Below are 133,495 nucleotides of genomic sequence, written 5' to 3'. Positions count from 1 at the left end.
TGTGTGTGTGTGTGTGTGTGTGTGTGTGTGTGTGTGTGTGTGTGTGTGTGTGTGTGTGTATGTGTATGTGTGTGTTTATCTGGGAGTGCCTTCTCGGTCTCCTTTGCAGGATCATCATCCTTGTCCTCCCTTGAGGATTGGAGTCTATTCCTCTTTTTTTTTTCTATTTACATACTCTCCCCTGGTCATAGCATCAGCTTCTATGGATTCGACTCTCATTCCTCTTAAGATGAATTTCAAATCTATATATCTAGCCCTCATTTCTCTCCTAAGGTCCAATTTGACAGGGTTTCCAACTTCTTGCTGTAAATCTCCATCTGGATGTCCCATAGGAATCTCAAACTTAACATGTCCAGAATATAACTCATTATCTTTCTCCCTAAACCCCTTCTCTTTACTTCCAAATTTCCGTACCACCATTCTTCCATCTGCTAGTTTTGAAATCTAGGAGTCGTCTTCAACTCTTCACTCTCACTCAACCTGCTATGCCCCTCCATATCAAATCACCTGCCAAGATCTATCGTTTCTGTCTCCACAACTCTTTTTTCACCTTTCCGCTTCTCTCCCCTCACATAGCTACCACCCTAGTTCAAGCCCTTATCACTTCTTGAGTGGACTGCTTCAGTAGCTACCTAACTGGTTTCTTCGTCTCAAACCTCTCTTTTCTCTAATCTATCCTCCACCCAGTGGTTAAATTGATATTCCTAAAGCACATGTTTGAACATGTCGCTTCCCTACTCAAGAAGCTTGGTTGCCTCCATTATTATTTCTAGGATAAAATATAAACCCCTTTGTTTGGGATTAAATCCCTTCACCATCTGTCTCCAGCCTACTTTTCCAGGCTTATTATACACTACCTCCCCACCTCAAGCCCCCCAACACTTCAGATCTGCATACTTGTTGTTCATACCAATAATCTTCTGTTTCCACGTGTTTGCACAGGCTATGGATGACCATCCCATGTTTGAAATGTTCTTCCTTCCCCTTCCACTGCTAGAATTAACTTTCTTTAAGGCTTTGTTTAACCACCATCTTCTTCCAGAGGTTTTTCCTGATCCCTCCCAATTGTTAGCTTCCCCCCTCAATTGCTTTGTATTTATTTTGCATTTTCCTCATGTGTTTACATGTTTCCTCTCAAGAGAGCATAAAGCTCCTTGAGCACAGGGAATGTTTTATTTCTGCTATTGTATTCTGTAGCCCAGTACCTGGCACAGAATGATCACTTTAAAAAAAATTGTTGAATTGAATGGAGTGGCTATTGGGCATCACTTAGGAAAACTTTGCCATCTCCCCCACCAAAGAAGTATCGTTGGGAAATCATAGTATGGGAACCTCTGGCCAAAAGCCTAGAGTGCTTTCATCTAGGCAAACAAGTTTCCTAAAATTAGTTACCAGAAACCCCCCAGTCCTTTCCTGTGCTGTGTGGTACGTCAGTATTTCAAAAGTTATATGATTTCATCATTATGGTTATTCCCTCTATCTTCATGAGTTGCTGTGGCCAGAAAAACTCATCACCTAAATCACAAAATCATAGATTTAGAGTCAGAAAGGCAGTTTAGTACAACTCACCCCCCTCCCCAATTTTACGTCTGAGGCACTGGGGCCAGAGAAATTGTGGCCAAGGACACACAGATAATAATTAGAAAGAATGGGATTCGACCATGTGTCCTCTGACTTAAATCCACTATGCTTTCCAATGAAGTGTCCAACCTTTTGTGGCTGAGATTATAGATAACACCATCTATTGTTAATCCTGTTCTCAAAGCCTTTCTAACCCCATAGGACCTGTCAGCTTGTACTCCACTGGCATAGTTTTCAAGGTCTCAGGTCCTGCTCCATATCATGATGAGGTATCAGAGGAGGATTTTAGTAAAGAGCCTATGCTATTAGTGTCAACAAACATAAATGAATGTTAAGCTGACAAGATTTGACATTATATAATGGATGTCAGGTGAATTTCAGATATGAACTCCTAAAAGATCCTTTGGTCAGTAAGGTGGCCAGGGGGTAACCAATGGTAGGGGCAATGGGGTCAGAACATACAAGGAGTCAGTGGACTGGATGAGGCTATAAGGGGTTATAGAACTACCAGGTACTAAATCCAGGACAGAAAGAGATTCTGACCTAAACCTGAGGTGGGGAGTGGATATTGGATGTTTTACTGTGATTGGTGGAAAGAGCACTGGATTTGGAGTTGAAGGGCTTGTGTTTGAATCTTTGCTCTATCACTCGCTCTCTTTTTGGCAACCAAGAACACCAGTGTGATGTTGGGCTGCATTCAGAGAGGCATAGTTTCTAGCAATAAGGAGACGACTTACTATACCAGGAGTTCTGATCTCCTTTTTGTGTCATGTACTCTTTGCTGCCATGGTGAAGCCTTTGGACCCCTTCTCAGAATAACTTGTGTTGCCTACATTCATAATTGAAGGAGATGCTAAATTTCAGTTAGTGAAAATAAAGGTGTAATTTTTCCCCATCCAAATTTGTGAATCCCCCCTAAACTCTCAGGGTACATGGATCTCAGGTTAAGAACTCCTGCAACTATGCTGTGCCCTGGTCAGAACACATCTAGAGTATCCTGATCAGTTTTAGGTGCCACAGTTTAGTAGGGGGACAACTAGGAAAGTGAAAAGCCTACAGTTCATGTCATATGAGAATTGACTCAATGAATGGATGAAGGGGGATGTTTAGCCTAGAGCTGTCTTCAGGTATTTGTAAGGCTATCATGTGGAAGGAGAAAACTAGTTCTCTTTAGTCCCAGAAGGCAGAATCAGGAGAAATAGTGGTAAAGAAATAAATTTAGGCTTGATGTAAGAAAACCTCCTAACAATTAAAGATGGCCAGAAAAAGAATCATCTGCCCCATTGCATAGTAGGTTAGCCTTCACCAACAGGTCTTTAAACAGAGGCTAGAGGACCACTTTTTGGGTTATTGTGGGGATTCCTCTTTGGGTTTCGGTTGGACTAGATGTCCATTGAGGTCCCCTCCAATTCTCTACATTTCCGTGAGTAGGTGTGACCTTGGGTAAGTCATTTATCATCTTTAGGCTTCAGTTTCCTTTTATGTAAAATAGAGATTTGGACTAAGTCATCTCTGAGATTTCTCCTAGTGCTAAATCCTATAATTCTTGACATTAGGAGGACTGGAAGTGGGGTATATGAGTTGCTTTGCTGGAATCATTGTCTGAGTGTTAGGTGTTGTGAGGATCCAGGGCTGAAAGGGAGCCAAGATTTGTATTTCCTTTCCCCTTTCCTGATCTTTCTTTCTTCCCATGATGTCTTCCACTTCATCTTGTTCCTTCCTGCCTCTTTTTCTGTGCTCATGATGTTCCCTTCCATGGATACATCTATTTCATTTCTTTACCTGTCCAGAGCCCATCTAATCTTCAAGATCCAGCCCAAGTACTGTCTTTTTCAGGAAGCCTCCCTGACTATCCCAGTCTGTAGTTCTTTCTCTATCCCCTGTTGTCTTTGTCCACTTGGATATATTCTGTTGTACTTTCTCTGGGAGGGGGGAAATAGCTTTATGAATACAGGGAGCACTTGGTGGGTGCTTTGTTTTGACCACTGGCCTCACTGTGTTTGCTACAATGCCCAATGAAAGAAGAGGCCTACAGAAGAGGAGGCTGAGAACATTATGTTTAATATGGTAATATCCATTCATGAGAGAAGAGCACACAAAGTAGTAGTAATCCATAGGCAGGGATACATCCCCTTGGATGAGACGCTCAAACACAAGCAAAGTGAGAGGGCTCAGACAGAGATTCCAAAACATTCTCTTGGAAATAGCAGGACAGCATTGGTGCTTGGAGATGCAAACCCCCAAACTGTACAAAACCAACCCGTAAATATATAGTCATATTATGTATATATAAAATTGCAAAGTCAAAGCCCAAGAGACCAACCATTAATCTGCATGTCACCATTGTTCTGAAAAGGTTGACATGCCGAAGAAAGGCAGGACGGTTTGCCAGCAGTAATGCCAAGATACAGAGTGCAAGCGTCTCAACAGTTGAAATCGTATGTATGTACATGGAACCCCTACTTTAAACTTCACAATAGTAGCAAAAGGCCAAGCTTAGAGAATATATGTACAAGTGGAGACATTAAATAGCACTTTGAAGCCACGATTGTCAGACACAGACATTTCACTGGAACAGCCCAATAACTATACAGAACATTGTATCCTAGACTTACTCTGGTTTACTTAACCACTGCACAGGCGATCCCTGGCTTCTGTCCATTTCATTTTTCCTTTCCTTTCTGGTGAGAGGCCAAAACACCAAGAAGTTACCAGGTGTGTATTGCAGGAGATAGGGATAGAGCAACCCACAAGGAGAAGACAAAGTCATTTTTTGGATGGGATTGGAGACCTGGGCTGGGCATGAGGTGTGGAGTTGGGAGGACCCTGGGAGTCTGTTTCATCAGCTGAGAGTCCTTCCAAAGTTGTAAAGATGTTGCCACTTTTCCCCATGGCCCTCTTGAACCCTAGTCCAGCGGCTGCAATCCATCAGTTTCACTCTAACAGAGAACCCATCCAAAAGCTATCTATGCAAAGTAGTTCCCACTCAGGGGATGAGAGTTTGGAATTTTGATATAGATATAACTTCTCTTTCTCTTTCCAGATCTGGAGAGAAATCTAAGGGCTTTGCCACAGTAAAACTAGCCTTTGTTATGCTCCCAAGAGTAAAATTTGTAGAGGGAAGGGAGAATTGGTAGATATTGGGGCAATCAGAAAATGCTTGTGCCCCTCCTTTCCCCCTCGCTGAAATGCTAACTCCAAGTACCTCAGTGCTCAGTCTTGATTCCATCATTATCGCTGAAGTGGCAGTGTAACAGGGTGGAAAGATACCCTGGCTCTGGAGCTCCAGGAACTTGGGAGAGATGCAGTTCCACCGCTTATTCGTGTAACCTCGGACAAGTCACTTCCCTTTTCGGAAAGTCAGTTTCCTCATCTGTAAAATGAGGGTTTTTGAACCAGGTGACCTCTGAGGTTCTTTCCAGTTCCAACGGCCAATTATCACAATTTCTAACCTTTATCAAGGCTGAGCACCCAACGGAAAATGTAAGATTCACGGTCCCTAAAGCTCCCGATAGTAGTGCTCAGCCCACTTTGGGATCCCCTAGGCCAGGAACAGAAGAGTCGAAGATTGCTTTCACGTCCCGGGGATTTGCCCGGCTGGCTTTCCTCCGTTACGCTGCGATAGTTTTTGTTTTTTTTTTTTCCTTTTTCCGTTTTTAAATCTTCCTGAAATTACTGAGTCTGAATCATAGCTATGGATCTGGAAGGGACCTCAGAGGTCGTTTAGTTAGCTCAACCCTTTCATTTTACAGGCGGGGAAACTGAGGTCCAAGGAATCGCATGACTCGTCCAAGGTCTGTATATGAGCGGTTTTCACTTTGCTTTCCCTTTGGCGAATACACGTCAAGCCTGGGAATGCCGGTTATTCAAAAAGCAGCATAAAAGTGGTCAGGGGTCCGAGTTCCAGATTTTACATTTCTAAACTTCTGCCAATGTGTGTGTGGGGGTGGGGGGCGGTAAATTTTTCTCTTTATAGAATTCGTAAAAACAATGGGATCCCATTACATGAACATTTCTTGTTACATGGATTTGAAAGCGTTAAACCATGTACCTGGAAACATAACAACTCTGTACTGGAAAAGCTTAGTCATTTCTGCTCCATTCAGTTTAACCCAACAGGTATTTATAGAGGGATTACTATGTGATGAGAAGCAGCGTGGAGTAATGATTAGGGAGCCTAGCCTGAGAACCAGGAACTCATGTGTCCTCCTTCTGGTACGTGCTGGCTGTGTTATCCAGGGCAATGGACTCAACCTTTAAGTGCTCTCATGATGTAAATTGGGGAGAATTTCCTCATCTGTGAATCCCTTCTATTAACGAAGGTTCAGGTCTAGTGCCTGTGCTCCTGTGTATATGAGGTAAATGCTATTCCTGTCTCCAAGATGGTCTTTATAAACTATCACTATTTTCAAAGCATACAACTCTTTATTGCTCCTTATTATAAGCCAATCAGATGCCCCACTGAAGTATACATACACCAGCCTTCTTTATGAATAGCAAGAATTGTGAGGTGCTTTCCACCTTTCCCCAGGTCTCCTTGCCCGTCAACCCTCTTGATGAGAAGTGGGAGCTTTGGAACAAAGCTTTCAGGGCATGTGGCTTTTAATGAAAACTTTTAAAAAATCCCTCTCCTTTTCCCTCCCACCCACCCCAGGAATGAATAGATGCATTTCCTCACTGCTGTTCAAGTGGACTCCCCTAAAAGGAGAATCCCAAATCTTCAAGATCACTTAGAAGAAAACGCTGACAGTTTCTTTTTGCACTGAATAGGAGGAGGGTGGGTTGCCTAAAATTTACCCATTGATTGCTGGGTACACGTGTCCTCCACATGAGATGACAACAGAGCTGAAGGCAATTCATTTATGCCACAACTCTGCTTTTGTAACCATTTCTTTATCCTGGCACAAATAACTGCAATCCAATATATAATTGTTCAGATAATTGCTGGGTTATTTTGGAATAATTACATCATTATTTATGCTTCACATATTGTACAGCACAAGTGTTAACTGTGCACAGATGTAAACTTACAAATGAATAACGGGTGAGCAGATATCATGTAATTACAGAGCAAGTCCATGGTTATTAATTTTCTATTAAGTCAAGTGTTTCTTTTCAAAATATTCAAAACAGTGGAGAAGAGAGTTGCCCCATCAGTTTGCAAATTTGCGGTGGATAGAGAATCCACATATATTACTTACAGGCTTCTTCTAGTTCTGCTATCAATTGTGTGACCTAGGGTGAGTTACTTCCCTTCTCTAGGACTCAATTTCCTTCTCTGTAAAATGAGAGGTTTGGGGGGAGTAGCTAAACAAATTGTGGCATATGAATATAATGGAATATGATTGCAGTGTTCCTAGTTAAAAGACTTTAAATGATCACATATGGGTTTAATGTAATAGGTTATATTTGGCTTGGAGCTACAGCAGAAAATAAGCATATTGGGAAATGGCAAAGCTAAGCATGCAATCTATATGCTGCATATGTCCCTGGGCAAGTTTGTAATTAGCAGAATCTTTATCTGGAATTTTTGCCTTTCTGCAGCTGCAAGTGCTGTTTGCTAGCTGTCTGAGCTTGGACAAGTCAAAGAACCTCTCTGAACCCCAATTTCCTTATCTGTAAGACAGAATTAATACTACTGCCCTACTTAACTCATAAAATTGTTGTGAAGGTCAAATTAAATAATGTAATTCTAAATCAAAAAGCACTGCACAGATACCTTGTATTAATAAATAATTATTCTTAAAGAAATAAAATGTTTCACACACACACACAGACACACACACACACACACACCCATTGCCCCTGAGCAGACAAACTTATGGTGGCCTATTCTAATGCTTGTATGGAGGATAACTTCTAAATGACTGGCTTACCATATTATAAAAATATGAGGAAGTAGCTTTGTGCAATGAAAAGATAGGCGAACTTTTGAGTCAGAGGATCTGGGTTTGAATCTCTGCTCTGCCTGTTTCTCTGTGACCATGACCAGGTCCCTTAGCTACTTCTAGGCCTCAAATTCCTCATCTTTTATCTGAGACAGTTGGATAGAAGACTTCTGAGGTCCCTTTCAGCTCCCAAGTTTACGATCCTATTTGATCCCTGTGTTTATGGGGTACTTGATTTGACCTCAAATATAAAAGAATCTATGGCATAACAAATTGTGTATAAAGGTGGGGTTTGTTAAAATCATCTCTTTATTCTTTCTATCTCCCAAAATGATTTAAATACGTTCATCTGATGCCTGTAGTTGAGGAAGAACCCTACAGTAGGGTTGGTTTTGGTTTTTGTTTTTTTGGTTGTTCAATTGGATTGGGAGGAAGAGGTGGCATATATAAATTACTTGACTGAGAGGCAGAAGGCCACAATGGAAAAAAAAATTATGATAAATCAAAAGGCTCCAGAGAGCCTTAAAATCAGGCCAGGAGACAGAGCTGGAAGTTGGAGTGGGAAATCTGTGTCTGCCTAACTCATTTCTAGTAAACTAGCCAAACCTTACACTAGAGCTGGCCTAGGCATTTGCCTAGGCATAGCTATCATTAAATGCCACCCTTAAAGAGGCTTCTTTTCAAAAGTTTAGGGATCCGTCAAGGATCAGGGATGTAAAGCTGAAAGGGACCAGAGAGATCACTTTGTCCAACCCCTGCATCTTATAGGTGAGAAAACTAAAACGTAGGGACATTAAGTGATTTGTCCAAGGTCACTTGGGGAGTAAGTAGAAGAGCCAGAATTTGAACCTAGGTCTTCTAGCTCCATATTCAGGACTCTTTCTATAGATTAAATGATCCATGCAGTTAGCTAAAGGATAGAACAGAAATACCAGGGAAGCAGCATACTGAAGATATTCCCTTTCTCATTGATGTCTCCATGATATAGTGGTCTGGAGTCAGAAGATTTGTGTTCAAATGATAGCTCTGCTGCTTAATATCTATATGACCTTGGGCAACTTCCGTATCTTTTCTGGGCCTCAGTTTCCTCCTCTGTAGAGTGGCAGTTGAACAAGATGACCTTTGAGCTTCATTTCAATTACATATCTTATGATCCACGCTATGTTGCCTGCTTCTATGCTCAGCCAAGTACTCTCTGAAACTAAATAATTATATTAGCTTAAAGTCAGAATGATTTTTTTCCTCATTTCTTTTTCCTACTCCATATATGAATTGATAAACATTTAAAACTAATCATTGATCCTCCTCCTATAAATTCCTTTCAGAGTTATTTCTACTCCCATCTTTATTTCCTCTAGAAGTAAAGGAAAAAACAGTCACACTGCCCATCACCTTAAAGCATACTTATTTTTATGGAAAGGACTATACCTTTTCCATTGGACAAATTAAAAAAGGTGTTTGGAAGGATATTTTGATGTGTTCTGCCTTAAATCCAAATGGAACAGGAAATAGTTATTCTAACCTTCAACTTTTCTGACACTTTCCTCTATCTTTCACTAAAACGCTCTCCTAAGTAGCATTGGGTAATGGAGAGAACACCTGGACTTGAAGTGGAAAACCTAGGTTCAAATCTCAGTTCTACCACTTAATAGCTCTGTGAACTTGGGTAAGTCAGAGTGTTTCTGGGCCTCCATTTCCTCATCTGTAGAATGAGAGGGTTGTATTAGACTCTAAGGTCCCGTCCATTTTGGACATTCCTTTATTCTAAGTGTTTTCCTCAAAGAACCTTATGGATATGGATTCCACATGAGAACTTTGCTCTCTGATATAGAGCAAAAGTTAGCATGAGACAACTCATTCTTGGACCACATCCAAGGGAGCGTAATAATTATAATTGACACCTACAAAGTATTTTACATTTTGACTGATTTGAACTTCATGATATTGTGAGGTATTGCAGGCATTATCAAACCCATTTTTTAAATGAGGAAAGTGGGGCTCAAAGATTTGAAATTATTTTCCTGTGGTCACACAGTTAATTGTCAGAGGTGGGATTTAAGCCCAGGTCTTTCTTGACTCCAAGTTAAACACTCAGCCCCCTAGAATGCTATGCTGCTCACATTACTGAAGTTCCAAATTGGCCTTATTATAAGGCATTTCACTCTAGTCACATTGTATGGACTTGAGGGATTAAAACCAGTATATTTGCTTACACATGCGCCTGCTACTATTTTAAAAAGAAAAGAAAGGGAATTGGCTCTATTTAGTCTGGAGATGAGAAGGCCTAGGGGATTTGTGATTGTTATCTACAAATATTTTAAAAGTGGTCATGTGGACGAAGAGTTAGATTTGTTTTGGTTGACCCCGGTCAACAGACGTAGGAACAACGGGAGAGAATTATAGGAGTATAATGTACATGTAAGGAAGACATATTGGCTTGTTAAAAGACTTTCAACCAACTTAAGCTATCCAAAAGAGGAATGGGATATTTGGGGGATGTTGTAAGTGCTCCAATAACACAGATCATCAAGAGAAAGTTTAATGACCACCTGTTAGAGGTATCATGGAAGTGGTTCTGTGCAGAGATGGTTTAGATTAGATAACCTCTGAGGCCTCTTCCAGTGCTGAGATTCTGCGAATATGATTCTAATGTTTTTGGACTCCCTCTGGTCACTTGGTCAACACAGAGGAGTTCATCACTTGTTGAACCTGAAAGGACTTGTCCTGAAGAAGCAGTATCTGGGAGCCTGGGTTCTTAGTGATATGAAGGGCTTTGATGTTTATATGGCCACAGAAAGAAACAAAATTACTTTTCCTCATTCAGACTCCCATTATGAGCTTTCACTGCTAACCCCTAATTTAGCCAAGAAGCCCTTGTTGCTCACCTGGACACAATTGCATGTTGGTGTTATCATTAGCACCTCTCTCACTGACAGCATGGTGAGCTAATAGTTCACCAGGGAGGTCAGGTGGAGTTTTTATACTCACTCCATTTCCTGTTCTTATTAAAACAGGAGAGTAAAGATCAATAGTGATTATAAACTAACAATAGCACTTGGTACTAAAAAGTCTTCTTGTAGATTTGGTGGGTTGTTTTCTTTCTTTCTTTCTTTTAATACTAATTGGGTCAGAGTAGAAAAGATTTCTTAAATATCACTGCCTAGCAAGGAAAAGAATACACCTATTTCCTAGAGCTTCCTTTATTAAATGATCCATGACAAAATGTTTTTTAAAAGGTAGTGCTGGTATTAAAAATAAACAACTTTGCAGCTTTTATCAGGTGCTAGAATGGATTGATGATATAGGCTGTGTTTTTAGAAATAGTGGGGAGATTGAATCATTTCCCCAGTATTGGCCTAATCTGCCAAGCTTCAGGTGGCTTTTGGACCCTTCCATCTCTGGTGGATCCAAAGTAATTTTTCTCAGACCTAGTGATAACCCAGGAGGGGCCACAGGTAGCTTACCAAATGGAAGGGCATTGATTCTGGTCTTATAAACAAAGTGTCCTGGTTTTAAAGGAAACAGTCTTTAACCAGCAGGGCTTAATCCCTAAGGGCAGCATGACAACCAAATATTGATTAGGGAAGGTAGCACTCGTGCCTTCCGTGTAGGACAAGGAAGGGATAGTACATCCGACCTCATTTTGTGAAATTCAAAATCAAGCAGAGGTCCTAGGCTTCCCCAATCTCTGCCCTCCATGATGGGGCATCTTCCCCTGCCCTCCACCTTTGTCAAATGTGGGCTCAACCTCTAGGGTTTCAAGGGGACAAGAAATTCTGACCTTTTCATATTAATAAAACCAAAATGATATTCTTTGGTTGTTGAGCAAGCAGATGCTTAAGCTTTGAGTCCCACTTGTCTTCCCTGAATCAGATACCTTTACTCTTCCACTCATTTCTGTCAACTCTTGCCAGGGTGCTCTCTCTCTCTCTCTCTCTCTCTCACACACACACACACACACACGTGCGCGCACATGCACACGTTACGAAAAGAGGTGTTTTCCTTAGAGCTCAAGGTCTGGTAGCCAGGGAAGTACAGACCAAACAATGAGCCCTTAGGAACAGAAAAGTGAAAATTAGCATTTGCTTAGGGTACAGAAAAGTGTGTTTAGGTCCTCAAGCAGAGGTGACGGGAACCTCAAATGAAGAAAGACAAAATGATTTCTGTTAGCTACAGCTATATCAACAGGAAACTAGGTTCCTGAGAGAAAGAGTAGATTATGAGCTGGGAAAGCTCCCACCCTCTCACATTTAGCTTGAGAGTGTGAGAGGTTGAGAGTCATTCCTGCTCTCCAGCCTTTGGCTCAGTATTGGCGGGCACCATTCTAACAAAGGCAGCTTACAGCTAGGCAGCATTGCCATAGTGGAAAGAACACTGGACCGGGAGTCAAAAGACCTGGGTTCTAGTCCTGGCTCTGCCACTAACTAGTACGTGACCCTGGACAAGTCACTTCCCCCTGATGAGCCTCAGTGTCCTCCTCTGTCAACTGAAAGGATGGTACTAGATGAATTCTAAGGTCTCTTCCAGCTGTACAAGTCTACATCTTACTCTATCCTTCCGTGGCTCTGTACTTTCAGAGACAGAGACAGGGGGAGGGAAGGGGCAGGAAAGAAGGAGAAGCAAGTGGGAGCCTGAGGGTGGGAAAATCAGGATTCCACTTTCTCCTTCTTTTTGCTTTTTTTCAGAAAGGATGGGGTTCGGAATTTCTTTTTCTTCTTGGATGGGGACTTAGAGGGTGAGCCTTCTGGGGACATGGGACCACTGGTGACTGACTCAGTTTTTTCCTTGGAGGCATCCACATCTGTGTCAGCATTGGTAGTCATCTGACTCATCCCTTTGCTGAGAGCTTCTTCTACTGTCTGGTCTTCCTCTTTTCCATTGACCACTACCCCTTCTGGAACGGTCTTTTCAGATTCATCGGCAGCTTTACTTGTTTCAGTCTTCTTAGCGCCTTCAAAAAAATAAAAAGAGACATAACCCATGAGATTTCACTCCAGTCACTCCACCGTGGTGACCAGGACACCTGCTGGGTGATAAGATACAAGTGCAACTTGGCATTCACCCCTGGTTTCCAAAGCACCCTGCAGCCACGTGGACAGCCTCACAACCCAAGGTGATTGCCTGGTCTCAGAGATGAGGATACCGAGAAATGGGGAAGGGCATACTCCAGGCCATGATTCTCACATTTTGGTAAACAGGGGTATGGGGTAGTGATGATAGACCTGGCCATTACTCTTCTGGAGCAGGAGAAAAGGCAAACTGGCTTGCAGGGTGCTTAGGATGAAAGGAGCCAAATCTCATCCATACCATGGGCTCCTTGCCATGTAGCCTATCCAGGTGAGAGAGTCCCTGAAAGAGAAATTACTTTTAATTCTTGTCTACAAATTTATACATACCAGCCTAGAACAGCCAGTAAGGGGTTGATACCTATGTCAGTAGGTGGCAGGGGACCATGCAGGTGATAGTTTGGATCCAAACCAGGACCAGCCCAATCTGTGCCACTCTGCCTAGTTCAGGGCCTTTCCCACCAAGAAAAGAGGGAATGGACATAAGATGAGCTACAGGAAAAGGGAGGGCACTGCCATGCATGCTTGAAAAAAGCAGCCCAGCGAAGAGATGAAAGGATCAGAAGAGAGAAGTCAATGGCTAGGGTTCCATTTTATGAATTTTAAAATATGCAAATTAATTACATTTCTGTGAAAGTTTCTGCCTGAAACAACCCTCTAGGGGAAAAGAAATACAGCTAGAAAGTAGACAGTGACAAGTTTTCCTCAAATGGATTTTCTACTTCTTATTCTGGTGAAGAGCATTAGAGAACACAGGTAAGGCTGTCTTTAAAACAATAGATGAACATTGATTAAGCACCCACTGTGTGCAGAATACTGTGTTAGGGAAGGGTATAAAGTTGAGATAAAACATGATCTCTGCCCTCATAGAGGTTGCATTCTGGTTGGGATATGGATCACGAATAGATAACTGTAACAGACAATAAACCATGATAAATACATTAGAGAGGTGAAGGCAGAGGGATATGTTCCTTACTGAAAAGATTAAGAAAAGCTTCCTGGAGGACATGCCAATTGAGGATTGTCAACAAGTTGAGAGGGAAAAGAAAGTATGCCAGTCATAAGAAATAGCATGAGTAAATGCATACTGTAGGGAGAAAACACAGCATGTTTGGAGGACAGAGGTGTCCAATTTAGCTCATGCACAGAGTCCAGGAGGCAAGGAGAAGGCAGAGTAAAACAGTCGGGATTAGGGGCAGACAAGGTGGGCTTCTGCTCAAGGTATAAGGGTCAAAAGGGACCTCAGAGATCATTTAAGGAATGTCCTCATTTTACAAATGAAGGAAATAAGATTCAGAGAGGTCTTCTCCACCCCCCCATCTCTTTCTTTATTCCTTCCATGATGAGGTTGCTTTTCTGCTTTAGAGTGCTTTTACATGTCCCCTTGATTTCCCACACTCCATCTTCAATGGCAGATTGCTCCCTCTATCTTCCCCTTTTTTCTCTAATTGTCCATTTCTCCTTATCTACCACTCATCCCCTGCTGTTAAAAACATGCCCAAGTATTTAAAAAACCCTCTCTAGATCCTACCATGCCCGACAACTTTATTGTTTTACATTTCTCCTCCTTTTCATGGCTAAACTCCTTGAAACAGCTGTTTCCAATCAGTGCTCATACTTCCTCCCTTTCCATTCAATCTCTTCTAAACCCTAGATGAAAAGAGTACTTAACTTATTTTGTGTCATGGACAGCTTTGGCAGTCTGTTGAAGCCTATGGAATCCTCAGAATAGTATTTTTGAATGAATAACATAAAATACATAGGATTACAAAGGAAGCCAATTATATTTAAACATAATTATCAAAATATTAAATAAAAAATCATGGACCCTAGGTTAAGAACCCCTGCTCTACCATCTGGTTTCTCACCTAATCATTCAAGTGAAATTGCTTTCTTCAAAGTTACCAGTGGTATCCTAATTGCCAAATATAATGGCTTCCTCTCTATCATTACTCATGATTTTTCTGTAGCAGCATTTTTGCCACTGTTGACACTATCTCTTACTAGGTATTATCTCCTCTTTGGGTTTTCATGATTCAGGGCTTTTGGTTTTCTTACCTAGCCTCTTTTGCTGGATTTTTATGCCAGGTGTCTCCCAAGGCTCTATCTTGGGCCCTCTTCACTATATCCCATCACTTGGTGATCTCATCTCCTTCCCATGGGTGCAATTATCATCTCTATTCAGATGATTCCTGGATCTATTTATCTCTCTGTCGTTTCTCCTCTTAAGCTCCAGTCCCACATCACTAACTGCCTATGTGGCATTTCAAATTGGTTGTCCCATAGGCATCTCAAACTTAACATGTCTGAAACAAAACTCATTATCTCTTCCCCAAACACTCTCTTCTTTTGAACTTCCTGTTTCTGGAATCTCCCTTCCATTCACCCAGTTGCAGCCTTGGTGTCATCCTCAACTACGATCTCTCTCTCTCACTCGACATATCTATTCAGGTGACAAATCTTGTAATTTCTTCTCTACAACAGCTCTTAAATACACCCTCCATTAACACAGCCATAACTGTAGTTCAGATCTTCATCATTCTTGCCTGGACTATTGCAACAACCTGTTTTCTGGTCTCTCCCCACACTAATCTTTCTTCTACACAACTGCTAAAGTAGTTTTCCTAAAGTGTAGGTCTAACTATGTCACCCCCTACTCAATAAACCTTAGTGGCTCTCTGTTACCTCAAGGATCAAAATTATAGTCCTTTGTTAAAACTTTTCACAGCCTGGCCCCTTCCTATTTTCCTAATCTTCTTAGAATTTACTCCCTTCCACACATTCTATGAACCTGCCATCTTGGCTTACTCGCTGTTCCTTGCACATGACACTACCCCTCGTGTCTCTCTCTTGGAATCCCTGGCTTCTCTTAAGACTCAGCTCAAGCACCATCTCCTTCAGGAGGCCTTTCTTGGTTCCCTCAACTGCTAATGATAGTCATGATAAACCCTGCAATGGAAGGTTGCTTTCCATCTATTCGGTAATTATCTTAAATATTCTGATTTATGTGTGTTGTCTCCCCCATTAGAATGTAAGCATCTTTTTGCTTTTTCTTTGTATCCCCAGGGTTTATCACAGTGATTGGCAAATATCATCACTTAATAAATGCTTGTTGATTGATTTAAGTAACCTTCCCAAAGTTATACAAGTAGTAAGTAGCAAATGCAGGATTTGAACCCCAATCTTCTGAATCCATGCTCTTTCCATTACAATTGCCTCCTTTACACGGATGAGGACTAACATCAGAGGATCATAGAAATTTGAGTTGAACCTTAAAGGGCATTTAGTCCAACCTAGAGGTGGACATTTATGAAATACAGTCTCTATAACATCCAACAGTTGGTCATCCAGGCTCTGCTTGACCATTTTCAATGGTATGGAACTCACTCAAGACAGCTGATAACACATTTAAAGATCTGTCATTCTTCCTTATCTTGAAGCAAGATCTTCCTTCCAGTAACTTTTGCCCACTGGTCTTCCTATGGATAGCCTCTCCCTTTCTCACCACTGAAATCAGTAAAACAATTATCCTCAATTCTTAATAACTTCAGTCAGGATGAATGAATATTTAATCCCACAGAAATTAAAGGACAGCAAGTTTGCCAGTTCCTTGTTGAAATTCACTGTGGGAAAAGTTAACTTTTTTTCTCCACATTGTAAAGCGTCCTGAAAATGACTTAACAGTATATAGTGTCAGGAATAAAAACAGAAGTGCAGGTTTATACAGGTACACAAAATGTTGTAGCCTAGAAAAATTCCCATTCGCGCCCCTAGCTTACTCTTTCCCTATTCAACAAACTTTCTGTACCTAAGCCGTACACCCTCCCTTCTGTCCCAATCCTCCATATCTGATCAATCAATCAAATAAATAAACAAACATTTATTAAGCATCTGCTCTATCTGAAAACTAGTTGGAACCATCTAAGCAAGAAATATTCAGTTTCCTAGCTGATTGGGGTCTCCCCACCTGTGACCTCATGGATGGAAAACCAGTCAGACTTATCTGAGCAGGCTCCCCACCCCTCTTTGTAAAACATAAGAGCTGCTGTGACCCCCCCCCCCCGCCCCAAGATGCCTGAGCTGCTCTGAAGAATGAAGTGAAGATGGACTTAGGAGTTCTAGTTAGTGAGTAGTGTCATATGCACCAAGAACAGCCTCTTGCAAGATCATTGTTAGGCAATAAACATTGATTAAGCACTTACTATTTGCCAGGCACTGTGCTAACTACTGGAGATGCAAAGAAAGGCAAAAGACAAATCCCTTCCCTCAAGGTCTAAAGGGGGAGACAATATGAAAACAACTATGTACAAAAATGTATATATATGGCACAGGATAAATTGGAGATATTCAACAGAGATAAGACAGTAGTGTTAAGAGGGATCAGGAAAAGCTTTAACTGGGACTGGAGAGAATCCAGGGAAGTGAGGAGGTGGGGATGAGCAGGGAGAACATTGCATTCATGGGGACAGCCAGTGTTTTGTTTGAGGAATAGCAAGGACACCAATGTCACCGTATCACCAAGTGCCTGTGGGGCATGGAGCAGTAAGGTGTAAGAAGACTGGAAAGATAGAAGAGGGGCCAGTCTGGAAGGGCTTTGAATGCCTAGGTTGTGAGCCTCAGTGACTAGGAAGATGGTAGTAATGCCCTCAACAGTAATAGGCAAGTTTTGAAATGGGGAGCGTTGGGGTTAAAAGATAATTAGTTCAGTTTTGCACATGCTGAATTAAAGAATGGGAATACTCTGTTATGATTTGAAAATCACTGTGTCTGAAACTTCCCAAAGACATTCCTGGTTCGATCGTTTCCCTACTCTTCACTATTCTGATTTGGAGGTGCCAGTTCAAGGAAGGAGAAATAGATAGTTTTCCTTGTTTGGAGGTGTTAGCTACTGTCCAAACTTTGGAGGGTAAATGTTATCCTGGTTTCTATCCATTCTTACCCCCAATTTCCCCTCTGTCTTCCTTTAGGTGTCTTCAATTAAGCCACATAGGCTTCCCTAAATACTCCAAATAAAAAGGCCTGTTGTTTTCAGCACTAACTGACCTGTGTGATTCTTATGTAGAATTCCTTTTAGCCCCAGCAGCTGACCCCAACAGAAAATAACTAGATTGGACAGCTATTGACTCTAGCAGAAGAGGTTAAGGAATGCACATGTGGCTGTCGTGAACAGATTTCACATCCATCAACAAATGGGTTTCATGTGTGTAACTTTGTCATATTGGGGAGAAGCTGTGGTTTTCCCCCCGATTTAAATATATCCCCTCATCCTTTGGTATGGGGAGGTTGACTCCAAGTCACCATACTGCCTGTGGCTACTACAAGTGAGGCACAGTGAAAAGTTCACTAGACTAGGAATCAGAAGCTTGGGTTCTAGTCTTGCCTTGACCACTGACTTAAAATTATAGCATTTTAGATCTGGAAGAGACCTTCATGGTCTCTTTTTATCAAGTTTGTTGAACTTAATTGAAATGAACTAGTCCAGTTGCCTACACAATGTTGGAATCCTCTGTACAGCCTCCCCATTCGTGACAGGAAACTCACTGTCTCATAGATCCCCTTATTCCATTTTTAGAACAGTTCAAACTATCAAAATATTTATGTTGCACCTAAATCTACCTTTCTGTAACTTATACCCATTGACCCTAGTTCTGCCATCTAGAGACATGCAGAATAGTCACAACCTACCTCTAATTTTTCTTTTCTGATCTTCTAAATGACAGCCCTGCATATATCTGTAGAATGCTATTATATCTGCCCAAGTCTTCTCTTTTTCAGGGAAACATCCTCTGTTATTTTTATCATTCCTCCTGTGACATAGTATCAAATCTCTTCATCTTTTTGAAAAGTCTATTTCTTTGTCCCTCCTTAAATGCTGTGTCTAGAATTCAGTACAATACTACGCCTCCCACCGGTGAAGAGTGTAGTGGAGCCTTATTTACCTCCTGGATTCTGAACACCGTACTTTTCCTGGCAACGTCTAAGTTTACACTATAATTTCTTTGGCTGCCAAGTTACAGGGTTTGCTTATATTGGGTTTATAGTCACTTAAAACTCCTTCATTATTTTCACATCACTGCTATTGTCAGCTGTGTTTCCTTATTCTGTACTTGTGGAACTAAATTTTTTAACATAAATGAAGGACTTTACATCTGTCCTTTATATATGTGTATGTGTATATATATATATGTATGTGTGTACATATATATACACATATATAATACATATATACACATATATATAGATAGAGAGAGAGATATATATTTTGGTTTTGACATATAATTCTTGGCTATTGTGGTCTCTTAGAAACCTGATTTTGTCACTTACTGAATTAGCCATCAATCCCATGATTCTTTCATCTTCAGAGCTGATCAGGACACCATCTAAGTCTGTATCCAAATGATTAATTTTTAAAAATACTATACAATGATAAAGTTTTTTTTTTTTTACTGAGTCAACAAACTGCCCCAAATCTGGCTTTTTAAAAATTCTGTATTTTCCCTTTTGTTTATCTTTCTATTAGACTTATCCAAAACTGAGAGAGGGATATTGAAATCTTCTATCACTCTTGTATTATTTTCTATGTCCTATTGTAGGTCAGTTAATTTTTTTAAATGAAGTTAGATGTTAAGTCATTTAGAGTATATAGGTTTAATGTTGATATTCATTTGTCTATGTTTCCTTTTAGCCTAATGTAGTTTCCTTATTTATAATTTTTTTTACATTGTGAATGTTTGGTTTTGCTTTTTTGAGTTCACTTGATGCATAGTAATTTTTTTGTTTCTAACCCTTCATTTTTATTCTGCATATGTCTTTGTTTTGGGCTTATTTTCTTATCTGTAAAATGGGGATCATCTCTGGTTGACAGGGTTGTTGTGATGATTGAATGAGATAATATATGTGGAAGCAATGTGGTGTAATAGATAAAAGAAGTAGATTTGAAGTCAAAGGGCCTGAATTCAAATACTGGCTTAGCCACTTACTTCATTCATGACCTTGGGCAAGTCACTTAATACCTCTGAACTTTGGTTTCTCTATTTGTAAAATGGGGGGGAAGTTGGAGTAGATGAATTTTATGTTCCCTTCTAGTTCTAAATTTATGTTCTTATGTGGACATGCTTTTGAAAAGTTAAAAGAACAACATAAGTAAAAGTAATATATTTGTATTACTTTCCCCTATTAGACTATGAACAGATAGTGTAATATACAGTCCCCTGAAGTGAAGGATCTTGTGTTTGCTAAGTTGTTTTTTTATTTCCTCTGGAACCTATGACAATATTCTGCACAAGAATGAATGAATGACTGGAGATTTCCAGAGGCTAGAGAGATGGAAACACTTCCTTCCATCCTAATCAATCACAAAACAGGCTTACTGAGCCTCAGTTCCCAACCTCTCTCTTTGTTCACTGTGACCTTGAATAATTTTAGTGTCTAAAAACTTTATCTCTGAATTCCTAGTTGGCCCACATTCTCCATAAATCTTGCCCTATGCCCAAGGGGCTGGAATAAATGGTTTGTTCCACCTGGGGAATTGATATTTTCCAGGCTTCGCATAGCCTTTCCATTTGTCTAAATTCTCCCTTTTCTTCAAGGCCCAACTCAAGTCTTTTCTCTTTCTTGAGGCCTTATCTGATCTCCCTATTCTGCTGTGATCACTCCTATAGTATAGTGGCATTTCACATGGCATTTGGAGTCAGAAGATATGGAGTTGAATCCTGGCTTATCTATTGACTACTTATGTGACTTTCTCTTTTTTCATCTGTAAAAGGAAGGTGTTGGACTAAATTATCTCTAAAGTACATTTTAGCTCTATCTTCTATGATCCATAGCTTTTACTGTCTGTAATTCATTTGGCACTAAGTATGTACTACTTTTTATTTAAATACATGTGCACATATATGCACAGGTATACATGTATATACTATATATACGTTGCATGTATGTGATATATAACACATATGTATGTCTACATAGAAGGAAAAAGGGAGAAGGGGAGGGAGAGGGAGAAAGGGGGAAGAGAAACAAAAAGGTGGGGGGAGAGAGGGAGGGGGGAGGGGGAGAGAGAGAGAGAGAGAGCGAGAGAGAGAGAGAATGAAAGCGAGTGAGAGTGAGCACACACTCTGGAGGCAGGGATTTTATTTTAGACTTTCCTGCATCCCTATCAACCAGTATGGTGCCATAAAATTTATAGGAGCTCATTAAATATTTGCTTGATGAGAACTAATGATGAGGATAAGGATGAAGACTAGGGAAAGCTATTCTAAAAGTCTGCCATTCTGGAGGCTGGCAGGGCAATAGAGAAGAGTTGTCCAGAGGACTCCCTTTTTTTCTAACTGGTAAGCAGTAGCTTCTATATCAGTAATGAGAGTAAACAATGGAGGGAGTGGGAGAACTCAGAAATAAAATAGTTAGACTTCCTTCCCCATCCTAGCCCTGTGCATGCAAAGTCTGTAAATCAGGTACCATTGCTTTCCTAACAGTTCATCACAGGAACTTGGGACAGGACTCCCTCTATTAGTTTGTCTAAGAACCAGTTTCTCTTGGCCCTGAGTTTATCCATGTGCCTGGTTTAGCTTCAAGTTTCAAAACTTCAAAGGCAGGTAGACTGGTTTCCACCATTTTCCTTCTTCCCTCTGGGCATTATGCTGCTAAAAGAGGCTTTAGAAAAATGCACACGAGTCTTGATAAACCACAGAGTTATGGTTCTATTGGCCCAAACCAAGGAAGCCCATGCAGCAGTGTAGTATAGAAAGGAGAGATTGTAGGATGCCCAGGGTACAGAGTAGGAAAGGAGAAGATGGGGTAAGTGGAACTTCTCCCACTGCTTTATACTCTGTTCTCTTAGGAAGTGAGACATAGTCCTTGGGCAACTAGAAACATCCCTTTGGGATAATAGATAGCCTGTATGTCTATGTCTTCAGAAGCACTGAGGACCAGACCCCTTCATTTTGTTTACTCCAGGCATGGCATCTAGCAGGCCCAGTAGACCAAAGTAGGAGGGTTTAACTACAGAACATGCAACAAGTCTTGGTGGTCAGAATGCACAGTGTCAGGGCAAAGGACAATGTCTTGAGGGCCTGATACAGCTAAGGTACATTGCTAGGTTAGACTGTACTGTTGTTAGAGCAAACATTGGTTAAACACTTTTTAAAGAATGTATTTGTAGTCTGAACTTTGGGCTCAATAGGTCTTCTTTCCTTTCTACATTTATTTTCATTTGTACAGCATGTATTCTCTCTAATTGCACAATGAGCCATCCCAGTCCATGGAGAATGGTCTTCTCTCATCCTTGGTTCCAGGAGCTGGGGGAGAACAGCAAGAAGGCGTTCTCCTCCCTGGCAAGGAACCAAATGCTTAACTTTGCTGGAGAAGAGGAGTGTACAGACACGGAGAAAACTCAAGGTGGGAGAATCCTTGTAGGAGATGATAGGGAAGCAAGGGAATAGACATGAGACATGAGGAAAATGAACAAAGAACAAGAGCTCATACCAGGACATAGCCTAGAACATTTAGGAATCCCTGACAACACCGTACCTGATCTGATGGTGAGGGGGTGAGAAGGGGAGATCCAAATATGAACAAAAGCCTAACCTAGCAATGAACCTTAGCTGTATCAAGCCTAAAAGACACTGCCATCTCCCCCGATGCTGCCCCCTCTGACCACCAGGACTTGCCCTATGTCCCACAGCTGAACCCTTTCATTGCATGTATGTTCTCTCTCCTTAGTGGAATGTAAGTTAGTTGGGAGTAGGGGCTGTCTCACTTTTCTATTCGTATCCCCAGGACTTATCACGATGCTTGGCATGTAGGAAGGGATGGGGACTGAACCAGTTATTTCATTTGTTAAATGGAACTCCCAGGAGAGGCCACACCCTCTACCAATGTAGGTGGGCACCTTATATGCAATTTATTGTCATAGAAGATACCTAGATCACTGCGAGGTTAAGTGAATTGCCCAGGGTCACACAACCAGTGTCTATCAAAGATGGGACTGGAACTCAGGTTGTCTTGGCTTTGAGACCACTTCTTTACCCAGTATACCATACTGCCTTTAGTGCTACACATAGGAAGCACTTAATAAACTTTTATTTCCTTTTTTCATTTATTGATCCTGCACTCTTGGGAGCTGTACAAGCTATTAAGAGGGCTGGCAGAGCATGGTTCCATTTCCGATGACTTCAGGCCCTCTGCCCACCAGTTACCACATACACCAGTTGCATGATAAGGAATAGTTTTGCCACAGACAGGCACAGAATCCTGTGCTTTCCATCTCCATCTTAGTGCTTTGCAGTGTTTTGGTGAAGACACTGTAGGCACAATGCTATCCCAGGCCCAGTTGCAAACGCTCCCTCCTGAGGAGGTTTGGAAAGGAGAAGGTTTGGGAAAACAGCTCCAGGCCAGTCATTATAAGGAGTTAGTACTTTGAAGACCGGTATACATCTATAAGGAATAATGCCATCCCTTTTTCTACCTCTGCTGTGTCCTGATCCAAATAGCACAAACTAAACAGTCATCTCCACTTCCTTTCTGAACATCTTCCCCTCACCCTTTGGTTTCCTCAGAGTGATTTACAAGTACTTTCTTGAGTTTTATTGTGGGCCAGGCCAGGCCAGGCCAGCCTCAAACCTTATGGAGTAGCTGTAACAGCTCCCAGGATTCCTTGGCTTTGATTCAGCATCTTAGAGTAGCTGTTAGGCTTCCTAGAATTGACCCAGGGTTTCAGGGTGTGGGTTATAGGATATCCAGAGGGCAACATTCTCCAAGGTGGTGGGGAGGAAAGTCCTTTTGCTTTCACTGAGTTCAGTAGCTGTGGTTCCTGTTAGTTGCCAAAGAAAGTTTTCCCTCCCCAGCACAAGGGTAGGTACAGTTAGTAAACAGCCTCTCTATACTTACTACATAGACAAGTATTCAGAATCAGAGGTAACTCCTTTGATGAAAGCACAGATGGGAAGAGAAAGAGGAAGAGGTTGTGGAGACAAATTGGACAACACCACAGTGAGACACAAGGAGAACAACACAAGCACTAAACATCGACTTTCTTGTCCCTGGCTCAGAAAGACGCCTTTCGCTGACTGCTTTCTTCTGGCATTCTTAGACTTTCATACTCAGGCAAGCTGTTGATTTAAGGGGTAAAGGAGTCCTGGGCAGAAGTGACTTTTTTGAACTAAAACACACCCAGTTCATGGTGGACACTTATAAAATATTATTAAAATGTGGAAAGAGTGCTGGACTTGGAGTCAGGGAACCAGGTTCAAGTTCAGCTCTGCTATTTGCTCTCTACATGCATTTTAGGAAGTTACTCTCCCACTCTGGGCATCAGTTTCCTTATATGTAAAGTGGTAATTTCTGAGGTCTTGCCTAGCTTTAATAGTTTGTGATTCAGCGAGCCTTGTTCTTAAGAGGTAGGAACCTTCTAGCACTGCTGGAGATACTTCCCCTAGGGGAATGTGAAGTGCTCATATTTTGAAAGGAGTGCAGTAAAGATGATTAAACTGCATTAGTGATGAGTTCTTGGCATAGAAGTAGACACCAGCAAACATTATTTCATATAACATAAATGTAACAAATATTATATAGTATTTTTAAAATGATTATATTATTTATCCAGGACCTGTATAATGGAAAGAATATTGGCTCTGGAGTCTAAAAGACCTGGGTTCAAATCCTGCCCTTGACATTGACAAATGACATTTATGACATTGATGATTTTGGGGGAAGCTATTTGACTTTCTTGGGCATTAGCTTCCTCATCTGTAAAATGAAGAGGTTGAACTAGATTTCTTCTGAGATCCCTTTCTGCTCCAAGTCTATGACCTTATGATTTTATTGCTGTAGAAACCCCCTCCCCAGAAGCAGATCACAACTCATCTCTCCTATCCATGGTCTTGGATGCTCAAAGAAACTTATGTAAGCTCATCCTGGTTATGCAGGTCCTGAGTGTGACTGCAAGTCTGCTGTCTCTCCACTGCACCACACTGTAGAAAATCAGTGATTTTATATAATAATTTATAAAATCATAGCTAGCATTTATGTAGCGCTTTAAGTTTTACAAAGTGCTTTATGAATCCGGTCTCATTTGATCCTCACAATGACCCCTGGGAGGGAAGTGCTATTGTTGTCTCCATTTTACAAATGAGGAAACTGAGGTAGGCAAAGGTCAAGTGACTTGCCTGGGATTCCATAGCTCATAAGTATCTGATGCCAAATTTGAACTTGTCTTCCTGATTCCAGGCCCAACACTCTATCTCCCTGCACCACCTAAATGTATGTATCACCATGTTATGTGATTGGCATTAAAATAATACTATTATACTACTTATTGTAACAACAAAGCCATAGCTTAAAGCTTACTAAGACTTTTGGTACACCCTGTATACATACACATGCAAACATAATACATATATGTACATATACACACATATGAATGTGAGCTTGTATGTATATGTGTACATATGTACATATATAACATACACATATGTTTTTCACAAAACTTTTAAATCTATGATGACATTTAATGCTCATAATGACCTTTTATGGTAAGTAGGGCAGATATTATTGTCTCCATTTGACAGATGAAGCAACTGAGGCACATAGGGGTTAGGGGACTTGCCTAAGGTCATATAGCTAATTAAATGCCAGAACTAGAGCCAGAATCCAAGTGCCCTGAATTTTATTTCCGGGTTGATTTCTTCCATGATTCTTTAGCATGGATGAAAATGACCTTATGTTGACTTAGTTAATATTTGAAATTGAGTTGCTATTGTTGGTCAAACATTCATTTCCTCATTCTGGAAGGAATTAAAATGGAAGAGGGATTTAATTTAGATTTCAGGAAGAAGCTCATAATTGATAAGACATTTAAACTGATTTTCTGTGTAGTTTGTAGACTTTTCTCTAGAGATCAGGTTAATAACAGTATCACATTTATGTTGACTTAAAGGCTTACAAACTGCTTTCTTCACAAAATCCTTTTGAGATAGGCAGTAGAAGTATTATTACCTCCATTTTCATACAAAGGAAAATGATATTCAGAGAGAGGTTAAGAGATCTGCCCATAGGCACACAACTAGTGTGTGTTGGAGCTAGGATTGGGGCATGGGTCTTCTGACTCCAAAACCAACTTTTCCCACTACATCTTTATTTGAAATGTTTTAGTCCTGTGTGGACAGCCAGAGATTAGACTTTCTTACCTGTAAGAATCCATTCCAAACTGCAGTGATATGTTACTTAGAGGAAGAAACCTTCCTTGGCTTTGATTTTTTTTCTTTTTTACAAAATGCATTCTTAATCTATCATGATAGTTTGCAAATAGTACAAATATATACTTGGCAATCTGTATTTCAGTTCATTGGGGAAAGGAAAGGGGAGGCAGAATATCACTTTTACGAGTTCCTTATCCATTCACATATATATCTGTACTATCTTCCATGCGGGGACTTTCTTTCATCAGTTGAATGTACTTCCCTCTTGGCCCACCCCCTTTGAGCTTAACTCACCCTCTGAAGACTTGGATGGGGAAAGGGGAGGACTCTTTGTTTCTGTTTTGGATGGACTCTTCACTGGAGAAGCAGGAGCGGACTTCAAAGGAGAGCTAGGCTCTTCTGCTGTTGTTTCTTTCTCACCTGGGAACAGAGAAAACCACCTGTGAACGACGGTCAGAGGCTGGCAAAAAAGATCAAGCATCTAGAGACGGTACAGAAAGTGGAGACAAATAGCTCCTTTCTACCCAGATGCCTCTTTGTTCTACCAGGCCCAACCAGGAGTTAGTTTTTTTCTGTTAGCTCTGGAGAGGCAATTAGAAAGATCCTTAGCTGGATTTTGTCTCATGCATCCTTTGTAACTTAGCCGACTGAGTTCCACTGGTAAAATCTGTTGCTGCTGATGTTCATTCATTCAGTAAACATTTGTCCAATATCCACTGTATTCAGGGTACAACTTCTGAATGATAGAAGAACTTAAGGATTGCCATAGTGGGTCAGACTAGAAGCAATATGGTATAATGGAATGAGCACTGGATCTGGAATCAGAAGCTCCAGGTTCAAAACTGAATTCTGCTTCTTAGAACTATAGGACTGAGAGTTGGGAAGGCCCTTAGAGATTATCTGCTCCAGGGCTCAGTAAACTATGTGCCTCCATTCACTTGTTTTTGTATAGCACATGAACTAAAAATGTTTTTTACATTTTAAAATACAATAAAATTTTATTTAAAAATGAAAAAAAAAACATTTTTAGCTTGGCAGTGGTTTGCTGATCCCTTATCTACTCCAACTAATTTTATGGAGGAAGAAACTGAGGCCCAGAGAGAGGTAAAGCGGTTTTCCCAAAACCACACTGGTAATAGTATCACAGCCAACCTGATACCAACTCCAGTGTTCTTTCTAATACACCATGTTACTTATTATGTGAGTGACTTTAGGCAAGTCATTTTCCTTCTCTGGGTCTTATGTCCTCCTCTGTGAAACAACTGGTTTGACAAGATGGCCACCAAGGTCCTTTGTGAGGTCTGTATCCTATAATCTAACCCAGTCTTTGGTCTCTGAAGTGACCTACTTTATGGGGGAAACATAATTATGCTTTATGACATTAATGTCAAAAGATTATAGAATGATAGAATTTCAATGTTGGAAGGAGCCTCAGCAGGTCTTTATTCCAATCCATACCCCTAAAAGAATCCCTCCTACAACATAACTGACAAGTGACCATCCAACTTTGCTTGAAGGAGAGTAAACCCACTTCCTTTCTCCTGTAGCAGTCTCTTCCACTATTGGACAGCTCTAATTATTAGAAAGATTTTCCTTGGGTCAAGCCTAAATTTGTCTTTCTACTATTAACACCTATTGTTCCTTGTATGGCCAAATAGAGCAAGTCTAAAGTTTACCCCCAGACAAACCCAAATGTTGCTAACTTCCTGTAATAAACAGGGTAGATCTAGCATTCACATGTAACCTAAGTGCCAAAATCCACTGGCAAGGGCCTCCTTCCTCATTGTTGATCAGTGCCCTGTCCTTGTGTGAGGGATGGAGGTATGATTGTCAAGAGCAGAATTGAGAAGAACTGGTCATTTTCTTTGTTTCTGCAGTCTCTTGAGTCAATTTAGACTCATGGCTTCCAGCTTCAAGAGAAAAGGTTATGCCAACCCCACTTCAGGCGCTGAAGAAAAAGACTGGGAAAAAGTCGACTGAGAGGAGCTGGTAGTCTCCATCTGTCACCATCCCCAGCTTGTTATTCTAGAGACTTTGGGAAATTTCCCCTTGGGTGAGATCGGATAATCTCTCTTGAGCTGACTCATCTCACTCCCGATGGCAGAGCTCCTTCATTCTGTATTGTTCGGCATATATTCTCCTTTGTATACTTTCTCTGATTTCTATTTTGCTATCAATTTGGATAAATGGGTTCCTTTGGATAAATTTTGGATATCATTTTGGATAAATGGCTTTGTATGTTCACTGTAGAACTGGTATTTGGTGGGAAGCGTTGGATATAAAGCTTAGGGCTTCCTTTCCCCATTAATGTACAGTGATCAGAAGTTTAGGTTGAACCCCAAAACTATATCTCTTAGACTAATGGTATTTAAGGGAGTAAGTAGATATAATTGGGAGCCTCCTCTCTTTGAGGAGAGCCAAGTGGTCTCTGGCCCCAACCAAACTGGGCTTCCTCTTATGACAGGAATTAAAGTCTCCCTTGGAGAAGGGTAAGGGGATAAAAGGCTAGAGAAGTCTATTCTGCCTCCCTTTGAGCCAAAACACAAACCCTTCCTCCCCCTATACTAAATGTGAGACAGCTGCTGCTACACATAAATTTGTAAAAAAAGAAAAAAACCTTTAATGTGCCTATTTGTATTTTCCACCCTTACTACATCTCCATATATTTTCTGTCCTCTCTGCCAGGTGCCCAGAACCTCATAAGGGTCATGTCAGCAAGTTGTTTTTTTTTTGTTTTGTTTTTTTTTACCAAGAATCTCCTGCATGCCTACCACTAAGCAAAGAGAAGGAGAACACCTAGGGAAGATCATGGCAGAAGACAGGCCCATGAAACAGCTAGAAAGCAACAGAAGACATTCTAGAGCCAAGGACTATAACTGCTTCACTTGATGTTGGCCACACACTGTATTCTGTCTCTCACCTCTGTGCCCCTCGTGCCTGAGGTGCCTGCCTCTTTCACTGCACCTCCCTCTTTCACTGCACCTCCCTATGGAAAGCTTTCTTTTTCTCTGCAAGAATTAGTGCTCTCTCACAACCAGACCCCAAGGCCTGGAACCAAGGAGGTACTTAATAAAATAGCTGATGAATAGAACAGACTATAAATGCCAGAGAGGAGAAGACAGTGTAGTGTGGCTTAGAATAGTTGTAGGAGGCTTCATGAAAGAAAGCAGACTTAGAAAATCTAAAATCACAGAAATGGGAAGGGGCTTCTGATACCATCTTGTTTAGCTTTTAGCTCAGCAGGAATTCACAATATTTCCTAAAATGAGGAGCTTGAATTAGATGACCTCTAAGGTCATACACACACACACACACACACACACACACTCACACGCATACACATACACACGCGTATATATATGTGCGTGTGGTCATCTGGCTATAAATTATATGGAAAGTAGTCATTTGTTTTCTACTTGGAGACCTCCAGTGAAAGGGAATTCACTACTACCTCATGAGATAACCTATTCCTCTTTTGGACATCTTTAATTGTTTGAAGCTTTTCCTTATACTTGTCTCCCTGGTTCTTCTACCCATTCCTTTTAGTTCTACCCTCTGGGGGCAAACAGAATAAGCTCGTCCCTTTAATGGATGACAGCCCTTCAGATGTGGGATTTGAACTGGGATTTGGAGGATGTTTGGGGACGGTTAAAGGAACAGCATATTCAAGGTCACAAAATAAGTGTCTGAACTTGCAAGTTTGGGAGATAGAATGGACAATAGCTCAATAGAATAGTTTTGTTGAGAAGTAGTGGGACATTAGGTTGGATCGATAAAGACTTTTAGAGTATTTATATAGTGCTTTAAGGTTTGCAAAGTGCTTTACAAATATTATCTTATTTTATCCTTGCAACAACTTTGGTAGATAGATGCTATTATCTACATTTGATGGATGAGGAAACTGAGGCAAGCAGAGGTTAAGTGACTTGTCTAGCTAAATGTCTGAGGCTCTATTTGAACTCAGGTCTTCCTGACTCCAGATCCAACATTCTATCTTCTGTATCATCTAGCTATCAGGTTAAGGAGTTTGGCCTTAAAATGAGTGGCAACAGTGAACCATTTTAGATTTTATGAAAGGTGTGATTTAGGAAAATTTATCTGGAATGATTGAGATAAATGGGAAGGGGGAAATATGGAGGCAGTGAGACTGGTTAGGAAGCTAGAATCAGAATAATGGAGTCTCACTGTTGGAAAGGATCCTTAGAGGTTCTTTATTTGGTTCAACTTCAATCAAAGATATGAATTCTTACTACACCTTCCCTACCAAGTGTCATTTACATTTCTGTTTGAACAGTTCTTTCAATGGGGATTTGCTACCTAATAAGGCAGAATAATCCCCCTTTGGACTGAATTAATGATTGGGTCTAATTATTGAGAATATCCTTAATGAGGTGAAAATTACCTCCCTGCAACTCCCACTCATTGATTCTAGTTTTGTTCTCTGGAGCCAAGCAAGTAAGTCTTCACCATGATGAACCTTCAAGTATTTGAATATTCCCTCTAAGTCTTATTTTCTATAGGCTAAACATCTCCATTTTTTTTAACATCTCCATTTTTTAGACTGTTATTTGCATGGTGTGGTTTTGCATTCCCTCACTATCTTGATAATTCTCCTCAGAGTATGTTCCAGCTTTTCAATGTTCCTTCTAAAATGGTGCTCAGATGGGGCAGCTAGGTGGTGCAATGGATAGAGCACCGGCCCTGAAGTCAGGAGTACCTGAGTTCAAATCCAGCCTCAGACCAAACACTTGACACTAGCTGTGTGACCCTGGGCAAGTCACTTAACCCCAATTGCCTTAAAAAAAAAAAAGATTTTAGGGGCAGCTAGGTGGCGCAGTGGATAGAGCACCGGCCCTGGATTCAGGAGGACCTGAGTTCAAATCCAGCCTCAGACACATAACACTTACTAGCTGTGTGACCCTGGGCAAGTCACTTAACCCCATTGCCTAGCCAAAAATAAATAAATAAATAAAATGGTTCTCAGAAGTAAATCCAGCACCAGAGTTGGGATCTGACTAGAGCAAAATACAATGCAATTATCACTTCTCATTATGGATGCTACTTCTCTTCCTAAGATCATATTATTATTTTACCTGCTACGTCACTCTGTTGACTCATTGAGACTGAAATATACTAAAACCCCAGGGTTCCTGCCCCCTCATGGGAACTATTGTCTAGCTTCTGCATCATATAATTCATTTTTTGAACCTAAATGTAGGATTTTACATTTAGTCCTATTAAATGATATCTTCCTATATTTGGTTCACTGTTCAGGTCTTTTTGAGGCTCAATTCTGTTATCCTAAATATTAGCTTTCTCTTTCACTTCCCATCTTCTTGTCATCTGCAAATTTTCTAATAGTGAGGAAAAATGAGTCCAGGAGGAAGGTTTCACCTTCACAGAGTGTGATTCAATATCAGAGAGATTTCTCTTGGACCTCATTCAAAGGACTCTCATTATTGAAATATATCATAAAGTCCTGGTTATAAAAACTAGTTCCTTCAGGCTTTAAGGCAAGGGCAGGGAGAGAACTCACAGAATATTTGAGCTGGGAGGGATCTTAGTAACCTATACATGAACTGAACAGGGCTGTAGAGATCATCTAATCCAAAGTCCTCATGTTATAGATGAAGAGAGTCACTGAAGGGGTAAGTGGTCACACAGCTAGTATGTAGCAAAGCCAAGACGAGGACTCACATGTTGGACTTTCTGTCTCCACCATACCATACTACCTTTCTCTTATTCCAAAGAATTGTGGACTGCAGTTCACTTCATACTGACCTTGCAGGCTTTTCTTCAGTCCAACCTCTCCTCTACTCTCATAACAGAAAAAAGTGATGAAAGAGGCAGAAAGAGAGGACACAGCATCCTCTTGGCAGCTCAGCAGATCCTGGCAACATTTGTATAACTGAGCAGAAGGTAATATGTGAACAGTACAGAAATAAAGAGCTATCTTTTGATGGAACAGTTTCACTTTAAAAAGCAATGCCAGATATCTGAGTGAAGCAGCTATGCAGAAGAGGAAACCCTCTTCTCTGAGCTGGGAGGGAAAGATGAGAGGATATACGAAGAGACAGAAAATGGACTGAAAATGGAAGGAGATGAGTGAAATCATGCTCGATGGCCTGGATCAGAGGTGAGGTCATCCATAAGAAGTAAGGATGTATGTTAGGGAAAATTGGTATGGGACATAAGGGAATTTTTTTACTTGGGGAAAATTATGTGTCTTAGGATTGAAGACATAGAAGAAAACTGGATCGGAGGGTACAGTCCTGATGGGAGAAGGGACAGTTCAGATCTTGCCCTTATGAGTGTTGCAAGGGAAGGCATAGAGCACAATAGAGGAATGTGAGATGAAATATGGGAACAGCAGTTATTACAGGGAGGAAATACTCCATCCAAGTCAGGAAGCAATGTCTCCTATGCCCAGAAGGAAGTGGGCCTCCCTAGAAAAGCGTGTTTACCCTATGCTAGTTACCACTCTGACATAAAGAGAGTGACCACAACATGGGAGGGGCTGTTGTAGGAGGTGTTAAATATGTATTGGCTATTATGCTTGTAGAAACTGTGAACGAGGTGATAGAAACACCGCGACAATAAATGACCACCTCTCAGGTCATTATCACCCTTAGGGACAGGACTATTCTTGATCCTGTCTGCCCTGGGATCTATTAATGCTAAAGGAAAACTCTGCTTTACTCGTTCTTTTGAATATGAACATTTGTCCAACAAAATAAGGAAGATTAGAGGCTGATAAAGTTTTCTTCATCACTATTTACATCCCAGTTCTGGAAGTCAAAACGAGATGGAGCACTGAATGTTACATGCAGTCAGAGTGGTGCCCCCGAACAGACTGGACACCATCGCCAGCTTCACAGGCAGCTTCCAACAGGCAGCAGGCCAGACCCCTCCCCACCCCCAGCCCCCATTCTGTCCTCTCCTATAAAGACTGCAAAAAGCACAGCTTACCGAACCTCAATAACAATAACCAAACAATAATAATTCTTACACATTGTAGTGTTTCACAGTTTACAAATGTTTGCTCACCTTTCCAATTCTGGCCTTCACAAATACAGTTTTACAAAGAATCCTTTCTATAGTTAGATGCCTTCAGAAAGTCCCATACCCTGTTTCCTGGGGGTTCTCAATGATACTGTCATACACTAGACCCATCTCTGTATCTTGGTTTACACCATTTCCAGGGAATTCTACGATTTAGAGGTGAAAGAGATCTTAGGGATCATCTAGTTCAGGCCCTAATTTTACTTATGAAGAAACTGAGGCTCAGAGAGGTTAAATGATTTGCCTAAGCACCTCTTATTTCTACCACTCATTTTAGCATTTAGCATATACCATCTTATATCATTATTCATTTCATATGTGCATGTTTTATCTATATAATGGAATTATAAACTTCTTGAAAATAGGAGCTGTGTCTTATTTGCATTTATAATCCTTAACCTCCTAGCCTAGCACTATATAAATAGTGCAATACTTCAATGATTTGCAATTTCATCTGGGGAGGACAGTCTGCTACCAAAGTAACACAGCACTTCCTCTTCCCCCTACCCTCTCAACCCAGACACACACAAACACATAGACATAGACATAGACATAGACACAGACACACACACACACACACACACACACACACTGGTTGTGAGCCTTTCCACAAGCTAAGCTAAGCAGGTCTTTGGATGATAAATCTTCGGAGCTATTGCCAGAGCTATACTTGAAACCTTTCCATTTTGGTAGTACCTGCTAGAAATTACACTCCATGGGTACAACCCTCAAGAGCCCAGAGTTCTCTGCATTCTACAACGAAGGCATGAGGTATTGGTTGGAGGAAGACTTTGGTAAAGGGTGGCATAGGTAGTTTGGGCTTGATAAAATACCTGCTGTGTATTGGGCATGTGCCTAGGCAAGGCGTGACCTTGATTTTAGAACTTTTCAGTATACCAGGACAATCACTGGGCCTTGTCATCTGCCTGGCCTCTGCTTCCTAGGGACTATTGGGCCGCTCCATTTGCCTTGTGGCTGAATCTTCCTAGATGTGTTTGTTCCCCTAATTAGAATGTGAGCTTATTGAGAGCCGTGACTGTCTCATTTTTCTATTTGTATTCCTAGCACTTAACATAGTTCATATAAGTGCTTAATAAATGCTTTTTCACTTCATTTCATGATTTTTTTTTAAGGTTTTGGCGTTCTAAATCTAAGGCAACTGAGTGGTGCAGTGGATACAATGCCCTGGCCTGGAGTCAATTTAACCCTGTTTGCCTCAGTTTCCTCATCTGTAAAATGAGCTAGAAAAGGAAATGGCAAACCACTCTAGCATCTTTGCCAAGAAAACTCCAAATGGGGTCATGAAGAATTGGACACGACTGAAATAACCAAACAACAAATTCTAAATTTACCGTAAATCAGCATTTTCTAAACCATTTTGGCCAGCTAACATTTAGGAGGGCTTGCAATATATTGATAGAAACTAAATATTGACACAGTTGGGTTAGGGATATGGAAGTTATGGAGATAAAAGAGGAGGATGGGCAGGGAAATTTTGCACCAAAAATAGACTAAGCCTCTTTACACATCTAAGGGAGAAAGTATGATGTAGTATATAGAGAACTGGCTTTGGAGCTAGGGACACCCCGCTCCTGGATCGAGTCGTGCCTCTGACACCTACTGTGTGTCCCTAGGGATATCTATCACTTAACCTCTTAGAGTGCTCTTGTCCAGAGGTGTCAAATACTCAGCTGGCTGCCTCCTGTAGTCCACACAACACTCCCAGATATGGCCCAAACCGGAATGAAATGTAATTCCTATATGATCTTAATATATTGATGTACTAATGAAAAAGTAATATATAAATATGTGTGGTTTTCTAAGTCAACATGTGACCCACAGGGATCCTCACATATGGTTTAGTGGCCTCTGTTTCTATTTGAGTTTGACATGACTTCTCTCAGACTATAAGTTGCAGAGAAAGTGTCAACCTGCTTTGGTAGAGGGGTTCATCCTTAAATTCCCTATGCTAATGAAATCACAATTCTAGTTCCTATCCAAAATTTGCCTCAAATGATATGAATTTCTTTAAACAACATTTCACATTTAACATTTTAGAAGGGGAAATACCTGTAACATCATACTTGTCTTTTGGAACCTCCACTCCATTGGAATCCCCATATTGTATGGGACCATAGGGCTCAGTGGAGCACACTCAGGCAAATACTATTCTGAATGGTTGAGCCATTCTAAGTAAGCAACTCCTGGACATGATAAATTAGTTAGTTCTCTTGTGACATTTGGGTACCAGGTGCACTGAGTTTTCCATCCCCATCTGTTTCTGTATACTTCTATCAGAGGCCTCCCCAGTGAGATAGAAAGATGGATCACCTTTCTGGCAGCAGAATATAGAAGAGGAAGGTACTGGGACCAGTGCTGAGTGGTAAAGGGGTTAGGAAGGAGTAAAAGGCAATCAAAGCCTGAGAGGTTCAACTGGAAGAAAAGAGGCAGGATATTTTTCTTAGGGTCAATTGGATTAATTTGTGTTTGGGGTACTGACTATTGAGATGCCAATAGTAGTGGTGTAATAAACATAATGCAAAGTGCAATGGACTGAGAGTAGGAGACCTGCCTGGTTTTCTTCCTTCCTCTGTTATTATTAGATTATTGACTTTAAACATTTGACAATCTCTTTGGATCCCTGTTTCTTTCTCTGTAAACACGAGGGGATTGAATGATAAGATCTTGAAGGTCCTTCCTATATCTGACATACTTTGTTTTGTATTCTAGAGTTCTTTTTCAGATGGAATAGAAACTCATTGGGTGTTGGGGCTGTTTCATTTTTGTCACTGTATCTCCAGAACCTAGCATAGACTCAGTGCTTAAATGATGATTAAATGTTCATTGACTGATTTTACTCTGACATTCTAGGTTATATGTTAAGATTCCTTCCAGTCCTCACCCTCTAGGTCCTATAGTGCAGAATTTCATCAGCTCTGACATTCTACATTCTAGAATTCTTTCCAGTTCTCATACTCTGTATTCTCCAGGGTTCTGTCCAGCTCTGACATTAATATAGTCTGTATCGAATGTCCCTTTTAGCTCTAACATCCTAAATTCTGTATTTTAAGGTCTCTTGCAGCTTAGATATTTGATATTGTAAAATTTCTTACTGCTCTAACATTCATTGTCCTAACATCCCATTCAGTTCTGACATTCTTTATTTTTACGGACTGCATGCCCTACATGTATTCATCAGTGCTTATAAACTAGACACAGTCCCTCTTCTCCTCTTTCTCCTCCTCCTCTTCCTCTTCTTCCTCCTCCTCCTCTTCCCTTCAGCTGGTGTCTGCCAGGAATCAAAGAAACAAACAAGATAGTGCCCCTCATCCATCTCAGCAAGAAACAGAAAGCAGGTGTGTTGGGGTAGGTTAACCTAGTTAAGCAAGAATATCCTGATAATGAGGGGTTGCCACTTCCATGGATGAATGACAAAGGCTGTAGTATCTCCTTTTCTGGAAGGCTTCAATAACAGGATAGAATCTGTTTCCTGGAATGACTTGAATATTTTCCCATTTGAGGAGGTGGGTGGGTGGAGGACTAACACTATAAATAACACTTATTTCCAGAGTCTTTTCACATCCATTTGGAAAGTCACTCTTCTATATGGCTCTCAGTTTTTTCATCTGTAAAATTATATTAGACTAGATAAAGTCAAAGGTCACTTCAAGCTTTAAATCCTATGATCTCATTTTAGCCTCATAAAAGGATAAAGGGAGATATGGTAGGGTTTAGTGTCCTCATTTGATACATGAGCAAGCTAAAGCTAGAGATTAAGTGACTTGCCCAGATGCGTACAACTGGTTGGTGGCGAAACCAGAACCCCTTGTTCTCAGTTCCCACCCACCTCCCTACCCCTTCACTGTGCTGCTGCTCTGGAATACTTCTGAGGGACCGTTGTTATCCCTATTATAATCAGATTGGATCCCAATTTACCATCAAGTTCGAGTTTCTTCCTCTCCACCTCTTTCTTATATTCCTCCAGTTCTTGGTCAGTGAGTTGGCTGAATGGATTGGGGGGTTCTGGTCCTACAGGCACTGTTTCCTCTGAGTCGTCTTTGGTATCTGTGTCACCCTTGGAGGCCAGGTGGCTTTCTGTAGACTGAAAGTTAACCACAGAATACATGTCACACCCAATGAACATGGAAAGCCAAACCTATCAACTAATTTTCCAACTAATTTTCTCTGAGGTTACTGTAGCCCAAATCCTGGTTATATTGCTGGGGCCAGACCGATATGCACCTTCTTGGGAAATAAGCAGCTCAAGGTGTTTTTTTCCAGGAGCTGACTCTACCATCCATGCTTAACTACCACCCAAGCTTAGACATTGATTCCTATGTAAAAATTCTCAGGTCTCCAAGATCAAAAGGATTGTCAAACCAATGTCAAAGAACAAAGCCAAAGTATGTCACAGACTAAAGAAGACTCATCTCTAATACTGTACTTTTGCATTTTGCATTTCTTAGCTAGGATAACACCGTTCAGCCCTTCTCCAAGCAGCTCAAACCTCAATGGTCAGCCAAAATCCCAGAAGGATCAGTGCCAGGGCATACAAGCTTTGGTACTATTAACAATACTGCTACTAATAATGACCGTTTATTAAGATTTGCAAAGTGCTTTACATAGACTATCTCATTTGATTTTCATAACAACCCTGGGAAGTAGATTATTGTTATCCTCATTTTGCAGATGAATGACTTGCCCAGGGTCACATAGCTAGAAAGTGTCTAAGTAAAGGTTTGAAATGGGTCCTTTCTTGCTCCAAGCTCAGTGCTCTCTCCACTGGGCCCCTGAGCTGACTGCTCTTCCTGACCACAACAAATCCTGAGGCTGGGTTGCAATTATTTGAAACTCATAAACAAAATACCCCAAATCACTGTAGCTTCAGCATTCTAAACTATTTAAACGCTGGAAAGGAATATGTTGGGGGAACCTTAGGCCATTTTGCAAATGTTAATTGATCCTGTTTTACCATACAGTACAGAAAATTTCCCTGTGTTGACTTCTGCTTATCTCTAGGTAAAATTCCTTGACCTGGTAATCAGTAGCAATGACTTCCTAAAGAATCAAAAATGTTTCTCCCTTTTGCTAAATACTATCCTAGTTCAAACATTAAAATGACAATGTATTACTTTCTGTTCCATGAGATCGTATCTTTGAAGCCAGAAGGGACTCCAGAGATCATCTTGTCTAACCTCTTCATTTTACAGATGAGGAAGACTGATGGGGATGGGATCTGAACCCCTAAAAGGAGAAGACCATGTCTTTGGGATCTAGATAGATCCCTTGGCCTGGTAATCAGGAACAGATCTGGACATAGCCCAAAGACATGGTCTTTTCCTTTTAGGGGTTCAGATCCCATCCCCATCATTACACGAGTCAGTGAGGAGAAGTGACTAATTCAATATCACACAAGTAGAAAGTGGCAGAGCCCAGATTCAGACCCAGGTCCTCTGACTCCAAACAGAGTATTCTTTCTACTGGCCACACTGAGGCCCAATCACAGTATATCTGGAGAAGTTCCCTTCACTCACCATGAGCCTGATTCTCTAGTTTTAAGACTGGAGCCCAGACTTAGGTATCCTTTCTATGACATGGATTCTTAACCTGAGTTCCATGAACTTATTTGTAAAGATGTTTTTAATAACTAGATTTCAATAGAATTGATTTCCTCTGTAATCCTCTGGATTTTATTTTATACATTTAGAAACTTCGTTCTGAGAAAGGGTCCATAGGTTTCCCCAGACTGCTAATGGGGTCCAAGTTACAACAAAAGTTATGAACTTTTGTTCTAAGGGAAGAAGCTCTGGGTTTAAGGTGGAAAAGGGGTGGATGTCAACTATCTCTCCCCATCCTGTGAGAAATCTCTGATTCCTCTATGTCCCTACTTCCTCCCATGGCATCTGAGCTAAGACCTCACAGCATAGTGTCTTTGCCCAGAAGGTTCAGAGTCTGGATGCTGATAACTCCTACTCTCCATGATTCAGCTTTGACTCAGGCTAGAACTAGTCCAGAATTGTGGTTTAAGAAGAGAATTAGGGAGGGGGATAGAAGAAAAATGTCCCCCTCCCTGCATCATGTGTTGTAACCTGCAGAATTAAATGGCTTCTCTTGTTCTCAAAAAACAAAACAAACAAGAAAACCTTGAGATAGATTAGGAGGATAAGATTTTGGGATAAGTGGGAGTAGAAATGACTCACCCACAATCATATCGGAACTAACTGGGAGAGGTAGGCATGAGAAGAGGTAGAGTGATGGAGGGGAATGAGTGCTGAATTGGGAATTAAAGCATCTGGATTTGATTCCCACTCTCCTACTTTACACCTGTGTGACCCTGGGCAAGTCACTTAACTTTTCTAAGCCTCTGCTTCCTCATCTGCAACATGTATCTCTGGCACAGTGCCTGGTACATAATAGGAACACAATAAATGCTTGTTGATTGATTGGCTGATGAGGAGGTCAGAGTACATAACCTCTGATGCCCCTTCTAGTTATAAAAATCTAAATTCCTGAGTTAGGAGACCTGATACTCCCTACTCCCTCCCTCTATCCCACAATTTTTTGTTCTCTCACAAAAAGCTATAACCAACAGAATGGAAGAAAAATGTTTCCACTTCAGAAAGGAATTTTGGTTGCTGACCGGACTCCTGCTCTTCTCTGCTATGACACTAGCCAACAGCTGGGACTGAGGACCTGCTGACTTCACATCTTGACGATTTTGCTCCCGAATCTGAAAAGGGAAAGAAAAGGGAGAGCCAGCTGTTAGTTCACCATGGTGGGATGATAGACCCTTTAGAAGATGCCATTCCTGATACATAATTGGTTTTAGGTAGTGGTTCTGCAATGTGGTCGAGAGATATGTGGTCCTTGAAGGTCCTGTAGCTGGTCTCTGAGTTTGTCTCTTGTAGTTTCTAACATAATGTATTAGAACTACTTTGCCTGGAATTCTAAGCCCTCCATAATCTGACACCCTTGTTTCTTTCCTGCCTTATTTCATATTAGTCTCCTTTATATGCCCTACAGTCTACTGAAGCTAGTCTATGCTCTTACTTTTTCCTACCCCCAATATGACCTTAATTCTCCTTTTCCCCATGCCTTATATATCTTCTCCACCTTAAATCATAAGCTCTATGAGGGCAGGGACTGTGTCCTAATTTTTTTTACCTAACAAATACAATTTTCTTTACACAGTAGATGCCTAATAAATGCTTGTTAAATGAATGGATAAATGAATGTTGTATTTATTAGATAATATCTATTTTGGTTTTCAAGATAAATTAATCACTTAATTATGATGAGAAGTATTTTGCAATATTCCTGAACTGAGATTTGAGAAGCAAGATGCCAAACGGGAACAGGTGGGTAGATTCTCTGTAGTGGGGGTGAGGGGGTCTCTGGTCCTAGCAAAGCAGCCTTTTACCCAAACAGTTCAAGAAATACTATTGAAGACCAGAGCTATTGAGATGTGAGGCACAGAGTGAAAAAAATGAAGACAAGTCATTTATGAAATCATAACATATGCCAATGACACAATAAAATGTGATTTATAGAAATTCAATTTGCATTCATTTTCTCAGACATCTTTACTTCATGAAGAATCTATGGCATCAGGGATTCAGGTTCATCCTGAAGACCACAACTGTGAGTCCTGAAATAACACCAAGTGAGACATGAACAGAGGAGGTAACCAGGCATCACTTTACCTTGTTTCGCATTTCCAGCACTTCCTGGGGGTCCGTATAGAGAGGCACAAATTGGTTTGGATTTTCGATTCGAATTGGCATTCCACTGCTAGACTTGTCTACCTCATCTGCTTTCATCCACTGACCAAATACAACACAGACAAGGTTAGCAAAAGAATAAGGATGCTCAGAAAGCTAGCATTCCAAGAAATCTACAATCCGTTTGTCCTTCAGAGGTGGTCAATACCACTGTCTCTCCCTGGGCTTCTTTTTAGGTCTGTCACTTCTGGTCTGAGTGATGATGATTGCCTATAGACCTATTTTCAGTGTCATAAGCACGCAGGAGGTAGCATAGGATACTGTCTAGAGAGCTTGCACCCTTGGAGTCCGGAAGAGCTACCAGCTATGTGACCAGAGGCAAGTTATTTAGCCACAATGAATCTCATTTTTCTCATCTGTAAAATGAGACAATAACACTTGTAGAGCTTTGCCCTACAGGAAATACCACAACAGGATTGTTGTGGGCCTCAACATTTATAACTGGAAAAGAACCAACTAGTCAGGAAGTCATCACCAGGGGAAAAAGTGACTTAAGTCAGGGAAGGCATGGAGAATTCAAGGACAATAATGAAGAAAGGCAGGCATGGGAGGAAACTCTTCATCCCTGGAACTAATCGTAAGACCATTCCGTTACTTCTTTACTGATGAACAAATAATAAAGGAGTGATGGGTCCTATACATTCCAGCCAGCCAGTCAGTCAGTAAACATTTATTAAGTGGCTACTATGTGCCTGGGGTGCTGGGAATACAAAGGCAAAAGACAGGCACTGCCCTCAAGGAGCTTACAGTCTAATGACAAAAGCTATCTACAGGACAAATTGGAGATAATCAGCAGAAGGGAATAGAATTAAGGGGGATCAGGAAAGGTTCATCTAGGAGGTGATATTTTACTTTTATTTTACTGCTATTTGAAGGAAGCCAGGGATGTAGAGGGAGAGATTAGGAGGTAGAGAATTCCAGGCCTGGAACTTTACTTAGGCCAGTGAAAATACCTGGAGTCAGGAGATGGATTGCCTTGTGCAAGGAATATCAGGGAAGTTGGTGCCACTGAATTGCAGAATATGTTGGGGGTGGGGTGATACAAGATATAAGAAGACTGGCCAATGAGCCAAGTGCCTGAGGAGGCAATTGGAAGGCAGGATTGGAGATCCTAACCAGTGACAGGAGAATGATCAGAAAAGGGAAGATGGAGGGAGAATCAGCTTTCAAGGTCCCAAGTTCCTTCAACTGATTGGATGTTGACCCTACTCAAAGTTGTAAGTGGAAAAGCAATGGGAGGATGGTTGCTAGCTCCTAGTGTGAGTACCTGATGAAAGGTCTGAATCTAAGCACCTGACCTATGCCCCTAGGTCTGAGACAAATAGCCCAGTTAAAGGCTATCTAGGTCAGAGAAAGGCCATAGGCATAGAGGTTGTACAAAAGTTATTTAATTTATTTATTTTACTTCTATGGGGTATAAGTAAAGTGTTTTTGTGCTCAGCTCCTTTATGCCCTGTTCACATGTCCATTGAGGTCTACTGAAACTCGGAAACAAGGGTAGCGAGCACCAGTGGATGAATTCTGAGCCAATAAACTAAAAGAGATAAATCCATATAGGTCATGGTCATAGACTAACTGGATGGGGACTACTATCTACAAAAGAGGCAAGCTAGGGGACAGATGTGGCCAGCTCTTTGATAATGTTAGTGAGCTTATGAACCAAGAGTGTTTGGTACAATCTGATATTGGCTCAAATAATTTCTAGGGCAAGTATGGGACTGCCAGCCTCCAACCTCATCAATGAATAGGGTCAGGTACCTGGTCAGCAGTACTTTTTGTGGTTAAGCAAGTAAAAACTACCCTCCCTTTTCCACTCTTACTGTTGTTTTTGTCCGAGGACTGCTCGTGTTTCTCTGGACCTCATCTGCCACATTGACCCGAAGGTATGTGTTGGGACTGTTCAGCCAACGGGTCTTCTCCTTCTGCTGTTTCTGAGCATGTTGCCTCAGAGTGGAGATGGGGGCTCCATCCTCTTCAAAAACAAAAGCCGTGACTGTGGCTGGGATCTCAACCTCACTTTTGTGCTTTGCCTTCTCTTGGACAAAAGGATATCGATAGGTGTAGCCTGTTCGGTAACCCTAAGAAGAAAAAAGGAGTAAAAGGAAAAATTAGGGTTTGAGTGAACACATGCCACCTTGCACCTTCTCCAGCAAATATAATGAGTGCCTAATGTATTGAATATAATTGTGTATAGTACTCATTCCATGGGAATATACACACACCATAGCACTGCTGTGGATGTGTAATGCTTCCTTACATCCTGCACCATTGCATCCATCCCTTGAGCAATGTTATCACCCAACTGTATGGTGCCATTTTTACTACACTACTAGAGAAGTCACTTCACTGGACCTTGTAATTCTAGAGCCTGAGAATCTGATAGCCAGTCATTGACACATGACTGTCCCTTTTGAGAACTGATGCTTAGCATTTGAAAATGTCAGACCTAGCAAAATATCAACATATGAAACAAAGTCACAGCATCTGGTACAAGATGGGAGCCAGGTATATAAGGACACACTGATTATGGGGGCTCGTGGACTGTGGGACCTAGGCAAGTTTGTAGAATTCAGATTAAAACCAGGGCTAGAATAATGTCAGCATAGGGCAGCTAAGTTACACAGTAGATAAAGTGCAGGGCCTGAAGTCAGGAAATAGTTATTCAATCATTTCAGTAATGTCCAACTCTGCTTGACCCCATTTGGGGTGTTCTTGGCCATTTCCTTCTCCAGCTTCTTTTACAGATGAGGAAACTGAGGCAAACAGGGTAAAGTGACTTGTCCAGGGTCTGAGACTGGATTGGAATTCAGGTCTTCCTGACTCTAGGCCCAGCATTCTATCTACTGTGCCACCTACCTGCCTTGTGGAGTCAGGGCCTCAGACCCTGGACAAGTTATTTCATCCTGTTTGCCTCAATTTCTTCATCTGTAAAATAAACTGGAGAAGGAAATGGCAAATCACTCCAATATCTTTGCCAAGAAAGCCCCAAATGGGTCATGAAGCATCAGACATGACTGAAAACGACTAAATAACAAAAATTGTCAACATATGCAAAAACTAATGGTGCATGATTTTATCAGGTGGAGTGTTGACAGCCACAATGAGCCTATTATGGAACTAATACAGGGATTTAATATATATCAGATTTTAAAATTTATTTCTAAAATCAGGGCATGATTTAAAAAAAACACTAAGATGTGACTGTGTTTATCTTTCTTTTAGGATGATATAGAGTCAATTCAATAAACGTTAAGCACATACTATGCGCCAGCCACTATGTTAAACACTGTCATTTTCTTGCTTATATTATTACTTTGTTGCTATGAATTTTAAAAACATAGTAAGTTTTTGTACTTTTAGTTATCCCATAGTGTTTTTTTTGTTACAGATTTCCATAAATCTAATTGTCTGGCTAAAATTATTATGATGCTCAAAATTGCTTTAGCAAACTTTAATTGAATAAAGTAAATGTATTTTACTCCAGCTTCCCAAAGGGTTGTTTGTGGCTTGAGAATGAATTTGGAAACCAGACCCTATTTGTAGTCCCACTGTATCCAAAGGACCTTGCTTGAAACAGGCTATCCACATAGGCCTAAAGGATAAAGTACAAGTTTTTTCTTTTGGCATTCAAGGTCTTCCAAAACCCAGCTCCAACCTGCTTTTCTAGTCTTATCTTTCTTTATATAATCCACTTTTTAAGCCATTCTATACAAGGTATTTCTTGATCTTGCCTTGTCCTTTTCTACATACATGAATTCCCACAGTCTATTCCATATACTTGGGATACACTCCCTCTACATTTCCACATTTGAAAACCTCTTCCTTCAAAGCTCAGATCAAGTGCCTTTATTTATTTATGTATTTATTTGCATATATGCCATATTGGAATGTAAGCTTTTTGAGGGCAGGAACTACATCATTTTTCATCTACATATCTCATAGAGTCTTGTAAGTAAAAGATGTTTAATACAAGTTTGTTGAATTAAGTGGAATTATTATTATTGGCTGTATCTTACAGCTACAATTTGGCTTGCAAGGCTGTTCTGAATCACGAGATGCTATAGAAATCAGAGGACCTGAGTTTGAATACTAGATCTGCCACTTAGCATTCAAAGCTGGGAATGAGATGCTAGCAAGAGGAGGTTAAAGGGAGCATGTTGCTGCTCATAGCTACCAGTTCTTCTTTAGACCCATAAAAAACATTGGGATGTACTGTCTATGGTCATATTAGAGCAGGGTGAAAGGGTGGGAAGAAACTAGCCCTCAAGTGCCTGAAAAGAAGCTTGAGATGTATCTTGTGTTTACAAAAGAAATTAGGGTACATACAAAGTGAGGAGTTTCTTTATAGAATTAGTTTATATAGAGTAGGGTTGGAAAAATAGGACGGGAGGGAGGGAGAGGAAGACAAAAGGGGATGGCTGGACCTAGCTCTATTAAACTGGGAGCCCTGAAGAATGACGTGTGGGAGTCTGGATGCTAGCACACCATCCTATACAACAAGTAATCAGGAGCCGTGACGAGAAGAAGCCTAGTCAGATTCTGTATCATGCAGAATAGCGGAAAGGCCATTTTTTTAGTCCACTGTAGTTTCTGCAGTGGTGGGGAGAGCTCTGGGTAAACAAAAGAACATAGAGCACAGGGTATAAATGACAGTGAGTGACTGTCTGTGACATGTATTACCTCTGTAACCTGGGAAAGTCATTTCACTACTCTGGACATCAGTTTTATCATCTGTTAAATAAGAGATCTGACTAGATGTTCTCTATGGTTCTTTTTTGACCTAAATCCTATGATTCTGTGACTTCCTTTGTCTGATTTCTACACAGGGCTATTTAAGATTTTATCCTGTCTTCTTAATTAGCCAATGATTTCCTACTCTCCCTACCTTCACTTTCACTGGATGATCTCTCTTCTAACCCAAGACATTTAATGTGGGCTCCCTTATCTACCTTCATGATGATAAAAGGGATTGGGAGTCAGAAGGCATGTATTCTACAATTCTGACTATGATGGCTGAAACCAGGAGGCCACCAGGAACTAGAAGGAAGGAAATCTAGAATCAAGGGAGGTAGGTCCACTGGGAATAAGTAGTTCTTGGTCAGGAAGATCCAGTCAATTGGTCCAGATGAACTTCAACCCTAATGCCCTCTGAATTGCAAATTGCAAATTAATTTCATGGTTTGCTCAGAAGTAGCAGAAGGGTAATCATTAAAGGAGCATGAACACAAAGGAAGTTGAGCCAATCACATGGTGAGAATGAAGGATAAAAGATAAATAGTTAATTTAGTGCTTTGCTGGTACACATTAGGGTGCCTATCATAAAAAAAGGCTTCCAACCCTGTGGGTAGGTTTCATATGGAGGACCAATGGAAGAAACAAGGACAAGAACTGCACAGAATGAGAAGCCATGGAGAGGTTTCAATAGTACCAGTGGAGACAATATCCACATCAACAAAATGTGGAAATATTGAAACATAAGTTAGTGGGGTCCAGACTAATGAAGTCTTCTATACTCTTAGTAATGCCAATGTTGTCCTATCAAATCCTTACGTAAGCAAGTGTTGGTGCCCTGGCTGGCAAAGGCCTACGGAAGAAGTGGCTCTGGCCACAGACTTACCAGATTATCCAGCATCCTCATGAGAGCCTCAAACTCATGCTCCCCCAGCCGACTCTTCTGCATGGGTCCAAAAGTGCTCCCAGCCCATCGCACTGACCCCACCTCATGGGGCCGATGCTTCTCTCGCTCCAGCAGGATGAGGTTCTCAGACCCTCCAGCACTGGACAGAGCAGATACCTAGAACAAAGGGAAAACATATATAAGTATTTGGGGATAAATAATAAGATGTATCTTGGCACTTAAAAGTTTACATAGCCCTTTGTCTATAACAAGCCTGTGGGGTTAAAAATAGTGCAAGTATTTTAACCCCATTTTGCAGGTGAGAAAACGATGGCTCAAGAGAGTTTAATTGCCTTGCCTATAGTCATCCAGATAATAAGTTTTAGAAGTGGAATTTGAACCTAGGCATCCTGATTTCTGGTCCAGCGTTCCTTTCGAGAAGTGTCTGGGTCTCAAGCAACCTTCCTGAGCCACCTGACTTTTTCCCTTTTCCATACATAAAGTTGGAATAAAACGAGATAATCACATCATCAGAGCCAAATTACAAATTACTAAATATTTATTAAGGGACTAGCAGCATCTCCCAGGGCACTGGTCCTGCTTCCAGCCCATCCCCCACAACCATTATCCAAGGGAGAAACTCTTGTAAAGAAACGGTCAGCCAACCCAACCATATAACATCTATGAGGCAGGAAAGCCGGCTTGACTGAAACAGCAAGACACCCTAAGTCAAGTTAACATGTTGACAAGCATTTATTAAGTGCCTACTATGTATAGCCATTGTCTTAGGGATACAAGAAAGGCAAAAATAGTCCCTGCCCTCAAGGAATTCACAGTCTAATTGGGGAGAGAAAATATAAACAACTACATACAAACAAGACACACACACACACACACACACACACACACACACACACACAAACACGCCCCCCACTGGAGTGGTTTGCCATTTTCTTCTCCCACTCATTCTACAGATGAGGAAACTGAGGCAAACAGGGTTAAGTGACTTGCCCAGGGTCTGAAGTGTCTGAAGCCACATTTGAACTCGGGTCTTCCTGACTCCAGGCCCAGCATTCTCTCCACTGTGCCACCTGGCAGCCCTATAATTCTGTGCTTATATAGCTCCAATTGTTGGCAGTTTTTCCTTGTATCATTTCAATGTGTCTCTGCTGTTTCTATCCTTTGATCCTGCTGTCCTCTGGAACCAAACAGAACAAATCTAATTTCTTTTATAGGATACACTTAATATACTTAAAGACAGCTATCTTGCCCTGCCACCACTAAAGTCAGGATATAGGATATTTCTTTCATAGTTCTAGGGTCTATTGCTTGGATAAGATGCTGATCCAAGGGGAAATGCCACTTACACTTGAACAAGTTGTTTCTATAGCCAATAAAATAGAATCATAGAGGGACAGCTAGGTGGCGCAGTGGATAGAGCACTGGCCCTGAAGTCAGGAGGACCTGAGTTCAAATCCGGCCTCAGACCAAACACTTGACTTGTACTAGCTGTGCGACCTTGGGCAAGTCACTTAACCCCGATTGCCTCACACACACACACAAAATAGAATCATAGAATCATAGCATCACAGTATTGCAGAATTTAAGGCTGGAAGTGTATCTAGTCTAAACTCTTACCCACTGGACATTTCCCTTCTTAATGCCTCTGACAGCGGCCATTCTGACTTTACTTAAACAAAGTCAGAATTCTGTCTGTAATGAATTTCCAGTGCTGGGGACTTCGTCCTTTACAAGGCAACCCAATTATATGTGTGGGGAGGATCGAAGCCTAAGAGTTTTGTTGCTGGCCACCTATACATAATTAAGGCAAGAACTGGAAATAAAGCATTAAAGTGCCTCATAATGGCTCCACTTTGTCCTTTTCAAAAAAAATTACTTCTTGATCCCTTTATTTGCATGAAAGCAAATATCTTGATACATTAAAAAAATAATTTGCAAGGATTGCAGATTTTTCACTGGGGCAAGACTACACTGCGGCTCAAAGTCCAGAAGGCTTTGGCCACATATCCACAGTAAAGGCAGGAATTTTAGGGGGGAGGTTGTAGTGGGAAAGGATGCCTCGTAGAAGCTACATCTGCCTTCTTCTTGTTGTTCTTGCCTTCTCTCGTTATTTGCCTGGGACAACCAATGGATATTGGGAGGCTAAGGAAAATTGTGGTGCCTTCTACCCACAAAGTCCTTTGTGGTTTGTTGGAAGGTTGCTCCTGAAATAATTTGAAGGGGATATAAGTTGGCAATCAGAAATTAAATGAGTTATAAAGACTTTCTACCTCAAGACTAGCTGGAGAAAGTAGATTTAAGGACAATTTAAACGCCTAAGGGCTCTAATTAGCAGTCTGTATTCCTTCAGAGCTTGGTCACTGGAGGCAAGACTATGGGAGCTGTCATAACCCTTTCCATTTGGAGTCCTAACCTGAGACTGTATTTTGAAGAAGATACCTTTCTTACTAAAAGAGCCAAAACAGGTTCAGTAATCGAAGTTAAAAGAGAGACAATAAATATGACTCCTCTTACGTGGAAGGAGTGGCACCTCAGGTGGGGACTCCCGTTGAGGGGCAGAGGTGTGACTGAGCCAGCTCTGATTCAAGAGAACACCTTATGAAATTTTCAGTGTGAGCAGTTTTTGGCAAAAGCTGTAATTATCCTAGACTTAAGGAAGTGATGGAGAAAATTTTAATAATGCAGATTAAACTTCAAAGTATGTTTGTGAGAGCCAGATGTTAAACATACCAGCACACCACTGGTTGAGTAGGTGGGAGTAGCAAGAAGAATTTGAGGAGAGAGGAAGAGAGGAGAGAAAAGGGGTAGAGAGGAGATGGGAGAGAACAAAAGGGAAAAAAGTGAGAAAGAGAGAGAAGAGAGAGAGGAAGGCAGAGTCAGAGGCAGAGACAAAGATGGAGAGAACAGCACGGCACAGTCACAATGAGATGTAATACCCAGTGAGGAGCAGGCTGAGCGTCAAGCAGTAACTAGGAGTGAACAGGCCCAGCAGGAGCAATGAGACGTGACCAGAAGACGCTTATGCGCTTGCATAAGGCTCTTCCCCTGCAAGCATACCCATAGGTTCATTGGCATGAACCGTCCCTCCAAGTATCCTCCCTGGCCATGTATGTTCCCTTCCATACATGTGCCAAGACCGTCTTCTTCGTGTGTGCACTCCATGCACATTCCCTAGGGTAGTCCAGTCGTCCTATATGGTGCCTATATTTGTGACAGGACTATCTCAATTTTATGGAGGAAATATTTTATTTCTAATTTTCTTATTATGCTGTTTCATTAAATGTCTTTGCTTTTATAAGCTGGGTGTCCTCTGGCTAATTAATAAAAGTAAACACATTTGGCAGAGAAATGTAAACTGTGGTTTTGAAATTTTAAAGATTGTCTAATCCAACTTGTTTATTTTACAAATGAGGAAACCAGGGCCCAAAGAGATTACATGATTTGCCAAAGATCATACAGGTAATGCATGACAAAACCAGCATCTGACCCCGGGTGTCCTGAGTCCAAACCCAGCATTCTTTCCATTATACTGCTCACTGAATGTGGACCCATGGAGTACTTTTTTCTAGAGGAAAGGGGCACAGGTGAGTGGGATTGCCCTAAGTGTTACATATTGTATAGAAACTGGATGGGGATGTTCAAATTACTTAGCAAGTCAGAGTGAAAGCTGGGTTCTAGACACTCTGCTTGATAGACTTGGGCTTTCTCAACCCAGCCTTTGCAAACAGAGTTTTTATTTCCTGAATATCAATTGCTAGTCTTGTGTTATTAGCTTCCCTGAGTGCCTGAAATAAAATGTCAGAGGCTGAGTCATTAGCTGAGTCAACGAGAAGCTAGTTCACAGACTCTCACAGTCAAGAGTACTAGAATCTCAGCATTAGAAGAGCCCTTATATTTCATTTAGTTCAACTTCAACGCAATTGAGAAATTGTCTTAATGATATCCCTGACCGGCGGTCATCTACCTCTCCTTGAACATTCTAGTAGTGGAGACCTCACTGCCGCGTGAATCGGCTTATTTATGCCCATTTATAGCCAAACCAAACTGAGTCAAAACTCACTCCCTTATAAATTTTACCTTTTGCTCCTATTTTAACCCTTTGGAGCTACACAAAATGTGGCCAGTTCTTCCTCATCCATTTGATAACCTTTGGAATTTTTGAAGACAAGGATTAGAAATCCTTTATGGATATTATTACTAGGCACAAAGACTTAAGTAATAGAGTCTGCCCACTAGAGGCCTAAACATGTTAATTGAAATCATCCAGTTGATTACAGACCTAGCATTGTCAGTGGTCATTATGGGGCCTCCTTTTGTTTTTGTTTTTGCTTTTTTTTCCAAACACTCCCTTGCTTTTGGACTGTTGAAATACCAGACTGAAATGCCCCTGAGCAATGGGGAAGAGATTGGGCTGGAGGGCTCTTCCCCTGCAAGCATACCCATAGGTCTGGCCCAAAAGATGATTGTTAAATTTTCAAAGTGAGCATTTACTTACTCTGAATTGTCAAATGCTAAAAATTAGGGCTTGATTTATTGTTTTGTTGATTGACTAGGCTTAACAAAGTAATGGAGAAAATGTTAGTAATGGAGATTAAACATAAAATTGGGTACTACATACATTTTCCCTCCCTCCCCAGGGAGTCAGCTAAATATTTATCTATATACCCTTGCCTATAGGTATTACTTGGTGATTTCGAGTGGGCAGAGGGAAGCCACCTGGCACAGTAGTGCCTCACCTATTAATCAGCAATCAGTTAAGCACAGACTACGTGCCAGGCACTACACTAGGTACACTAGGGCTTACAAATACCAAGTCCAAGACATGCAATGATCGGTTGAAGACTGAATGGCAAATGAAACAGCTGAACATAAGTCCCCTTCTTTATGAACAGCCCACCCAGCTAAGAGTGCTGTCTCTCCTCTCAAATCACAGAATCTCAGAGTTATAAGGGAATCCAAAGATAATCTAGTTCAGGGCCTACGTGGGCTTGAACCCTCTGCCGCTTGAGCAGGTGTTCAGTCAGACTCTGCTTGAAGGTCTCTGGTGACAGCAACATCGCAATCCCGTGAGGCTGCCCATTCCATTTTGGGAATAGCTTTCATTTCGTTCTAAGGAGGATTTTCCTTACATGAAACCCAAATCTGCTTCTGCAGCTGCTACCCATCGCTCCTTGTCCTTTGCCCCAGGGCCAAGCATGTTAAGTCTTAATTCTTCGGACAGTGATTGTGTTTCCTCTAACACTTGTCATCTTGCCAAACTTTTCCTTTTTTTCTTCCTTCCTTCCTTCTTTTCTTCCTTTCCTCCTTCCCTCTATTTTTTCTTCTTTCCTCCCCTCCTCCCCTTCCTTTTCTCCTTTCCCTTCCTTTCTTCATTTCTTTCTTCCTTCCTTCCCTCCCTCACTCCACCCCCTTCAATATTTGTGACCACGTCTTCTCCCACCAATAGATTAGAAACTTCTTGAGAGCAAAGACTGTATCATATTTTTCTTTGTATTACTGGCAAGGATCACATGGAGCAGGCCCCAGACAGATAGATATACACATATATACATATGTATGTATACATACACACGTGTATTTTGTTATATATATTATACATATTAATGAATGAATGAGGATAATTAGAGCTGCCCACACTTTTGCAGTGCCACCGCTCTCCTCACTCTCAGTATCCTCATGGGTCTGGGTGGCAGATGGAGGCAAGGACTGCCCGTGTTTCTCTCTGCCTGCCTGCAGATGGCTCAGGAAGCTGCCAGCCACTGTTGGGGGATGACCCACTTTCTTTTAGCCCTGGGCTGATCTAAAGCAGGGAAACACGGCCCTCAGAAGAAATGATAAGTGATGTTTTGATAACCTCAAGCCACTACAGTTGATGGTAACAGGGCTGGCGTGGTTCATATGGTCACGGAGGCAGAGAGTGGGAACCACTGCAGGAACCAGTGTTGCCTCAGTTCTCTTGCCAAAAGTGTTGAACCATGGATGTTCAAATGACACCCAGAGTGCACGGGAATCTCACTGTTACTTCACACCTTTTAAAACTAGCACAGTGTGGTGGAAACAGTGCTGGGCTGGGAGTCAGAAATCTTAAGTTTGAATTCTGGGCTCTGCCGGCTCCCTGGACTCAGTTTTCTCATCTGTAAGATGGAGATAATAATTGTACCCTCTTCCTCATAAGGTTATTGGCAGGATGTTGTTTTGTAAATTATAAAGTACTATATAAAGGTAAGTTATTTTTATCATTATTGTTGTTGTTATTGTTAAATAATTGGCACATTGGCTTTTCAATGTCAAAATGAATAGTAATCCCTTTAATCTAGACTTTATTCTTTTCCTTTCCCCTGTTCTGTTCCTTTCTCCCTAATACAACAACAACAATGACAATAATAATAAAGGTTTAATGCTTTAGCGTGGAATGACTGGTTTATATAGTGCTTTATAGCTCACAAAAGAATGTCCTTTCAATAACTTTATCTCTTTAGAACTAATATAGCCCTCTGTACCTCTCTAATGCATTTGTCATGGGGCATTATAGTTATTTGTGTTTGCATCCTTTACCCTCTACTAAATAACAAACTCCATGAGGGCAGGGACTGTTTCTTATCTAAATGTTGCCTCTCCCTAGCATCTAACTCAGTGATGAGCACACCCGTAAGCACTTAACGGTGTATTGAACTGATTTATTTTAACAATTCCTGTAGCCATTTTCCCAATATTTTTGTGTATTTAGTGCCGCCATTTTCAATATGCTAGTTCCACTAATGGATTATTCATTACAATAACTCAGGGCAACAAGCATTTGAACCAGGAAAATGGGAAAGCAATGCAAATTTTTGTCCAGCAGGGAGAGCATTGCCTGCATTTGAAGAGGCCAGAGTATGAAGGATTTGATTTCTAACTTGAGCTGCTATGTCAGAACCTACCAGGAGAGGGCACAACAGGCCATTAGAACGCCTTCTGACAGAGTTCATGAAATTATACGAAAGACAGATTCAGACCACCACCTTCCCCAATCACTTGTCCATGTTTTAACACATTTTGTGCCAGTCCTATCTCATTCATACACAGACACTCCTTCACAGGGATATTCTCTGTCTCCTTCTCCCTTCCTTCCCACCCCCTTTGCTTTTCCCTCCCTCCTTCCCTTTTGCCCCCTCTCTCCCTCCCTCCTTCCCTCTCTTTTCTCCCTCTTTCCCTCCTTCCTTCCCTCTCTCTTCCCTCTCTCTCCCTCCTTCAGCTTTCTTTCTTTTCCCCTTCACCTTCCCTCCCCTTTTCTCTTGTAAGCTACTGGTCCTTTCCATTGTCTTCTTCTCCAGCTCCACTTTAAGGACTTCTCTGTTTGGTCCTTCTGGTCTTTCTGTCTGGGTTAATTGCTCTCATCCTTCCCTCAGGTGCTGAGGCCTCCCCATCTCAGCACCCCACAAGTGCTCCAGGCTGACCCTACTGCCTTCACCTTGCTCCTGGACTTTTTTTTCTTGTCTACACTATGGTGTTGTAGATGGAGTCAATAGATATGAAGGTAGAAGATTTGAGCGGATGATATAACAATAATTCACATTTAAATAAAACTTTAAGTTTTATAAAGCACATATTGAGCCTCACTTTCCTTATCTTTTAAATGAAACATGTTATATAGAACATACTTTGTAAAATGTAAAGTAGTACATAAATGTGAACTATCATGACTATTACAGATACCCTCTAGAGGGCTCAGCATGCTGATAGCTAGCTAATTTGATCAAGGAAACCTAGTTAATGTGGTAATAGGAGAAGTCAGATAAAATGACTGACTCTATTGCCTTATTGACTTTTTGTCCTCTCAGAATTATAGAATCTAGGAACCTTAGGGTTCATTTTATCCAATCTCTTCATTTGATAGTCAAGGAAGCTGAGGGCAAAACAAAAATGACATGTCCAGTGTCACAGGATTTGAACCTGGTCTTTTCTGTCATATGGGGCAGTTAGCTGATACAGTGGATAGATCACCAGGCCTGGAATCAGGAAGATCTGAGTTCAAATCTGGCCTCCGACACGTAATAGCTGGGTGACCCTAGGCAAGTCATTTATATTTGCCTCAGTTCCTCATCTGTAAAGTGGGGACACATTGGAGAAGGAAATGGTAAACCACTCCAGTCCCTTTGCCAAGAACACCCCATGAACAAAATCCATAGGGTCACATAGAGTCAGACATGATTAAACAATAAAACCACTTTCAAAATCCAATTACAGTATTCTTTCTACTACACTCTACGTTATGGTTCAGCCAAACTGGACTTTTTGCTGTTCCTTGGATAACATACTCCATTTCCTATCTGTGCCCTTGTCTTGTTTCTTCTTCATATCCCCCCTCATCTCCTTTCTAGAATACCTTGTTTCTGTCAGGACCCAGCTCAAATACTACATTCCACATGGAGCTTTTCTTGGGCAGCTAGGTGACACATGGATAATGTATTGGGCTTGGAGTCAGAAAGACTTGAGTTGAAATCCAGCTTCAGACTTTGACTAGCTGTGTGATCCTGAGTAAGTCACTTGGCCTCAGTTTGCCTCAGTTTCCCCAGCTGTAAAATGAGGCTAGAATAGCACCTACCTTGCAAAGTTGGTGTGAGGATCAAATGAGATAAGATTTGCAACACACTTAGCACAGTGCCTGACGCATATCTGGCACCATATAAATGCTTATTATTCTTTTCCCCCCTCTTCCTTTGATTCTCCCAGCTTTTAGTTCCTTCCCTCCCTAAACTATCTTTTATTTATTTTGCATATATTCTGAATATATTTACGTGCATATATATATATATATACACTTACCATATATACAGGTATACATATTGTCTCCTCTGATAGACTGTAAGCTCCTTGAGGGGAGGGATGGTATCATTTTTGTCTATGTATTCCCAGTGCCTAGCACAGCTTCTGGTACATAGTACTCAGTATATGTTGTTGACCGACTGATTGATATATCCTCCCATATAGCGCATGAATGTGGAGACAATCCCTCCATTTGTTTTGTCTCCCAGCAGTGACTATAAGTATGGGACTTTCTGGTCTTGTCAGGACAGGACCCATCACAACCCACTCCCAGGGCCCACTTCTAGTGGCCATTCATTTACCTGTATCTCACAAGCTGCCTGTAGGTGGAAGATCTTATAAAATGCTTCCTCAACAGTGTCACCCAGAGCAACCACGCCATGATTTCTTAGCACCAGGATCTGCAGAAGATTATATACACAGTTAAAACTACAAATTCCCCAAAAGTCATTGTAAGAAAAAAAAACAAAATCTTATTTAAAATTTTTTTTTATCAGCTTCTTTCTTTTCCCACTGAAAGGCCTCAAATAACCCTTGTTCATTTGTTTCCACCCTATCTTGGCCCACAGCCCCTTTATCAACAATAAAGTTCCCGAAAAAACCCTAAAATACAACAAAAACCAAAATGTTTAGTAAACCAAGGGTTAATGTCTCAGGTTTCTCTGGGCAGTGCCTGAGGCTTTGGACTTGGTGAGTCTTCTGGTTTTAAAAACTAATTTTTTGGAGGAAATTGCATATTTTATAACAGAAAGATCACTAAATGAGGACCTGTGTTCCAGTCTTTGGTTTGCCATTAACTAGCTATGCAACCATGGTCAGATCTCTTAAGCTCTTTGGGACTCAGTTTTTTCTTCTGTAAAATGGTGGTGGGGAAGAGTGATGGAATAGATGATTGCTAAGCTCTATGAATCGAAATGATTATATACATTGTCACTGTTGATCTTGGCAGCCTGAAACTCTGTTTGCTCAATATAGAGTAATATGGATTGTGCTTTGGAGCAGCAAAGGATCGAGGTTCCAGGAGGAATGTTTAGGACAGACAAGAGTGAAAAAGGAAAACCAGAGATGGACCTGTTTCAAGAACATGACTCTTAGGACCAAGGTCCTTTCCCTTCCTAACCTGCCCCACTCCAAATTTCTCTTGTGTGGTTTTCTTAATGTGGTTAGCAAAAAGAGCACTGAATTTGGAATCTGAGGATTTGAATTTGATTCTCAGATCTCATACTTAGTAACTGTGTGACTTTGGAAAAGTTGCCTTAGTTTCTTCATCTGTAAAATGAAGGGTTGGTGTAGTTGATCTCTGAGGTCCTTTCTGTCTTTAAGTGATATGATGTCCAAGAGATCTTCCAATTCCAGATCTTGACCCTAATTTTGTGAATCCATGTAAGCATTAACATCAGCCTAGAACCTCTGTCAGTTCTAATGGTGTGTCAATGCACCTGAACAGGGCTGAAACACATGCCTTCATTTTCTCCTTCTGGCAAGAGTCTGCCTTTCTCCTCCCTGATGTCAAAGAGTTGGTGCCTTCTGACCTTCAAAGGCTGTTGCACATAATTATGAATGCTCCCTTCTCGCAAAATCTCAGAGCATTCATTGATGTTAGAATCTCACGCCACTTTATAATATTCAATCTACATTCAAATAGACTGTTGCTCAATGGGTACAGATTCACCAGATATAAAAATTAATTATAAGTTGACATTTATATTAATTATAAAGGGTTGACATTTATGAAGTTCACAAAGCATACTCTTTCCATAACTGCCCAAAGAACCAGACCACTGGCCCAACCTACTGAGTTTTGTGGACCTGTGGGAATCAGTGTATAAATTCTCCAGTCCATTTAAAGTCTGTCATCCTTGCTACATAACCTGCCTAGTATATCCTGCTTTGATAAATTTCCCTCAATATGCCTACGACCCAGGACCTCCCTAGAGCTCTTCATCCGTCATGAGATCAGGCAGAGAGACTGCACATCACTCTATCATATAATGGGGTAGATCATAATCTCCTCTTTTTCTCCACTGTCATCAACATTCCAATGTATTGCTCGCTGAGGGCAGCACTGAGGGATTGAATATTTCTGCCCAGATATTCATAGAAATCTTGTGGCTGGCATATGTGACTAAAATTGAGCCAAATAGCTTTGTATCTTCTGGTCTATTCTGTATACAGGCTGCTTATAGATTAGGAAACTGACACCTAGGGAGTTAAAGTGATTTGTTTAAGGTAATACAGGAAGTAAACATCAGAGACAGAAATTGAACCCGGGTCCTGTTACTCCAGAGTAAGTGTTCTTGCCATTGTACCAAGCTAACTCTTTTCTCTTACTTCTTCTCAACTCAAATAACTTGTGAAGAACATGAAAAGCTTATAGATTTGTGAAAAGAAAGTAATGTGGGTGATAATTGCTATTTTCTGGGTCATCCTCCCCCCCCCAAAAAAAAACCAAGACACACCTCTCTCAGATTCCTTTGTATTGGCACTATTTTACCTGGTTTCTGATTCAAAAAGCCTAGGACTCTGAGCCATAGGTTTTATTAAGTATAAATAAATACGCAAAACCTCTATTATGGAGCCATTATCTTTATAACATTCAAGTATTTGAAGAACTGTTATGTGGAAGAGATAGATTTTTTTTTCTGTTTGGCCCAGAGGACAAAACTAGGAACAATGAATGAAAGTCACAAAGCGGAAGATATTGGCTCAATATCTGAAATCAAATAGGTAGCATAGTAGATAGAGCATTGCATCTGGATTTAGAAGGACCTGAGTTCAAATTTGTCCTCAGACACTTACTAGCTATGTGATCTTGGATAAGTCACTTAATCTCTATTTACTTCAATTTCCTATCTACAAAATGAGGATGGGGGCAGCGAGGTGGTACAGTGCATAGAGCACTGGGCTTGGAAGATTCATCTTCATGAGTTCAAATCTAGCTTCAGACACTGACTAGCTGTATGACCCTGGTCAAGTTACTTAACCCTGTTTGCCTCAGTTTTCTCATCTGTAAAATGAGCTGGAGAAGGAAACTGGCAAATCACTACAGTATCTTTGTCAAGAAAACCCCAAATGGAGTCATGAAGAGTCAAACAGCTTAAAAACGACTAAACAACAACAAAATGAGGATAATGATAGCATAATAACAGCAACTCAAGGTTGTTGTGAGGATAAAATGAGATAAAAGTTTATAAAATATTTTGCAAATCTTTATAGTATTTTAGTACTATAAAATGCTAGTTACTATTATTAATATGATTATTGATCATAACCATAATATACAGAATTTAACTTCTGAAGGTGATCTAGAAATGAAATTGTCTGCCTTGGGCTATCAGATTTAAAATTGGAAGGGATCTTAAGCCAAAGAAGAGATTTGATCAAGGTCACACAACAGTAAGTAGAGTCACACTGGTGAGATAATGAGCTTCTTGTCACAGGATATGTTCATGCAGAGACCGCATAGCTTCTTGTCAAAGATTTTGTAGAGAGGGGTATTCATCCATCTCGCATGGAATTGGACCAGCTAACCCTTCAAACTCTGAGGTTCCATGACCCTACAATCCCTCAAAGAACAATCTGTAATATTCATCACCAGTTTATTGATAGGCGAGCCAAGGAAAAGCAAGTTGTCCAAGGTCACACAATGAGGCTAATCTTGATTTCCAGCATGGGACTCTCTCCCCACTAAGCTTACTACCTCCCCACTTAATACCACCATTAAAATGCAATTGCAACTACAACACTAGTCTGTGACAAGGCCCACCCCAGAGCCTTCTGCCGGTAGCCCCAAACCAAACCTTGCAGGTGGGTCCAAGGCACTTCTGCAGATTGATCCGATCGGCTTCCTCTTCCATTTCTCCATTGAAGTCATAGTATACCATGTCCCCCACCAGCAGTGCATCATGGGAGATGGGTAGGAGGCCCCACTTCATGGCTGACACCTTTAGTGAGACAATATGAAATGGTCATCATCCTGTGTGCTACCATTTTTGCCATTTTCCCTTGCTTCTGACACAAAGGGTTAGAACTAGTGTGAGGAACCAGGGCCCGGGGAATATCGACGTTGTCTCAAGGTATGTAAGTGACAGTGGATAGAGGCCCACAGTGTTAGGACTGGCTTACAGGACAGACATGGTGAAACTAAAATGTCCAAGAAGCTACATTATTAGTGGTATAGCCTTTATATATTTGTGTGTGTATGTATGTATAACATGCACATTATAAATGCATCAAGACATAAGAGTAATACCCCCATTATAACCTCCCTATGTTACAATGAAAATGAGGGGCTATACATTACAGGAAACATGAAGATAAGTTATAACAGCATCCTTCTTTTTTGCCTTCTCTGAATTTTCCTTGCTTTCCTTCCTTCCTTTCTTTCTTTTCTCCCCTCCCTTCTCTTTCTTTCCTCCCTTCCCTCTTTCCTTTCCTTCCCTCCTTCCTCTCCTCCCTTGCTCCCTTTCCTCCTTCCTTCCCTTCCTTTCATTCTCTTCCGCCCTTCCTTCCCTCCAATTTTTCTATGTTCTGTGCATATTTTACATAATAAAAACTCATTCATTTTCAGTATCCAACCCAGAGGTTTAAATTTTGTTATCATAAGCTTTGTTGGAGGGAGCATCAGACCAAAAAGAGCCACTTGGACCCAGAAGGTTCATAGCCTGACATAAAGTTAAATGAGAGGGTGATAGACACTTGCCATTAATATGAATTACCCCCATAGTGGTCTAGGTCCACTCCAGGTCCCATCCAGAGCAGCTAGGAGACCTTATATGGCTGGTCTTGGGGAGGATTTTTTTTCTAAGAGATAAAAGGCTTCATTCCTTGCCCCGGAACTGAGTTCTGATAAGCACAGATAGCGTATCTTTATTGTTTGAGGAGGGGAAATTCCTGTCCTTTTGACATCTTTAATTTCACTTCCTTACTTCAGAGAAGGTACTGTCTATACCAGAGTATACCTCTTCCCCTCCCTTCTTTTCTTCTCTCCCATCTTTTTCAGTCTAATCCCAAAACAGTGCATGGGAAGGCAGGTACTGTCAGGGTTCCCCTACCTTCTATTGAAAACTAGATTCTTTCCCTTTACTAGACAGTAACTTGATTCAAGCCAATCTAATTCAATGAATTTTGTAAAAACTAGCGAACATATCCTATATTCAAGCTTACTGTTCTGCCTATCACCCATCTTGGTTATGTGACCCTAAGGAACTCACTTAACTTCTCAGTGCTCTAGGCCACTTTCTAAGACTATAAATAAATTGTAGAGAAGGTGAGGATCTTCACTGGTAGAGAAAATTCCCCACTAGGAGTTCCCTGTACCAATCATAAATCCAATTCCTACCCTTAGACCATATAGAAGGCATTATTCTAGGTGCTAGGGATACAAAGAAAAACTAAATAAAACAATCTCTTCCCTCAAGCAGTTTACACTTCACCAGAAGGATGGACAGGATAATGCCAAAGTGTCAGGTTTGTATGATTGGGACAAGGGTGCTACTAACATAGAAATGTAAGTTTAGGGTCCTGGGGCATAGGCAAGATGACTGTCAACTCCTCAAGGGCAGTAGTTTTGCCACATAATTCAAAGATGCATACCGTTGGTGTGTGATCCACTGACTGATTTGATCATGGTTGAAGAGGGGACAAGAAACCATTGCCATCCCTTATTTTCTCTGCACCCTGGAGATCAATTTAGGGAATGGGGATCCATATCAGACAGTGAGTTCCGTGAGAGCAAACATTGTTTTTGAGACTTTCCTTATGTCCCCAGCACTTAGCACACTGTCTGGCATATAGCAGGGGCTTAATAAATATTTGTCTGACTGACATACTTTGAGAATTCTGTTTGTTCCTGAACTGACAGACCTTAGCCTGGGCTCTGAAAATAGGGCTAGTGGCCAAGGATCACGAATGATGCCAAAGATCATAGCACATGCTGAGTGAATGGAACCACAGTCTGGCTGGCTCAGTTTCTCTGGCAAACAAAGTATCAGGAAATCTTTCTGGGGTCTCCAGGCCAGATGACAATGGCCAGTAGTATTTTAAAGGATGAACTCGTGACTTTATACTGCTGGCCTCAGGGAAACACCTGTCCAGCAAGGATGTGGTGGTTGGTGGATAGGCTATATTGGGACTAGAGGCAGACTGATGAACCACTTACCGCTGCTGTGGCTGGGGTATGCAGGTGGATGATACACCTCACGTCAGGCCTGGCTGCATAAATGGCTGAATGCAGACTGAAGCCTGTGGGATCCACTGGGAAGTTGCTGCTGCCTTTCTCTACCACTTCACCGAGGATATTCACTTTGATCTGAGGAGCGGGGCAAAGCAGAGAAGGGTCACTGACAGCAAGGAAGACACATGTGCACACATATAACTCCTGCAACCACATATACATGTACAAATGTGCACACACACACACACACACACACACACACACACTACTCCACGTCTACCCTTGATTAGGTAGATTATCTAGGTAGATTATTAGGTAGATTAGGTAGATTGCCAATTACCCTTGGCAATTTATCTTTCCTCATCAGTGCCTTTAACTCAGGGTTTGCCAACATTTGCCAATTCAATGAATTCTTGTTCTGTTTCAATGTCTCATAATTGGGAGGAGGTGATCCTGATTTCTTAAAAACTCTTTCAGGGAGTGGATAGAGCACTGGCCCTGGAGTCAGGAGGACCTGAGTTCAAATCCGGCCTCAGACACTTGACACTTACTAGCTGTGTGACCCTAGGCAAGTCACTTAACCCCATTGCCTAGCCAAAAAAAAAAAAACCAACAAAAAACCAAAAATCTCTTTCAGGGGAGGGAGACTTTGGCAGGTCTTACTAACATGGAAAAAGTTCTAGCAGGGGCTGAGTAACAGAGCATGTGTCTACCACTGGAGTGCAATGACCTGTCATCTCCTATCTCCATCCTTTTGTATTGGCTGTACCTCCACTATGCGTGTAATATGCTTCCTCCTTATCACCTCAAAGAATCTCTCATTTTCTTTAAAACTCAGAGCAAACAACCTGATCTGCAACCTGATCTCTGACTCAAAAACAGCATAGTGCCAGTCTTCCCTATTTTATATCTGCTTTGTATTTCTTTGGTACATATTGCTAGAGGGACACGTTGTCTCCCTTGATGGGAGTAGGACCTTTTTCCTTTCTTTTGTTTTTGTAACTCCAGTCCCTAGCACAGTTTCTGGTATACAGTAGACATTTAATAAATGCTCATTGATTGTCATCTGAGGACTAGCCTAGCTAAGTGAGGAGATGCTCATCATCAAAAAGTTGGACATTAGATGATGAATCATGTTGGCCCCAACACCAGATGAAGACTGGTCCTATTGAAATGTGGAGGGGCTGAAATCTGCATTGGTGGAAGGATATGTACCCAGGGAAAATCACAAAACTTAAGAATGTAAGGCATGTTGATTTGAGTGCCCTCTTGTGTTGCTATGTTGCAATATTACTTGAGGTCTTTGAATATATATTTTTTTATTTCCCAACTCTACAGAGTTGTGAGGAAAGTACTTTATAAACCTTAAAAGATTGTAGATGGAAGATGGTACCAAGTTCCAGAGTGGACCAAGTTCTTTCTTTGGGATTAGGTCATGTTCTTTTGGAAATGACATTTCCCAGAATTCTATATGAGTATGCCTAAACGGATGATGTCACCTCAGATGTCAACTGAGTTAGTGTTGTATGGTGAAAAAAACAGTGAATTTGGAAGTAGTTTGAACCTGGGTTCAAATTCTGTCTCTGTCGCTGATTTCCTATGTGGCTTTGTGAAAATCATTTAACCTTTCTAGACTTTAGTTTCACATTTGTAAAATAAGAGAGATAGATGGCTTCCCATTTCTCTTCTACCTCCACATTGGTGATCTTGTGATCTTAAATTGTTGAAGAAGTTGAAGTGAGAAGCACAAAAGTTAAAACAGGAGAAAGATAAATGGAAGGAAATGTCCATAAAGGTAAAGGGCTGTCCCTATGCTACACCTGATCCCTATTTCCTGCCAAGACTGAAATTCTGAGCATGGATGCTACGGCAGTGTAGCGGCCCAAGGAGACATCTCTGCTCCTGTCACATGGGAATTTGGACTGAACAGAATCCAAATTTTCTTTCAGAGTCCGATATTTCTCTGGCAACCTTTAGAGACTTTGTTCAATCTGGACAGAGAAGCAGCATTACACAATCTTGATTAACCTGCCTGTTCAATGGTAAGAGGTGACCACAACCCAGACAGTGAAACAGAGGGCCCTTTGTGTTCACATGATAAACAAGTTTGTTAACTCATGGCTTCTGCATTTCTAAAGTGGGCACATGGCTGACAATTATGGGGTTGGATTAGAACTGGGCTGCACTCAAAGGTTTTTATCTCTGGGGGTTGGAGGGTAGTTTAGTTTGGACTACAGAGGTTGAGAATGTCTTTTCTAGTTTGGTCTGGAATAGGGCAAGATTTCAGTGAGGGTGACCAACCATGGATTCAATTATCATGTCTATGTAGATGATTCATAGATCAATTTGTCCAGTCCTAAACTTTTTCCTGACCTCCAGTCTTGTATTTGTAACTGCCTATTGGACATCTCAACTTGGATATCCTGTAAACACCTTAAGCTTAACACATCCAAAGCTCAGTATCTTTTTAACCAAACCTTTCTTCTTACTGATTTTCCTGTTAGTGTTGAGGGCACCATCAAACTCCCAGTCGCCCAGGCTCACAAACTAGAAGTCACCCTGGGCTCCTCACTCTCCCCATATCAAATCAGTTATCAGGTTCTGTCATTTCTACCTTTGTAACATCTCTGACGTAGATTTGTCTCCTTCTCTGACAATGCTACTACCTTCATCACTTCACCTCTACATTATTGCATTAGGCTGCTGATTGGTTTCTCTGACTCAAAAATAACATAATTAACTGATTTGAGTCTCTCTCTACTCCAGTCAATCCTCCATTTAGTTGTCAAATTGATCTTTCTAAAACACAAATCTGACCATGTTACTGCTCTATTCAGTAAACGTCAGTGGCTCCCTATTATTTCCAGGATCAAATATAAAATCCTCTGTTTGACTTTTAAAGCCTTTCATAACCTGGTTCCTTCCTATCTTTCCAGTCTTCGTACACCTTACTCCCCTCTACATCCTCTGTGATTGACACAGACCTCCTTGTTGCTCTTCTCACAACACACTCCATCTCTTAACACAAATGTTTTTACTCTCTGTCTCCTATGCCTAGAAAACTCTCTCCCTTTATCTCCACCTATTGCTTTCCATGATTTCCTTCAAGTCTCATTTAAAATTCCACCTTCTATAAGAAGCCTTTCCCAGTCCTCCTTAATCTTAGTGCCTTCCCAATGTGACTATCCCCAATTTATCCCATATACATTTTGTTTGTACATAGTTATTTGCATGTTGTCTCCACCATTAGATTGTGAGCTCCTTGGGAGCAGGGACTCTTTTTTGCCTTTTTTTTTTTGTATCTCCAGTGCTTAACTCAGTGCCTTGAGCATAGTAAGCACTTAATAAATGCTTCTTGTTTTTGTTAGGTAGAAGATAATGACTAAAAATGGTATGTGAAGAATAAAATTTTTCTTTTAAGATATTCATAGATCTTCTGTTTTTAAAAACAACATATTTGCCAAACATAGTAATATACTCCTGTAATCCTTCCTACTGGGGTGTGCTGAGACTGATGGATTTCTTGAGCTCAGTTCTGAGCTGCAACAGGGCTAAAGCTAAATCCAATGTCCACTAAATTGGCACCAATATGATGAGTCTCTGGGAGTGGGGTGAACTAGACAAACTAAGAGGGGGCAAATGATCCAGGTTGGAAATGGAGCAGGTTAAAACTTCTATACTGATCCACAGTGGGATTAGTGCCCATGAGTCATTGCTGCACTTCCCGCCTAAGGGAGATGAAGAGATGCAGTCTCAAAAATACCCCAAACAAAGCAAAGCAACACAAAACTCAAAACAAAGTTCTAAAACAAACAACAACAAAACCAGACTTTAGAGGATTTTAAGACTTAGTGGATTTTAAAAATCAAATTTTTTTATTGGCTTTCTTAATATGGAACATTTGCTGATTTCAGAGTTTGCCTTTATCTCCCGATAGAGTCTAAAATGCTGAGCAAATCACATGGGTAGCCAAGGGAAGAAGGATAGAGAGAGAACCTGACATTTGGGAAAGTGACACCAAATTCCAATTATTTCTGGTGGGCACCTGTATGACCTCCGTATGTGTTGTTAGAAGGCCTCGGTTTGAATCCTAGCTCTGTCATTTAGTAGCTATGAGGCCTTGGGCAAGTTTCCTGGCCTTTTTCTACTTCATTTTCCTCATTTGCAAAATGAGGGGTTAGACTAGATGATCTCCAGCTACAAATCCTATGAACTGGTAAGTGTTTAGAGCAAATTACCATTTTTACAACATTCCATTTTCCTAGAACTCTGCAGGAAACTCAGAAGTTTAAAAGTCAATATATGCAGGAGGTTAAATGTTAGGATATTTGCAAAATTCTCAGGATCTCTCTGAAGAAGCCAAGGTAAAGTTATTAGAACAAAATACAATGGTAAGTCAATTATCTAATCCTCTAGGAACAAAGCTCTTTTATAACAAAGTTGGCCATGTTAAATTGATTGAACTTGATTAGCTTCAGTAATCAAGTGTAGCTTTCCAACTCTGTATTAGATAACAACAACGTTCTTGTTAGGCTGTCCATGAATGAAACCAAGAACAACAAACATACCTCTCTGAGCCTCAGTTTCCTCATCAGTAAAATGAGGTTAGATTAGATGATGCCTAACAGTTCTTTCAGTTCTAAAAGTCTGTTTAATGATTTTGTTGTTGTTCAGTTGTTTCAGTCATGTCTGACTCTATGTGACCCCATTTTGGGTTTTCTTGGCAAAGATACTAAAGTGGTTTGCCATTTCCTTCTCCACCTCAATTTACAGATGAGGAAATTGAGGCAAACAGGGTTACATAAATTGCCTAGGGTCACACAGCTACTAAGTGTCTGAAGCCACATTTGAACTCAGGTCTTCCTGACTCCAGACCCAGTGCTGTATCCACTGTGTCACCTAGCTGCCCTGATGATCATAGGTTATCTAGTTCAACCTGATTCATCATCCTCTATACATCTGTACTACATGGTCATTCAGTCTCTTTCTGGATACTTCCAATGAAGGGGAACACGCTACCTCAGAAGTCAGTACATTCCAATGTAGGATAGCTCTCAGTATTGGAAAGGTCTTAGCCACAATTAGTCTGAGTCACAATTTGCTTTTCTTTTATCCTCACCCACAGCATGGTTCTGCCTTCTTACAGAATATGTTTAATTCCTCTTTCTCAAGACAAACTTCAGCAATTTGAAGACAATGACTTCTTAAATCCTCCCTTTTTCTAGGCTGAATATCACTACGTCCTTCAAAGGTTTCTTATGATTTCCAGACCATTCAACATCATGATTTCCTTCCTTTAGATAGGCAGTTGATCCTAGCTGATTCTCCAGCTCATTAAGGTCCCTCCTTAAACTGAACTGTCCAGAACTGAATATAATACCAGAAATGTGTTCTGATCAGGTCAGAAGGCAAGGCTCTCACTGTTCTCATTTCAATCAGTACAACTTAAGATATATTACCTTTGGGGGCTGACACGTCATGCTATTGGCTCACATTAATTTTGCCATCCACTAAGACCATAAGAGCCTTTTCACTGGCACCTTATCTAACCTACACTTGTGAACTTAACTGTTTTATTTTAAATGAAGGATTTTACATTTACCCTTAATGAAGTTTCATCCAGCTAGACTTGGCTCATCATTCTAGCCATCTGAGATATTGCTATATCCTAACTCTGTCATCTAATGTCTATTCCTGCCAACTTTTTGTCATCTGCAGCTTTGATAAGTATTTGCTCTCTCTGCCTTTATCCATACCACTCATAAAAATGGAGAAAAGGACAGGGTCCTGCAACTTTCACTCTTGGCCTTCCTCCAAGCTGACATCATTGATATGCTGGTCTTACAGAATGAAAGTAACTGGCAGACTATTGCTTAAAACCTTTCTGAGCCCTCACTAATGATCCCAGTCTCAGGAACGATCTTCCCACACTTTAAACACATAATTTTCAGAGAATCTGAGAATTTTTCTGTGTAACCACTTCATCCCTTTATGAGGCTGATGTGTTAAAGAAACTTTCTCAGAATTCCCTCCTGGGATAATGATTTTCTCTTCAGTCAGTCTTCTTCCCTCATCTCATAGTCAAACTAGGAATCTACTCTCCCCCAAAGATCTCAGCTACTAGGATGACTCTCATGGCTTCTAAAAATTATATCTCAAACTGGAAAGACTTTAAGTAAAGCCTGGCAACAGTCTGTGTGTCTATTGTCTGAGACCTTGCCTCCCAAAGGGTGGAGGGGCCTATGTGTTGAGTTCCTTGGAAATGGCAACCCACAGGGGAAATGTAAAATGGCCTTCAATTGTACAGAAAGGTGGAGAGTGAAAAAGAGGACAAAGGATGCTGAGAATTACAGTAAGCCACCATTCACAAGAAACAGTAATAGTGCTTTGGGCTTACTTGGTGACTTTTCTATAGTGTGTCAACAACTTTTAAATTATTGCTTCAAAAGCCCAAGAAAGGAGGGTGATGCAGTTGGATAAGTTCATTAAGTGTAGCCCCTGACAGCAAAGGAAATTGAGGAGCTCCTGTGTTTATAAACTCCCTCGTTTCTATTATTGTTGCTCAAGATCTAATTTCAATTTTTTTTAAATTGGAGGTTATATAATGATGTTAGCTTATATTGACCACTAAGATCTTCAGATCACTGGATAGTATTATTTAGCCGTGATTCCCTCAACCTTATCTGACCTACTTAATGACTGGTATATTCAAAGGTGTCTGTGATCTGTTTATCCTATATTGGAGCATATGTAAAAAGTTCTAGTTCTCTTAATCTACTTTAAAAATCTACTTAATCTACTTTTAAAAAAAAATGCACAGATCTTGCTCCCCATTCCCAATACTACCACTTAGACCTAACTAAAAGTTCTGGGCAGGGCTGGTTACCTGGGACTATCACATGAATTCCTTCATGTGTAGAAGTCACAATCAACATTGAGATCCAGGAGAAGTAGTAAGGGTACATCAATAGATTCATTTGGATACTATCAATATAGCAGCTAGATCAACTGAGTATGTTGCTTTGAAATCCCAGACTAGAGAGGGAAGAGGCAGGAGGAGTTATATTCTAATACATCCCCTCACCTGGAAATCATTCCTCCTCCTTTATACCTAATTCCCAACTCATCTTCAAAGTCTAGCTAGAGTCAGACTTCTTTCATGAAGTTCAATTCAATTCAATTCAACATTTATTAAGCACTTGCTGTGTACCAGGCACTGGCACAAAATCAAATCAGTTCCTGTGCTAGATGAGTTTAAATTTTACTGTGTCTATAGCTATATCATGTATATAGACAAGTAGATACAAGGTCATAATAGGTCATAAACATCAGAGGTAGGCTATGAACCTATATCCTCTGATTCCAGAACCAGTGTTCTTTCCATTGGACCACACTATCTTCCGAAGTTGGGTTCACATTTTCGCTCTCCTAATTTCTCCCTTTATAACCTTGGGGAAGTCACTTCCCCTTTTAGGTTCTCAATGTCCTTATCTGCAAAGTAAAGGGGTTGAATCAATGACTTCTATGGTCTTTTTCAGCTCTGAATCTATGTTCTTGTGGTCTTACAATCCTAAAAGGTGGAAGTGACGCCAGAAAAGCAAGGTGGTGTAGTAGAATCAATTAATCTATCTGCAAGCGTTTATTTAGCTCCTACTATGTACCAAGCACTGTAGTAGACACTGGGGATGCAAAGCAAAAAAGTAAAATACTCCCTTCCCTTAAAGAGCTTGCATTCCCTCTGGAGAGACATATATGTGTATGTGTGTGTTTTAATACACACATACATACATACACACACATATATATTATATTGCAAAATAGATACTAGGTGATGGGTCGAAGGGGATGGCATTAGCAGCTGGAAGAATAAGGACAAGGGTTTTTTTTTTGTGAGGCAATTGGGGTTAAGTGACTTGCCCAGAGTCACACAGCTAGTGAGTATTATGTGTCTGAGGCCAGATTTGAATTCAGGTCCTCCTGAATCCAGGGCCAGTGCTCTATCCACTGTGCCACCTAGCTGCCCCAAAGGAAAGGTTTTATATAAAAGATGGCCCTTGAGTTGAGCCTTGTAGAAATCTAGGGATTCCAGGGTAAGTCACATTCCTGACCCTCAGTTTCCACATCTAAAAAATGAGTCAGTTGGGCAAGATGATCTCTATAGTCCTCCTAATTTGAATAATTTGGTGATTTTATGTTCTAAGAAGTAGTCTAGAACCCTGGAATCTTATCTTGGGTTTCTGACTATGGTGCCCTATGACGGTCAGTCAAGTAGCATTTATTAAGTGCCCACTATGCTCCAGGGGCTGTGTTAAGTGCTAGATATACAAAGAAAGGCAATAAAACAATCCCTGATCTCATGGAGCTCATAATCTAATAGTGGAGACAACATACAAATAACTACATACAAACAAGATATATGTATATATACATTTATAGACATATATACACACACACACATATAATATATATATATACATTTATAGACATGTATATATACACACATACACACATATCTTTATCATATATCATATATATGATAAATTGGGGGTAATCTCAGGGAAGTCACTAAGATTAAAGGGGACTGGGAAAGGCTTCCTATAGAAAGTAGGATGTTTAGCTGAGACTTAAAGGAAGCCACGAAAGTCAAGAGGCAGAGATCAGGATGGAGCGTATTCCAGGCATGGCAGACAGCAGGTGAAAATGCCTAGAGTCAGGAGATGGAGATGTGGGAAAAACAGTAAGGAGGTTTTTGTCATTGGATCACGGAGTATACTGGGGACAGCAAGGTGTAAGAAGACTAGAAAGTTAGGAAGGGCCAACTTATGAAGGACTTTGAAAGCCAAACAGATGATTTTGTATCTGCTCCTTGAGACAATAGGGAGCCGCTGGAGTTTATGGGAGATATGATCAGACTCGTGTTTTGGGAAGATCCAATTGACTGCTGAAAAGAGAATGGACTGGAGTGGGGAGAGACTTGAGTCAGGGAGACCAATCAGCAGGCTGATGTAGTTATTTCTTGAGAAATTAAAGACACTAAATTAAAGGAAAGATTATAGGTATGAACTACATTATATGTTGATTTAGAGGGTAGGGTAATTGGTAATGAGGTAATAGCTAATATTTAAATGGTGGTGAACTCCAAATACGGAGGAATGGTCCGTGCTTCTTTCTTAATGACGATTGACAGTGAAGGGAGGGATTGTAAAATGATTGAATGGTACTCACCAGACTGGAAGCTGTGACTTCGCTGCAGGAGAGGCCTTTGGGACTAATCAGGAAGTGATCCTGCTCTTTGCTGACTCTTAGCTGAAGGAACGACACAGAAGTTTACGGGAAAACTCTGGTCTAGGACTAACTGGTATATTCCCATGAGCACTCCACTCTCTGCTCTTCCCTGAAGCTTGGTATTTAGTCTTTTTGAACTTGCAAGTGTCTCTGGGTATTTGCCTAATCCCTTTCTTTCAAGCCTCCACCACTTTATACTTGGTATCTCAAATAACTTCATCTTCTATATTCTCTTGGGAGAGAAGAAGAAGGTAGAAGAGGTTTGCTTTTTCTCTGAAACTGGGGAAATCTAGGCAGAGAAAGGAAAGGACTCAACTGGTGGATCAAGGGAGGAACTGAGAATAAAACAGCTCACACAAGAAGGATGTGCCCATTTGTGGCCTCTGCTCAAGATGGTCATAGTGGATAGAATTCATGGAAGGCCATTTTGGTTGATACCCTGCAGCATAGCCAAGAGTTGGAGACTCTCTGGGTGGGAATTCTGGGATTATTATTCAGCCCCCCGCACTACCCCCACTTGCCTTCCCACCATATCCCTCTTTCTGCTCACCGTGACATAGGTGTCGCTCAGTTGGGCCCATCCATATAGGTCTAAGAGCCGGTAGACACTGCCAATCTTGCAGCGCATGAGTCGTTCCCCTTTGGCCAAGTTTGGCAAGTCAGCACTGTGGAGGTCGTTGATGGGAGTCATCATGGAGAGATCTATGGAGGGGCAGGGGAGTGGGGGAGCAGAGCTGATACCCCAGGATCAGGCAAATTGGCCACTGGATTCTTCTCTCCTTCCCTGACCTTCCCAGAGTCAAAACTCTTCCTAACACTCCAGTAGTAGAGACTTTACGTGGGTTATAAGCAATAGGATAGGGATAGGGCCTGTGATTTTATTGGTACAAGAAAATCCTTGATGAAAAAACTCCCTTTACCAATGCAGGTCGGGACAATTTCTGCAACCAATTGCCTAGATGTTGAGCCTGGAGAAGTTAAATAACTTTCCCAGAATCATATATCCAGCCTGGGTCAGAGGTAGTACTTGAAATGAGGTCCTCTGGCCTTGGAAGTCCCTGCTCCCCCTCCTTAGAAATGGTGCCAATTTCTTAATAATTCTGTTACTTTTAAGCTCTTCTTATAGATTATTTATTTTGTCAGAAGTGTTGGGGAAACTGAGGCTCAGAAGAAGTTAACTTATCCTCAAGTCAAATCAATTAACCTGGAATTCTTGACTCCTAGTCTACTGTACTAAGTCTCTGTTTAGCACTGTCCACTGGGGTTGGTCTGTCAAGGATAAGAAGATAGTTTGGGCTAAAGGAAGAAAGATATGATAGTCATGGAGCCAGAGGACCTGTGTTTCTGAATCTTGATGCTGACAATTGGACCAGTCTCTTTAACGTCTCCATGCCTCTGTTTCTTCCTCTGTAAGATGAGGCTAATAATTATCTACCTTTATAGAGCTAAAGTGCTTTGCAATCATTAATTATATAAATGTAGGTTATTAACAATCAACAAGCATTTGTTAATCATCTAATATGTGCCATGCAATGTGTTAGATGCTGGGGATACAAAGACATAAAACAAATAGTCCTTGATCTTGTATACTGTAGGAGCTTGTATACTGTAGGGAAGATAACATGTGCACATGAATATATACAAAATAAGCATCTATAAAACATACACAAATACATATTGTTATTTGACTCAGCATGGTAGAGTAGATGGAAAGCCAGATTCAGAAGCAGAAAGGCCAGGGTTTAAGTCCTCTCTCTGATACATACAGGCTGTGTGACCCTGGGCAAGTCACTTACCTTCTCAGTGCTCTACGCAACTCTATGACTAACCTATCTTGGTAGAGGGGTTTCCTCACTAGGGAGTGCTCTATACCAGTAAAATCATGGGTCCAGACTCCTGTTCCTGTTATAGGATTAATAATGCTTAGTCCTTGGAGGTAGATTTAAAAAAGGGCGGTGGAGAGGAAGATTTGTTGAAACAAATAACTTGTTTGGATTCACATCCGACCTATTTACAGATCACAGAATCTTGGAACCTTAAGGTCATCTAGTCTAACCCAAACCCTAACCTGGAATTCCCTCCATAATATACCTGACAAAAGGTCAGACATGAAATCAAATTGAATTGTTCCTAAACTCACTGGGTTAAGTGGCTGACTTAAGAAGGTTGATGACAGGGGAGACAACAGAGTGACTGCCCTAAAAACTGGGCAGAAGGACTAGTCACTTGCTTTCTCTCCTTCCTTATAAAAAACAAGAAATATTATAACTTATTAATAAAGCTGGAATAAAATAAAACATTGAATTGATTCCCAAACCTCAGAATTTCTAAGTAGACTTGAATACCATGATGATGTCAAGGGAGTATAACCATATTTAAGATACAGTAAAACCTTAGTGTATAAATGTGTTATATAAGGAGCGAGGTCCTTCATGAAAGCTCCAATGATGTATTTGTTTTCATTTTTTTCCTCAACTTTAGCTTTATAACTGGCATGCATGAGACGTTTCCCTTGGGTCCCTTCCTTGGATCCACCGTCCCCTAGACTGAGTAGGGAAAATTATGCAGTAGGCATTTTGGCAGCAGCAACAGAGACACAGAGCAAAGGGATAATAGCTCTGAGGTTGCAATTCCCACCGGGCCTATTAGCCCGGCCTCACCCAGTTTGGTAACCTGGCAACAGCTGCCGCCTCTGTGCTCCCCATCCTCTCCTCCATCCCCTGCCCCCAGCTTCCGTCTGCCCACGTACTGATGGGAGAAGTTGGAAAGACAGCATGGGAGGTGCTGGCCATGAAATCCGCAATCTGCCGCAGGGCCCAGATGTTGGAAGAATTGTTTCCTTTCTTCATCTGCTCTTGGATAAGGCTCTCCAGCTCCTCCCTGAAAGACTGAAGAAGGATCCCATGGCTCTTGTAGTGGCTGGTTCTTTCACAAATCATTCAAGTTCCCAGAATTCCACCACTTTTGACCCTACCTCCCACTTCCCTCCCTTCAGCCAAGGGGCCCTGGGATGATGACTAAAAGGCCCCACTTTTTTTTTTTGAGTGGAGGAAGACATTAGGGAGTACCTTAGTCAGTCAGACCCTGGTCTGTCTGGCCCTTCTGGGCTCCCTGGGATCAATTCCATTGTCTCTCTAGGAGAAGCTCCCCCTCTAAATTGCTCTCGTCAGGTCACAATGAGAAGACCCAAGGAAAGAGAGCTCCCCTACTCTATGACTCAGATTCACTGTTCTGAGTTAGGCAGTTGACCCCAAGAAGTTACATGACTGATCCAGAGTTATATAGGGGGTTAATGGTCTTACACATGTAGAGGAATGGAATTTAATGCTGAAAGAGACTTCAGAGATGTTTTAGTCCAATCTTTTCATTTAACAGATAAGGAAGCTGAGGCTAGAAAAGAGTGACAACTTTTTACCCAATATCATATTGGTAGCAAAGTTAAGATTTGAACTCCAAATTCAACACTCTTGCCACTACACTGGAAAAGAACCCAGGTATCCTGAAAGATCATTAACCCTTAAAATAAAGAATACCTTATTTTCTCCCAAAGTAGGAAAATATTTTCTTAATTAACCATACTCCTGGCTTTTCCTTTCTGGGTTTCAATTTCATCGACCATAAAATGAGGGCCTGGACTAGATGAGCTATGTAAGGTCCACGTTTAATCTGGTTGTCCAGACTGAGGTCATAATCAAGACATCACATGTAGGGCTCTCGTCTCCCAGGCTACTTACTGTTCTCCCTCTCTGACCAAACTTCCTACTCTCACAGACTCATCAGGGCTTTGGGCTGGTACTGTGGAAGTGCAGAGGGTTAATTCACATCTCTCTACTGCCACTAATATTCTGGCCCACAATCCCTAGCTTGCCAGTTATAAGGATACAGAAACAGAACTTCAAGTTCAAAGAATCACAGAATCTCTGGGTCAGAAGACACTTTTCAAGTCCAACCACTGTGAGAATAAGAATCCCATCTACAACAACCTCAAGAAGTAGTTTACCAACTTCTGCTTATGGATCTTCAGTGATGGGACAGCCTATTATCTTTTATTAAACTCCTGATCATTGGGCATAAATTTTCACCTTTTCTGGATGAGAGAATAATATTCTATCTATAAATTTAAGTGAGGATGTAAAAAAATAAATTTCCAAATAAGAAAGAAAACCCAGGAATTAGCCCTTTCCCTACCCTTTAGTCTTTACACACATATCCAGCTCAATCTGCCCTTTGGCCCTAGAAGAGATTCCACTTACAGGGCTCTGAAGGATCATGGTGACCCTCTTCTTCTGCTCCATCATGTTGAAATCCTGCCGGAGGTCAGCTGCCATGTTTCGAAGGCGCATATATTCAGGGTCATCTTCTGAGAATCGGTCAAAGTAGCGCTGCCCCTGGGGAGGCGGGGGGGAGGTAGCCTCAGTGGTACTCTCTTCACTCATTTTCCTGATAATCTGTAGTTCACTCTCAGGGTCCTACAAGCAGGGAGGAGGGTTAGAATTAAGGTTAGTGAAGTCCGTATTCGGGGAATGATTTCTAAAGGCAAAGGAGTCACAGATATCTATCAGTCTCTATCCTCAGATTTGAGCTAGAGGCATGGTCATTCTTAGGGAGATATAAGGCTGAGGCCTTTCAAATGGAGTGTAGTCCAGGACAAAGGCCTCACTGGCATTTGTAAATGATTGAAATGAAGTTCAAGTGAACATCAAAGGCAGCAGGATAGAGTAGAGAAAGCATTGGATTTGGAAATAGAGGGCTTGGGTTCAAGTTCTTATTCTTCCATTTAATGGCTCAGGTAGTCAGGAAAATTAAAATCTCCCTGAACCTCAGTCTCTCATCTGAAAAATGGAATTAACAATACCTTTTGTCATCCCAAAGGACTCATGATGAAAAATGCTATATGCCTCCAGAGAAAGAACTGATGGAGTCTGAATGCAGACTGAAACATACTATTTTCCACTTCCTTTCTTTCTTTTTCTTTTTTTGGTTTGAAAATGCCTAACATGGAAATATGTTTTACATAATTGCACATGTATAACCTGTATCAGATTGCTTACCATCTCAGGGAACAGGGAGAGGAGGGAGGGAGAGAATTTGGAACCCAAATTTAAAAAAAAAAGTTAAAATTGTTTTTATTTGTAATTGGGAAAAAATAAAATATTATTAAAGCTCAAAACAATACCTGTTGTCCTTACCTCATAGGGTTGCTATAAGATGTAAAAGAGATGCTGTGTTTTGTATATTACAAAGTACTATACACCTACATATAAGATATTATCAAAAGCAGATTGTAAAAGAAAAAAAGAAGTAAAAAGTGTACATGCAATAGGGGTAGAGACTGTTCCATCTATATGTATCAGTGATGCGAGAATAGTTATAGGCTAATTGTTTTAGGTGTCACCTTCTCTTATCAACTACACCTATCCACTAACAATGGGGGCTCTGGAGAAGTGTATGAGGAAAGACACAAAGGCATAAGCCTAGGAATGATTTTCCTTATTAGCTCTGAAATTGTAATATCATTATAGGATTGATGTAATTTACCTAATTATAGACAGATGAGAATTTGATTACCAACCATAAGCTATGGTAAAGTCGTTCATATACAGGATGGGAGAGAAGAGAGAGGAAAGAGAAGAAATATGAAAGGACAGGTTTCAGAACTGCATCAGTAAGCTTAAACCTAGAAGTGATGGATACTATAGCTGCCATTTAGGAACAAGTCCAGCTAAACAGAAGAGCAGCTTGGAACTGAAAAAAAAATCAGAAAAAGTTACCCAGTAGATCAGCTAGTTTGGCTGAGATGTCATGCTCACTAAGATGTTGGTCAAGCACAGTGCGGATCAACTGAGTTTAGCAGTGGAAGCATCTGTTCAACTCAGAAGTTATGTTCATGAAGGAACTTTTTTGGACAATTCCTGAAACGGAAAGAAGCCACTGAAGTTCATAGTTCCAAAGTTGTAAGTTACCCTAAGTACATGGGTTTTTCTCATTCATGTGTCTCCTTGAAAGATTTCTATGTTTGCTCATTCTCTCCCACAGATACCTAATATATTTGTGGGAGTGTGATTATGTGTGATTTGTGATGTATTTATTATTTAAACAATTGTTTTAATTATTTAAACAATTTATTATTTAAACAATTACTTTAATATAAGTACCTGTGATATTGTATTTTTTGCCTTATTATTAAGTAAATTGTTATATTTAAGATCTAAAAGTACCATCATTATGAATGAATGGTTTTCTCTAAATAGAAACCAAACTGCTAGGGGACCTAGAGCTAAGATGGTGAGTAGGGGGATTATATTCACATTATAATACAACAAGTTTACCCCAATGACTCTGAGAACATTTAAATATTACCTTTTGATGGTGATCTTTCTCCAAGAACCTCAGAGAGTGAAAGTATAATAATCAAGTTAGCACAGAGAGTATTTGTCCATACACTCTTTGTGAGAGAGGGGCTAGAGTCTGGGTGGGCTTAATACACATATTAAATATGAAAATGTGTTTGTATACACACATACATATGCATATATATATATAATACTTATCCTATGTGATCATATTCAGTATGAAAATAAGCCAAATAGTTTTTATTTTGCTCTCCAATTCCCAAATGGAATGTATTCCATGCTCTCAGCTTCCCCTGGATCAGTATTTATGAGTTGTCAATAGATTTCAAATCCTAAGGTGTTCTGTGAACAAATTCATTTGGGAAATAATTAGGTAAGATGATTTTTCCAGTCCCTTTCAGATGTCAAAGTGATTTTCCTAAAGCCCGGGTTTGACCATGTCATTCCCATCCTTGGTAAACTCCAATGATTCCCTAATGCCTCTAGATTTAAATACAAGCTCCTCTGCTTGAGGCTTAAAGCCTTTCATAGCCTGGTTCCAACCTAACTTTCCAGTCTTATTATCCATTATTCCCTTTCCCATACTTTGTGTTCCAGCCAAACTGGATGCCTTGTTGTTCCTCATAAATGACATTCCCATCTCTATGCCTTTTCATTGGCTGACCCTCGTGCCTGAAATGAACTCCCATCTCACCTCTACCTCTCAAAATCCCTTGGTTTTTTTTTTCAATTTTCAAAACAGCTCAAATATCACCTTCTACATGAAGCTGGGAGGTTTAACTAACATACCGCATGACAGTCAGTACTCAAAAGGATTTTGGCAGGCAAAAACACTGGTTGAAATCAAAGATGAAATTAATAGGGATAAATATAAAGTCTTATAATTGAGTTCCAAAAACCATCTTCCCAAGCACAGTATGGAGGGGCAGGGCTACACAGGAGTCCATCTGGGGAAAAAAAAAAGATTGAGGTATGGGGAGGGGCGGGTTTAGTGGAATGCAAACTCAATATGAATTAACCAAGTAATATGGAAGTCAAGACAACTCATGCAATTTTTGGCTTATGAAAGGTACATACTGTACCAGGAATAAGGAGATGATAGTCCTGCTGTACTTTTCCCTGACTCTCCTAGTTCAGAGATCTTCCTCCCTTCTCAAATTTTCTTGGAGCAGACAATTCCAAAGGACCCATGAGGAAAATGCTACCCCCCTACTGAGAGAAAACTGATGAACTCCAAGTACAGACTGAAGCATACTTGTTTTTTTCATATTCTTTATTTTTCTTGGTTTTGTATATATGTGTGTTTTCTTTTGCAACATGGCTAATAAGAAAATAAGTTTTGCATGACTTCACATGTAAGAAAATTTTTTTTCTTGGAGCACTTGCCCTGGAACCTTCCTTTGACCTTGTTCCACTCAACTTGGTATCATATTCATTTATATCCATGTCCTAGTCCTAATAATTTGGCTGTAAATTCCTTGAGAGAAGATTTTGTGTCATATTTTTGCATCCCCCAGTCCCCAGGACATGGTGGCTGACTAAAAAAAAGTCTGTTGATTTGACTAGAATGAAGGAGATGAAATGAAATCATGGAAGGACAGCTTGAGATATATCATAGAAGGAGTGGTCAAATCCCATTCTTAATGATGAGAGGGATATTTCTGGGCTGAAAGAGCTACAGGCTTTTTTTTTTTTTTAAAGCAACTAGTTACAATACCATACTGCTATATATCATATAACACAGGTTTGTTTTTTTTTTATACATGTGGGTTTGCCTATGTGATAATGATTTAGGGTCCCTAGAAAGGCACTCCTTAGAAAAATATACCTCCCCACCTCTATTTTCCTATTATATCAGAGAATCTGAAGTTAAGAGTTTTGTTCCTTTCAGTTAAAGGGTTTGTCTTCTCCTGTGAAAATGTATCTCTCTGGCAAGGATAATCAAAACGGCTCATAGTTATGTAACAGTTAAGGTAATAAAGCACTCTCCTTCCAATAATCCTGTGAAGTAGATAATAGATGAGGAAACTGAGGTTCAGATAGATATGACACATCCCCCAAGACTTATACATATCAAATCCAGAACTCAAACCTAGGTCTTCTCATTCCAAATCTGGTACCTTTTCTACCCTTTACTAAGCTGCCTAGGGTGTGCTATTATCAGTCATTAACACATTAACATGCATTCCTTGATCAGCTCACTTATCAAACAGCTAACTGAGCTCTTGGCAGGAATAATAAACTGAACAAAGTTGTCTTCACAGGCAGAAAGGTAGAGAGATAGGAAGTGAGCAATAAGGATAGTTTTAAATAAGATAGCAATAAGGGCAAGCGGGAAGGGCGTGGGTTTGGGTGGAATAAGGAGCCTTGAGGCAAGTGGGTCCTTGGAGATGAAGGGAACCAAGAGATGGTAAAGAGCTCATAAGAGAATGGGATTTAGAACCAGAAGAGATCTTAAAAGTCATCTAGTCCAACTCTCTTATTTTAGAGAAGGGGAAATCAACCTAGAGAGAAACGATTTGCTCAGAGTGCTGAAAGGAGCCATGGGAGGGCACCAGAGACCAAGTTCCCTCCTTTGCAACTTTGCCCAGAGCCAGCCCTGATCGGATGGCTTCCTCTCTGCTTGTGACTATGTCATTCCCCGCACAGCATTGCTTCCCTCTCAGCCTCCTGCTCCCCTGGCAACCGCCCCGCTCCCTGTTGCCTAGAAACCCAGTCTTGAGATGCTGGCTTACCCCCACTTCCAAAAACCTCCTTTCCAGGCAAAAATAAAAGCCAGAGAAGGGAACAGAATAATGTGAGTCATGGGGACCCGTTGTTGTTCTGATCTGGATATCAAAAACCAATATCTCTATCTATAGATCTATCTATCTGTGTTGTTCAGTCGTTTTCAGTCAGGTCTGACTCTCCATGACCCCATTTGGGGTTTTCTTGGCAAAATACTGTAGTGGTTTGTCATTTCCTTCTCCAGCTCATTTTACAGAGGAAGAAACTGTTTGCCTAGGGTCACACAATTGCTAAGTGTCTAAGTTTAGATTTGAACTCAGGATAAGTCTTCCTGACTCCAGGCCCAGCACTCTATCCTCTGTACCACCTAGTGGTGTGTGTGTGCGTGCGTGCGTGCGTGTGTGTGTGTGTGTGTGTGTGTGTGTGTAATGAATTGTTGGAGTTTGAAGGATACACAGGAATCTTCTTGTTAAACCCCTTTATTTCACAGATGACTAAAGGAAGGGTCAGAGAAATTAAGCAACTTTCCCAAGATCACATTAGTTTAAGTCGTACAACCTGAGTGCAGATCTTTGGGCTCTCAGTTCAGGAAATTTTCTGCTGAACCAAATTTGATGCTCACTAAATTATCCTGAAGAAAGTAAAATGGCCAGATCCTTTTGAAAAGTAGGTCTTTTTACATTACATTAAGTCTGTAAAAGGACCGTTTTTCAAGGATAGCTTTGTGTATCGCTGGCAAGAAGTAGGTCCCAACCTAACTTATCTTCATAGGGATTGGAAGCCACATGCTCTTAACCCTGCCATCTGATCATCACGGGAATAGAGACAAGAAGCCTATGGCTTAGGCCCTCAACCAAAAAGATGATAGGGAGAAAAACAAGAGAGATAAGAAGATGGTAATCCCACTTGTCCTCTGGCCAGATCTGGCCACATATAAATACAAAATTTAGGAACAATGACAAGCAGGAGGGGGTCCCAAGGACCAAGAATTGGATGGAGAAGAGATCTGAAGTCATGTCCATTTGAGCCAACCATTTGAAGTAACTGGGAAGGCTTAAATGACATAAGAGAAGACTTGGGTAAGGGGGAGCTAATAGCTCTCTTCAAGTACTTCTAGAGTAGAATGGATCACACTGGAAAGAGTGCCAGATTTGTAGTTAAAGGAGCTGGGTTCAAACCCTAGATCTGCTACTTATTATCTAAATGATTCTATGGTGAAAGGAAGAAAAGAAGGAAGGATGGATTTATTAAAGTGTCTGCTATATGCCAGGCTAAGCACTTTACAAATATCTCTTTTGATCCTCACAATAAACCTGGGAGGTAGGTGCTACTATAATCCACATTTTACTATTGAGGGAACTAAGGCAGGAAAGTTAAATGACTTGCCCAGGGTCACACAGCTAGTAAGTATCTGAAGTCAGATTTTGATTCAGGTCTTCCTGACTTCAGACCAGGTGCTGTGCCACCCAGCTGCCCTACTGCCTGGCTTATCAGCTGAAATCCCATCTTCTGCAAAAAGCCTTTCCCAATTCCTCTTAATGTTAGTCTCCAATTTATCATATATATATGTATATGTATGTATGTATGTACATATTGTATATATATGCACATATATATTGTTTATATACAATTGTTTCCATATTGTCTCCCCACTTAGATTGTGAAATTCTTGAGAGCAGGGGCTGTTTTTGCCTTTCTTTGTATTGCCAGAGCTTGGCAGAATGCCTGGCACATAGCAGGCATTTACTAAGGCTTCTAGACTTGACTTTAGGAGGTAGTGAGTCTTCTACCACTGAAAGTCTTCTGGCAGAGTCAGGCTGATCACTTGTCAGGAATAGTTAAGTGGGTATTTTTAGTCCTATACAGATTGGGCTAAATGACCTCTGAGATCCTCTAACTCTGAGATTCTATAAAGCTCCTTTTAAATGCCCTGCATGCCATTTCTTTCTCCCCAAGGAAGTCATTCATTCTGCTAATCTCATTCATCCTCATTACATGCTGGGTGTATCAGAGTAGTACCAGGACTTAGTCCATCTCTAGCCAGTTGAATACCCAAGCAGAAGAACCATTAGCAAGCCCAAGACCGAGCTAGGATAGGAATCCAGACTCTTTACTCTCATTCAAACGTCTACTCTAATGGCTTCCTATGACATATTGGAACTTAAGAGGATATCAGAATCATTTTCCTGCCCTGACCTATGGTCCCTCCAGTCCAGTTTTTAATGTCATTTAGGGGTTTCAAGGCATGGGTCAGAGCAGATACTAGTTGTCCTCTATGATGCCAACCTAAAAAGGTGAGGCATATATTTTGTCCCTATTGGTCCCTTAATACACTGTAATCTGAGCTGGATCTATAACACAACATAGTAAATGCAGTTGTGCACCCAGCTCAATGCTCTAAGCAGAAGAAACATGATTGAATGATAAAAAGTCCTAGAATCCCCTTATTTTACAAATGGGGAAACAGAGATACATAGACAGAAGGGACCTGTCCAGAGTCATACAACTAGAAGCTCTAAGAGCAAGAAATTGAATTCTAGTCTTCTGACTCCCACACTAGTTTTCTTGCCATTCCATCAGTCTGCCCCACTTGCAGGAATTTTTATAATTCTGGTCTGGCCACTCTGGGTGAGATACTTAAAGCCTCTGATTGCTGCAACATGAAATGAGGACCTTGAAAAAGCTAAGTGGTATAGTGGTTAGAGTGCTGGGTCTAGAGTCAGAAAGACTCAAGATCAAATTTGGCCTTAGACACTATGTGAAACTGAGCAAGTCACTCGACTTCTTTCTGCCTCAATTTCCTCATCTGAAAAACAGATAATTCTATCCTATGCTTCTTGTGAGGATAAAGGGAGTAAAGGGCTTCACAAACCTTAAAGTGCTACATAAATCCTAGTAGTTGTTATTATCATTATTACCAATGCCAATTTATGATTGTCCATTTTAAAAATGAAACTTGCTAAGATGTAACCTGTTCTTGAAAGATTGAATAATGAAAAAAGGCAAAGAGAAAATATTTGTATTAATCAACTAAAATGTTCATGGTGAGTGTATTGAAATTTATGATAGGCTGAAATTTCTCAAAAGTATGGAACACGCAGCAAAAAATAAACTTGTCTAGTCTAGAAAGGATTTTAGAGAAAATCTAGTCCTATTGTCTCATCTTATAGTGAGAGAAAATGAGGTTTATAGAAAGTATATGATCATAGATTTAGAGCTAGAAAGGACTGAAAGGTGATCTAGGCAAATACGGCTGAAGATTCTGAGTCACAGAAAAGTTAAGGTGCTTTCCTAAGGTCATACAAATAGTAGTGGCAGAGTCAAGATTAGAATTTGGTTTCTATAACATAAAATACAGCAAATGTCAAACTATAGGTTAGAAAGCATGGCTGATTAATATATTTATAAATATATTTAATAAGCATTTGCTTCAAATGCATCATTAATACATTTTAATTATCATTAATCATAATTATTAATATATTAAGTAAATATATTTAAGAAGCATTTGCTATGCACTCTGTGCAGGCCATTGCACTGAGTATTGGGATGCTGCATTGAGAGCAATAGCTCTCTCCACTTTAGAACTTGTGTGCTCTGGACTAGTGGTCTTTAAAATGGGGTGTGTGTGCCCCAGGGCAAGATAATTCATAGGGGTATAGGAAGAATATATTAAACTTGTATTCATGTTTATTACTAGCTTAAAAAGAAATTAAGCTTTACTAATATTTAATATGTAGATTGACACTGACCCTACCCTCACCTGGTTCATATTCATATGGTCACAATTCCTGAGGAAAGAGTGGGAATTCCACAATGTGAAATGGTTGACTATAGTATCCCCACTGGTGGGTTTACTTTCAGTGCATTATGACATTTTTTAGTTCAGGTTTGTCGGGGTAAGGGATTCTATAGGTTACATTATTTACTTTTAGCCAAACTAATCCTCACAAAACAGACAAGTACCTTAATAGGATTCCTGCAAAGAAACTAAGGATTGAGGATGATAATAATAATGTAGATGCACGTGAACAACAAGAAAATGATAGCACTGAAACTTCTCCTACTCTTAATAGGAACCCGTAAGTCACGTTACAAGGGAGAAACAATTATGACCTAATCATATCTGGTGAAGTCAGATGAAAAGTTCTAAATTATCAAGACTATTTGAAATATGGATTTATACCCACTATTGTTAGTGATGAACCATTCCCAAGTATATATTATGCTTTGAGACATTAGCTAATGATAGTATGAAACTGTCATGATTAGCAAAATGTTTATTTATAATAACTCTTATATCTGCACACTTAAAAAAATTGGAAACAGAATTTTCTAAACTATTTTTTTAAATCTAAGCTGCTTCCTAGGTAGTTTGGGCAACCCTTTGTAGGATCATAGAACCAATGATTTGAGGTAGAAGGGACCTTTGGAGGTCATGTAGTTCAATCCACTAATTTATAGATAAGAAAACAGCCCAGAGAGGTTAAGTTATTCACCCAAGGACAAAGGTAATAAGTAGCAAAGTCAGAATTCAAATCCACATCCCCTTACTCCAAATCCTGCACACTTTCCATTATAATCATGGTGGCTCCTGTTGGTGGTATGTGGTTGAAGAAGCCATGTTTCCCTCCCTCAAGGAACTCTTAACCCTTCTCTTGTGCAATTTCATAGAGGCTTCTCTGAGTTCCCCAACCATCAGGGTCACCGTCCTTTAGACATCTTATCGACATCTTTCCTAAAATGGCTTGTTCACAATTGGACACAAGACTGCATGTATAGTCAGACCAGGGCAAAATATTGAAGCATTATCATCTCCCGCCTTCTGAACACTCTATTTCTGTTAATGCAGATTTAAGTTCCATTCATTTTTAAAGGGTGGTAATAATCATAATAGCTAATATTTATAGAGGGCTTTAAGGTTTGCAAAGCACTTTACATATTTTACCTGGCTTGATCCTCACAACAAGCCTATGAGGTGGGTTCTATAGTTATCCTTATTTTTACAGATGAGGAAACTGAGTCTTAGAGAGGTTAAGTAATTTGCCCAATGTCACACAGCTAGTAAAGGGCTGAGACAGAATTTGAACTTAGGTCTTGCTGATCCCATTTCCTGATCCATTCCACTACCTACCTTCCTCACAAGTTTATGGCTTTCATAGCTTGAAGGAATTTCAGAAATCATCTAGTCTAATTACCTTCTATAGATAAGGAAACGGAGGTCCAGACAGGCTAAGTGACTTGCTCAGGACCACCAAATTATTATTTCAATCCGTATCTTTTGACCCTCTATCCAGTATCCATGCAATGCCTGGTTCCCCACTCATTTTGAGCTTGTAATCCCCTAAAGTCTACAGGGTTGTCGTCACATGCCATCATCATCCACTTTGACTTCTGAAGCTATTTGACTACATGACTATCATATTCATGCGCTACTGAAGTCTGTGTAAGTTCCTGGGTGGTACCCGCCCCCAATTCCGAACCCCCCAACCCAGAGAAGCTGATTGTTCTGAGGCTCTATGTCTACCAAGCTCCCAGACCACCTCTAAGGCCAGACAGGGGGAGTTCCCAGAGCCACGGGATCCCGAGCCACCTACTTCAAGTCAAACCCCAACTAACCTCTTGGAAATCCAGGGTCCCACAACCCCAGGAGAAGGGCTGTCACAGACCATGGGGCCTCCGAAAGTGGAAAGGATGAGGGCCGCGGCGCTCTTGCTTCCGGCACTTTGTAAAATAAGCAAGTTTTACAGCAAGCCAATTGCACCCTGGTGTTGTGATTAGATAAACAGGAACCACGCTGTCCTCCTCCCATCTTGGAGTACGGGGGTGAGGCAAAGCCAGCCTTTGGTGGAACAGAATTATCTAATCCTTTGCCTGCTGCAGTTGCACTAAATATACATCTTCCTCCCCAGTCTTGACATAGATATGTCTAGAAAGGGAAGAGGTTGCTAGGAGTTAGCGCTTTTAGGGACCTTGGAATTTGTCTAGTCTAACTGTTCCCCCCACTCCCGTCTTGTAAGTGGAAAAACAGAGATCCAGAATGACTAGGTAACTTGCCCTAGATAATGGGTCTTGAGCCAGGATTCAAGCCCAGCACCACGATGCACATTGTACCAATTGAGCCCAAATTGAATGGCCTAAAGCAGGAGTTCTTAATCTTTTTCGTGTGTCACAGCTCCCTTTGGCAATCTGGTGATGCCTGTGGACTCCTCAGGAAAAGGAAGGTTTTAAGCTCACAAATAAAAATGTATACCATTGCAAAGACAATTATATTAAAACAAATTTTTTAAAGTTCAAAGACCTCAGGTTAAGAACCCTCTGGCATTTGAAGAAAAAAAAAAACAAAACAATTTCCTATCTCCTTCTCTTGACCCAGGAATTATACAAGGAGTAAGATGAGTGAATAAATACACTTTATTACTTTGGTTGGACAGAATTCTCTAACCACCCTTTGCCTGCTGTAGAAACATTAAGCACATCTTCCTTCCCAGTCCTGACAAAGACAGACACAGATATGGATGTAGATATGTAAGATGATACAAATATACAGAATTTGGAGCTGGGGAGGACTGGATGGCAAATCCTAGTTCTGTTACGAGGCAACATTGCAACAAACATTCATTAAACACTTACTATGTGTGAGGCACCAGGCTAACATTCTTGGGTAAATTGTTTTACCTTTCATTGGGCTCTGGTTTCCTCATTATTGAAATGAAAGGGTTGGGTTAGATGGTCTCTAAGATCTCCTCTGGCTCTGACGAGTTGTCTGATCTCTTTGATTCAAAAGATATCTTTGTTTCTGAGCATTCAAGGAGTGCTCATCCTGCACGGATTTAATACTTAATGTTTTGCTGAATTGAGTGTCTATTACCATCCAGCACCCTGCTAGTCACATTCATTGAATGATTTAACTAGAAGGGACCTTAAAATATAATATTAAGAGCCCTAAGGGACCTTGGAAATCAACTAGTTTAGCCCTTTAGCTTTATATACAAAGAAACTCAAGCCTGATGGCACCTGCGGACTCCTCAGAAGAAAAAAGTTTTTAAGTTTATAAAATAAAATGCATAGAATTACAAAGGAAACCAATAATATTAAATAACTTTTTTTAAAGTTTACATACCCCAGGTTAAGAATCCTCTGATCTAAAAAATTATTTTCCTATCTCCTCTTCTCTCCCGGAATTATACAAGGAGAATTATTACATATGAAAATTACATTCAATTTAATTCAAAATTTTATCCTGAGACTTCCCCTGTGTCTATAAGACCCTCAACAAGTCATTTCACTTTCTGAGGCTTGGTTTCTATTTCTCTACAATAAGCTAATATGGTATAGAGGAAAGACCACTCAGTTTTGAGTCATAAAACTTGGGTTCAAATCCTACCTCTGCAACTTGCATAGGAACCAGCCCAATCTAGAACTGATTGTTACATCAACAAATGCTACAAATCAGGGTTTAATTTATTGTTTGGTAATTCTCTAGATTTAAGATAGTGATGGAAAAAAATGTTAATAATGTAGAGTAAAATAAAGGTGGGTCATGGTAGTTTTTTTTTTTCTTTTTCTTTTAGAGAGCCAGTAGTTAAACATTTACCAGTATACTCCTGAACTTTTTATAACTGACCTTTGAGCAAATCACCTAACCTCTCTGAGAGTAAATTTACACCTCTGTAAAAGTGAAGGGTTTGGCCCAGATAATATTTAAAATTCCTTTTAGTTCTAAATTCAAGAATGCAATTCCCAAAAGAAGTCTGCCTTCTATTAAAGAAGAGATAGAAGGAAGTAGGAAGTAGGGTAGAGGTGGGATTGAGGGGTCAGTGCAATAGGAAGGAGATAGTATGAACAATGAGCTAGGCAGGAGCTGAGTAGTGGCAGATCACTGGATCATAGATTTAAAGCTGAAAAGAACCTTAAGTGATGAAACTGAGGTCCACAAAGTTTAAGTGATTTGTCCAAGGTCATACAGAGACAACGTGGCCTAGACTTGACTAGGTATCATAAAATTAGAACTGAAATGGACCCAAGGCTATTTAGCTTAATCACCTCATTTTATGGATGAGGAAACTGAGGCTCCTGGGAGGTTAAGTGACTTGCCCAAGATTATGTATGTAGTAAGCATCAGAGACAGGATTTGAACCCAGATCCTGTGACTTTGGAGCTACTACACCTTCCAGTTATCTTTATTTGCAAAAAAAAGAACTAATAATAATCCGTATGTTGTAGATTATTGAAGTTGATCAATATAATTTTAGGTTCACAGCAGCAGGAGGGTAAATTTGGCTTATTATAAACTGGACCTTAGGGATACGCTTATATTTTTATTTCAAACTGATTAACTTGGGGGCTCTCAGGGGAAGTGGAGTGAGGGGAGGGGAGTGAAGAAGACTAGAAAAAATAATAATATTGACTAGAAAAAATAATAATAATAGCAATAATAGTAGCAGTAGAAGGCTGAGGAGGTCACATTTCTATAGGGTTCTAAGGTTTATAAAGTGCTTTCTTTCTGACAACCTCATAAAGTAGGTGGTGCTATTTTTATTATTCCCATTTTACAGATGAGAAAAATAAAGTTATGAAAGGGTAAGTGCTTTCCCTGGGTCACACAGCCAGTAAACATTAGATAGGGGTAATAAAATATTTAAGAGTTTCTTAATCATAAAAATTTTTAAATTATAATTTAAAATTACAAAATTAAAATTGATTCAAAGATTAATTGAAAAATTAATGTGAAATTATGAAAGATTTAGCATATTTGAAATTACACTTCATCTTTTTCCTTTCTAAGATATAACATTAGAGAAAAGCAGTGCAGTCACTGCTCACATTTCCATACCCCTTTATGGTGTGCAAAGCCCATCCTCACATGTTAGCTTATTTAATCCTCAAGGTACATGTTTTATTATGTCCATATCTTAGATGGTTAGGAGTATAGATAATACTTTGTGTGTATGTGTACATGTCAGGTAGGAGGAGGGGGAAGATGTACACAAAATCAACAATCCAACATTGTCAGGCTCCAATCTTCACCTTTTCTTTCATATTCTTTTTATCTTCCAGTGCTCATTGAGAACTGGCTCCTTCCTGATGGCCCCTGGCTACCCATTCCACCACTTGGTTGCACTTTTACTCATACCCCCAACTCACTGGTCATAATGGGGAAGTCAATATTCCTTGCTCCCCATTGCCACTGGTAGACTTTCCCTCTACCACCTTCACTCAACGACCTCTCCTCCTTTGAAGTCCACATAACTAACATTTGGCATCCTACCTAGATCCTAGTTGTTACTAACTACCAACTTCCAGGACATTCTTTCTTCCTTCCTTTCTTAATGAGTTTAGTGGTAGCTCTCAGTCTTTGCACCATATCTCTTGCCCTCATACTGGGGGAACCTTAACATGCATAGTGATGCCCCCTCAAATACCCTAATTTCCTAGTCCCTCAAACTACTCAGTTCTCATGACCTACTTTTCCACTCTGTCTCAGTCATACGATAAAGCAGTTCATATCCTTGATCTTATCATCTCTCACAAACGTTCTATTTCCAAGTTCCTAAATTCTAAAATTCCTTGAACTGACCATAATCTCTTGTTACTCCATCTTTCCCTAGGACCTCATCTTTGTTCTTTTTCCTCACTGTGGCCTACAGTCTCTCCACTCCTCAGTTCTTTTGCAGATCATCATCTCTGCACTGGCGACAATCTCCTTCCTTTTTTATCTCAACCCTTGGGGAATCAGTTCAACTCTACACTATCCTCAATACTCAAATCTCTTATCTCTTCATCCTATTAAAGGTCATACCTCTCCAAACCCCAGCCTTGATTTATTCCTACCATCTGCCTCCTTTACTCCTATTCACATGCTGATGAATGCTCCTGAGCCTGAGGAAATCACATAACAATGCTAACTAGGTCTCCTACAAATTTATGTTACATCATCTCAAATGTGCCTTTATTGCAGCAAGGCAAATTCTTTCCATGTTCCTAATGAATTTACTATCTCATTCACTACGGTGGCTGTTTCAAACATTCTCTTCTCTTCAACTTTCCTACCCTGACAGCACCTCCACACTCTCAGCTTAGGAACTCATCTCATACATATTTCACCAAAAAAACCCCAATCCATTCACTGAAAGCTCCATATTTCCTCCTCCTCCTCATCTCATGTTCCTCAGACGTCTTCCTCCACCATGTCCTCCCTTACCTCTACTCACATGAAATGATAGCCAAGGCAAACCTTTCAACATGCACTCTTGATCTCATCCCTTTTCATCTTTTTCAACAGATTGTACCAGCCATGACTACTATGCTCTAATCTCCAACCTCTCCCTATCATACCTTCTAGCCACCACCCCATACAGGAGAAGCCCTTAAATGAAGCTTTCTGCATCTCCACTTCTCCTCTCCTTCTGCCTTCTGGCTTCTGTTATCATCATTCGGTTGAACTCAATCTCTCCAAAGTTACCAGTGATCTCCTGATTGACAAATCTCCTGACTGCTCTTTCTCATTTCTCATTCTTCTTGATCTCTCTATAGCATTTGACACTATTGCAGCTGGTGGCACAGTGGATGGAGCATTGGGCCTGAAATCAGGAAGACTTGAGTTCAAATCCAGCCTCAGACCCTTACCGTGTGATCTTGGACAAGTAACTTAACCTCTCTTTGCCCCATGTTCCTTAATGGTAAAATGGGGATAACTGCATCTACTTCGCAGGGTGGTTGTTGTGAGGATCAAATGAGATAAAATTTATAAAAGCTCTTAGCAAGTGCCTGACACACAGTAGGTACAATATAAATGCTTGTTCTTTTCCTTTCCCTCTCCTCCTAAATGATCTCTCCTCTCTAAGTTTTCACAAAACTGCCCTTTCCTGGTTCTCTTTACACTTGTAGGAAGAGTCTGTCTCAGTGTTCTTTGCTGGATTTTCACATAGGTAACATCCACTAACCCTAGATGCCTTCCAAGGGTCTATCATAGTTCTTCTCTTCTCCATCTTTACTATCTCACTTGATGATCTCATCAGCTCCTATTGGTTCAATTATCATCTCTATACAGATAATTCCAAGATCGCAATATTCAGAACTAGTCTTTCTCCTGAACTCCAGGCCCACATAACCAACAACCTCTTGGAAATCTCAAACTGGATGTCCTATAGACATTTCAAACTCAACATGTCCAAAACAGAATGCATTCTCTTTCCCCATAAACCCTTTCTTCTTCCCAACTTTTTTATACCTGTCCAGGGTATCACAATTCTTGTCGTCACCCAGGCTGGAAACCCTGGTATCATCCTCAACCCCTATCATCCTACATATTCAATCAATTACCAAGCCTTGTCATTTCTGCCTTTCAACATCTACTCTACCCATCCCTTCTTTTTCTCTGGCACAGCCACCACCCTGGTGCAGGCCCTCAACACCCCTCACCTAGACTTCTTCAATAACTTTTTGGTTGGTCTCCCTGATTCGAGTCTCTCTCCTCTCTAATCCATTGTCCACTCAACTGCTAAAGTGATTTTCCTAAAGTACAGGTCTGACCATCCTCCCCACTTCAAAAAATTCCAGTGGCTCCCTATTGTTCTCTGGAACAAATATAAAGTGTTCTCTTTGGCATTTAAAGCCCTTCCAACCCAGTTCCTTCCTATTTTTCAGTCTTCTTATACTTTACTCCCCTCCACAGACTTTGTTTTGTACCTTTTTAATGGATCTACCATACAGTATTGTACATTAAAGTTATCTGTATTTGTTGTTGTTATTGTTCCTCTTTTGTTTTCTTTTTTTTATATATATATTAGGCAATTGGGGTTAAGTGACTTGCCCAGGGTCACACAGCTAGTAAGTGTCAAGTGTTTGGTCTGAGACTGGATTTGAACTCAGGTCCTCCTGACTCCAGGGCTGGTGCTCTATCCACTGCACCACCTAGCTGCCCCCCTCCTTTGTGTTCAAAGAGGACCAATGACATCATGGGTGATGTCTTGTCTCATGCATGAATTGAGTTTAAGTGAGGCAGAGTTGCACAAAGTCATTGGCTTCACTCTCTGTTCCAGAGTCATTGAAGTCCAATGGCAAGACAAAAGTCAGGATGATTAGCAATAGCTCAGGATGCAGTGGATGATTTTGGCGTCTTTGATGTCTAACCAAGCTCTAATTGCTCCAAAGCACCTGCTTCAGTCGCCTTCATGGCCACTGGAACAAATTGTCCTCATCTGCCTGTTCCACCAGAGGAAGGTGGAACATCCTTCTAACTCACTGACAGGTCTGAGGCCTGTTCATTACCCTATTAGTCTAAAAGCTTCATGAAGGCAGGGACCATCTCTTCTCTAGACTTGTATTTCCTGAAGTGTCTAGCATAGCACACAGCGCTTAACGAATATCTCAGCTGGGTGAATTTCAGTACATTTTACTCTTGTCTATGCAAACCCATCTACATGTGGTGTTCTTTATCCAATGACTTTCACAGTTGATTGTGACAAGTTTAGGGCCTTTCATTGACACCTTTAAACATCTGGATTCCTCAGGCAGCTTATGCACATGTGTACTTCATCTGACAGATGGTAGGTGAAGGAAGAAGTGAAGGGAGACTTTAATACAGGTTAAAAGAAGTTTTATCCTCTATATCTATTGAATAAAAAGATGAAATGTGACCCTGGTCTCCAGGGTCTATTCCTCCTCACCTCCCCTTTATTTTTAATGTAAATCTTGGCTTGAAATTTATGTGCCATAATTTATGTCTCTTGGACTCACTGATGCCCAATAAATGTTTGTTGAAGGAATGTTTGTATACTGCTCGATAAACTATGCACAGATGTTTTGCCAGATGTTTCTTATTTCCTTGGGAATGTGAGGGCAAAGTGGGGTAAGGAATTCCATACAACAGATGAATTGTGGGGGGGTAGGTATGGGAAATAGCTTCCTGGAAGGGCAGAGCCTGGAGGCAAAGTTTCCCTTCACCAGATCTGGCCTTTGCCACTGTCAGGGTGTGGAGTTGAGATAGTGAACTTTGAGCTTTAGTGCAGACTTTGGGATAAAACCTTATCTGGTCCTGCATATATTTGAAAAAAAAAGAAAAAAACCTCTTTTCCTCCTTAAAAAATGATGCCTGTGCATGATCTTGGTGCCACAAGTCAGACAGTGGTATCTTTTCAAACCTATGATCCATGTTGACTTTCCCACATGTGTATCACTGACTTTTTGGATTCTCTGAGGCAATTTAAAAAGACTAGGTCACTGTCTCCCTGTGCCCTACTACATGTTGGAGATGCTCCCCCTTGTCAGTTGATATGTGCCCAGGGAGCACCAATTATTGTTAGATTAATCAAGACAGAATTAGAAAGAAAAGTTAGTTGCTGTATTTCCATAACATTTTAAGGACAAATATGAAGAATTTGGGGATTATCTGTCTCATTCCTCCAGCAGTAGAGGTAGTTGTGACACTGTGGAGAGAGTGCTGAACTTGGAGTCAGAAAGATCTTTGAAACTGGCCTTAAACATGTACAGGGTTGTGTGACCCTTGGAAAGTCACTTAGCCTCTGTCAGCTTCAGTTTCTTCATCCACAAAATGGGAATGACAGTAGCATTTACCTCCCAGCATTGTTGTGCATGTCAAATGAGATAATAAATATAAAGTACTTCGCAAACCTGAAAATATTATATAAATACTAGCTATTATCATTTGCTTTTCCTGTAGCTGATTGATGTCTTAACCTCACCTAACAAGAATTCATTTTTAAATAGAACTTTAGGGTTTACTAAGTTCTTCCAAAACAACAATCCTTTGAAGGATGCTTTATGGATATTATTGGTCCCATTTTACAGACTGTAGGATCATACATTTAGAGCTAAAAGGGCCATAGAGGCTACCCAATCCAAATCCTCATTTCTCAGAGGAGGAAACAGCGACACAGAGAGGCCAAAGTAGCTGACCCTAGGTCAAGCATTAAGTAAAAGTGGCAGAATTTGAACTCAGGTCCTTTTATGTCAAATCCAGAAGTTGAATGCAGGGTCTTCTGGTTTCAACTTTGGCATTCTTTGCCTCTCACTATATGGCTTAGCATTTTCTCCATGTGGGGTAATGAGCCTGAATAGAGGAAAAGAAATTTGAATTCTAGGACCATATCTGCCAATGACTGGCTGGGTGACCTTGGGTAAGTCCTTTCCATGTATGGGCCTCATTTCCTCCTTGGTAAAATGAGAGGTTTGAGATCTATGATTTTTTTAAAGGTTCCTTCCAGCTCTAATTGTCTATGATACTGTGTATATGATTCTAACTGTAGGGTATCATTAGGCATGTTTCCTGCTAATTTCTGGGTCTCTAACTTTTTATGTCATGCAGCTAATGAGTAGGCAGGCATGTAAACCTGTGGCTTATCTGACCAAATGCTTCTCTCCTAGAGAATGCTTCAGGTTTTCTGTTGCTGGAGAGTTCAAACACAGATGAAAATGATGAGTTCTCTTCTATCTTCAAGGATGAACATTGACAGAAGATGTGATTAAAGGCCATAGTAATAATAATAATAATTTTTTTGTCCATTGTATCAATGTAGGGAGCTCCTGGTTAGGGAACTCCTTCTACCAATGCAAATCACAGATGTTCTGTAATAGATACTTTTAGAGTTGCCCATGTAAGAGAGTTAGTGATTTGTTCAAAGTCACAGGACCAGTATATACCATATCAAAGGTAGAACTTGAACCCAGGTCTTCCTGACTTTAAAACCAGCTCTCTACCCACTGTCAGGTTGTCTTTTAAATATCTTCAGGATCATCTTGTTTCTCCATATCCTCTTCTTTCTTATATCATCTTATCCTATCCAACACTATTCTACCCTATCCCACTCTACCCCATTCCATCCCATCCTATTCTATCATTTACTTATGTTTTTATCTTGAATGCTTAGCACAGGGATTAACAAATGCTTCTTTATCCTCATCGTAATCATACTATCATCATACTCATTACTATAGCAATTTAAGGTTTATAGCACACTGCCTGGCGCATTTTAAGTGCTATATAAATATGAGCTATTATTATTATTATTATTATTATTATTATTACCTCCCTTACAGCAACCCTGTAAGGCAGTTAGTGCAAGTATTATTATTCTCATTTTACATATGAGGAGACAAAGGTCCACAGAAGTGAAGCCATCTACTCTCAGTCACATAGTTAGGAAGGGTCTAGAATAAAGACAAGAACTCAGGTCTCCAAGTCCAGTGCTCTTTTCACACTAGAACAGAGGGGTCAAACTGGCTCAGGAAACACTTCCTAGTTCTCCTGAACCAATTTAAAATGTAATTGGGAAATATTTAACAAAATAAATAAAAATACAGTAGAACATAGATAATGTTAATACAGTCAATCCTTAACATTCTGGAGTTCAACTTTCAACTTCATGCATTTGAGTGATTTTATCAGTAACCTCATTTTCACTTTCTTATTGACAACCAGGTTAATAACCACTAGGCTCAATAGATGAGCACGTGTTTGTGGAGAGGCTGGAATCCTACTAGGCCCTTCACTGGTTTAATTCATCCTCCTGTTGTAGAGAGGAGCTCCCTGCGCATTCTTTGTATATTTTCAATGTTTGTCTTTAAAACTCAAGTTTTGAGTTATAATTATGCCATAGTATAAGTCATTTGGGTTCTAAGCCCAAGCATAAAATGTCAATGATGACATAGTGAAAAAATAAAGGTGCTAGATAAACTTCATGCTGGGATGTTTGCAGCCACTATTGGCCTAATCAACCAGCGGGCTAGAGACATGGAGGTTGTCAAGTCCAATTGTTGATCAGCCTCAAGGTTAAATGTCAATTTTCTTCTGCTATGCTTCCATACTCTGAGACCCTGAAGGATCTCAAACATCCCACGAAACAGAGCTCTCTAATGCCATCCACCAGCTGTGAAGGACAAGAGTGTCAGAGGTGATGGTGATTGCTAGTCTCAGCATCTTCCAATAGCATCAATGTCCCAGCAACCTCTCCGTCGCTTTTCGGAGGACAGCTAAGGTAGAGACATAGCACAATGCCCTCACTATGTTATCTGATATGTGGAAGGTAAGATTCAGGTTATAAAATGTTTTAGTTTTAAGAATTTTATTTATGTATAGTATTTACAGTACTGTAAATTTCATGTGCTATGAAAAGTGAATATTGCCTGAAATCAATTTTTTTATCGAGATGTAGGCAGAAAAAGTCAGAGAATTCTGGGGAATTACTAGTAAGAAAAATGTTTTGCATGTTACTAATTTTATTTCATAGTTATTGTGTCAGGAAAAGTGCATGTTATCAGAATTAATGTCACTGTTAAAATTGTTTGCAGAAAAGTATATTTTCAGCAATCTCTAGTGAAAGACTACAGTTTTTGGTGATCATAGGACTCTAACCCTTTATTTTCCATAGGTTCAATGTATCAACATTCATGTTTTTTACTTTTGTACCATTTTCTAGGAACATTGCCCTCACAAAAGTTAAGGATTGACTGTATGTGGTTTTCTAAATGAGCAACGGCAGCAGGGAGCCTTCTGTATAGCTTGGTGGCCTCGTTTCTCTTTGTGTTTGATGCCTCTGTTCTAGAGGACCTCAAAAATCACAAAGGGTATATGTTTAGTGAACACATCCAGTCTCCTAGGAAAGGGATTAGATGTTAATTAAATCTTAGAACTCTAGAACTAGGGGCTCCCCCTTGAACTTGAAGAAGCAGGGAGCGGTGGAAAGAGGACTGGATTTAAATTCTGAATCCCCTTCTGATGCTTTAAGGCAGGCAGGTAGACCCCAAGAGCCTTAGGAATGGCAGTACTCTCAGGGCACTTGCTTCTTGGTCAGACCTCACAGCCTCACCATCCTGGGAAGCAACCCCTGTGGAAATGTGACCTGGCAACTACTTCTGCTGGTGCAGCAGCCCCCACCTCCTCCGCAACCACACCTACTGAGGACCCAGAAAGAAAAATTTCAACACCAAAACCCTTGGCGCTGTCAAATGGGTCAACAGATGAGATTTTTGTTAATAGAAATGACTTTTAAAAAGAGGTAGCTAGTGGCACTATGGCTAGAGACCTGGGCCTGGAGTCAGGAAGACCTGAGTTCAAATCTAGCTTCAGACACTCTCTAGCTGTGTGATCTTGGACAAGTCACTTGCTTCAATTTCTTCAATTACAAAATTGGGAAAATAATAGTACCTCCCTTACAGGGTTACAGTGAGGATCAAATGAGATAATATTTATAAAAAACACTTAGCACAGTACCATGCACACAATAGATACTCTATAAATACTTCTTCCTTTCTCCTTCCCTTGCCTTCCCTTCTCTAATTAGCAGTGTAAAAAGTAAGGCCCATAGGACCTTAGGATTCAATGTCAGCAGGTTAAGTAATTTCCATGTGCCAGATACTGTGCTTAGAACCAGGGATACAAAAGCATTTACATTTTAATAGGGGGAGACAACACATTTAGGGCAGTGGGGACTGGGGAAGGCAGCTTTGGTGTGGAGCGTGCTTGAATTGTATTGAGCTGATCCATAGGGCTGCCCTTTCCAGAAGCAATGCTGGTATTTATTTTATTACTGTGCTCAGAGAAAGAGATTGAATAGGGGGCAAGGCCTGTGGGCTGGAAATTAAGGGGTTCACCTAGGTGTCACACAGCATCTAAGTAAGGCACTTCTTGTCAAGATGAGAACCCAGAACTCTTCCAAGCTCCCTGAGGGTCAGGACTCTTCATTCTTGTCTTTGTATTCCCAGAATGGACAATTTATAACACGTGACAAACCAGGAATTGTGCTGGGCAAGAAGCACAAAGGATGTCATGAGAGCTATGTATGACTGGAAAACAAGATGGGCAGTTCCTATAATGTCACAGTGACATAAAGATTACAGAGGGATTATTATTCTCCTGTTACAGAGAAAGGGAGGCGCACAGAGGTGAATTAACTTGTCTGACACCAAACAGAGAGTCAATTGTATAGAGTTGAGGCTTGGATCCAAATCATCTGACTTCAAGCCCAGTGATGTTTCTTTTCCACCACATTAGATACTGCTGGAACATCTTTGCATCTTAAATACCCAGGAAGAGAGGCAAGGACACTTGGCCAGGCCATATCTTGGGGACATTGGCAAACTGAGGATGGGTCCCATTTGTTTGAGCCTCAGGAACACCAACATAGCAAAACAAGGAGGAGCCACGGATCCGGCTGTAGTAGAAGAATGTCATCTCTGTCAAAGAGAGATGTAAAACAAACTCCCATTTCACCTGCACTGATGTAGTGTGTTTTTTCTGACTCTCCACCGAGCAACCGGAGATTACTGCTCTGAAATCCATTTTACCTCTCATTTTACCCTCTTGAGTCCTGCGTCCAAATGAACTCTGGCTTGACCCAACCTAGGCTTCTGGCTTCCTCTCTCTGAACATATTTTGGACCAAACTCTCTATCTCCAGGAGGGTTCTTCTCTTGGACTACGGCTATTGCCCTTAATTACCAAGCATGTTTGCCTTTGGGTACCAGATCATTCATTGTTTGTCCTTCGTTCTGAAAAAGGACCATGATATCAGGAAAGTGATATCTTGACTTGCAAGTGAACTGGATTTAAGTGAGGGAGGGCTGTGCAAAGTCACCAGGCGCATTTTCTTCTCCAGAGACATCTGGGTCCAGTGGCAAGACATAGATCAGGATGACTGGAGATGGCCCTGGATGCAGTGAAAGACCTTGGCCTTTTTAAGCTAAGGTCTTTCCCAGGTCTCAGTTTGACTAAGGCAATACCAATTCAGTAATTAAGGCTAGGTAAGAAATGAGGCAAAGAATGGCCTCTTTTACCTAGTCAAAAAAAAAAAAAAACCAAAATCAAGCTGGGAGGGAGAGACTGTCAGGATTTCTGGACAAAACTAGATACCACTTTTCTTCTACCTACTAACCCATACATCTCTGGCTGGGATATCACGGTTTTCATTGTTTGGTGAAATGAAATGATCATAATGATCAAGACATAAGCACACTGGATTTAGACAGAGTCACTGTATCCTTGGGGAAGTAATGTAATAAAACAACCAAGCCTACCACTAATGGTACAACTCACATTAGCTAAGTGTATTCCCTCAGGCTTGGTGTGGAGTTCAGTGCTACCAATCTCTGGGGGAAAGGAATCCAGACATCATATCAACAGGTGACAAAAATTTACACTAAAACCACAAAGTGTGGAAGAGGCAGATTAGGCAAAGATGTTAAAAGTAGGCGTAGACTATTATATTAACTACAAAGGACCTGTGAAGGAAGATGCTATCTGCATCCAGAGAAAGAACTGATAAATAGAAGTGTGTATAGAATGATTTTACATATACATACATACATTCATATATATGTATATATATATACACATACACACACCCATATTTGCGTCTAATGGTAGCCATCTCTAGGGTGAGGGGAAGAAAAAAAAGAAAGTTGCATGATAATTTTATTATATATTTAAAAGGAATATTATATATTTAAAAGGAATAATAGATTTGCAGTTTCATGTGCAATCATCTTTTTTTCCCTCCTATTCTACTATGTTATAGAAATGCTTGTTTTATTTCTTAAGTTTAGAATTAAAAAAAAAAAGTAGGTGTAATATTGGGACTTGTGCAACAACAGGCTAGGGTTGGTCAAGTATAGCCAAGGATGTGCTACTAAACATTTAACAACCAGGTACCTTATATGAATTTAATCTACATTATTAAGATTTTCTCCATTGTTTTCTTAAGTCTGGGCGATCCACAAAAGAACAAGAAATCAAGCCCTGATTTGGAATTTGCCAATTTCTGAGGTGTAAACGCTCACACTGAAAATTTAACAACTGGCTTTGCAGGTTAGAGATGGCTCTAGCACATCCCTGGGCGGAGCCAAGATCAATAGTAATAAACTTGTGTCTCTCACCTTGGGTTCAAAAACTCAGTGTCACAAGTACAGGAAGAGACAGGCACAGTCTTGTTTTAGTGGACTATAAGTTCAAGAAGGATAAACAGTACGTCAGCCAGAGCAACTTATGTGATCTGGGGCTATTTGGTTATTCAGAGAGGCAGAACTTTTAGGGTTAAGAGAAGATGGCTTCTCTGCTCTCTCCTTTTGTCAAGACCAAGGGTCTCGGATTCAGTCAAAGGGCTGTACTTGAGGACCTAGAGGGCCACATATGACCTTGAGGCTGCAGGTTCCCTGCCCCTGGTCAAGACTACATCTGGAGAACTGTATTCAGATCTCCAGAGAGCTTCAGAACAGTGCTGGAGAGCATCTAATAAAAGGGTAACTAATGGTGGAGGAGTCTTGAGTCTACATTAAGCAATAATAACTAGCATTTCTATAATGCATAAAGGTTTGCAAGGTGCTTTCCATGTTATCTCATTTGATCTTCCCAAAAACCCTGGGAGGTAGGTGCTATTATTATGTCCATTTTATAGATGAAGAAACTGAAGTAGACAGAGATTAAGTGACTAACCCAGGGTCAAAAAGCTAGTGGTTATGTAAGGTAGGATTTAGACTCAAGCTCCTGACTCCACATCTAGCCCTCTAAACAATGTACCACCTAGCTGCCTGGTAACAATGCACTACCTAGCTACGAGGATTAGTTGAACCAAAGGGTGGTGTTTAACTTGGAGAAGAGAAGACCCAGGGGAGAAAAAATATCACATGGAAAAAGGATTGGACACATTCTGTTTGGTCCCAAAGTGTAGGACAGGGATCAGCAGGTAGAAGCTGCAGAGGCAATGATAAGTTTACTATCAGGAAAATCTTCCTAACAATTAGATCTATCCAAAAGGGAAATGGGCTGCCTCAGGAGGTCATGGGTTCTGCCTCACTGGAGGTCTTCAGAGGCTGGATCAGCGCTTGTGGTGCAAGGGATAGAGCATCTGACCTGAAGTCAAATGTGACCCCACACACTTATTAACTTTAGGACCCTTCATTGCTATCTGCCTCAGTTTCCTCAACTGTAAAATGAGGATTATAATAGCACTGACCTCATAGCGTTGTTGTGAGGATCAAATGAGATAAGATTTGCAAATCACTTCAAACAGTTCACACAGTAGGTGATTAATAAATGTTTATTCCCTTTTCCCCTTCCCTTTCAGTTATGGGTTAGATTTGAGGGTCACTGAAGTCCTACCCAGCTCTAAAATTCTATGTTTCACAAATCCAGGTTCATGTGTCTTCCCACTGCAAATGCCAGAGTCTCTGACCCATCAGAATTATCACAAATTGTCAGTTGAGGAAGAGATCACAGATACTACAGTGGTAGAGTTCTATGGGGGTTCCTGGTTCCACAAAAACAACCCACCTATAGAATCACATAAATTCTCCATTATGTAAATCCCTTTTAGGTGATAGTCCCAGATTCAGGAAGACTTAAGTTCAAATTCAGCCTTAGATACTTACTAGCTGTGTGACCCTGGCCAGGTCATTTAACCTTTGTTTGCCTCAGTTTCTTCAACTATAAAATGGAGATAATGGTAGCACCTACCTCCCAGGGTTGTTGTGAGCATCAAAGGGGATAATAATTGTAAATTGCTTAGCACAGTGCCTGGCACATAGTAAACATTATATAAACATTAGCTATTAGCTATTATTAGTATATTAGTTAGCTGAAAAACGGATGTGAAGTAGGAAAGATAGGAAAAATAATTAGATTACTAGTGCCAGACCTTGCCCTGACTCAGATTGAGAGAGATCTAACTTGCTACTTTTTTTACCCCAGTAATAAAAGCCAAAAACAATTTACTTAAAATAGCAAGCATACTGATATCAAAGATATACATTATCAGCAAAACCCCCAACCCCTGCAGTCAAATCAATTCATCTTTTCTTCTTCCAGCCAGACCCACGGATGGAAAGTCTAACTTGTTTCAGAGAAGGGTTGGTGACTAAGGGGTTGAATAGGTGTAGCTGCAACTCTATGCAAGGTTATTGCACCCTTAATCCCTCTGTTTCACAACTATAGAATCTAGCGTCAATCAACAGTTGCTGATTGGTGGTGCTTGGTGGGAGCCAAAAGCACAGTTGTGTTTTGGATTCTATTACGGACGGCTCTGCCCACAAGGGAGCCTCTCACAGTTGAACACTGAAGCACAGCGGTAGATTTGGCCAAGACATCTTCAATGGATCTCTTTTCCTGTTGACAGCTAAGGAGGTATTTCTCAGTTTCTTCTTTCATATTAAACACACACACACACACACACACACACACACACACACACACACACACAGAATGCATTCCTCCCTAAGTCTCTACCCATTCCTATTCTTCCTCCACTCAGCTATCAAAGTGGTCTTCCTAAAGTTCAGGTCTGACTCTGTCAATCTCCATTTCCCTTCTCCAATTCAATAAATTCCAGTGGCTCCTTACTACCTCCAGGATCAAACATTAGGTACTCCCTTTGGCATTTAAAACCCTTCACAAACCAGCCCCTTCACACCTTTCCAGGCTTCTTATATCTCCTTCCCATCCACCAGTGACATATAGCCTCCTTGCTGTTCCTAAATAACATACTCTTTTCTCCCAACTCTGTGCATTTCACTGGCTGTCTCCCATCCCCGGAGTTCTCTCCCTCTTCACCTCTACCTGCTGGCTTCCTTCAAATAGAACTAATACCTCACCTTCTGCAAGAAATCTTTCCCAGTCTCCTTTCATTCTACTGCCTTTGCTTGAGAATATCTCCAATTTATCATAGGTATATATGATATAGATATCTCTAGATATACATAAACATATGTGTAATGTATACATAATATACACATACACATGTATATGTATGCATATTATGTGTATATCTATATCTATATATCTTTTTTATACATATTTGTTTGCATGCTTTCTCCCCATGAGCTTGTAAGCTCTTTCAAGGCAGGGACTATTTTTGGCTTTCTTTGCATCTCCGATGCTTAGTATAGGGCCTTATACTTAGTGGGTGCTTAATTAATGCCTGTTGACTTAATAATTAGGCAAAAAGGCAGACTAGCATGAACACTGCAAGAGAAGAGGGTTGTACAGCAGGAAACAATTTATAATAGATCATTAGCACCAAAGGTCACATCATCTGGAAGGTGTATAACAAATCCTCCGCTAAGACTCAATTTTCACTTTTGTAAAATAAGCGATCTGGACTAGAGTATCTCCAAGGTCCCTCTCAGGTCTAAATCCCATGACCTAATTAGGAAAGTATTCTAGTGCCTCTGACATCGAAAAAACTTGCCTTTCGTCTGATAGGTAAGGAATGGACACAAAGCTTTTATTTATACTCAGAGGCTCTCCCTTGGACCTAATCAATGGTTCAGAATTGAACTGCTGATTAATGCTAGGTTATGTGGAAAGCCAGAGTTGACAACCAGTGCTCTCACAGTCTCCTGCAGTTTTTAAACTACATACCTGGGGCCCTTTAGCCAAAATAAATGAATGCCTTTGTACCTATGTGTTGACTCACCTCATTGACATACAAAAATATTCCATGCTACAATGAATCTTGGGCCTTGAATATTGGTAGAGCTCAGGCCTAGATTTCTTCAGCTCCCCAAGCACAATGTCTCCCTCTTTCATCATTGCCCCATTTAGTAACTGTTCCCTATTCTCCAGGGCTTTCTACTGTTACCCCTCCTTCTTCCTTCTTCTTGGAGGCATTTAGGTGGTGGAGTGGAAAAAAATGCTAGACATGATGACTTGAGTTAAAATCTGGCCTTAGACACATGCTAGTTGTGTGACCCTGGGCAAGTCACTTAACCAATGTCTGCCTCAGTTTCCTCAACTGTAAAATGAGGATAATAACAGCACTTACCTCACAAGATTGTTGTGAGGATCAAATGAGACAATATTTGTAAAGTGCTTAGCACAGTGCTTGGCATATAGTCAGTGCTTAATAAATGCTTATTCTGTCCCTCCTCTTTCTTCCACCACTGCTTTCTATTCCACACTTTATCCTGCTGAACATAAGCTCTCGCTGCTTACCGAGGTGAACATTGGTTAAACTGAAACCCTCGCTGTAGTTGTATGCTAAATAAAGGGATACTTCACAAGTTTGGAGGGGGGGGGGCGCTTCTCTCCAGCTGCCAAGCCACACAAATCCATTATAACAAAGATAATGGGATTTGGAGCTAGAAAACACTTTCTAGATTACCTGATCCTGCCTCCTAATTGTATAGATCAGGAAACTGAGGCTCTTAAAGGTAAAGTGACTTGTCCAAAGTCACATGATCAACGGCAGAGCCAAGATTAAACATCTTCTCTCCCACTCCTTGGCTACTGTATATTTGTAGATGATGTTGAAAGTCAGGCAGACAGCTAGCATTTATGTACCTACTATGTGCCAGGTACTGTGTTAAGAGATAGGGATACAAAGAAAGGCAAAATCAGTCACTGCTCTCCAGGAGCTCACAGTCTAACAGCAGATTACACACAAACAAACCATGTACAAGTAAGATATATACCGGAGAAATTGGGGCTAGCCTCAGAGAGAAAGCACTAAGATGAACCAGCAATGAAAAAGACTTCTTTGAGAGAACAAGACTTTAGTTGGGGCTTAAAGAAAGCCAGGAAGCAGGGATAAAGAGGGAGAGAATTTCAGCAAGGTAGACAGCCACTGAAAACATTCGTGGCCAGGAGATGGAGTGTCTTGTGCAAGGAACCCCAAGGTAATACGTGCCCCTGGATTGCAGAGTATGGTGTAAGATTACAAAGGAAAAAAGGGGCCAAGTTATGAAAAGTTTTAAAAGCCAAAGACAGGATTTTATTTTTGACCCTGGAGATTAAATAGGATGATAAGTAATATTTAAAATCAGTAATAATGGTTAATTATTAATAATTGTTAATAGTTTTGTTGCTGAAAAGAAGGGTGTCTGATAACATTAATTTTTTTCCTTTCTTCCTGGGATGCTAAGTGTCTGTGGGGCATGGATTTGGATTCCAATAGCATGTAAGCTCTCTAAGAGGATAGCTAGGTCAGGGGTGGGGAACCTGCAGCCTCGAGGCCACATGTGGCCCTCTAGGTCCTCAAGTGTGGCCCTTTGACTGAATCCAAACTTCCCAGAACAAATCCCCTTAATAAAAGGATTTGCTCTGTAAAACTTGGACTCAGTCAAAAGGCCGCACCCAAGGACCTAGAAGACCACAAGTGGCCTCAAGGCAGCAGGTTCCCCACCCCTTGAGCTAGATGATGTAAATGGAGTACTGAGCTTGGAATCAGGAAGACTCATGTTCATGAGTTCAAATCCAGACTCAGACACTTACTAGCTACGTGACCCTGGGCAAGCCACTTAACCCTGTTTGCTTCAGTTTCCTCATCTGTAAAATGAGCTGGAGAAGAAAATGGCAAATCACTCCTTTGCCAAGAAAACCCCAAATGGAGACATTAAAAGTCAGACATACTTGAAATGACTGAACAACAAACTCTATTTTTGTCTTTGTATCTCTAGTGCTTGGCATTTAGTAGGCACTTAATACATGTTTCTTGAATTGAATTGTATAAACATATGGTGGTGGGAGTTTTCTAAATGAATTCTAGAAAGAGTCAAAAGTGAACATGGAAATGGAGGGCAGGAGGAAAAATGGCACATTGTGCCATATGCTGCCATGGGATTTAGAAACTGACATTTCTCCTCCTCTGCTGAGTTCAGACGTTGGGTACTGATATAGTTGTGCTGCAATAATTCCCTGTGGTGCTTGGCTGGTGAATTTGATGAAGCTTATGCCCTGTCAGACCCCAAGCAGACCTCATCTCCCTCGTGGGAGCAATGTTCCTATGCAGTACATCAGTGCTTTGCAAAGCATGAAACTGCCAGTGTTCCTATGGTGATGAGAAAGTCCTGTGCTTGCCTCATCCATTTTCCCTAGATTGAGAGTGGTTCTGTGATTTTAGCTCACCTGAAGGATGCTGGACTAAAGATACTCAGGGTATTTGAGTGAAAGAGTGTGGATGAGAAGAAAAGAATCCTGACCCTTAAAAGAGATCATGTCTGTTGCAGTTTATATTCCCTGTATCTGCTGCTACTTAGGAAATTCAAATATAATTCAAGTAGTAATTCAAGTTTTGCTTTACTGTGCTATGATGACATTCATATGATCTGTTAATAACTGGACCTAAGATGAGGCAGTTTGCCCTGGGATGGGGGCTGAGCCATTGCAGAGTTTCTTGAATCTAAGGAGCATCAGGCAAAAAAAAATTACTAAAGAACTTGTCACATATGTTAATAATAATAATAACTCATTTTTAGGGGCAGCTAGGTGGCGCAGTGGATAGAGCACTGGCCCTGGAGTCAGGAGGACCTGAGTTCAAATCCTGTCTCAGACTTGACACTTACTAGCTGTGTGACCCCGGGCAAGTCACTTAACCCCAATTGCCTCAACAAAAAAAAGAAAAAGAAAAAAAAATAACTCATTCGTCTATAGCTATTAAAGTTAGCAATTCTTTCTTCACAAAACCTCACTAGGTAGCTAGTACAGGTATTCTTATCCCTGTTTTATAAATGAGGAAATAAGGCTCAGTGGTTTGGCTAGGATTCCACAGCTAGTAATTATCAGAGCCGGAACAAGTTAAATATTTCTCAGATCTTGTCTTCTGAAGCACTCAATAAGCATCAAATTCTTCCTCAGAGTGGGAGGAAAAAAGCACCATCAGGAGCACATTTTGCTGCAAACACATGCATTTTCTCCTGCAACACGGGGCACAATAAAACATTGTCTTGGCCACTCAGTCAGGGCATCACCGTCAATAAGCTACTGTGCAAGCTGAAAGCCTGTGGACTATCCAAGGAGCCTGGCCAGTGCGGGGAAGATAATGAAACTGTCTTCCCCGGCTGGCATGTCTGTCCATGCATTACAACACAGTCAGACTGGGCATGGCAGATTCCTTAGATACTTCTTCTGAGTGGTGTGCAGCCCTTTGGAAATCTGACAGGAATAGCAGATGGCCACTGTACCATGAACCAGCTTGAGGAGAATCAACCCAGCCCAAGAGAGAAAAACTAAGCTTTTTCGACTCATGAAAGAAATTAGACAGATTGTCAATTGTGAATGTTCTTTGGCACATTTATCCATGAAGGAAGTAATAAGTTGGTTTTTTTTTCTTCCCCCTTCTTCAAATATTACTGACAGAGATACTGAAATACATAGATGAGGTAGGGGTGGATAAATATATGTATGTGTAAAAACATGTCCTCAGCAGGAAGATTATGAAAGGAATCACAGAATATCAGTGCTGGAACGGTGATACATTTTAGACCTGGAAGGGACTCTAGAAGGCTTCACCTCCCAACCCCTCATTTTACTGAGTAGGAAACTGAGGACAGAGAGGAAAGGGACTTGCAAATAGTCCTATGTGCAAACCTACCATTGGAGGTGGCAGAGCAGGAACCCATGTTTTCTGATTCCAAATCCCCCAGTCTTTACCCTGTGCCCTGCTGCTTCTGAAGCCACGATCCCACCTCATACCTGAGTAGGAATGCCCTCTACTTCACCCCCAACAGATAGCAAGCCAGGCTTTGCTTAAAGATCTTCTGAGGGGAAATCTCCTACTGAGGCAATTCATTCCTCTATCAGATTGCTCTAATCGTTAAGATGTTGTTCTTACATCTAAGCTGAAACACATAACTCCCACCCGTTGCTCATAGTTTTATCCTTGGGGGCCAAGCAAAACAGGCCTAATCATTCTTTACTTGCCAGTCCTTCAATTACTTGGAAATAGTTATCATATATCTTCCCCCCTAAGCTGTCTTTTCTCTAGACAATCCTCCCCAGTTCTCAATGTTTTTTTTTTTTTTCAGGAATTGGCTAAGTAGAGTATGGTTTTTTCCAGGTCTTGTGCTTCTCCTCTTCCTCCTCCTCCTGCTCCAATCTTTGTGTCACATGATTTCCAGTCCCCTTGTTATTTACAGGCCCATTGGGGTTAGCCTCCATTGGACGAGCTTCAGCTTCTCAAAATACAACACCCAAACCAAACCTAATGGTCCATTCTTGACCTTCTGCCATATACCCTTGAAGCCAGCAACATGAATACTGATTGAAACAGGGCAAACGACCAGAGCTGACTATGGGTCTTCAAGAAATACTGACAGCTGGCCATTTACCACAAGCTGGGCATATATTGCTATAAACCCCGGGGTGAGGTGAGATGAGGTGAAGCAGCCTAGGAGAGGCAATGGAAGGGAAAGAGAATTTTTAAAAAGCCATCACCTATTCATGCGTAATGGGGGTAAACAAGTGAGTCTGATCTACAGGACCCTAGGTCATCTCCACTGGGCCCTGCAGACTCTGACTCAGTGGGGAAGGACTTTGGATGTTAAGAAGAGGAAACAATCATCTCAATGACCACTGGGCCAGGAGGAGCTAACTACTCAGTAGATTTAAAATGGAGAGAGAACTTCCTATCTCTGTTTATCCCCATTATACACGGATATAGAAAATACCAGGATAATCCAAAACCAACCTTTAGTCCTTGCTTTTTCCAATGACCAAACCTTTCCCAAGAATTTTAAAGTCCAAAGTTCCTTCACTACCCTGTGCCTTTCTTCTGATGGTCTGAGGAGCATTCATTTAATAAGGACTTATTAAGTGGCTACATGTGCCAGGAACTGAGAAGCCAAAGATAATAATAAATAATCTCTGCCCTCAAGGAGCTTATAGTCTACGAGAGTGATGACAGAGATAGATATGTGCTGTAGGAGAAGTAAAGGCCAAATGTACTTCATAGTATTCTTGTGAATATCAAATGAAATAATGTAAATGGACTGATTTGTAAGCTTTAAAGATGACACAATAGAATAGCTACATGTAGTGTGTGGCTAACTAGGAGTTGACTAATATTCTTGGAAGAAATCACATATTATGAAAGTTGAGGAGTATGAGGGCATATCCTAAAAAAAAAAGGTAAAACACGCACAAATCATAGAATTTTGGTGATTATTTAGTTCATTTTACAAATGAGGAATTTGAGGCCCAGAGAGATTAATTAACTAGTATAAAGATAAAGATGGCATGCTCTCAAATTTTTGGAAGACACAAAGCTGAAGTATAGCTAACACACTGAATGACAGAGTCAGAATCCATAAAGACTTTGACAGGTTGTAACACTGGGCGGGATAGAATAAGAAAGAATGCAATAGGCGTAAATGTAGTCTTACACTTGGGTATGAAAAAAATCAACTTCACATCTACAAGACAGGGGAGGCAAGCTTAAACAGTGATCATCTGGGAAAAGTTCTGGGAGTCTGAGTGGACTGTGAGATCAGCATGAGTGAGTAATATAGTATAGTATAATATAGTATAGTATAGTATAGTATAGTATAGTATAATATAATATATAATGAGTGTAGCCCCAAAAAAAGTCAATTTTGATCTTGGCTGTATTACGAGATGCGTAACCTCCAGGAATGCAAGTGGTAGTCCCATTGTGTTCTGCACTTGTCATGTTTCATCTAGAGGATTATGTTTAGTTATGGACAAGGTATTTATGATGAAAGAGCTGGAAGGGACCACAGAGCCCATTTCATAGATGATGAAACTGAAATCCATGAAAGTTAAGTGACTCAGGCAAGGAGACACAGATGTCAGAGGTAGGGTTGGTACCCAAATCCTTTGAATCCAGAAACAGTTGCTCTTTCCACTGTACCTCCTCAACCACATTGAATCTCAGTTTGCTAATCTGTAAAATGAGGATATGTAGGAATAATAATATACTATGTACGTCATAGGGTTCTTGTGAATATCAAATGAAACAATGTAAATGGACTGATTTGTAAGCTTTAAAGATGACACAAATATATGTTACATTTCTTAGACCATTTTCATGAAGATTTTAGAGATGAAAAAAAAATTATGGTTCAGTAGTTATGGGCAGCGAGGTAGTGCAGTGAATGGAGTATTGGGCCTAGAATCAGGAAGACTCGCCTTCCTGAGTCCAAATCTGGCCTCAGATAGTTACTAGCTGTGTGACCCAGGGGAAGTCACTTAACCCTATTTGCCTCAGTTTCCTCATCCATAAAATAAGCTAGAGAAGTAAATGGCAAACCACTTCATATCTCTGCCGAGAAAACCTGAAATGGGGTCACACAGAGTCAGACACGACTAAAAAGACTGAACAACAGTTAAAATATCTTTTTGGTCACTGGGAGTGGGGAAAGTAAGCCAAAACACTGTCTATGATCTTTTCCATTCTGCTGATATTTTCCTTTTGAAGGGTATCATGAAAATCAACCACCCACTGCCTTTCAGATTGCAGTTTCCAGAACTGATTTCGTTTGCCTGTATTTGTTCAGGTCCACTCACTCTTCTTGATTTTATCTTCTTATGTGCTGTTATTAGTACCTCACATTAGATGCTGAGTCATTTGAGTCAAAATATGATGATTTCACTTATAAAACCAATTAAACTCGATTCCTATTTTTTAAAAAAAGAAAGCCATTAGACCTGATCTATTGAACTATTTGTTTTCCTTCTCACAGTTGCATATACAAATGCTTTGGGGGTGATGTCACTTAATGGGTTCTACATCAAGTTCTTTGCAGTCTAATTCTCTCCTCAATTTCTCTGTGGTATTTTGTGATGCCATGATGCTCATTATCTTCCATGGTTCTCCTCTGTAACGTTTCACAAATGAACTTGGACTTCTAAATTGAGGTTGCCCTAGAAGACCATATCTCTCCATTTTTAAATAATTTTTATTCACTATATAACATTTACTGTTATGTACACAACATAATATAACATTCAGGGTCATAAAGTTGCTAAATGTTTAATCAGAACACAGTCAGATAAATGAGACCTTTGGTTCTGTTTCTTGTCAACCAATAGTTTGCTTCTCAATATAGTTTTCAAAAGAGATACTCCCATATCATATTCTGTCTCCAGTTTGTTTCTTGTTATTGATCTGATTGAAAATAGGAACATCTCTCCATTTAGCAAGAAAGTTAGGTATTCACTGGCTGAAGATATTTTTTGGCCTCTTTCAGCTTCCTTCATGTGATGGCTGTCTTCAATCAGCTAAACTTCTCTAGGAAATGATAATGGCTCTAGTGAATGTCTTTATTTTTATCTCTATATCATTTTCCAGGTTTGACAGATTGTTTAGTTTGGGGTCAATCAATCAGTTACTTGAACATTTATTAAGCACCTACCATATATTAAGTACTGAGGATACAAAGGAAAAAATGAAGTATTCCCTGCCTTCAAGGAGTTTGCCTTTTATTAAGAGGAAATATACACATACAAGCATTATAAAACATATACAAAAGATAGATAATAACATTTTGTAGGGGAGACCCTAGCAGCTGGGCAGATTAAGAAAAGCCTTATTTAGGACAGGGTGAATGCACTGAGCTGCTCTAACTATGCATGGTTTCCTCTCATCTTTATCTTTCTAATTTGGCATTTACTTTGAACTTTGCTCCAAATGATCTGTTGATGATCTTATTGCACGTTGACAGATGGTCCTAAAATTACCCCTATGGTTGTAACAGCTATTTTCCTATTTGTTAGAAGATAATCTATTTCTTTTTTTTTTTTTTGCAATCCCTTATAATGGTGCTCATCATGCTCTGTACCACACAACCCTCTTCTTAAAAGAAGTATTCTGATGCATAAAAGTGAAGCTTGTGAGTCATTAGCAAACCTTTAACCTCTTTCATTACTTATTTTTTGCTATCCTGCCATGTACCCACTTTTCCAATGAAGTCACCATATACCAAGGTATGTGCTGTCTTACTTTGGAGGATCTTGTCAAGTTCTCCATATAATTTTTCTATTTCTTTCACGCTCTGAAGTACTCGTCAGGACTGAAGATGCAATTATTTCCATGGTGGTCTGTTTGCAAATGTTCATCACCAAAAATTACAAGGTGAAATGATTGTGTCCCTTGAAGTTATGCTTCTTACTGCCCTTGTGCTCACAATAAAAATCAACTTTATCAACTCTTTTAATTTGCCTGTCCAAGGACAATAAGTAAAGGGGACTATACAGGATCAAAGGCCATTCTGTGTTTTGTTATGTTTCATGGGTTTCATGGTAAAAAATTTTTTTACATTTAACGGCCAAATTTCTGGTGATGAGCCTTTCATAATTTAGCTAGGTTGGTCTTTGGATAGCAGACAAATAGTCTTGTCATTTGGTTCATACTTGAAACCTTTGAACAGCAATATTGTACAGATAATGAACTGTGAAAGACTTAGTAACTATGGTCAATACAATGACCCTTCACAGTTCTAAAAGACTTATGATGAAAAATGCTATCCACTTTCAGATAGAAACGGATGGACTTAGCAGACTGAAGCACATATTTTTCTCTTTTATCTTGTTCCTCCCCTTCCTCCCCAAACACAGCTAATGCAGAAATTTGTTTTGTGTGACTTTAAATTTGTAATGTGTTTTATACTTCTTACCTTATTAATGCATAGGGGAGGAAGCAGAGAATCTGGAACTGAAAACAAAATAAAATTGAATGAAAAAAAGAAACCTTTGCAGCTTGGTAAGGCCTATCTGAGTTTGCAAATCACTATCTTAGCCTTCAAGAATCCAGGATCACCTGCATATCACAATGAGGACATTTACAAAGGATGTAAACAAGAAATAAATAAATATTCATTTAACTCAACTAATGACATTTCTTAATCTTGATAATTTCAGAAGGAATGATAGTTTCATTTTCATTTCTCTGTTTTATTGTAAATATCATTGGTCTTACTGTTGGACCACTTCAGAAAATATTCCTCACAGATGAACTAGCAAAGCAAAGGCAAAGATACTGTACTTGGGATGGTTTTGAAGACATTTTTGGGGTTCTGATCTGGGTTGGCAAGTTTGGACCAGGAAACCAAAGGAACCATGATCTACGGAAACCAAAGGAAAGCAAAAACTAAGCATGATTACGAGGCTAATTGAAGTACAAAAGCATTTGATTTATACAATATTTTCAGTGAATGGGCTCTTCTTTTTTTGATGACCCAGGATCATTATGAGTATCAACCATAATATTATATATATAATCTGTATGGTTGTGGATAGCAAGTTATAGTTCCAACATAAGGAGTTTAAGCCCTGGGAGTCTGAAGGAAAGTTTAGGAAATGATACTTGGATTGGTATAACCATAATTCATATAAATGGATAAGATTAACCATTTTTGGAAATATTTCTGGAAACAACCCATCTGTAAATGATGGTGTTTTCCAAACTTCATTAAGGAGCCCAAGATCCATCCATAAAATTTTGTCAAGAAAACATCTAATTACAAATAACAAAGTAAGCTAAAATCTAATTAATTGTAGCATGCATGTATATGTGTCTCATGAAGTAATGCTATAACAACAAAGGCTTTTAGTAATGGATAAGAAATATCAAAAAAGGAAAACTAGATTGTAGTAGACTGTGTGTCTCCAAAAATGTCCAGGGAAGAAGATATGATGTATAGTAAAATGAGTAGGGGATTCAGATAGCAAAGGCCAGGGTTTGAATTCAAGAATCACAGAATCTCAAAATTGGAAAGCTTCTCTGTGATCATCTAATATCAATCAATCAATTTGCATGTATAAAGCTCAATCTGAGTCAGGCACTGTGCTATGTGTGGAGGATATAAAGACAAAATCAATCCCTGCCCTCAAATAGCTTGTTTTCTGACAGAGGAAATAACATGTATGTACATAAGTATATACCACCATAAGAATTACCACGACAATCTGACACGAAGTCATCAAGCCTTGACTGGATGACCTCTGATGAGAAAGACACCACTATGTGCCAGGCCAATCCATTCGATAGCTCTAAGTATATATTTATGTGTATGTATCTGTTGCCTCCTCAATAAAAGGTAAGCTACCATAGGGGTAGTAACTGTTGTATTTTTGTCTTTGTATCCCTAACACTTAGCACAGCTCCTGGCACACAGTAGGTGCATAATAAATGCTTATTGATTAAGCCTCTTCTTTACCAGGCTAATTCCAATTCCTTCAAATGCTCTTTATATGAAATGAAATTGATGCCCTTTTTTCATTCTGTTTATCTTCTGGATGCTCACCAGCTTATCTATATCCTTCTTAAAATACGATGCCCTACTGAACTCAATCAATACTCCAGATATGGTCTGATGGGCAGAGTACAGTGGGACTATCCCCTCCTTCTTCTTAGATACTATGCTACTTTTAATACCAGAGATATAAGCAGGATGGGGTAGTTGGGGAGTGGAGGGTGGGCAACATTTCCTCTTTGATCATGGTCCCCATGCCTCATGCTTCAGGGTCGTTAGAGAAATCAAGGGAGTGAGATCATAGCGTGCCAGAAGCTGGGGAAGGAGGTGATGGGATAAGTTGATCAAAGTCTCTGTAGGGATTGTCAAGGACGGTAAGTCCTTGGGAAAGAACAAGATGGTAGATCTGAAAGTGGACGAGATATGCTTTCAGTAGAGATTGGGGGAAAGGAGGATCACAGATCATTAACATGGCTGGAAAGAAACCAAAAAGCCATCTAATTCTAATTCCCTCATTATACTGATGAGGAAACTGAGGATCAGTAAGATTAAGTGACTTGCCCAGGGCTAATACAATTTTAAGTGACTTGACTCTAAGGCCAGCACGCTATCCACTGTACTAGACTTTCTTAACTTGGGGTCTACAGATCCCTACAAGGGGTCTATTTATAGATTACAAGGGATTTATGATTTTTTTAAAAAATATTTTAATAGCAGTATTTCATTACCTTCGATTTCCCTTGTAATCCTATTGTGAGGAAATCATGGGTGAAGTCAGGCAGTGTATTATTCACAAGCATGAATGGGAGAGGGGGCCCTTAGCAGAAGTCAATCAACAGGTGGTCTGGACTATGACACCCCCCAAGCCCCTCATCAACCACAAAGGCATTATGATTAGGAAAGTCTACTGACCTTACGTATGTGGTTAGATGAAGTTTGCTAAACAGACAGTTTTCTAATTTTGCATTCCTTGCCTAAATGTAGCTGACCAAGCCAATTAGTAGATACATAAGGACACCTTGGTACATAGACAGGTCAATCAGAGGTCAAACATGGTGTCACTTCTGTCATCTAGGGCCTAACAACAGGTCAATCCTCATACCCATTTTTATTTTATGCCTTTAAAAAATACGATTCTGAGAAGGGGTCCATTGGCTTCACCAGACTGCCAAAGAGGTCCAGGACACAAAAATGATGAAGAACTCTGGAACTATACCAAGCTTCCTAAGAGATGAGCTGCCTTCTTTGTCTCATAACTACACCTTACAACTGGGCTTTTTTTCTGGAGTAATAGGCCAAATCATCTGAGAGATGGTTCCTACCCATACTCTGACCTTAATTGAATTTGCTCCAGGTGCCACCATGCCTAGTTACAATTTTGTTTATTGTAGCCCAAGATCATGTGATCTTTTTTAGTTGCCATATCATCCATTGACTCATGCTGAATTTGAAGTTCACTAAACCCCTTAGATGTTTTTTTAGAACTCCTCCCTAGTCCCACAGCCCCATCTTATTCTTGTAAATTTGAATTTTTGAACCAAATTATAAAGACTTTACATTTATTCTTATTAAATACCATCTAATTCTATGGGACTTTAAATAAGTCACTTCATTTTTCTAAGCCTCAGTTTTCTCATCTGTAAAATAAAGATGATGTATTTTCTACTCCATAGGAGGTATTATACTATATGAAAGGACTTTATAAATCTTAAAGTGATTTAGAAATATATAAATGTATTATGGTTACTGTTATTGTAGAATTAGCATTAATTTTTAGGGGAAAAAAATCTCTCAATGTAGAAAAGGATATTTAATCAACCATAATGGAAACAACCCTTAACACCCAATTCCTTTTACTCTAAATCTATATTCATTAAGCATCTTTCTAATTTCTAGTTTGGTCTCCTAAAGGGGTACCTAATCAAGAAGTTCCTTGTATATATACTCAGTGCCTGTCTCCAGGCCAGACATGCTTCCCACTACAAATGAATACATTTCTCTTCTAGTTTAAAAATCTGTCATATAGGTTTTGTTATCATGAGTAGATTCTCCTGCACATTCCTGAGTGAACTGATAAAATATTTTCTCAACCAGCAAAGATGAGATCTAGACTCTGGACCTGTGGTGATCTCACCAATGGAACAGTCACCCCATGAGACTCAGGCAAAAATAGCCTACCAGACTCTTCTGCCTATGGCCACCACATAGTATCATACAGTGATACCTTCAAGGGCCATGGAGGCATCTAGGACATTCTGCCCCTATAGTAAGTGGCCCTAACCTGCTAGGCTTTGGAACTTCTTATGCCTGCTTTTTGGTCTTCTCATTCACTACTAGACTGTCTACAGTCATGCCACACTGCAGGCAATGGGTCTTGCCTTGAGTAACTCCTCTTTCCAATTCTATTTTGCTGCTTCTAATCAGCTGTGAGCTTAGAAAAAGAGAAACCCAAACTTCACTCATTCATTCAAGAAACATTTGTTATACTCATGTCTAAAATAAAGGCAAGAGGCTCTGGGTAAGGATATGAGGGTCTTTGTTATGATAAATGGTTCAACACAATATCTATGTTGGGGTGCTCGGATGGCTTTGTTTGCTTTGATTTACCCTTGATTCTCAGTAGTTTTTGCTAAGTGAGGCTGTTAGACAAATGAGGTGTTTCTGGAAAGGCAGCATGGCAGAGGAATTGTGGACATTGAATAGTAATGTGACAAGTCACTTAACTCCTCAGTGCCTCAGTTAACTCCCTAATACTGTAAATTGTAGATTAGATGCTGACCTTCATTGGTAATTGAAATTTTCTTACCAAAAATATCTGATACCATTGAAATTATAGAGCCTGTTCAAAGTAAAAAAAAGAAAAAAACACTAACCCAGCACTTGCATTAAATGAGGCAAATAGAGAAAAGCCTTTGTCTCAGTGTACACCCAGGTTTTGGGGAGGAAAGTGGGAGGGAGAGAAGGAAGTTATGTGAAGAAGTCAGCCAGAGGCATTCAATTAAATTCAATAAACATCTATTTTCTGTGTGCAATTCATAGTATTATGATTGCAAATGCAAAAACAAAAGTCATTGCCTCCCAGGAGTTTATAATCTAATGAGGGGAGCAGGTTAGGACTACAGCATTTACATAATAAGTATAATACGAGGTAGAACTATTAGCAGCAAATGAGAGATCTGGAGAAAGTACTGGGAAAAAATATGTGTTGGTTAAAAAAAAATACTTTCACTTCATGAAGGATATAACCCTGAGCTGGGCCTCTACAGGCAGAGATGAGGAGGGACTATACTTCAGATATAGGGGATGGCCTGTATAAATACATTTAGTCTAGAATATAAAGCTCATGAAATGGATAGATAGAATACAATAAAATTAGAAAGGTAGCATGGAGCCAGATTGTGGAAGGCCTCAAATGTCAGACTTGTAATTGAATTTCTGACCCCACCACTCAAATGAAATTGCTCTCTCAAAGGTCATCAGTGACCTGTTAATTGCTAGATTTAATTGTCTTTTCTCAGTTGTTGTCTTCCTTGACCTTTGTTCAGTATTTAATACTGTTGAGGGTTCCAACTTGGTTGCTTTCTCCTCCCTTGGCTTTGCTGACATGGCTCTCTTTAAGCCTTTCTGTGGATATGGTCTGACCACTCCTCAGTCCCTATTGTCTTTAGTAAAACTACAAATGCTTTAGGGTGGCATCTAAGGGTCTCTATACTCTGGCTCCAATCTACCTTTCCAGGCTAATTTCATATTATTCCTCATCACATTCTTTACATTCTAGTTAAACTAAATTACCAGCTGTGTCCAAACTCAATACACTATCTGCCATCTCTGTGTATTTGCTTAGGGCATCCCATGCCTAAAACATGTCCTCTTTATCTTTACCTTGAAAACCCTTCATTTTCTTCAAGGTTAAACTCAGGCACTGTGGGTAAAGCTTTCCCTGATGTCCTTGTCTCAATAAGGGCACCAGGGAAAATATTCTCTTCCTCCTCAAAAATTCCTAGAGCACTCTGGGTCTCTTGGTTCTTCTTGCCTCTTTTCTCTATGCATATCACTTGACATAGATGATAAGGTTGACCAGGCATTGCCAGAGCTAGCTCAGCATTTGAGAGGTTCCAAAAGAAAGAGTGGGAGAAAAGAGGTATTAGGCTGCCTACCAAACTGAAGGTCTATAGAGCCATTATGCTGACCTCATTGTTGTATGCCTACGAAACCTGGCCAGTATATCAGTGCCGTGCCAGAAAATTGAGCTGCTTCCACTTAAATTGTCTTAGGAAGATTCTGAAGATCACCTGGCAAGATAAGGTGCCAAGACACTGAGGTCTTCTCTTGAGGACCTGCGAAGCATTCAAGCTCTACTGCAGAGAGTGTAACTCCAGTGGGCTGGTTACATATCCAGAATGCCATATGCGTGTTTATCTGAAAGATTATTTTACGTAGAACTTGCATAACACAAGCACTCACACAACCAGAAGAAGTGGTACAAGGCCACTCTCAAGGTTTCTCTGAAGAACTTTAGTATCAATTGTGAGACATGGGAGACTCTGGCATAGGACCACCCAGCATGACCTACCCACATCAAAGCAAAGCAGATTCTCAGTAACACAAAGGAAAGGTGAGCTGCACAAATCCGGAGACATCTCCTTTCCAAATGTTCTAATGAACTACTTGTGCCTGACCTGTGGTAGAACCTTCTGAACCCTTGGTGGACTGATCAGCCACAGCCAAACACACTATACCCTGACCACAACAACATAATGTCGTTGGTCCTCTTCAAAAATGAAGGAATTATTAGAGAAATGCAAAAATGCAAAGCTCCCTGAAGATGAGGATTATATAAGTTCATTTGTCCCTATATCTCCAGTGGACTAGCCTTGCTGCCAATAATGTAGTAGATGGAGAATAGGGTTGAAAGTTGGAAAAACCTGTTTCAATTCCCATCTCTGATATATACTGCTTGGGTGATTTTAGGCTGATTACATAATCTGTAAGTTCCTCCAAGAAACCCTCCTTAAGACTGTGAATGACAGAATGATTTCTGAGTAGCATTGGTGATTGTAAAGGTATGAGAGCCCTGGGCTCCCCTCCTCACCCAAATCCCCTGTACCTACTGAAATTCCTTACAGGTACTCAAAGAGTGTTTAATAAACGTTTGTTGAATTGAATTGATCCTGTAGGCCAGAGGGGTCAATCATGTGCTCACTGGATTCATAAGCCCTACCACACCCTCTAGAGACACCTGATTCAGATTAAAATGTAAAAGAGAAATACTGAACAAAATAAATAAAAACATACTAAAATATAGATAATATATTTTAAAACTAAGCCAGTATGCCATTGACAGGGATCCTTATGTATGGCTGGATTAGTGGCCTCCTTTTCTTTTTGAGTCTCACTGACCACTGCTGTAGGCTAGAGTCTCAGAAGGTTTTTGACTAGGGCCTCCCATCAAGAACATTATTTTGTCAAGTGGTGCAAAGGAACTATTGGAAGAGGAAAACTGGAGTTAAGGAGGACAGTTAGCAGTATAGGTGAGAGGTGATGAGGGCCTAAATAATGTTGAGGGGTGTGTGTGAATAGAGGGGAGATAACAGTTGAGAGACATTAGGGATAAGAACGTGCAGGACTTGGCAACTAATTGGATATACAGGTCAAGGGAGAGGGAAGAGTCAAAGAAAGGCTTAAAGCCTGGGTGACCAGGAGGATGCTGGTGCCATCAGTAGAAATAAGAACATGGTCAGCCTGGGACCTGCACTTTCCAAATCAGATGCAATCTACCAGTTGGGGAAAGAAGAAGTATCCTCAGTGCCTTAGCAAGTTCAATTCCAGGAGAATGAGTGAAAATTAATTACTACAAGCAGCAGTTTCACTGTCTATGTGGGGAAAACCCTCTTAAAATATTATGAAGAATGGCTGAAGCTGTATATCACGAGCTTCATAAAGGCTCATCTTATTGAGAGGCAGCAGGGTATAGTGGATAAAATACTAGACCTGGAATCAGGATGACCTTACCAGCTGGGGGATTCTATGAAAGCCACTTCTTTTCTCTCTGCCTCTACAAAATGAGATGGTTGGATTTGATCACCTCTGAGGTAGGTCCCTTCCAGATCTAAAACTACAGTCCTATGACATTGGTAGGGTGGTAGCAGGCAGGGAGGAAGATGAATTCAACATTTGATATGTTGAGTTTGAGGCAATGGAAGGACACGCAGGTGGGCCTCTGGTTATTTTTTTGTGTTGGGTTTTGGGCTCTGCCTGTGAGTGTGTGCCAATAGAACCAGCTTAGTATAGTCCCTCTACCTCCTGTAATCAAAGTTCTTCCAGCGTCCAATGTCTCTTCTCCCAATCTATCCTACAGACCACAACCAATCTAGATCTCTCTGCCCACTGCTACCATTGTCCTCTTCTCTCCACCAGACACTCCTTTCTTCTTTGACCTCATATCCACAGCCCCAGAATCTTTCAACTTCAGTAAAATGAAAACTATCTCCTCTCATGAAAAAGTTGCTGTCTCTTAACCCAAGACACTCCTACTGTTCTCCCCATCTCAAGGTATTACTATGGGTAGCAGGATAAAGAGGAAGTTACTTTGTTTATTGGGCTGTTGTTGTTTTAAGGATAAGGGAGACGTATATGAAAGGAAAGGGGCCAATTGATAGGGTGAGATTACATTTTTATCTATAGAAGGGTTAACAGTTGGAAAGACGCGGGATCTCAAGCACAGGAACAGACATTCATTTTAGAGAGAAGAGGCAACTTTTCTTTAGTTTTTCTCTGACATTAGGGACAAGCATGAGAATAATATTGCCAGGAGGCTAAGGGTAGACCAAGGCAAGAGCAGATTTGTATTGGTTCTATTAGATATTAAGAATTTGTACTGGTTCCACTAGAACTTCTCTGTTTAATAAGAAGCAAGGTCATAGGCTGATAGTATTGATAGAACTTAAGGAGAGAAGGAAAAAGTCTGTGCTACTTTGGTGAGTGATTTTAGGATTCTATGAGTGATAAGAAAAAGGTGTAACTGAGTAGTAACAAAATGCAAGTGACAATTGTACAACATGGCTTCATAGAGGTCTGCACAGTTTAGTACCTTCTTCCAGTAGTATTCTGTGGCTCTGGTGGCAGGACTGGAGAAAGTGGATGGAGGTGGTCAGGGTATAGGGACTGAATGCATCCAAAGGATGTGAAATAATCTAGGGTGATAGCAACAAATGAAGGAGCTAATCCACACAAAAAGCTTCCTAAGTATACCAAGGAAAATCTAAACTCCCTGACCTGGCATTCAAATTCATCAACAAAATAATACCCACTTTATCATATTTCCCTCCTTATGTACTTGGATGCCTAATTGGATTGCTTGTCACTCTCTGTATTCATTTTGCTTTTTGTCACTTTCATGATTTTTCTCACACTAATTCCCTTAACTGGTTGGAATTTTGGCCCTTGCTAATCTGTGCTGAAATTCTAGCCATCCCTCATGATATGAAGCTGTGGCTTGGAAGGACAAGGTCTATCGCATAATATATGGTTGATGTGGAGAAAAGGAGAGAGCATCTGAATGTGTTGACCACGCACTCCTTCTTGACACTTTCTCCTTCCTTGACTTCCATCTCTTCCTCTTTGCTTCTTGTCATCTTCATTAACTCTTCTTCCTCATTCTACTTGTTTAATATAGGAATTGTCCAAGGTTCTCTTCATGGACCATTTTGAGTTCTCTCTCTCTCTCTCTCTCTGTCTCTGTGTTTCTGTCTCTGTCTCTTTTCTTTCTTCATTACTTATTTCATCTCATCTGCTACTGGTTTTGTTGTTGTTGTTTTGCTATCATCTTTGTGTGAAAGGTATCTATATATCTGACTTCAACTTCCCTTCTGACCTCCAAATCTTCATGTCCAACATCTTGCTGTATGTCTCCCCATAGACCACCTAAGATGGGACATGTTTACCACCTAAAATGCTAGAAAACAGCTTTCCATTTGAGTATGTTTCATGCTTCATGCAGGGTCAAGGTACTTAGGATCACCAAAAAGAAAAAAAAAACCCTTCTATATTTAAAAAAAAAATCACAGTAACTTTGTTTATAATAGGGGAAAAAACAGGAAACAATATATGTCAGTCAATAAAAATTTATTAAGGCTAACTATGTGCCAGGCACTGTGGTAAGTTCTGGGGATACAAAAAGAAGCAAAAGACAATCCCTGCCCTCAAGAAATTCATAATTAAATGTGTCCAATAGTTTTGTGAGTAAATTGATGTATACTAATGCAGTGAAATATTGTTGTATCACAAAAGTGACAAATATGAAGAATACAAAGAAATGCAATTCAACAAGCATGGATTGAGTACCTTCTTTGTGCCAGATGATTTGCTTGGTGCTCAGAATCCAATGATAAAAACAAATAGTCATAGCCCTCACAGGACTTGCTTTATCTTGGAGAATGGAACATGTACTCAGATAATTAAATACAAAGCACATAGGAAGTCATTTGGGGGTTATGAGATGAGAAAGCACTAGAACCTGAGAGGATCAGGCTTACTTGAAGAGTGGGCAGCTGAGCCTGGCCTTGAGAGAAGCCTTGAGGAATTCCAAGAGGCAGAAATAAAGGAGAGCATTCCAGGCCTGGGGAACAGCCTCTGCTGCAGAGGCAACATTTTCCAGCATGGGAATAGGTGACAGGCTGGCTTAGCTACAGCTTAGAGCATATGAGGTTAAGAAAGGGGAAATAAGTTTGCTAAGGCAGACAGGAACCTGAGAGACACAGGCTTTCAATGGCTGAATAATTTCTATTTTCTCCTAGAGAAAATAGGGAGGAAAGGTTCTAGAGAAGAAAAATGATTTAAAAAAAATACAAGAACTTTTTGAGTGCAAAATGAAGAAAGCATAATCAGGACAGGCCCAGGGATTGAAAGAATAGTAACAAGAAAAGAGAGTAGAAGGGGAAACAGGTAAATTAGATGTCATTGCAATTATCTCATTATAGTAAACATACTTTTCCCCCTTTTCAAAAACATGTATAATTCTTATTCCATTTCTTTAATATGTGTGATTTTAAGTGTGTTAATTTTATAATAAAAATATTTATTTAAATAATAATAAAATATACTCCATAATAAATCATGTAAATCTGGGACCCATCTGGGCTCACGTATTTTTTAATTGCATATGCAAAACATTTCATGAAAGCCAAGCCCCAAGATCCCTAGAGAAAGCATCAAATGGATTAGCCTTGGGCGTCTCTTGGGGTCCAATTTACATTTTAAATAAGGCTCCTCTTTCCTTTTTCAGAAAATGCTGGCTTGCGATTAACCTTACCTCTGGAGCCCTCGTCCCTACCATTCTACTAAGTAGCCTTGGCTCAATGTTGGGAGGCAACACCTGGCTACAGGCGTATTCTATGTCTTTTGCAGCAATATGTATGATAGTGTTTAAAGCTAGAAGGCACATGTAACCTTGACAGATTCGTCCATCCCCCTCACTAGCTTTGTTTTTGTTTGTACTTGTATCCTAGTGCTTGGCACAGCGTCTGGCTTGTAGTAAGTGCTTAATAAATGCTTGCTGACTTGATTCGTTTTACAAGTGGGGAAACTGAAGCCCAAAAGGTAAAGTGACTTCCCCAAAGTGACACAGACAGTAAGAGGCAGAGCTAGGATTCAAACCAAAGCCCTCTGACTCCAGATCCATAACTCCTTGCACTAGATCCCATTGCCCCTCACAAGTTAAATTTCAGAAAACTTGTGTCCTAATTAAATCATTTAAAATTTCCAAGTTACCTTGAAATTTAAAAGATTCATTTTTTATAGTGAAGAATCATTGTGCACAAAGAATGGTCATTTCCAATTCATGTGTAGAAGGTAGTAGAATCACGTAGCAGAAAAAGCTTGAGGTTCAAAGCCCAGGATTCAAATCTCAGCTGTGATATTTACAGCACATGTGACTGTGGGTAATTCACTTCCCTGGGCCTGGGTAACCTCATCTATAAAATGAGGGGTCCCTAAGGTCTTCCAGCTATCCTATGACTCTAGACTTTCATGTTACAATTGTTTCAAGTAAGTTACATCTGTGCACTTATTCATTCTTGCTAGACAAAGGATTCTTTCTCTGACTTGGCCCAGTGGAAATATTTCAAATGTTTGAAAAGAGAATATGAAACTTCCCAAATTTTAAAAGCATCTTCAGTCTGTTGGGTTCTAATCCTTCTCAAGGGAGCTAATCAGCACAGACTCAACCTTTTAATCCCTTACTTACTTCAATACTTCCAGGATATGTGATTTGTGGTTACAAGGAGGACAGAAGTGGGGGGAGGCAGAACACTTGGGTAGGGGTGGGGGTATTCTCTCCACTGATGCCGATTGCAACCTTTCTGTGACTTTTGACTTACAACCTAGGAGATGATGTTCAAAAGCTGCTGTCACAAAAGAATTCTCCCTGCAGCCTTTCTGACGATAAACCCTTCGAAATTGAATGTCCAGAGACACCAGAGGCTCCTATTCTCTGTAAGCCTCTCCAGCTAGGTAGGACCTGTTGTAGCTTTTGCTCACTGCCCTACCACAATGAGGAATGAGAAGAGGGTTGAAGTGGTGAAAGCTCTGCCTTGGGCAACAACAAAAACACTAATAATATGCCTTTCTTGACAGCGGGGACTTTTAAATTTTTTTTATTTTTCTGTATATTTCCAGTTGTTGGCACAGTTCCTGGGCACATGCTAGACACTCAGTAAATGCTTGTTGACTAACTCATAACTCATGTTTCTAGTGCTCTGTTTACAAAGTGCTTTACTCACAAAACTCCTGTAAGGTTGGTCCCCATTTTATAGATGAGGAAACTGAGATAGAGAGAGCTCAAGTCACTTTCTCAGTCCCAGAGTGTTAGAACCAGGATTTAAACCCAAATCTTTCAACTTCGTGTACCCTACTCTCTCCTATATAGTACTCTTTTTTTTTCATTCTTTTTTTTTTCAAGTGAGGCAATTGGGATTAAGTGACTTGCCCAGGGTCACACAGCTAGTAAGTATCTGAGGATGAATTTGAACTCAGATCCTCCTAACTCCAGGGCCGGGTGCTCTATCCACTTCGCCACCTAGCTGTCCCTCCTATTTAGTACTCTTGCTCTGAACAACAAGGAACGGGGAAGCCAGGCTGGGATGTTTCACTAGCTGGATGGAATGATCCGAAGCATGTGTGGCTCAGGTCACTGAGTGGTCAGTCTACCATTTGCTACAGGAAGTTGAGGCTGAGGAAGCTATTTTATTCCCTCATGAGATAATCAATGAAAGGCAGAAGAGAAGATAGGAAGTCCTTTTGCATAGATCCTTGCTCCTTCCTCTCAAATTAGCTTCCTGTCTGCCGGCCTGATGTACTGGGACAGCATGCATTTGTCTGGCTTGGGACCATAGAGAAATCTAGGCCTGGGTCTGCATTCAATTTACGTTTTTAAGCCTAACAGAAGGAATCACTCACCTCAATCCCTGCTCCCTAAGGATGGTTTCTCTCTTGCCTTGGCTTTCCTCCATCCACCCTGCCCAGCTGAGTTCAGAAAAGATAAGACCTCATTAGGAATATTTTTTTTTCTGATGTTAGAATAAAATGGTCTCAAGAGAGCCCTTCCTTCTGCTCTTGTTTCTGACAATGACCACGGATGTGCATGAACAATAAGAATCATAATTCCAAGACTCGGAACTGAAAGGGATCTTAGGGACAATATTGTTTAAACCCTTTATTTCATAAGTGAGGAAACCAAGACCCAGAAAGAAGAAAGGGCCAGCCTGAGGTCACATGAGTGGAGAAAACTACTCCATGATTTCTAATGCTCCAGTCCAAAGGTCATTCTTTTCCATGACATTCTCTTTCCTGTTTCAAGAACAGTAATAACAGCAGCAGAGAAAAGCAATATAGCTGGTGGAAAGACCATTGGAGCTTATAGCACTATAGAAAAGTGAGTTATTATTAACAGCAGTCCTTTATGTGATTGGTGTGGGGCTGGATGTGGGACTTTGGGAGCTCCCAATGAAGAGCCTGCCTTACCATTGTAGACCAGCAACTTCCCTGCACCTTATCACGTGGTGAGAGGTCTCCACATACTAAGCTAGACTGGTTATCTCTCACACCACAGACACAGAATTTCACAGAGTTACCTGCAGCACTGAGTTTAAATGGCTTGCCCAAGGTCATCAAACCAGAGGTGGGTCACAGAGACTGGTTCTCTATCCACTAATAATGCTGATTATCAACATGAGTATGACATTTTTTCAATTTAAAAATGTTTTTCATCCATTAGTTTATTTGATCCTCTCAATAATCACACAAAACCAGCTGGCCCCATGTGTAAATTAAATAATTTTAATTTACAGTTTGAAAACTGATGATCACAGAGATTAATTGACCAGCCTAAGTCACACAGCTACTAAGAAGCAGTGCTAGGACTTGAACCCTGATCCAAATTCCTGATTCCAAGATCCAGCGGCTCCACTCCTGACTGTCCAGCCTTTTTAATCTCCCACCTCAGAGATGCCTCTTTGCTCCTTTGTGGGCTACCTCCTCCCACCGGTGAACTCCTGCCTGAAACTTCACTTGAGAAAATGCCTGGACTGGTCACAGCTCATTGCTCTCCCTCTCCACTCCTGACTCTCTGGCCTTTTCAGGTCCCCTCAGATCCCTTCTGTCTCTTAGACCTCCAACTCCCACTTCTTTTCATCTGCTCTCATCCCACATTAAAATGTAATCTTATTAAAGGTAGAGGCTGTCTTTGTTATTTGTATTCTCAGCACTTAGCACACTGCTGCGGCACCAAGCAAACACAATAAATACTTGTTGATTCACCACTAACTGACCCATTGCTTTTGCTACACTGGGCTATTTCTTGCTTATAAATCTATATTCAGGATATTCAGTGACATTACCTGAAAAACCACCTTGAGATTCTTTTCTATAGGTTGCTTCAGAATTGCCCTGGAAATTCTATTCCTAAACGATACCATGATCCATTGTAATCAAGGTAGGGACAGGAAATAATTTCATGCCGTGGAGACTTCAGTGAACTTCATTCTAGGCCAAAAGTCAAAGCTGTGTGGTTTGGAGGAAAAAGCACTTAACTTTGAGGCAAGAAGCATGGATTTGAATCCCAGCTCAGGCACTTACTATCTGTGTCATCCTAGGCAAGTCAATTTATGTCTCTGACCCTCAATTTTCTCATCTGTGAAATGTACATAACTACGCAAGAAAAGACAGTACTTCACAGTATTGTCGTGAGAAAAGTGCTTTGCTAATCTTAAGGTACCATAGGAATGGAAACTATTATTACTTTTATTACAACTGACTTCTTGGTACTAGAAGGTAAGGGTCCTGAGAAATACATGAATAAAGTTCGGAGCCAGAAGATTGTGAATTACAGGCACTCATCCTGCCAGACTTGTCACCTGGCTTTGACCAAGTCACTTTGTTGTCTCTTTCCTTCAGTTTAATCACCTATTAAATAAAAAAGACAGTGACTCATTAGCTGTGGGACCTTGAGTTACTCAATTTTTACGAACCTCAGTTTCACCATCTGTAAAATGGGGTTTACACCCCCACCCCCCCCATCCCCCATTTACCTCACATAGTTGAAGATGAGAGCTACACAAGATGAGAGTGGTACAGAGGAAGAGTAACGGATCTGGAGTCAGAGGAACTGAGTTAAAATTCTACCTCTATAGGGCAGCTAGGTGGCGCAGTAGATAGAGCACAGGCCCTGAAGTCAGGAGAACCCGAGTTCAAATTTGGCCTCAGACCAAACATTTGACACTTACTAGTTGTGTGACCCTGGGCAAGTCACATAACCCCAATTGCCTTAAAAAAAAAAAATTCCACCTCTATTTCTTACTGCCTGTGCTACCTGTAGAACTTTGAACAAGTTGCCCAAACTCTCTTAGGCTCAGATTCTTTATCTGTAAAATGGGTGGGGGGAGGAGGAGGAAGAGTTAGGTCAAGTAGCCTCTAAGCCCTTTTCCAGTTCTAAACATATGAGCATATGATCCTATGAAAATACATTGTAAACCATCAGATGCTTCCTGAATAGTATGTAAGGCTTTAAAGGGTCCTGATTTCCATGGCATGGGCACACCCTTTCCATCTGTAGGCTGTTACTTCCTGGGTCTTTCTTAATGGTCTTCCTGATTTGCTGTTGCTTTAAAAAAGAAGAAAAGTCCATTACCAAGCTTCCGGTGAGGGGTTTCTGCCTACATAGCCAGGTTGGTAGTCACCCCAACAGAAGACATGGATAGTCTGTTGCCAGGCTTGGACTTGAAACATTTCCAACTTGACTGGACCTGCCAAAACCTGTAGTCTGTGGGAAGAACCTTTGAAAGCCTGGGGTCACCTCCAAGGTGCCATGAGGCATAAGAAGAGGTCTTTAGTGGTGGAACATGAGACATATAAAGATAAAAGTGAAGCAAAATTATAATTTTCTGAAAGATGATAAGCAACAACAAAACCCTTAAAAATCCTGCAAAATCCTTTTCACTAGATTTTTTTTTTAAAAGCCAGATGGTTTATCCAATCTGCAAAGTAGGTTTAATTTAATAGCTGTTTAAATATGCCATGTATTTCAAATACCCGGTACGTCTGCTAATTAACGCTGTACGATTTCTCAAGAGCCTCACCAGCAGTTGTTTCCATTTCGCCTCTGACACAAGAGAATGTGAAGAAAATGAATCTTGCTTCATTCCCAAATTGCAGTCCTCTGACTGTGTGTGTGAAATCTCTCATCTACTTCACCCTATTGTGAACTGAGTGGAGAAAGATTAGTATAATTCCTACAGTGTTAGGTGAAAAGTACAATAGCAATTCTGCTGTTACTATGTGCTCTGCGTTCCATCAGGCACTCAGAAGTGGAGATGAATTAATAGATCCATTGCAATTTGTGATGGTAACACTGACATAGATGATCTAAAATGAGGTTTAACAAGAGTCAGACCCACAGGGAACACACACTGCACTCTTCTCTGCTTACCCTAAGCTGCAGTCAAACAAGATTGCTTGATGGACCCCATTTGTACCCAGTGATCTCTCACCTCTGATTCTTTGCTTTTTGGGTGCCTACCCATCTTTTAAAACTTAGTTAATAAGCATTTATTAAGCATCTGCTACGTGCTAAGCACTGTGCTAACCAGATATGAAGAAAGACAAAAGACAGTCTTTGCTCTCAAGGAACTCATAGTCTAATTCGGGTGACAACATGCAAACAACTATAATGTACAATGTACAAACAAGCTATACACAGGATAAAGTGGAAATAATTAACAGAGGAAAGGCCTTAGAATTTACTAATGTATAAAGTGAGATTTTCAACCTGGGACTTGAAGGAAGCCAGGACATGGAGATAAGGAGGGAGAACATTCTAGGAATGAGGGACAGGCAATGAAAAGTGCCTCAAATTCAAATTCTACTTCTTCCAGGATGATTTCCCTGCGCTCCCATCCTCAAGTTGGTAATAACTTTCCCATTCTCTGACTTCATATAACATTTTATTTTCCAGTTCTTATGCACTTATGAATTACTTTGTATTAAATTATCTGTTTATATATCATATCTCCTTACTAGACTATAAATTCCATGATGGCAGTGATAATGCCCAGGTATACTTTGTATTACTCAGTAAATTGCATACAGTAGGCACTTAAATGGTTGCTGAACTGACTAAAAGAGTGCCATATAACATTGAGATACAACCCCGCTCCCCCTCCCAATCTGAGAATGAGCCAACATTAACAGGATCTTAAAATTTAGAGGTAGAGGTGAACTTGTTCCAGGTCAGATAGGTAGTAATTAGTGGGGTCATGATTTAAACCCAGATCCTCTGACCCCAGCCAGTGCTTTATATCCCAGGACTCCAAGTTCATTGTCCCTCCCACTACTTATGCTGCTGCCTTCCTGATTTCTGTTTACAAAGCCCTTTTCTCACAATAACCCTATGAGATAAGTAGGTAATATGAGTACTGTATAGTTACACAGCTAGGAAATATCAGATCTGGTATTCAAACCTTGGTTGCCTTAATTCAAATCCAGTGTTCTTTTTACTCTACCATACTGCTAATTAGTATAAAATGAATTCAATTCCATTAAGTCTGGGAAATAGGGTCTCATGCAGAGGTGGAATGGGTATTGGATTTAGGAGTACTGGGAAAGGCAGACCCCACTCCAAATGCTTTTCATACTGCCTAGATTCTTTACCATTTGTCAACAGCCAAGTCATATTATCCAAAGAGATCTTGGGCACTAGAAACACCAGAAAGAGCTCCTAAGACTCCAATATTCTTTGTGCCAAATGAGGCTACCACATGGGCAGACATTGGCTAGAAGACTAGCCGAGTAGCTCCATCCTGGGATATGATGAAGTGAGCTCAAATTGGTTCCTGAGAAGCAATTGTTAAATTTTTCAGGGTGAACATTTACACCTCAGATATTGAGATTTCTTTTTTTTTTTATTTTTAGGCAGTTGGGGTTAAGTGACTTGCCCAGGGTCACACAGCTAGTAAGTGCCAAGTGTTTGGTCTGAGGCCAGATTTGAACTCAGGTCCTCCTGATTCAGGGCCGGTGCTCTATCCACTGTGCCACCTAGCTGCCCCTTACACCTCAGATATTGATAAAGGCTACCATCAGGTCTTGGCTTATTGTTTTGATGATTGTCCGGATTTAAGAAAGTGTTGGAGAAATGTTAATAATGCAAATTAAATTTAAAAGTGTGTCATGAGTGCAATTTTGGTTTCTAGAAAGCTGGTTGTTAAATCATTTCCCAATACACTGTTGGTTTTTCTCCCTCAGTCTCTTCACTTCTATTGGTTATTAAAGAACCTTAGAGCTCTGGGTGCATTGATTACAAATGTTATAAGAGATGATACAGGTATTCTTTAACATTAAGGAAATACAATATATGAACATCTAGCTTTCAACCAAAGAAACTGGATATTGTTCCATCTTACAAAAGGCTCTCACTTTGCAAAGTTATTTCACTTATTGGTGTCATACTGTATATCATATTCAATTTAGCAATCTGTTATTTATTAATAGACAAAATTTACATAGCACTTTATGGATATAAAGCATTGTATAGAGACCATCCCATTTGATCTTCATGAGGAAAAAAAACATAACAATTTGTAAATATTGCTATCTTCCTTTTATACATAAGGAACCTGAAGCTTAGAGGAGCAAACTGACTTACTTATGTCCTCAGTTTATAAGAAGCTAAAATACACAGTGGATAAGAAGCAGAGCCAGGATTGAAATCCATCCATGTCCTTGAATTTCCAGGCCAGGACTTTCCATGCAGCCATTCACCATGGAACCATTCCACCATAAAAGAAAACCAACCCACTATACTTTCATATCAAATGACATAATGTTTAGAGATCATTACTATTATCACCTCCCTCTCATTGTGCACTGCATAGTGCTAAGTCACATAGTAGATAGTCAATAAACTTTGTCAAAGTATACATAATCTGATCACAATGGTTTGTTAAACTGTATCAATCAAGGGCAATTCAGACATTTCTTTAGATCCTAACGGATCCAGTTGAAATGATAGATGTGGAAAACTGACAGTGGAATTGAGATATCAGAATGTTTTGTTACTTTCTGAAAAATGTAATGAATCAGGGTTTAGGAGACTTAGATGGCAGTTCTGAGTGAGCTCAGCTAAGGAATTTCCCTTCTTTGTACCTCACTTTTTGAGTCTGTAAAAGGAGTTAGATAAAATAACTTCCAAAGTCCCTTCCATTTCTAGATCTATGTTCCTATGTTAGAGGTAGGAAGCATCTTAGAAAGGAGGGAAAGGGAAGAGAACAAACATTTATTAAGCACCTACTATGTGCCAGTCACTATGCTAAGCTCTTTACAACTATAATCTCATGTGATCTTAGAATTTAGGATGTCAGACCTGGAAGATCTGAGCTGAGATATCACTTAGTCTCACCCTCTCATTTAAAAAAAAATAATAGAAAACTAAGGCACAAGGAGATTGGTGTTTTTCCTAGTCACACAGACATAGCTGAAAATAATGAAGTGGGTATAAGGTGACTTATTTCTGTGCAGGAGCTTGACTCAACCTCTCCTATTTGCTAAAGACAAGGTGACTTCCCCCACGTGGAAGGCAGAGAAGTTTTGTGAGCTGCCTGTTAGAAGCATTCAGAGCTGAAGTGCCTCAACAAGCAGAAAAACTTACTTTGGAAGGAATAATTGAAATATTTGTCTTGTCTGATTGTACTTTCATCCCCTGGAAATCCCTTCTAGTTGGTTTTCCCAGCTCCAGTCTATCCCCTTTTCAATGCATCCTTCACATCACTGTCCAAGCAAGCTCCCTAATGCACTAGCCCAATCATAGTGGCTACTTATCGCCCAACAAGTATACGAACCTCTGGTCTGTCTGGAGCCTATCTTCCTAGCCTTCTCTCATACTACTTCCCTCCACATCCTTGCCAAATAAAATGGCTCTCAGTTCCTGTTCTCATCCTGCCTCCTCCTTTCTTCATGCCTCTACTTGTTCCATCCTTCATGCATAAAATACAGTTCTCCCCATCCCTCTCTTTGTCTGACCATCTTCCTTCCTTCCTTCCTTCAAGGTGGATGCAATCTCTTCTGTGAAATTCTCTTTTGATCCTCCCGCTCCCCTGGTGAAAATGATCTCTCCCTCCTCACATTTCTCAGAGCACTTTACTGGAAACCTTTCCTCTGCACTTATTCTCTCTTGTATCATAATAATTGGTGTGGCCTCCCCCCACTTCCATTAAGTTAGAAACTCCTAAAGAGCAGAATTTGTGTTTCTATCTTTGCATCCTCAGTGCCTTGCATTAGTATACTTAATGATCGCTTACTGAATTGACTGGAATTACCTTCTTTTAGATTCCAGGAGGCAGGAAACAATGGGACATGTGTCTTAGGTTCTCTCTTTCCCACTACTCTCCTATTTAATTACCGAGGGGAGGGAGGGAATTACAGGGGCTGCACTTCCCGTAAAACCCCAGGAATCTTATAGTAAGAGGAGATAAGGTCACTGAACCAGCTGAAAGAGGAGTGGAGGGGGACGGGGTGTTGTACTCTCCCATCTGTCCATGGACACACATCTGTGCCTCACAGCTGGAGGAAGAGAGCTAGAAAAATGATGGTGTCTGCAGTTCCCTTTATTTCCGCTACAGCACGATCCTTCTTGGCTTTTGTGTCCAGCAATTCCTTATCCATTACCATACTTACTTCTCTCTCAAACGTTGCTGGAGTTATCTGTTGGATTCTTGTCTTCATCCATTTTTGTTACTGACTCTGATCTAAGGGGATTTCCCTTACTGACTCAAATTGAGGTTGAGGAGCTGATAGCTCCCTGGGGGGAGTAGGAGGAATGGAATTTAGGTTACATGGTCTAACATTCTCATTCTGTATTCCACATATTAGCTTTGCTTAGATAATAATAATAGCTTAAATTTACATAGTGTTTACCATGTACCAAGCATTGTGCTAAGTGCTTTACAAATATTATTCATTTGATCCTCACAACAATCCTAGGAGGTAGGTACTATTACTATCTCCATTTTATAGTTGAGGAAATTGAGTCAGAGATTAAATGACTTGCCTGGGGTCATACCGCTAGTGAGTGGCTGAGACTGGATTTGAACTCAAATATTCCGGACTCTAGGACCAGCACTTTATTCATCAGGATCAAGATGGAAAAGACCTCAGTCTGCCCTGCTTCCCCTCCCCCTGAACCTCATTTTACAAATAGGTAAATTGAGTTTCAAGGAAGTTGTGTCTTGCCTAAAGTCATATAAATAGGAAGGATTTGGACCCAGGTCTTTAACTGCAGAACCACATCTCCCTCTACTGCACTATACTATCTGTTAAAGACCTTAACTTAAAAAGGCCAAGGTCTCCCACTGCATCCAGGGCCATCTCCAGTTGTCCTGATCTATATCTGGCCACTGGACCCAGATGGCTCCAGAGGAGAAAGGGAAGCTGGTGACTTTGCACAGCTCTCCCTC

General features: G+C 40.5%; 1 protein-coding gene across 2 annotated transcripts; it reads right to left on the bottom strand.

Moving 5' to 3' along the window:
- Positions 1-11,948: 11,948 nt before the first annotated feature.
- On the bottom strand, positions 11,949-76,379 carry ADD2 (adducin 2). 2 transcript variants are annotated; one of them, XM_027865295.1, is made up of 15 exons: positions 76,252-76,379; positions 74,734-74,949; positions 73,230-73,368; positions 71,031-71,182; positions 70,421-70,501; positions 61,181-61,330; positions 58,821-58,964; positions 55,323-55,421; positions 46,195-46,371; positions 42,398-42,655; positions 40,500-40,619; positions 39,437-39,526; positions 36,733-36,898; positions 26,029-26,154; positions 11,949-12,420 (listed from the first exon to the last, which is right to left on the bottom strand). In XM_027865295.1, exons 2-15 carry the CDS (start codon positions 74,914-74,916, stop codon positions 12,116-12,118), a joined length of 2,190 nt encoding a protein of 729 aa, XP_027721096.1. In that variant the 5' UTR covers positions 74,917-74,949; positions 76,252-76,379; the 3' UTR covers positions 11,949-12,115. The 2 variants fall into 2 exon arrangements, with proteins under 2 accessions (XP_027721096.1, XP_027721097.1); XM_027865296.1 differs by lacking the exons at positions 11,949-12,420; positions 26,029-26,154 and adding an exon at positions 35,957-36,085.
- Positions 76,380-133,495: the final 57,116 nt, after the last annotated feature.

The sequence above is a fragment of the Vombatus ursinus genome, unplaced genomic scaffold (assembly GCF_900497805.2).
Source record: "Vombatus ursinus unplaced genomic scaffold, bare-nosed wombat genome assembly UNPS02014778.1, whole genome shotgun sequence".
NCBI lineage: Eukaryota > Metazoa > Chordata > Mammalia > Diprotodontia > Vombatidae > Vombatus > Vombatus ursinus.
The sequence above is the reverse complement of the archived record's forward strand: the minus strand, read 5'-3'. Positions and strand labels throughout refer to the sequence as shown.

What these genes read in the sequence shown, in the direction of transcription:
- ADD2 (XM_027865295.1), bottom strand. Translation starts at nt 74,916, where the DNA reads ATGAGTGAAGAGAGTACCACTGAGGCTACCTCCCCCCCGCCTCCCCAG. An exon ending in CCATGATCCTTCAGAGCCCT is followed by an intron (nt 73,369 to 74,733) that starts GTAAGTGGAATC and finishes ATCCTTCTTCAG; the next exon opens with TCTTTCAGGGAGGAGCTGGA. An exon ending in AGGCAGCTTGTGAGATACAG is followed by an intron (nt 46,372 to 55,322) that starts GTAAATGAATGG and finishes CCTTTGTTCTAG; the next exon opens with GTATCTGCTCTGTCCAGTGC.